Source organism: Lissotriton vulgaris, chromosome 5, assembly GCF_964263255.1.
Source record: "Lissotriton vulgaris chromosome 5, aLisVul1.2, whole genome shotgun sequence".
NCBI lineage: Eukaryota > Metazoa > Chordata > Amphibia > Caudata > Salamandridae > Lissotriton > Lissotriton vulgaris.
In genome coordinates, this window is record NC_141693.1 from 426,116,732 (window position 1) to 426,238,627 (window position 121,896).

General features: G+C 45.7%; 1 protein-coding gene across 1 annotated transcript; it reads left to right on the forward strand.

Moving 5' to 3' along the window:
* Nucleotides 1-42,441: 42,441 nt before the first annotated feature.
* Nucleotides 42,442-121,166, forward strand: LOC147711012 (dual specificity protein phosphatase 13B-like). Its single transcript, XM_086920099.1, has 6 exons — nucleotides 42,442-42,523; nucleotides 63,435-63,498; nucleotides 63,644-63,731; nucleotides 93,411-93,581; nucleotides 112,703-112,923; nucleotides 120,377-121,166. Exons 4-6 carry the CDS (start codon nucleotides 93,412-93,414, stop codon nucleotides 120,568-120,570), a joined length of 585 nt encoding a protein of 194 aa, XP_086776225.1. The 5' UTR covers nucleotides 42,442-42,523; nucleotides 63,435-63,498; nucleotides 63,644-63,731; nucleotide 93,411; the 3' UTR covers nucleotides 120,571-121,166.
* The last annotated feature ends 730 nt before the right edge of the window (nucleotides 121,167-121,896 follow it).

Here is a 121,896-nt window from a genome sequence, read left to right on the forward strand (position 1 = left end):
ATTTGACCACATTAAACCTACACATAAAGCTATGTGCTTTGCAGGCAAGTTCTCTCTCACTGGTCACACTCACTGGTAGCATCACCCAACTAATCTTCAAATTATCCAAAAACGAAAAAGGAGACAATACAAAATAAGCGTTATCATCCTTTCCCTTCACCCTCTAGAACAGAGGTCTTCAAACTTTTGGGTGCCGAGACCCCCCTGTCAACATTTTCAGTCATAAGGACCCCCTCCTGAAAAACATTTCTAAACCTGTAGGCAGGGCTTCTGGAATTACGAGGCAGGTGAGGACCAAATTACACGGAAGGCTTGACTAAATTGTGTGAGAGGAAAATGTAAATGTTATGTGATGCCACGTTATTTTGGGATAGAATTGCTTCATTATTTTGACATTTTTTTGCTCACAATAAAACAGTACCAGTTTACAACCAAAATACAGCAATTAACATCAGAAAGATGTCTAGTCAACCTTTGTGATGGGCCTTCCACTCCGCAGGAATACGTGCTGCCACATTAGAAGCTCACCTGGCTCTGTCCGGGAGCAGCAGGGGTCCCTAAAACCCTGCCCTCTGTGGATGAGAAGAGTGCCCGTGTGAGTGCACGGTGAGCGATGCAACAGTATGAGAGTAGGGAAAGAGGAGTGACTGAAGGGTGAGTGAGGTGGCCATATGAATTTGAGGGTGGATAGAAGTGCAGAGTGGGATGAAAGAATGCATGGTTAATGATGGGCTTGTTTGAGCGAGTTGCAAATTGAGCAGTGAGGGGGCAGGTGAATGAGGTGTCACATGAGTGCAGATGAGTAGCGTGACTGCAGGTTGAGGTACAGGGAGAACATTGCAAGTGCATTGTGATTGCAGAGTGATCGCTGTGAGTGCAGGGTGAGAGGGTGAATGAAGTGACTGCATGGTGATCAGTGTGAGTGCATTGTGATCTCTGTGAATGCAGGGTGAGCATGAAAGTGAAGTGCTAGAATGAGGAGTGAGTTCTCTGAATGCAGGGTGCATTTCCAGACACTTGAAGTAACTCAACATATTATTGACTGTGGCGTAGGGTTTAAGATATAGGTTAAACTATTGCTATTATGACATTAATCAGGGATCGAGGGTGGAGGAAATAAATATTCTGATCTTGCAACATACTTCCAGTTCTATGATTAGGGTTGCCTGCTCAATATTTTGATGTCCCAGACGGTACAAAAATAAGCGTCACGTAAAGCTGTATATTTCAGCACTCATCTGTGCATACTTGGAGCAGCAAATATAAATAGAAAGCACTTTTAATTGTGTTCTAGGGCTGCCTCAATGATCCATGACTGATAAAGGGAACAGAGACCGAAAAGTCACATTACGAATGTATTTATTTATGCGTTTTTATATAGCGCGGACTTTACCCGAAGGTGTCAGAGTGCTTCACAATAGGAACAGTAATGTTACATGAGGAGAAAATTACAAGTGAACAAAGTACAAAAGCAAACGTTAAGTTACATGAGGCAAAAGTGACAATAGCGAGCAGCCAAAATACAAGAGGTAGCAAACGGTACATTACAGAAGGAAAAAGTGATATGTGTGCAGGTTACAAAAGCTTACAAAATACAAGTAGAGGTATAATACTACAATAAATGGCACACTCAAACACAAGAACAAACGTTACGAAGGCAATGGTGGCACTTGTGCAAGTATATAAAGCAAACAAAATGTGAGAGGTAGCAAACAGTGTGTTACAAGAGAAAAGGCTGGTATTTTTTTCTTCTGGCAACTCTACTTTTTATTATTTCTTTTCATGAAATACATTCTCACACTATTGCACTAAATATAAAATACAATTGTAAGGGAAAGGCTGAGTTGGGGCCCAGGGGGTACTGGAACTATAAAAAAAAAACTAAGCCTCAGTGACCAGTTTTCAAAAGCTATGTAAATATGCAAATGGGCGTTAACGACCTGTGAAAAACTCAGGGGTGCCGGGCTGTGCTTGAGATAAGACTGTCTGCAGACACAGCCCAGCGCAGCTCACAGCAGCTCGAGCTGAGACACACTATGGGGGAGGAGGGGGGGCTGAATCCCTGTAGTCAGATGGGCCTGGGGAAGAAGTGTGATCGGGAATGCGCAACCCCCTTTCAATCACTCCGTGGCCCCCCTGGGGGTCGCGCCCCACACTTTGAAGACCCCTGCTCTAGAATAACCCTGCTTCTCAACTAAGAACAGCTCAGAAAATAACTCCAGAACTTTCTCGGAACCGCTCCCATCTACCCACCCCTGGAGCTAGCTTTGACAACACTTTCTGCTGAAAACAGATTTGACAAATTCTGTAAAAACATCAATTTCTGTACTTTTATGAACATGGAAATGTGGAGATTTGAAATCTTACAAATTATTTAATAATAATTTTGTTATACTCCTTTGGTTGACATGCAATCTTGGCTATGTAACCCATACCATGCAACACACATCTGCCATTGCGCTTTAAGGCACACAACTTCCTCAGGGTTACGTATTTGCCCTATAAATAACCCCTAAATAAAAAAAAGTAACTGATTATTATTATAATAATTATTGGTATTAATATTAATAATGTGTTTATTATTACTATTATTGCAGAAGTGTTACGGTCCAAGGCCCAGTCACGAACTTCATATCTCCATCTCACAAAGGCCAAAACAAACCCTGTCACCTCTGCCGTGGGTTAGATGAGGCAGGAAGCTCACACTGCCCGTGATCTAAGCGTTCCTCAGCAAACATCAGGGCATGACCCATAATTTAAACATTCAAGCCCTGTGGGACCTCAGGCAGCATGACAGAGCCCTGGCCCAACCGAGGACCTCACAATCAACTGTTTTCTTCCTGTAACATGGAATGGTTAGACACTGTCTATTTATTTATTTATTTATGCAATTTTATATAGCGCTGACTTTACCCACAGGTGTCAGAGCACTTTACAATAGAACCAAGTGCATTACATGAGGAGAGTTACAAACGTACACTTTACAGACACAGATGGGACAGTTGAAAAAGTAAATGCTTTGGTGGCTCAATTAAATGAGGTAGTGGACAACGACGCCCCAAAGCTGGTGCATAGTAAGGTGCCAGCAATGATGTTTGTGAATGACACCTTGTTGTTATCTAAGTTACCTATGGGCATCCAAAGGATTCTGGACAGTTTCTCTTTATTTTGTAAAAACAGGGGGCAGGAGATTAACACATCAAAGACCAAATTTATGGTCTTTAACCCAGCCAAAACATCTCGTCCAAACCCTGTTAGAGAGGGTGACTGTCTTTGACTACCTTGGTGTTACGTTGTCCGAAACCTTTAAATGGGCCCCCCAACTAGACAAGGCGAGCTTGAGACTAGCGCAGATGGTTGGGGGAATCGCAAAAACCTTTAGGAACTCCTCATACAAACCTTCTGGTCCAGTGGCTGAGATATATAAAGTACAAGTTAGGAGTGCGGTAATGTATGGGGTGGAGCTATGGGGTCACCCTCCCTCTGGCGGGCTGGCCAAAATAGAGAATCAATTCATGAGAAAGCTCTGGGGCCTACCGCCAAGCGCTCCACTCACCCCCTGTGCCTGGATTTAGGAATTAAACCTATTGCAGATGAGATCGGACTCAGGCCGTTGATCTTTTGGTATAGACTGTGGGCGAATCATAAATTAGTAGTCTACCAGTCTGAACTGAAGGGGATTATGGGACTTTCTGGGGTGGGAAAATTACCATGGTTTGCATATATAAAAGACATATGCCTTAGACTAGGCATACCTAACCTATAGAGCAACCCTGAGGAAGTGTCCTCGACAATTCCACGACTAGAACTAGTAAGAACCTATAGATCGCTCAGACTAGCTGATATACAGGGAACACTAAACTTGGACACCTAACGGCTGACTTCCTTAATATTAAAGCTCAGTACCTCCTTGAGCCTTTTCTGGATGATATACAGCCTTCTATGGCAAGGAAGCTATATATCCAGTTTAGATTAGGGACCCTGCCGGTTCATGCATATACGAACAAATGGTCAAAAGCTCTTTCCCTTGGGTGTCCTGCTTACAATAGCCCTGACAAGTCCGACATTAATGTTCTTTTCTTTTGCCCTGGCTATAAAATAGCCAGACGGCGTTGGCTTGTACCACTCAGTGGAAAAATGGACTGCAGACAGTGTTCGGAGGCGTATAGAATACTGAGATCTGACACTCACCACCCCCCCCCCCCCCCCACAGTTTTTGCTGTGTCCCGATTCCTCAATTCTATGTGGCATAGGCGTAGGGTCTTGTTGAATTCACCACAGCAACCATAAATTTTTCTCTTTGTATTTTGTCACATGTTAACCTTCTTTAACCTTTTTTTTTATTTAACTCGCTTTTAATTATCTTTATTCTCAATTGTTGTAACAATACTGGATTAACTAAAAATGCATTGTGGCTATCTTTTATAATCTGTTGTTGATTAATTTTTAGCTATGTATGTATTTGTATCATCTACTTTTTATGGTCCACAATGACCGAAATAACGTTTGTTGAATGGAATGGAATGAAAAAGTAAAATAAAATAAGAGGTGGCAATCACAACAATAAAACAAAACAAAACAAAAAAAAACACAAATAAAACATTGGGATTAGGTCTAATGCAACTTTTGGTTGGAGATATTTGAGGATTTCTGCCACCTTTTCACACACCCGAGCCCCCACCCTCCCACCCTGAGCCTTGAAAGCCCGGCCCCATATACTAAAAACTACCCAGACCCACCCTTGAGCCCTAAAACTGCCCCAGTCCTGAAAACTGTTCCCCCCACTCTGAGCCCTAAAACTCACCCCACGTCCTAAAAACGTCCCTGAACTAGCCCCCGCCCTGAGCTCTAAAACTTTCCCTAACCCTGAAAACTGTCCCTTTCCCCACCCCACCCTGAGCCCTAAATCTTGGCCCCCACATCCTAAAAACTACACCCGCCCCAACCCCCTGCGCCAAGCCCTAAAAACGGACCCCCCCCCGAGCCCTAAACCCCAGCCCCATGTCCTAAAAACAAGCCTGACCCACTGAGCCCTAAAAACTACCACCCGCCCCTAAAAGCTACTTCCATCCCCATACACTCAAAACCTGGCCTCAGCCCCACTTACCAGACAGCGTCTCGGAGCTCCCTCTCCCGATCCTTCGCCTTCCTGTACCTGCCCATCTAGAGCGCGCACTGCCTTAACCAAGGCATGTGTGTGGTTAAGACATATGCGTGGTTAAGGAAAGCATGATTCGGCCTGTGTTGTAAAGGCCGTTTCCCTTGGTGATCGGTGATTTTTTTTTTTTTTTACATTAGTTGAAAGTGGATAGGATATCAGTAAGGGATGGAGGAAGAGTATAAACATCTAATATTGGTGTTTTAAATACATTAATTGATGAAAGCCTCGAATAGGTGGGCTGTCTTGGGCATTTCAGATTAAAGGGCTTGGGTGGATAAACGCTGCCAGGATTATGCAAAGCTGTAAAAACTGTGTTGCTGATAAAATGAGTGTAAATGGTGGTAAATAAATGCCATGAAATTAGTGTGAATATGGGCACAAATGAGTTTAAAATTCGTGATAGCAGACAAATGCTGCACACCTGAGATTTAGATGCACAGTGCTAAAAAATGAATTTCAAAATAATGGAACCCAATTCACTATGCTTTATTCCAAGAGCGTGTCTTAGTTGTGGGTTACAAATGAATGTCAAAGCCTGGCTCACGATGCATTTTTCCATGAGTAAGCATGCCTCACTGCTTGATATACGTTCGTCACTCTTAAGTCTGCAGTAAAACACAAATACAGGTAGAAATGGTTTGTGAATCAGCGTTATTTATGGTGTTGAGTAATTGCTGCAGAACTGAATGCAGAACTGTTCCTTAACAGCAGGTGGTGGTATAACCTAAAAAAAACAACAGACATAGGCACCAGGTTGGAAATGAGAATACTGGCACGGGCAACCCTGACCTGCAAACGAGGAACACTGAGCCTAGTGAATGAATATATACTTCCAAGTTCGAGTGAACGCCCATATGGTTTATCAGCAGTACTCCTCACACCGAGTTGTCTCTTCCATGTCACATTTCTTTGCTCAAAGGCGTTTTCAATTCGTTTATTTTTCTTTAGGTGTCTTCCTATACCTTTATGAGACCCTGTTCCACTCCACAACCTATAAGGCGGGAAGAAACAAGTCACAATTGTTGAGTATAACCGAGTAAGTAAGCGTCCCTGCATGTAACACAAGCGCCTTCCAGAACGATATAGCAAAAGTGACTGACACACAGTGTGGCACCAGTGGAACGCAGGGGCAATACAGCATTGTCGCACAGATTACAACCCGTTCTTAATTTGCACCGGAGGCTGACCGTGGGGTCCTCCGGCAATCATTTTTGGGCACTGGCTCTTATTTTTCCTCATCATATTTTGACCCAGAACAAGAGAGAGAAATACACACAAGGAGAAAGAGAGGGGAAGAAAAGTCGGAAAAACATTGACAAATTGAGAATGAAGGGAGGAAAAAGAAGGTGCAGGCGTGATGGAGGGGAGGGGATGGTATGGAGAGGGATTAAAGGTGCATGAGGTGGAATCAGGGCCGGCGCTAGGCATGGGCAGCTGCCCAGGGCCTCGCGCTCAGGCAGTGGCGGCTGGTGACATTTGAAAGTGGTGGGCGTAAACTAATTTGCATATTGCACCGCAGCGAGCGAGCCCGAACCACCTTGCATCCATCCATACATCATTCATGCATCTACCCACCCACCCATCCTGCATCCATACATCATTCATTCATGCATCCACCCATCCATCCATCATGCATCCACCCATCATGCATGCATCCATGCATCCATCCATACATCATTCATGCATCCACCCATCCATCCACCCACCCACCCATCCTGCATCCATACATCATTCATTCATGCATCCACCCCTCCATCCATCATGCATCCACCCATCATGCATGCATCCATCCATACATCATTCATGCATCCACCCATCCATCCACCCACCCACCCATCCTGCATCCATACATCATTCATTCATGCATCCACCCATCCATCCATCATGCATCCACCCATCATGCATGCATCCATGCATCCATCCATACATCATTCATGCATCCACCCATCCACCCACCCATCCTGCATCCATACATAATTCATTCATGCATCCACCCATCATGCATGCATCCATGCATCCATCCATACATCATTCATGCACCCACCCATCCATCCACCCACCCATCATGCATCCATACATCATTCATTCATGCATCCACCCATCATGCATGCATCCATGCATCCATCCATACATCATTCATGCATCCACCCATCCATCCATCCACCCACCCATCCTGCATCCATACATCATTCATTCATGCATCCACCCATCCATCCATCCACCCACCCATCTAACCTGCATCCATCATTCATGCATCCATCCACCCATCATGCATGCATCCATCCATCCATGCACCCATCCACCCAGTGACAGCATTAATGGCCGACAGCAAAGTTAAGGCATCAATTAGATCTCAAATAATCCCTGCGTCCTGTTGTCCAAACACCTCCACATGTCAATTCTTACCCACCAAGGGTTCAATTTAGCGTTGGAACTGTTTTATTTTCAATAGCTATTCCCGTAGTTTTATTAAAATGAGCATCAACAAAATTACCAGAAGCCCCAGATTCAATCATTGGCTGAATCTTAATATTTGCCCTTTCTGCAAACTAACTCTATAAACAAAAACAAATGCTGCTGTGCTTTTTGCACTATTTGGGTCAAGAAGATCCGGGACACTACATAAAGAGAACTTGAAAGTGTGGCCTCAATCATTAATAGGTCTTCTCTTTTTCCACGTACTGACTTTCACTTGTATAACTTTTAATTTGGATTTCAGGTTTCATGGGACAGTCTTTTAAAAAGTGGATGATTTTACTACAATACATGTAAAGTTTCGTTTTTCAGGACTACTGTACAATTTATTTGAGAATTCCTACAAACTTGCACAATGATGCCGAATGCAGGCATGCGAGGGTGGATATTCTGACATCGTGCCTGCAGTTCTGTGAATCAGGGTCTGTGCCTTTTACACTTTAGCACCACCAAAAGGTTTGTTACAACGTCCAACTCCCTTACAAAACGTACGTGCTGCACTCCAGTCCAAGAGACTGTTCGCATTGGATGGCCTGGACAAATGAGACATCTGTTCACCTTCCCCCAACGCCCCTCCCCCTCACACACTCTGGAGTACAGCTGCAGTCGAGGCAGTGAAAGACGTGACATCTTTTCACAACTGCAGCTGACCTGTGCTCAGCCCGCTGACAAAATTCAGGAGAGGTGCGGACCCTGTCTTCACTATTTAGGACTGGAGTGTGCGGAATACGTGAGAATTCCCTTAACGACTTCCAGGGGCTCCCAGATGTGCAAATAGAAACACCTATTCTCATTTCAAACTGGACACGTTTTTTCCACTGTCACGGAAAGGTCAGCTGCGCCTGCGTGTCCTCCTCAGGCAGTCTTTCCTCCCAGCTGCAGTTATAATACAACGTTTAACCCCGGCCCAAACTAATCCCATATTCTAACAAAAAAAGGAAAGGGTAATTTACCTGACCGCCGTCCGTCAGCGCCGCATCCTGGGACTTTGGCGCCTTCAATAGTTGAGCGGAAACCCTGCCCTCCGTCCTCAGCCAATCCTGGCGCTGGAGCAGCACCAGGATTGACACAGGGAATAGTTGCTTTCTGCCCGCCTGCCCATTAGGAGAGCGAGGTTTCGCTCTTCTAATGGGCATGCACCAGGCACAAGTGCGCATGCGTGGGCAAGGGCGAAAAACGTGCCTCCGGCCCCACTCATGCGCACCTGTGTGCTGCTGCCTCCCCCAGACAATGCCTTATGCCTGTCAGTCAACATGACACAGGCCCGCCCACCCCCTTCAGACTCTGAAGGGGGTGGGCGGTCCTGGATCATGCTGACTGACAGGCATTGTCCCTCGGCGTTTTGAACTTAAGTAAACTGAGAGTTTACTTCAGTTCAGAGCTACGCCGAGGGAGCTGCCGGTGCGGGCGGGGGGGCAACGCCCCAACGCCCCCAATAGACGTACCGCTGAAAGGCAGGGCCCCCCACCTGCTTCACTGTGAAATGAAACACTTGCACAGATTTCCCACCTGTTCCAACAGGACCTCCTCACCACAGAATTACAATACACATGTGAGATGTCTGGAGCCGACCCCGTGGGGAGGGACAAACAGTAGGGAAGGCACAGCAGTCACAGCAGTCAGGCCAGCAATTATGACTCACAGTGTCAGGGGAGGTCAGCACCTCTCTTAAGTACCGACCATTCCTGCATTTTGTTGCTAGGTGACAGAAGCCCCATTTGTTAGCCAGAAACGGTAAGGAGAGGTGGGTGAGGGGAGGAGGGAGCAGCCAGATCAACTGGTGTTAGGGCAGTGTTTTAAGAAATGCCTGGTTACTGCTTCGAAGGCCCAGGGTAGGGGGCCCCCTTTCCCTGGGCCTCGAAGCACTAGAGCAAGCTGCAGGGTCAGGGTGTGGGGGTTCTTCTTCCCTGGGCCTTGTAGCCATTGCTCCCTCTTTCTTTTCCTTTTCTTTATTTGTTCCCCTGTGAAATGAATCCAAAAAAGGAAAACTTTTTTGCTGGAAAGGTCATCTTTTTTGTGAAATTTTTCACTTCCAAAGTGCAGCCTTGGAATGGAGAGAAATAAAAGGTTCAAAATGTAAAAAAATAACTAATGCAAGACAGAGTGGGTCGAAAAGGGGCCAGATTGATTTTATTCACACCCAAAACACATTAGTGCTACTCCACAGAGTTTGCCAGTGAAGCTCTACTTTTGTTTTCTTGTCTTTCTCTGAACAGCCCGGGTGGGGAAGTGCACCATTTCTGAATGTACTGCAAAACCTGCTTGATGGGTGACTTTTTAGACCATATTGCTTTCGTTTTGTAAGGATATAAGCAATGGGCATTGAAGCAGGTCCGTTCCTGCTCTGTAGTCATGGCCTTAACTTTTCAAGCAAAAGCACTCATTGATTTCTGAATAATAAGTGCAAAAGCTTCAAGGTAACCACGTTGTTCCAGCTTACATTTCACATGCTTTAATTATTCTTAAATTCCTTATGAGTGTTTGCTTTTTAGGTCTCGTAGCGATACAGCGCGTAAGCGCTGTACTCACCGAGATCTATTGTTACGGAGTCTGCTTCCCAGGAGACAGCACCTGGCCACGCGCATCTCGCAAAAGGCGATCGGCGCAGGCCACGCGCGCGCGAACGCGCTCGCCGTGTCTGTCTCCTGGGAAGCGCATACATACACAGGCACACTTCCCCCTGCACGCATGCGCACACACAGAGACCCAAACACGAGCGCACATACACCCACGCACACATACAGACACCCCCACCCCATGGTGTCGCACACATGCACACTCACAAACTGGGGCACCGAGACCCCCCCAACCCCCCCCCCCCCGGCCCACTTACCGCCACTACGGATTTCTTCAGCCTCGGCGGGGCTCCCAGTCACCACCGCTCCTCTGGCCAGGCACTCCGTGGGCTCGGGCTTCAAAAGACAGAAGTCCCGCCCCACAATAGGTTTCGTTTTCTCTGATGTTGAAGTTCCGCCCCACGATAGGTTTCGAATGCTGAAAGGCTGTTAATATGCAGATGGTGCAGAGGTGAAGGGGCTGATTGTTTCCGGTAAGACTCTCCCATATCTGGAGTTAAAATTCATCTTAAATTCACTGGCAATTGTGGAACTTAAAATGAAGTATGGCATGCGGGAACACGTGTGTAGGCTGTGAAAGTACACAAAAAGCAAAGAACTTCACAGCGTACGGTAGGTGTGTTGTGTTAAAGAGAATTATATTTCATTTGAGTTAATGGGCAACCCATTGCAGCTGGAGGTCTTCTCCCGGCATACACTTTGTGTTATACCGTAGAGTGCAGGTGCCGTAGGTGCAATGTGGAACCGCAGAAATACAATCAAAACAAGGTTTTTTATTTATTATGTGGGATCTCCCACTCTTCAATCTCACTGTTACTTTTGGAGTCGAAGCTGCTTCAAACGTTTCATCACTCACTTTTGTCAAACTTTTTATGGTTCGATTTCCTTCAGCAAGTTTACCAAGCACCTGCTGCACTTGAATATGCAGAGTAGTGAGTGCAGAGTAGTGATTGCAGAGTAGTGAGTGCAGAGTAGTGAGTGCAAAGTAGTGAGTAGTGAGTGCAGAATAGTGAGTAGTGAGTGAAGAGTAGTGAGTAGTGAGCGCAGAGTAGTGAGTGCAGAGTAGTGAGTGCAGGGTAGTAAGTGCAGAGTGCAGAGTAGTGAGTGCAGAGTGCAGAGTAGTGAGTACAGAGTGCAGAGTAGTGAGTACAGACTGCAGAGTAGTGAGTGCAGAGTAGTGAGTGCAAAGTAGTGAGTGCAGAGTAGTGAGTGCAGAGTAGTGAGTAGTGAGTGCAGAGTAGTGAGTGCAGAGTAGTGAGTGCAGAGTAGTGAGTGCAGAGTAGTGAGTAGTGAGTGCAGAGTAGTGAGTGCAGAGTAGTGAGTAGTGAGTAGTGAGTGCAGAGTAGTGAGTGCAGAGTAGTGAGTGCAGGGTAGTGAGTGCAGAGTGCAGAGTAGTGAGTGCAGAGTAGTGAGTGCAGAGTAGTGAGTGCAGAGTAGTGAGTGCAGGGTAGTGAGTAGTGAGTGCAGAGTAGTGAGTGCAGAGTAGTGAGTAGTGAGTGCAGAGTAGTGAGTGCAAAGTAGTGAGTAGTGAGTGCAGAGTAGTGAGTACAGAGTAGTGAGTAGTGAGTGCAGAGTAGTGAGTGCAGAGTGGTGAGTGCAGAGTAGTGAGTGCAGAGTGGTGAGTGGTGAGTAGTGAGTAGTGAGTAGTGAGTGCACAGTAGTGAGTAGTGAGTGCAGAGTAATGAGTAGTGAGTGCAGAGTTGTTGCGTGCTTATCTAGGATCCTGATCGATACTGTGACCTTATGCCCCTATTTGGCTATAAATCCATTTATTCCCTATATTGGCATAACCGTTTAAGTGCAATATTCAGTAACTCATCTCTGGCCTCACACGAACAGAGCCACATTCCAGAATAGCTTTCTCTGCCACTTCCTTTGCAACCAATTAGTGCAATGACAGAGCAGAAGTCACTATCTGAGATTCCTAGATTAACACTCCGAGTTCTTCAACAAGATAAAAACTCAGCAAACCTGGAAATCCCCGCTTGCTGTGTTTTGATTAGTAATAGAACTCTAATGAGCAACTGATAAGCGATCACTTCCTAGTGACATCTATATTGACGTCTTATGTCCAGCAAACGTACGTCAAACAAGGCACCTTTCAGGTATAAATATTACCAACGTTGCCTTAAGCTGTCTGCTGTTTACGCTAATGCCATCGCTGATGCTAGCTGCTGTCTCGTTGCTGTTGGTGAAGCTGATGCTGCCAGCTATCTTCGCTGCTGCTGAAGAAGCTGTCATGCTGAAGATATCATAGCTGCTATCGCTACTGCTATCGCTGCTAACTAGCGAAAGATGGTGTGGTGAACCTAGGAGCTGAACAGCCGTCCCCTGCAAAGAGCCCAGCAGATGCAAGCTGCCCGAGGACGCTGTTCCCCCTCCTCCTCCTCGACGCGCTGAAGAGAGACGCTGTCTTTCTCCTGCCGAGAAATCCAGCTCCAGCGTTTCTGGTCTACCCTTGCGGGTGACTGGGATACCGAGTTTCCCTGAAGGAGATACCAGACCTCCATCATTCTATTCAGAGGTATGGTGTTGACTAAACCCTTAGTGAGAATTCTTGAAGCAAACCTTGGCAAAACCAACTTAACTTAAAGCTACTTACTTACTCCCCTCCCAAGTATTAGGCTTAGGTCAGGTACACTGGGGTAGGCGTAGTTAGAAGCACCAGTTGAGTATTTTAGCCTAATGTATATATAACTGTATATATGTTTTATTACTTTTAAACCATTGTATGGCTAAGAAACCATATCAATGCTTTTACAGTATTATTTCGCAATACTTATCTTACTGTACGTACTTTTTATAATAACAAGTCTTGCAATTGTGGCAATTCATTTCTCTTGTACGAGAAGAAAGACTGTTCAATAAATGTTAACCCTTTATTGACAAACGCCCGTCTCTCTATTCTCTACATATTGTGAAAGTAATCTGCACTAACCTGACTGAGTAAAATAACTGTCTATTGTTTCACACGACCCTAGAGATTGACTCTTGATCTGAGGAGCAAAGTTGTCATGTTGCACGGTTGTTGGAAAACTGAATCCCTTCTTGTCTGTGCCAGGGAAGCTGATCACTCCCTATTTCAGTCAAGAAAGTTTCCAGTGACCTCTGAGCTAGTTGGTAACAAACCCAATTAAGTTTAGCATAGTCAGTAGAGGCCTGGAAGATCCGCAGCACTTCTACGTCGATACTACTGTTTATGTTATTCCAATGCGCAGGGCCTATTGGGAAAATAGGAACTACACTACATGGCGCCCAACATTTGGTAAGGCGATAAACTAACGCAAGAGGTTAGAGTAACTCAGTCGTGCATATTTCACACAGACCCCTTTTCTCCCGTAAATACTCCAATAGACGTCTGGAGTGGGTGAAAGGTTAAAATCCGCCCGAACTCAGTAGGAAGAGATTCCTATGTAAAGCTCTGGTTTATTCAACGTTGAAGGATACAGTGTTCCAAAATATTGTGCACCTAATCTTTGTCTCCTTGGAGACCAACTCTGCAAAACCTGCATTTATATAATGTCAGACAGTGAAGAGGAAAGGGAAGCAGCTAGGCTGGCAGCCCTATTAATAGAGGAAGACTCGAGTCTCCTACAGACAGACCCGGATGCTATCGACATCCCGGTCCACTTAAGAAAATCTATAACGTTAAAACTTATAGAGAACGGACTGACACCACAAGGTGGTACAGTAATTTTCGTGATAGAGGCACACGAATATTGGCACACAGGGGTATTCTATTCATGGATAAACTTTCCAGCTGCAAACGCTAGAACAAAAGAGTTTCACTATTACAAAATAGAGGAACCTCCGGAAGAGTACGCTCCTTTCGAGGAGACTGAAATCCCACTAAAATTCCAAGAGCACCTGCTCTGGTTTAATGGCGCCCTAAAACATAATGATCATATTACCAGGCTCGGTCCACTAGGTAGACCAGGAGCAACGTGGCCGGTTCTAGCCAGCTACACACCACATCCGGACATTGCAAAAATGTCTAGAGAAGAGCTGTTAGTACAGCTAAAAACACTTATAAAAATACATAGGCAATAGTCTAATATGTAATGCGGACTGCAACAGTCCAACCAGCTGTTAATGTACCACAGCTGACCCCTCATCAGGGGAACACTAATAAAATCACACCACAGAACATACAGTCATGTCTTGGTAAAACACCCGTAAAACGGGAACAAATTCCTTTCTGGTTAGCACAGAAAATCACTCAAATAGAGGCAGTATTTCCTGATACTACCCCTATTGAGAAACACAGAATCTTGACAATCTGCCTTCCTATGGGAATCGCACCACACGTGGAGGACTGCGACACTTGGGGTACAGTCTTTGCTTCCATTTACACAAAAACACACGGTGTTCCGTCTATGGCGGTAATACCAGAAGTGCTAAAACAGATTCAAAATGAATACGGTCCAGAGCCTGCTTTAAATCTTGGTATGAAATTACTGAAAGACTTCAAGCAGGTCTCGGCTATATTGTTAGCCAATATAAAAGGAGAAGCAGCATCTGTGGCGATTCGCCAGAAGTTGAAGGAAACAGATATAAAAGATAAGCCAGTTGAGCTTGCCAAAATCATAGCAAAATGCTATGAAGAATTAGGTAGAGACAGCTTGGGTGGGAAACCAGTAAAGCCCCAACTGCTCGAAAATCCTGAAAAATTATTTATTAAAAATAATTCAAACACTCCTAAAAAGAGCTGGGATCGAAATAAACAATCCACTCCCAAGGAAAAAGTTTTCCAGTCCAGAGGAAGGTCTCCTCGACGGAGGGAAAGAACTCCGACTCGAGAACACCAGTCTCCCCAGAGGGAGCCCTCTGAGAAAAGATATAACCTTAGAAATAGGGATAATCTGAAAAAACCTGATAGATATCAAAGTATTGATACACGTCCCTCTCGATCTTTTTCGCAGAAATCGGAAAGAAGAGGACGGTCTGACCCAGGAGAGCACACCAAGTCCAAAGACAAGGAACCTGCTCAGAGTAAAAAATCTCAATTTCCCAAAAAGAAGGTAGCCAGTATTAGAGTAATCAACCATGCCGAGAATACTGAGGACACAGTTGAAAAACGGGGAGTGGGCATTGACAATGTTGGACAGTGCAGCAGAAATCAGTATAGCGCGCAAGATCCTGATGAGTCACCTGGAGACAGTGGACACGAATGAATACATTCAGGTTGAAACTGCCGACACCAGACTTAGCGAGCCCCATAAAATATACGAAATAACATTGCGTATAGAGGGTGATAAAACTAAGAAAATAAGAGGTCTATTTTGGGATAATCTCTCAAAAGGCTATGATATTCTGTTAGCTGAAAAAGATTGGCCCCCAGAGTTTGTCAGGGAGTACCCTCATGGCGAAGAAGTGATTATGCCTGCCTTCTCGAATCACATTCCGATTCACAAAAAATATACTTATGCTAGGAAATGGGCAGTAGCCCAGGCACCGGCATTATATAAAAATCATGTAGGATGGGATGAGGACTCACCTCCCCACAAAATCCAGTTAAAAAGTGAACCAACTGCCCAACGGCAGTATCCCATTGTTAGGGATTAGTTAGGGTTTTCCTTTCCGGACTAGTCTTTTTTCCTTCTTTCGATTTTCCTTTGGTGTCCTTCCTCTGTTTCCTTGTTTTCGGTAACCCCGCCCCCTTCCCTTCCGTGGATTTAGGTCGCCAGCACTTGGGCTCTGTGCTTGGTTTCTTACCTTGTTGGCGTTTTTCGTGAGTCTGGATTTCGAGTCTTCTCGTATTCATCGTGGGTTCTTGTGGGACTTTGTGTGTTCGTGACGCGTCTCGGCTAGAGGAGGCGTTCTGCTACACGAGGCTTCGTGTCAGCCGCCCGGATGGGTGCAACTCCGGTCGTCTCCAAGATCGAGGAAGAACCGGCGGAAACGTAAGAGAGGCGTCCGCTTTGGAAAGCAAGAGAACGTGCTGTTGTCGTATTGGGACTGTGCTCAAGGGTTCTCCTCGCAGCCGAGGGAACCGCGGATGCTTTGCCGGGTTCTTAGTGCCCGAGGTATAGAGTAGTTATTAGCGCTACCATTTGGTTGCGTGTCTAGACTGTGGCCACAGTGATTTGCATTTATTATTTGATTTAGTAGTGCCTAGTTAGCACTTCTCGTTTTTCCTGGGGTTTTTTATGTCAGACGTATGACTTTTTTCCCCTTTCGCCTAGAGAGAGTATTCGAGTATTTTGTCCTTGCACAGTTACTGGACTTTCGCTCTCCTCGGGACCATCCTGCTATGTTACACAAGTAAGGAGGGGATTGGGGTGTGTTGGTCGTGTTTATTGGGTGAGAATAAGGATTCAGGGGAAGGAACACTGGGCCATACGTTAATGTGTTATTTCTTTTCTGTGTTTCTTTTCTCTCTTGACTGCAGGTTAGAAGACCTTTTCCTATGCAGCTGAAGAGAGTCTGCAGCGGTGTAACAAAGAGAGAGGAGTGGCTTTACTCTTTCTTTGTTCTATATTTTCCTACCTTCTCCCTTTTCCCGGTTCGCGGTCACGCTGTCCTAACTTGCGTGTGGCGATCCGAGCAGGGGTAGAGGAGTGGGGCCATCCTCGCTTCCGTGGTTGTGGGTTGAGTCGGCGAAAGATCCAACAGAAAACCAAGCCCACGAATTTACAACCACCTGAGCGAGAATGGATGAGGATGGGAATGAGTTGGAAGAAAGGGCCCCTACAGTGCAGGAACTAATGGGGGCTGTTAACGCACTTCAACTTAAGGTGCAGGAATTACAACACGAGAACCAAGGGTTACGTCAGGAGATGAGTGCAGGGAAGGTTAAGGCTCCGGTTTGGGGAATGGGTAAATCTCCTATAGTACAACCTGCTACTTTTCAATTCGATAGGGGCGCGAGTGCCAGTAATCCCCCTTTAACCGTTAACGTGACTACACCCTCCCCAGTCCCATTGGCGGTTCCCGAAAGGTTTACTGGAGACTCCAGTAAATACAGTATATTTATGAATCAATGCCATCTGCACTTCATGTGTCGACCTTCGTCATTCCCTAATGACTCTACCAAGGTGGCCTTTGTTATATCTTATTTAGCAGGTACTGCGGCGTCTTGGGCAGTGCCGCTAGTTGAGAATGACGACCCTGTTTTGAATAATTATGTGGCTTTTAAGGAACAGATGCGTTGTCTCTTTGCAAAGCATGCGTTTATGCAAGCGAGCGACGCAGAATTGTTGAAACTAAGACAGGGAAAGCAAGATCTAATGACTTATGTATCCACCTTCAATCGGTTAGTGTCCGAAACCCATTGGCCCGCAGATAAAAGAACTTCAATATTTTACCAAGGGTTGTCAGAGGACCTGAAAGATATCGTCTCACAGGTAGTGAATCCCCCTGAAGATTGTGTGGAATTTATAGATCTTGTGGTGAAGCTGAACCATAGGCTAACAGAACGGAGAGGCGAGAAAAACCGTTTTCATTTTTCTCGTGTGGTTCCAACGAAGGGAGAGATAAAGAGTCCAGGGGAGAGTAGAACAACCCCTGAGCCCATGGAAATTGGTGGTGTGCGGGGTCCCCTCACGGCCGATGAGAAAAGCAGAAGACGAACTCATAATTTGTGTTTGTACTGTGGGCAGGGAGGACATTATGCCAGGGATTGTTCTGTTAAACCTTCTTCCCTGTCCTCCAAGAAAGTGGTGGCTTGTGTGCAACCTTCTGCTGAATTGGAGATGAGAGATAGGCATAATCCATCCTACCAGATTTCTGGTATAGTCAAACGAGTACCCAAACATTTCATGATCACTGTCTGCTTAGTTATTTCTAACAGCCACAGGACTCCGGTGTCCGCCTTATTGGATTCAGGGGCCACTGGCAATTTCATGGACCTCAAGTTAGCGGAACAATTGAAAGTGCCCTGGATTCTGAAGGAGCAACCAGAGCCTGTGAGGGCCATAGATGGAACAGAATTGTCCTCAGGTACTATCACTAAACAGACTGAGCCCTTATGCATGATATGTGATAATGGACATTCAGAGTACCTTGGGTTTGATTTGATTGATGCCCCTTCGTTTGGTGTTGTGTTGGGGGTTCCTTGGTTGCAATCCCACAATCCCCGCATCGATTGGTTTAGGAGAACGGTGACACTTGATTCAGTCTTTTGTCTGCAGAGTTGTTATAAAGTTGCTACTGATTGGGTTACACCTCTATCTTGTGCGGTTGGAGACGGATTGCGGTGTGACGTGCAGACAATACCGGAAGCTTATGTGGAGTTTGCGGAGGTGTTTGACAAAGGGCGAGCGAGGGACTTGCCTCCCCATCGTTCTTTTGATTGTCGCATAGACCTAATACCTGGGGCGACTTTACCTTGTTGTCGTATCTACGCCTTATCTGGGCCGGAGGAACACCATTTAAAGGAGTACTTAGATGAGATGTTGGCTAAGGGGTTTATTCGACCTTCCTCTTCTCCCGCTTCCTCGGCTATCTTTTTCATTCCCAAACGTGAAGGTGGTCTTCGCGCCTGTGTGGACTACAGGGCGCTCAATAAGGGTACTATTAAGAACAAGTATCCCCTCCCTTTAATTCCGGTATTACTTGATCAGCTGAGGCATGCGATGGTGTTTACTAAATTAGATCTCCGAGGGGCATATCATCTCATACGAGTCCGTGAAGGCGATGAGTGGAAGACTGCCTTCCGGACTAAGTTCGGTCTGTATGAGTACTGTGTTATGCCCTTCGGGTTGTGTAATGCCCCGGCTGCCTTTCAGTTTTTTATCAATGAGGTACTAAGGGAGTTTCTGGATTTGAGAGTGATTGTCTACATAGATGACATACTGATCTTCTCAAACACGGATGCGGAACATGTCAAACACGTTCGGCAAGTCTTGCAGACTTTGAAAGATCATCAGTTGTTTGTCAGACCTGAGAAATGTACTTTTCACACCGACAGGGTAGAGTTCCTTGGTTTTGTTGTCTCGGTGGAAGGCATTAGAATGGATCCTCGGAAGATCGAGGCTATCACCTCGTGGCCAGCCCCAAAAAATGTGAAAGAAGTACAGGTGTTGTTAGGATTCGCTAACTTCTATCGGAGGTTTATCTCCCATTTTTCGGAGATAGTGGCCCCTATGACTGTATTGTTGCGGAAGGGCGTTCCTTTTGTGTGGTCTTATGTGGCTCAAATGGCTCTAGATCAGTTGATTGAAAGGTTCACTTCAGCCCCTGTTCTGGTTCATCCCGACCCGGCCTTGCCCTTTTTTGTTGAAGCCGATGCTTCCTTGGGTGCTGTGGGGGGGGGTTTGTCTCAGCGGGATGCCGAAACAGGATTTATGCATCCCATAGCCTTCTTTTCAAAAACCCTGTTGCCTGCTGAAAGAAATTACACGGTGGCTGAGCGAGAATTGCTGGCCATCAAACTGTCTTTCGAGGAATGGAGACATCATTTGTGGGGGGCCCGTCACTCCATTACCATCTTTACAGATCATAAGAATCTTGAGTTCTTTCGATCTGCTCGGGCCCTTACCCCCAGGCAAATGAGGTGGGTGTCATTCTTCAATGAGTACGATTTTATAATCACCTACAGGCCTGCCGCTCAGCAATTGAAATCGGATGCTCTATCCCGCATCCATGTGAAACCTAATGAGTGGGGGACCGACAAGGACTCGGGGTGTTTTATTCCATCTGAGAAGATAGTGGGGAGTATTACACTGGATGATTTTGTGGCCTCTGTGAAAGAGAAGTTGAGGGGACTAGATTTAACACCTTGGTCCTCCCTACCTTCCTTTGCACAGAGAGACGGGTTGCTGTATCACGGCTCACAATTGTTCATACCTCCCCTTTTACGGGACTCTGTGTTGGAATGGTGTCATTCATCTGCCTTGGTTGGGCATCCCGGAATTCATAAAACCAGGGAATTCTGTTTACGTTGGTTTTGGTGGGAGTCAATGACCCAGGACGTTCAGCAGTATGTAGCTTCTTGTCCGGTTTGCGCGGTGAGTAAACCATCTCATTCCCGCCCCTCTGGCCTGTTACTGCCGTTACCTGTACCCCCTTCACCCTGGCATACGATTAGTATGGACTTTGTTACAGATCTACCTTTGAAATCAGGGTGCACAGTGATTCTTGTTGTGGTTGATTCCTTTACTAAGATGGGCCATTTCATCCCCTTACCTAAACTTCCCACGGCAAAGGAAATGGCCTTGGTATTTGTGTCATCCATTGTGCGGCTGCACGGGTTACCTTCCTCCATTGTGTCTGATAGGGGTTCTCAGTTTGTGTCCCGGTTCTGGACTGAGTTAGGCGAGGCCCTTCATATGAAACTCTGCCTTTCCTCAGCTTATCATCCCCAGTCCGATGGTCAGACGGAGAGGGTCAATCAAACCATGGAACAGTACTTGAGATGTTTGTTGACTTCCTTAACCTGTGATTGGGTGTTAGCTCTCCCTCTTGCGGAATTCGCGTACAATAACAGCTTACATTCCGCATTGGGAATGTCCCCTTTTTACTGTTCTATGGGGTTTCATCCCAGGGCAATCCCTATCCAACCTACTGGTCATGTGCCTTCGGTTGATGCTATAGGAATAAACCTGAGCCGGATATGGGACCTGGCGAAAGAACATCTGGTCAAGGCCAAAGAAGACATGAAGCGACAGGCAGATAAACATAGGATTCCTTCCCCGTCCTATGCAGTAGGGGAAAGAGTGTGGTTGTCTACTAGGAATCTGAGACTGGATGGCCCTAGGAAATTGCAGCCTAGGTTTGTGGGTCCTTTTCCCATAGCTCAGGTGATTAACCCGGTTGCAATGAGGCTGGAGTTACCGGATGAATATCGTATCCATCCGGTGTTTCATACTTCATTGTTGAAACCATATACCGACACCGATCGAACCTTGCCCCCTCCCCCGCCTGTGATAGTTGAAGGAGAGGTGGAGTTTGAGGTCAATGCTATTCTTGATGCCCGGAGAAGACGAGGGAGGTTGATGTACTTGATTGATTGGAAGGGGTATCCACCGGAAGATCGCTCCTGGGAACCTGCTTCTGAGGTGCACGCTCCCAGACTGGTTAGACTCTTCCATCTTCGTCACCCGACTAAACCTCGCCCGGTGGGGAGGCCTTTGAGGGGAGGTACTGTTAGGGATTAGTTAGGGTTTTCCTTTCCGGACTAGTCTTTTTTCCTTCTTTCGAATTTTCCTTTGGTGTCCTTCCTCTGTTTCCTTGTTTTCGGTAACCCCGCCCCCTTCCCTTCCGTGGATTTAGGTCACCAGCACTTGGGCTCTGTGCTTGGTTTCTTACCTTGTTGGCGTTTTTCGTGAGTCTGGATTTCGAGTCTTCTCGTATTCATCGCGGGTTCTTGTGGGACTTTGTGTGTGCGTGACGCGTCTCGGCTAGAGGAGGCGTTCTGCTACACGAGGCTTCGTGTTAGCCGCCCGGATGGGTGCAACTCCGGTCGTCTCCAAGATCGAGGAAGAACCGGCGGAAACGTAAGAGAGGCGTCCGCTTTGGAAAGCAAGAGAACGTGCTGTTGTCGTATTGGGACTGTGCTCAAGGGTTCTCCTCGCAGCCGAGGGAACCGCGGATGCTTTGCCGGGTTCTTAGTGCCCGAGGTATAGAGTAGTTATTAGCGCTACCATTTGGTTGCGTGTCTAGACTGTGGCCACAGTGATTTGCATTTATTATTTGATTTAGTAGTGCCTAGTTAGCACTTCTCGTTTTTCCTGGGGTTTTTTATGTCAGACGTATGACTTTTTTCCCCTTTCGCCTAGAGAGAGTATTCGAGTATTTTGTCCTTGCACAGTTACTGGACTTTCGCTCTCCTCGGGACCATCCTGCTATGTTACACAAGTAAGGAGGGGATTGGGGTGTGTTGGTCGTGTTTATTGGGTGAGAATAAGGATTCAGGGGAAGGAACACTGGGCCATACGTTAATGTGTTATTTCTTTTCTGTGTTTCTTTTCTCTCTTGACTGCAGGTTAGAAGACCTTTTCCTATGCAGCTGAAGAGAGTCTGCAGCGGTGTAACATAGAGAGAGGAGTGGCTTTACTCTTTCTTTGTTCTATATTTTCCTACCTTCTCCCTTTTCTGGGTTCGCGGTCACGCTGTCCTAACTTGCGTGTGGCGATCCGAGCAGGGGTAGAGGAGTGGGGCCATCCTCGCTTCCGTGGTTGTGGGTTGAGTCGGGGAAAGATCCAACACCCATTAAGCAAGAAGCTAAAAAACAAGTCAGGGAGATCTTAGATCAACTTGAATACCAGGGGGTGATTGAAACATGCACCTCTCAAATGAACAATCCTTTGTTTCCTGTCTCCAAGCCAGACAATTCATATCGTCTAGTTTTGGAATACAGACACCTTAATGCATGTTGTAAAACATTTGCAGTACAAAACTCGCATAGTGCAGCCCTAATGAATAACATAGTTAGGAAAAAATATAAAACGACATTAGACATATCTAATGGTTTCTTTTGTCAAAACATTGCACCGGAAAGCAGATATTTGACCGCTTTCTCAGCATTTGGGTCGCAGAAAAAATTCTGTCGACTCCCACAGGGGTTCAAGAACAGCCCAGGACTATTCTCAGCTAGGGTAACAGAGTTACTACAAATATATGATGATGAGGCATTATCTTACGTAGATGATATCTATCTCACAGACGACGACTTGGATACTCACTTGAAAAGAGTGAACACCATTATACTTGGGTTCGCAGCATAGGGTTACAAATTCAACTTTAAAAAGTCCCGAATTACCCATCTGACAGTACTATTCTTAGGGTACGAATTATCAAGTGAAGGGAAAAGCCTAGCGGACAACTTCTTAGAGAAGTGCGCTGTACTCCAAGCTCCAAAAACGCTGAAGAATTTACAATCCATTCTAGGTTTTCTGAATTTCGGAAGAACTTACATTCTAAATTACGCAGAGAGGGTTAAACCTCTCTACGAACTAATTAAACCTGATTTTAAACAAATCAATTGGACTCAAAAACACACAGAAATTTTGAGATCACTGCAAACAGACATGTTAGCTAAAACTAAATTAGATACAGGTGACAACACACGCAATCTTGTAATCCGAGTCATCCCAGGAGGATGCGGATTCACGTACCTGACCTCTAATGAGGGAGAAAAGGTACCAATTTCAATTAAATCTCACTTGTACACACAAGTAGAAAAAACATTCAGTCACACAGAAAGAACTGTGAAAGCAGTGCAAATTGCATTAGCAAATGAACGAGAACTAGCACACGGCAAAAGGATTAATATCCTCACAGCGGAATCCGCCTTCGAGGCGCTATTCAGCCCAGTAAACCTGCCTACAGTGTCACTGGATCCGAAATGGATACAGTGTGTAGATTCTCTAGGAGCGGAAGATGTGAATTACTATTTCGCCCCGCAATTCGAAGAACTGAATGATTTAGAGTATGAAGAAGAATATCCTCTGCCAATCAAACTTCTGCCTCTCCCACAATACGCCTGTATAATCTATACAGATAGATTTGTACAGCATTTCAACGTAGAGAGCAAATCCTACGATGCAGCCTGTGCGATTGTTAAAGGTCGTTGGCTGTGCGGTAAATTCAGACCGAAAGTAACAAAAACTGAATCATTGAGAAACTGTTCGGCTCGAAGAGCTGAAATCAGATGTTTAAAGATGGCGCTCGAAAATGCAGAACGTGAATTCCCGACACTTATCGTGTGCGATTCTCATTTTTGCGTCAACTCTTACAACAATAAATTGCAGAGGTGGATTGAAAACGATTACAAAGATGACACAGGTGCCACAATAAAGCATAAATTGCTCTGGAAACAGGTAGCTCTTTTACAGAAAAAACTACAAAAGACTCACGTGATACACGCACAGAGTCTTCAACGTGATGGCGTTCACGTTGCAGGGAATTCATTGGCTAATACAGCCACAGCGGAAGCAACTAACCTGGCTTCCGTAGCCACAAAAAAGCGTACAGAAAAATACATAGACGGGGAAACCATGCTGGCAGTAAAAACGACCGTAAAAGGCGACTGTGCAGCACTGCCCGTGAACTATCCACTCAATTATGCATACATAATCGATGCAAACTCCGTTCCTTTTGCTCGAATCCCTGGAGTGGGGGATAGGGTAATTCCAAACATGAATAGGAGAATATTATTAATAGCAGACACACAAATGGGTGAAGGTCCAAGGCACATTCAGATGAGGGAATCTCTGACTGAATTGCAATCAGTATACTGGTGGCCGGGGATGAGCGTGCAACATCAGATATATGTAAAGAACTGTCCGGACTGTGATAGGGATCGCAGTAATGAACCGGTCCTGCCTGTTGCACAGTTACCATTTATAGAAACGGTAATGATGTCCGCAAGCCATTCAGCGTCCTATTAATCAGTTAAGGCTAAACACACTTAAAAAATTAGGCCTCCAGCGCTCGGCTGACGCTAGAACTGTTATAAGAGAGATCTGCGAGTCTTTATCGGCACATACGCAATTACCACGTTCCATTCTGACCAGGGTCCTGCTTTTAGCTCTCGAGCTTATAAGGAGGCCATGGCCAGCATGGGAATTGGGTTGCGGTATTCTTGTCCGTCGCACCCCGAAGGGAATAGTGTGGTTGAAAGAAAAAACCGGGACATAAAGCGATCTATAACAGCGAAGGTATTAGGTTCAGGCGCTGGGTGGGTCAAACATCTAATAAGTGTCCAGACCAGTCTTAATAACTTGCCAAGAAATTCTCTAAAAGGTTTCAGCCCATACAAACTATTGTTCGGAATTAGAATGAACATTCAGGACCTCGATAGTCAGATATCAGTGGTACAAGAAAAAACAACAGACTTTGACATCAAAGATCGTTTGGCTGTTTTACAGGAACTGAATGAAACAAGAAAATCCTTAAGCAACATAAAGTTAAAACAACATCCATCTACCACTGACGAGGCACCACAAGCAACAGCCCCAGCAAGGCCTGTCTGGATTCCAAAGATTGGGGATCTAGTCAGAGAAAAAATCGCGGTGAAGAAGGAATTTGGGCCTTCTTACAGAAAAGCAGTACCTGTCTTGGCAGTCACCGGAACAAGATCAGTTGTACTACCGCCCCTTGCTGGTAAAAAGGAGAACAGAGTTGTGTCTATCGACCTGGTAAAACCACAAGCATGTGGCCTATAATCAACAGTAGGCCCAGTGGACTCCCAAGAAACAACAGAATACCCAAACTTGCAACAATCCAAGAGGTTCAAACTGAAAGACTAATCACATTCGATCAGCCTGCAGTGCACAGAGAAGGACTATGCAATAATGCCATGGAACTCGTGCCTCTTGAGACACAGATTGAAACGGTTCGTCAAGAAACACCAGTCTACAATAATGGGGCATCAGAAAATGCTACCGAAAGACAGATTGAAACAACAATCCCAACAATTGACAGAACTGCCTCTGGTTATTTCATCAACTTCGACAACTTCTATGAAGATCAAAACGACTCCGAAGTGATGCCAGAAACAAAAAAGTATTCTAAAGAAAATACAACAGGACTCCTTCAACAAATCAAAGAATTATATCTGGATTCACCGTTGATTGAGCATTGGATTATTTCAGGGGTATTCATACTATGCCTAATTTTAGTTTTAATTTTAGGAAAGTTTATTACAATTGAATGGACACAGCAAGTCAGAACATCAACCTAGTCCTGAAACCACACAGATCATCCCACGTGAAGAAAAGAGAACTGTCAACACTAAATGTCACAGCAATTCAAATACCTGGTGGGGTAGTATGGGAGAAAACTGACTATGAGATCCATGGTCCGGTCGAAATCCTGAAGTATCCTCATCAACTGCAGGTTTCCTTAAGTGACTTTGTAAAACCTAGTACATTCTCTGATGATTGGGACTTTAACAGTATTAATGACTTGATGTCTGATTTAGTAATGTCAGCTAGATTCACAGAACATGATTATTTACAAGGTTCGTCTAGTTATGAGCAATTATTCTGCTACACACATTATGGTGATCATTACTTGCATAAATCTGCACAGCCTAGAAATGTTTTTATGTATAATCAATGGGAACATTGTGCTACACCACCTAAAAGCAGTTCTAAAGCATTTTTTGAGAAATTCAAATACTTCTCAGGGTTTAACACTAGTGATGCAGAAACGTTTTATTACAAACTGTTAGATAAAACAGGAATGAAAACAATGCTGACAAATACTAAATTGATATATTCAGAAGCATTTTATGAAAAAATGATGACATTTGGTTTTGATTATTGGAAAAATAACATTGAAATGAAAACCATTTGGGGTACAAAAGATTGGCAGGTACAAGGCCTTGAAGCACTATTCAGAACCTGCATGATACCAGAACAAATGATGTTTTTAAATGACACAATACACCAAACATCCTGTCTTGGCCTAGCTAAGATCAAAGACCTTAACAAACCGTCTATTCCAAAGCCAATAACTGAGAATACAACAACAGATATTGAGATAGACGTATCTAAAATTTAACATTTTAACAGAACACATCCTGATTGGAAAAAGTGGTTAATCTGGCCTACTGACACAAACAGCTGTCGAGATAGATTCCTGAATAAAACACAGGGGTTAAAAATGACCAGACAAGACCCAAGATACTCCCAGAGACAACATCCAGGGATAGTAACAACATACAGTGTAGGGAAACTCTGCCTCGAATGGCTAACATCATCCACACTGGCTGAAATTAAGCAACACTTGTCTTTACTAAAAGATGGTGCTGATTTGCGCGATTTCATTCTTGGACCACGCAAACAGCGTCAAAAGCGTTTCATAGCGACCAGTATCTATGCTGCGTACAACGAGGCTTGGAAAGTCACACAAATTGAAACAGCTGAGAAAATACGAGAAATTGATCGTATTAATTTGGAAAAATTACTTTCTGTAGTGGACAATGGGTTAATGACTCTGTCCTCCAGAATATATTCGTTGGACAATATTGTATCTTCTGCCTTTGACATAATAGACAGAGACTTGCTAATATTACAGCATGGCCAATCTCAATTACGTTCTATTGTACAATTGGGCTGGACGCTGCAAAATCTTCGTTCAGGCTATGTGCCTTGGCGTTTAATAAACACAACGTCATTATTTTCCATTTTTAACCTTACTGATAAACAAATCAGTTTGGCACAGAAAGGAGCAGACTATACAATCCTGAGCATCGAAAAACTTGAGAGATTACCATTGACAATGTCAGAGAGTCCTGTCACTGAATGGATAATACACGGAATTATCACAATTCCGATAACAACTTTCCGATTTAAAAAATGCCTTGAATACATACCTACTGGCCAGTATGAACTATTGGGTAAAGGATTTGTAAAATCTGAATGGAAATTACCATACACACATTCATGCTATAGTGACAGCGACAAAAATGTATTTCTTAGTGGTGAAAATTGTAAACATTCACTAAGCTGTATACTTTTGTGCCAGGGTATTAATTTACACGGAGCTTGTGATGGAAATTCTAACAACCTTTCATGCCACCAGCTTGTCACACCTGCAACTCAGATAGAGCCCTTCTTTATGCAACTTGCAAACGGGAGTTACATTCTTAGAACGGATCACAGATGTTGTGGCCTTGTTCCAGGGAAAAGTTATCTTGTAAGAGTAACATCCATGGTCAAATGCTGTATGCAGGCATTGTTTCCAAGCGGGCCTGTAGACACAGAGACCCCCATCTGGCCTCGTCTGAATCTCTATTCTATACGAATTGATACTTTAAGCAAAATGAAGTCTGTGCTTTTACAGACAACAGTGCCCATAACGTCATCAAAAGAGACGTATGATCTCCTAGTTGCAAGGACAGCTACGGAGGTTCATGACCTTTTATCAACAAATTGCCCCGTGCATTTCGTAGAAATGTTGAGCCAACTCCTTAACATGTCTAGTGCCACAGGCATCCCAGGCATATTTAAGACGATTTTTACGGGACTGCTAACACCATTTCAAGCAATTCTGGGAATCGTTCAAAATTTTGTCCACTCTGTTTTTGGCGGCATACCCTTATTTTTGGGACTTGTAGCAGGGATTTTATTTTTGACCCTCCTGCTTCGTTATGGCAAGCCACAGCTCAGACATAGCTCCCATGGGAATGGAAGAGACAATCCTAGCCATGCGCTACCGGGACAGGATAACTAACGTCCTTGGATTGGCCAGGCTGAGAGATCTAAACATGACCTGGTTCCTTTCATTCAGACCTATATGGCAGAACTGTATCTTACCGGTACTTCGATGTATGCTATGCGGAGATGAGTGCGTGTTGGACATCTGTCTTTCACTTCCATCAGCAGTACCAATGGACGTCGATACTTTGCTCAGTCCGATAACGGCTCAGGCATTGTGTTGTCCCCAGCGGCTACCAATCCTGATGACGGCATTCGGTGAGACTCCTGTGCTACGACTAGGTGGTAACAGTGGAGCGAGTGACAAAAGCAACATCACCCAGGTACGACCTTCTGTGAGCATTGCTGATCCCGACTATGATGACAGCAATCATTCTCACACCTGCCAAGTTACAGCACTATCGAATTTGGTCGAACTGTCACCTGATTTTGTAGACCAATTCTTTGAGAGCCTGTATGATATGATGTTCTCACCCAAACAGAAATAATAACTTTGGAGAAGCTTTCAGACACTCAGCGTTCCCATGAACTCTGAATTTGGCCTTCAGTTTTGAACAACAAAAACTGCTAAAAGCGTTGGAACTCTATTTCCCCGTTCAAGCATTAATTCTTTTGAATTGAACACTTTTTAATATTGACCCTTTTTTGGTACGAACAATTCTTTGCTTGAAGTAAAAACTATTCTTAGAGAACAGAAGCTTCAACTTCTATTTCTAAACAAATCTAGAGACATAGCAACCTTACACCAGCCTCTAGCACATTTATTGCAATGCATTTATATGTGATGATTTATCTCGCCCTTATTCTGTTTCAGAGATATTTCATGTGTAATTCTTTTTGCATAATCGTTCATTGATTTCATATGCAATAATTTTTTAATGATTTCTATGCTTCAAAAAAACGTACAGTACCTATAATTTTCACGTATAACAATATACTCCTATTTCGAATGCATTTATGTATTTTGGGGTGGGCAATGTTACACATGCATCTTATTGCTCTAGTTTTAGTAATTTGATGGACATGAATCCGTGGAGTGGGTGTTGCGTGCTTATCTAGGTTCCTGATCGATACTGTGACCTTATGCCCCTATTCGGCTATAAATCTATTTATTCCCTATATTGGCATAACCGTTTAAGTGCAATATTCAGTAACTCATCTCTGGCCTCACACGAACAGAGCCACATTCCAGAATAGCTTTCTCTGCCACTTCCTTTGCAACCAATTAGTGCAATGACAGAGCAGAAGTCACTATCTGAGATTCCTAGATTAACACTCCGAGTTCTTCAACAAGATAAAAACTCAGCAAACCTGGAAATCCCCGCTTTCTGTGTTTTGATTAGTAATAGAACTCTAATGAGAAACTGATAAGCGATCACTTCCTAGTGACATCTATATTGACGTCTTATGTCCAGCAAACTTACATCAAACAATGCACCTTTCAGGTATAAATATTACCAACGTTGCCTTAAGCTGTCTGCTGTTTACGCTAATGCCATCGCTGATGCTAGCTGCTGTCTCGTTGCTGTTGGTGAAGCTGATGCTGCCAGCTATCTTCGCTGCTGCTGAAGAAGCTGTCATGCTGAAGATATCATAGCTGCTATCGCTACTGCTATCGCTGCTAACTAGCGAAAGATGGTGTGGTGAACCTAGGAGCTGAACAGCCGTCCCCTGCAAAGTGCCCAGCAGATGCAAGCTGCCCGAGGACGCTGTCCCCCCTCCTCCTCCTCGACGCGCTGAAGAGAGACGCTGTCTTTCTCCTGCCGAGAAATCCAGCTCCAGCGTTTCTGGTCTACCCTTGCGGGTAACTGGGATACCGAGTTTCCCTGAAGGAGATACCAGACCTCCATCATTCTATTCAGAGGTATGGTGTTGACTAAACCCTTAGTGAGAATTCTTGAAGCAAACCTTGGCAAAACCAACTTAATTTAAAGCTACTTACTTACTCCCCTCCCAAGTATTAGGCTTAGGTCAGGTACACTGGGGTAGGCGTAGTTAGAAGCACCAGTTGAGTATTTTAGCCTAATGTATATATGACTGTATATATGTTTTATTACTTTTAAACCATTGTATGGCTAAGAAACCATATCAATGCTTTTACAGTATTATTTCGCAATACTTATCTTACTGTACGTACTTTTTATAATAACAAGTCTTGCAATTGTGGCAATTCATTTCTCTTGTACGAGAAGAAAGACTGTTCAATACATGTTAACCCTTTATTGACAAACGCCCGTATCTCTATTCTCTACATATTGTGAAAGTAATCTGCACTAACCTGACTGAGTAAAATAACTGTCTATTGTTTCACACGACCCTAGAGATTGACTCTTAATCTGAGGAGCAAAGTTGTCATGTTGCACGGTTGTTGGAAAACTGAATCCCTTCTTGTCTGTGCCAGGGAAGCTGATCACTTCCTATTTCAGTCAAGAAAGTTTCCAGTGACCTCTGAGCTAGTTGGTAACAAACCCAATTAAGTTTAGCATAGTCAGTAGAGGCCTGGAAGATCCGCACTTCTACGTCGATTCTACTGTTTATGTTATTCCAATGCGCAGGGCCTATTGGGAAAATAGGAACTACACTACAGAGTAGTGAGTAGTGAGTGCAGAGTAGTGAGTAGTGAGTGCAGAGTTGTGAGTAGTGAGTGCAGAGTAGTGAGTGCAGAGTAGTGAGTAGTGAGTAGTGAGTGCAGAGTAGTGAGTGCAGAGTAGTGAGTAGTGAGTGCAGAGTAGTGAGTGCAGAGTAGTGGGTAGTGAGTAGTGAGTGCAGAGTAGTGAGTAGTGAGTGCAGAGTAGTGAGTGCAGAGTAGTGAGTGCAGAGTAGTGAGTGCAGGGTAGTGAGTGCAGAGTGCAAAGTAGTGAGTGCAGAGTGCAGAGTAGTGAGTACAGAGTGCAGAGTAGTGAGTGCAGAGTGCAGAGTAGTGAGTGCAGAGTGCAGAGTAGTGAGTGCAGAGTAGTGAGTGCAGAGTAGTGAGTGCAGAGTAGTGGGTAGTGAGTAGTGAGTGCAGAGTAGTGAGTGCAGAGTAGTGGGTAGTGAGTAGTGAGTGCAGAGTAGTGAGTAGTGAGTGCAGAGTAGTAAGTGCAGAGTAGTGAGTACAGAGTAGTGAGCGCAGAGTAGTGAGTGCAGAGTAGTGAGTAGTGAGTGCAGAGTAGTGAGTGCAGAGTAGTGAGTAGTGAGTGCAGAGTATTGAGTAGTGAGTGCAGAGTAGTGAGTGCAGAGTAGTATGTGCAGAGTAGTGTGAGTGCAGAGTAGTGAGTGCAGAGTAGTGAGTGCAGAGTAGTGAGTGCAGAGTAGTGAGTAGTGAGTGCAGAGTAGTGAGTAATGAATGCAGAGTAGTGAGTGCAGAGTAGTGAGTAGTGAGTGCAGAGTAGTGAGTAGTGAGTGCAGAGTAGTGAGTAGTGAGTAGTGAGTGCAGAGTAGTGAGTGCAGAGTAGTGAGTGCAGGGTGGTGAGTGCAGAGTGCAGAGTAGTGAGTGCAGAGTAGTGAGTGCAGGGTAGTGAGTGCAGAGTGCAGAGTAGTGAGTGCAGAGTAGTGAGTGCAGAGTAGTGAGTGCAGGGTAGTGAGTGCAGGGTAGTGAGTGCAGAGTAGTGAGTGCAGAGTAGTGAGTGCAGAGTAGTGGGTAGTGAGTAGTGAGTGCAGAGTAGTGAGTGCAGAGTAGTGGGTAGTGAGTAGTGAGTGCAGAGTAGTGAGTGCAGAGTAGTGAGTGCAGAGTAGTGAGTAGTGAGTTCAGAGTAGTGAGTGCAGAGTAGTGAGTGCAGAGTAGTGAGTGCAGAGTAGTGAGTGGAGAGTAGTGAGTAGTGAGTGCAGAGTAGTGAGTAGGGAGTGCAGAGTAGTGAGTGCAGAGTAGTGAGTAGTGAGTGCAGAGTAGTGAGTAGTGAGTGCAGAGTAGTGAGTGCAGAGTAGTAAGTGCAGAGTAGTGAGTAGTGAGTGCAAAGTAGTGAGTGCAGAGTAGTGAGTAGTGAGTGCAGAGTAGTGAGTGCAGAGTAGTGAGTAGTGAGTGCAGAGTAGTGAGGTCAGCGCCGGAAATGCTTGTAGGTAGAGGCCGGGTCTCCCGTTTCAGGGGGGGAGAATGGGCAGGCGACGGCTCAGCTCCCGAATCTGAATAGCGACCATGACCACCTTTCCTAACAAGGGGGCGATTATGGCGGCGTGCTTGGGGTTCGCCCAGGGAGCCGTGGGTGGTGCCAGGGCGTGTGCTCGGTTGTTTCCTGGGGAAGGATAGCTGCCAAGTGGGCTCGGGTCATTTGAGACGACGTCAACCAGCCAAGAGCGCTTTGCATGCTGGGAATTTTATGATTTAGAACATGCTATGCCCCCGAACCGGGAATCGAACCCCGGACCCCTCGCTTTATAGCCTAATTAACTCAACCGAAGTAGCTACATGGGCTTCAGTGCACGGCCCGCTATACGCTGGCTCAAGATGCTTTCAAGCCAGAATACGGAGGTGGTAACCGGTAGCTCCGATCGAAGAAATAGTTTAGGGATGCCAGGTCATATATTTACCGAGTGTTTCCGAGCATTTGCCCATAATCGCAGGATGTTTAGAGTCTTTGCTGAGGCTCATACCCAGTTGCGATACAACGTTGCCCGCCACGGCCGCTAGGCCAACTCCTCTCACCAGTGGCCTCATCTTAAGTGGCCGTCTTAAACTAAATGACCTCGCCTGCCCGGCCACGAGGCACCCTACAGCGGCCCGCAAGCCGTGGCACCCTACAGCGGCCCCGCAATCCGCGCTGCGTCCCCGAAGCAGGCCGCGCCACCAGCCGAGCCTCTGCCTTCATGTCAAACGCTGAGCTCGCGTCGCCGTCCCTTGCAGGACGATATGTCACATCCATGCAGGGGCGCTCGCATGTATGAGCCACACAGGGTTAAGATTAATTTCTAAACCCCGTCAAGAGCTCCCGTTGGCTTGTGTCAATATGCCGCGTCTATTGTTTTCACCGGAGCAGTGTGCAACTTGTTTTTCTGATGCAGCATGCCAGGGGCTTAGTGCTTCGGAAGGTACTACCGCACATTCAGCTCACATCTCCAGCATCTACGGAGAATTTGGGGAAAGGAAGTGGAAAAGGAGACAGAGCAGGATATTTTATTCTTCTACCCGACCGCCCCGCGACCCGCACGCTCGCACGCGATACCACGCACTCGGGCCACTTCTTCCACCCCCGTGGTATCCTTACCACAGGGCCCCTGTTCAACCTGGGCTCAGGCCAGGGACGGGGCCGGGGGGGAGGAGAGCGTGGCACATACCTCAAAACGACGAGGAAGATGACAACGGCAAACAGCGCAGAGCAGCACAGGAAACGCGGCAGAAAAGACAGAGCAAAGCTTGCTCTGCTGATTATAAGTCCCGTGAGTCCGCCCCCCGCTTAACCAGTCTCGCCACCGATTGGCCGTTTCAAAAGGGGGCGGCTCCCGGGCCGGCGCGCTAGTTGTGCTCGCGCGGCATGTGGCACTAAGACGCTGTCTCGCGTTATCTCCCCTTCGCGTCGCGCGGCCAGCGGCAAAGTAGTGAGTGCAGAGTGCAGAGTAGTGAGTACAGAGTGCAGAGTAGTGAGTGCAGAGTGCAGAGTAGTGAGTGCAGAGTGCAGAGTAGTGAGTGCAGAGTAGTGAGTGCAGAGTAGTGGGTAGTGAGTAGTGAGTGCAGAGTAGTGAGTGCAGAGTAGTGGGTAGTGAGTAGTGAGTGCAGAGTAGTGAGTAGTGAGTGCAGAGTAGTAAGTGCAGAGTAGTGAGTACAGAGTAGTGAGCGCAGAGTAGTGAGTGCAGAGTAGTGAGTAGTGAGTGCAGAGTAGTGAGTGCAGAGTAGTGAGTAGTGAGTGCAGAGTAGTGAGTAGTGAGTGCAGAGTAGTGAGTGCAGAGTAGTACGTGCAGAGTAGTGTGAGTGCAGAGTAGTGAGTAGTGAGTGCAGAGTAGTGAGTAGTGAGTGCAGAGTAGTGAGTGCAGAGTAGTGAGTAGTGAGTGCAGAGTAGTGAGTAGTGAGTGCAGAGTAGTGAGTGCAGAGTAGTGAGTGCAGGGTAGTGAGTGCAGAGTGCAGAGTAGTGAGTGCAGAGTAGTGAGTGCAGGGTAGTGAGTGCAGATTGCAGAGTAGTGAGTGCAGAGTAGTGAGTGCAGAGTAGTGAGTGCAGGGTAGTGAGTGCAGGGTAGTGAGTGCAGAGTAGTGAGTGCAGAGTAGTGAGTGCAGAGTAGTGGGTAGTGGGTAGTGAGTATTGAGTGCAGAGTAGTGAGTGCTGAGTAGTGGGTAGTGAGTAGTGAGTGCAGAGTAGTGAGTAGTGAGTGCAGAGTAGTGAGTGCAGAGTAGTGAGTAGTGAGTGCAGAGTAGTGAGTGCAGAGTAGTGAGTGCAGAGTAGTGAGTGCAGAGTAGTGAGTGGAGAGTAGTGAGTAGTGAGTGCAGAGTAGTGAGTAGGGAGTGCAGAGTAGTGAGTGCAGAGTAGTGAGTAGTGAGTGCAGAGTAGTGAGTAGTGAGTGCAGAGTAGTGAGTGCAGAGTAGTAAGTGCAGAGTAGTGAGTAGTGAGTGCAAAGTAGTGAGTGCAGAGTAGTGAGTAGTGAGTGCAGAGTAGTGAGTGCAGAGTAGTGAGTGCAGAGTAGTGAGTAGTGAGTGCAGAGTAGTGAGTAGTGAGTGCAGAGTAGTGAGTAGTGAGTGCAGAGTAGTGAGTGCAGAGTAGTAAGTGCAGAGTAGTGAGTGCAGAGTAGTGAGTAGTGAGTGCAGAGTAGTGAGTAGTGAGTGCAGAGTAGTGAGTGCAGAGTAGTGAGTGCAGAGTAGTGAGTGCAGAGTAGTGAGTGCAGAGTAGTGAGTGCAGGGTAGTGAGTGCAGAGTGCAGAGTAGTGAGTGCAGAGTAGTGAGTGCAGGGTAGTGAGTGCAGAGTGCAGAGTAGTGAGTGCAGAGTAGTGAGTGCACAGTAGTGAGTGCAGAGTAGTGAGTGCAGGGTAGTGAGTGCAGAGTAGTGAGTGCAGAGTAGTGAGTGCAGAGTAGTGAGTAGTGAGCCATCAGTGCACACATCAATTGTTAACGCATCCACAAATAACTATTGTAGCAATCGCAGTATGGCGCACTTTACTTTCAAAGATATTCATCTAAAGCGCAGCATGCCACCTCTGCTACAAAATAAATACACATTTTTTGGGCCTACAATTTATAGACTTTTGGTGCAATTGGTGTTGCAATATTAAGCAATGCCAATAGCTCAAACTTAATTAACACGAGACCTATTGCATTGTAAATGCTTGTTCCAGAATGTTGTCACTTTTTTTTAGGCAGCATATTGCTCTTGTCTAGTGCGTAATTTGAATTGAGTCGCCTCCAGATGTTTGTAGCGGGGCGCCATTGGGTTGTAGTTGAAGGCAGTACTAGTTTCTCTCAATGGGGTAGTATGGTGTTCAGTGGGGGAGAAGATGTGGCACTATGGTCAGAGATGCCAAATTTGGAACTGGGGAACCAGGTTCAGCCTTCATGACCAGTACACCAGACCACTCTACTGAGAGAGCACATTACCATGCTAGACCTTGGAAGGACCCGCAAGACCTTAGAAGGCCTGATGTCTTAGCACCAGCAGGTGAACCCTAGCAGTGGCAAGTGTGGCCTGTCTACCACAACTCCTATTGAAGCTCACCACAAGTCGTTTGGGCAGACCTACGAAACAGCACACCCTAGAGCAACAGTGACTCTGTCATTGAGGTCACAGGACCCTTGAGCAGGGAGGCTTCTAGGGTGGTGCAAACGGTCAGATCGCACTGAGCGCTGACTTTGGGTAATGGTTGCGAGTATATTATGCTTCTAAAAGCACTTGCTGCCCTTTTCCTGGCCTCAAGCAAATTTCGGCAACAATAAAAAGGTCATAAAACTCCGGTGATTAATGTTCTTCCTAGAGACAGATGGAGGTTTGTCAAGTGGAAGTTTTGACTTGTGGAAAGGAAGCGCAGAGGGTTAATGTACTTGCTGCAAAGAACATGTACCGTGCAGATCACTAAGTCCACATAATGTAAATAGGCCAGTGAGTTACTGCTTTTGTCAGAGAGATCCTATTGTTACTTGCAGTTTATAAGTCAATATCCTAACATAGAACAATGAGCTATTAACTGTCAACTAAGAGCTGCATGCCAACTGCAAGGTATAAATTACATTGTTATGGTTTTTTTCCCCAGTCTTTAAATAACATAATGTTGCAAAAAGGGTTCATTTGAACAGAAATCAATTCAGGTTATTAAAGAGAACCCCCAACCATGGTATTACGTTCTAAATTCAGAGTTTGTGTTTCTCCAGACCAATCACTATTAAACTATACTGCCTAATAGTATGATTGTCATGTGACTCCTAGTCCTTTGTCTTATGTAACATTACCTATTGTGATTTACACAGGTATGATTGATTGCCTCTGTGTAATGTGTGATATAAAGTTCTCTGACACTCTAAACTGGTATCAGTTGTGTTGATAATCAAATTAAATGCATCTGAGAGAGAGTGTAGTTATGGAGATTTGAGGGGCACTGTTAATGGTGGTAGTGAGGGAATCCGTGGCAGAGCAAGTCATTGGGGGCACCAATATTGTCGTACAAGGCTCCACCAGCGCTAAAGCTGGCCACTTCTACTTCCTACAGTTCTAACATCAAATCAAAAACGTTGATTTGACAACCCCTTGAATCTGTAGCATACCTTCAAGTCAATGTATGATTTAGCAGTTGTCTAGGTTGTTCTAAATCTTTTTTTGTTTATGTACAATCTTTATTTATTTGCAATGGTGTCTTGTAATTTTGTATTATATGTGTTGTGTTTTTGCACTTAATATAATTCTGGCGAGTAAAAAGCGCACACACAAAAAAGATTGTCCTATGTCTCTTGGGAGTGTGGGATTCTGGTGAGAGGAATTACGTTAAAACAAATTACGAAGTATTAAGGTAGCACAATAATGGCACAGAAAGATAAGGGAGCCTCTTGAAATGTGCAATTATATCCATGGTGTGTGAGGTTTTCTCTAGTGTAATTTTTCTATTTTGAATGATCCCGCCCCTCATTACCTCAACAGGATCTCCCCCCTTTATGAGGCAGAACGGGAAAGTGTATCATGCACTCATCTGGAAACAATCAGTTAACGAGGAGTAAATAATATACATTTTTGTGAGACCTGCACCTAGCTTTTCCATCTAATGAGACAAATGTAATCCATTGAACAGTTTTAAAATATTTGGACTTATTTCATTTGTATATTTAGCTTTTTGTCCATGTTACAAATATCCACTTTAGGTCTCTTCAGTGATGCCAAATAAGATCAATAGTCCTGCGATGTCACTTTCTGTGATGTCACTTCTTGTGATGTTATCAAGGGCGGGACCTCCACTAGGGCGGAGGGGCCTCACATCTTCCCTTTCGCCTGGGGCCCTAGGAGTTCTAGGACTGGCCCTGGGTGGAATCAAGACAATGATGCCTTGATACTTGACCCCCTGGTCTTGCTGGTCTTGCTGAGCCTCCGAGCAAAGGTTGGGGCCCCAGAACTTATTTATCAAATGAAGCATGGATACTAGGCCAAAGCCAGTACACTGATGCAAATGGTAATTCTTTGATCTCCATTCTGGCTGCCACCTGGTGATCCATCTTTAATTGGTTGTGATCTGTAAAAGTAGATGGTGATACACATGTTACTGCTCTGCAGAGTCAAGTACAAGTTTATGCCTGTTAAAAGTACAACAGGTGTTAAAGTAAAAAAAAATCATAGATAATTTCTTAATAAGCAGATGTCAAGTTTGCTAAGTTGCTACCAACTGCAGCCAGGATGACTCGCGGGTGGCATGGCGGGCGCAGGCGGGGTCGGTGGCGCAGGGGGCCCTGGGGTAGCACAATGGAAAAAATAAATTATACACTTAATTTGCCGCCAGGTCCTGTGTCTCTTCTCCTTTTTTGCTGCTCTCCTCATGGGACTCGAGCAACAGGAAGCCAGAAAGAACAGCTAGGCTCCCCTGACCAATCCCAACGCTGCAATGCAGCGTTGTGATTGGTTTTGAGCATCCAGGTTTGAGGCTCAACCAGGGAATGGGGGCCTGGGCTTGTTCTCCACGCAAGCTGTAATGCAGCCTGCATGGAGAACGGGGAAAGTGAGCATGATTGGTTTGGGCGGCCCGATATGGCCGACGAAACAGTCATTGCGCACTTAGGAGTGGGCAAATCACTCCTCCACTGCCCTGCTCTGAAAGTTATTATCATTTTATATTTCCTTTCCTTTACACTGCTCAAAATCAGGGGGCGACGCTCCTCCGCCATAGCAGAGGAGCCGCCACTGGTTTCTACATACATACATATATATATATATATATATATATATATATATATATATATATATATATATATATATATATATATATATATATATATATACGCAACGGAGCACCCTGTCTGCCAAACACTCGGTCCGAATTTTAAAAACAAATTAAATTTACAATCCAACACATTGACGCAACACTATAAGTTACATATAAAAAAATTCATTCGGTTAAAAGAAGAATTAAAACATTTGATAAAAATACTTTTCAAGATGAGAAACGCTGGAGTCTAAAAGCAATTATACAAATGCAAAAAATCAATTATCAAGACAGAGAATAGTTGGTTAACTAGCAGTCTCTATCTTGATACATAGTCCTTGATTAATAAAAAGCAGTAATGTCAAATTCATGAGGGCCAATTTGTCACACAGAGAATAGTTATTTAACTAGCAGTCTCTGTCTAAATTGTCGGGCAGAGAATAGTTATTTAACTAGCAGTCTCTGCCTGAGCATCCATGCCCAACCCAGATATTTTGCTGTAGCTATCAGGATCCAAGAAACTTGAGTCGTACAAATAATTCGCATAGCTACAGAACTACTTGATGTCCCAAGGTTCCTGCACATTGGAGCTAACCATACTCGTCTTGGAATAGCATATGATCCGCATGAAAACAGAAAGTGACCCAGAGACTCATCCCCCAACCCACAAGCTGGGCAGGTGCTATTTCCACCTGAACCCCATTTAGCTGTCAATATTTTTATAGGAAGTGCACCAGCTCTCAGTTGGAATAAGAGCTTCCTATCACCTGGTTTGGAGATGATATTCCAATATGGTTCCAAGACTGGATACATTTTGGCCTCAAGAAAATGTGAAGACATGGACCCAAAGCTTGCAACATTTAAAGTTTTAGTAGCAATCCATTCCCAAAAAATATCTTTTAAGACACGCTTAGAAGGGAAAGATGTCCCAGCAGGGTCCTGCCATAAAGAACTCAGCCCTAGCTCAAACAATATAGATTTCAATGATTTAAGCCAGCTTATCTTGTGAAAGCCATCAGCCTTGATCACATCCACAAAACCCGCGGCATAATGTGAGAGCTCAGGAGTGGTCCAGAGTCTGCGCCAATACAAGATCGGGCGTAATCTGGCCAAGTCCTTGATTTGTTTCCTTCCTAGATCGTACTTCCTCTGATGGCCCGACAGAGTGGACGGTGTAATGTATTTTTTTTTCTAACTGTACCTGCTAGGGAAAACTTGTCCATGAGCACAGAAAAAAACACTGACCCTCCAAACCCTTGGAGAAAACTCTCAATGTGTGCTGGTCATTTGTTTTTTGGTTTCCAGAAACAAATCCCCACTTTGGGAGTTTGTATCTGAAGAAAAAATCCAAAATACTTGGTGCACAGTCATCAAAACATTTGGTATCTGACCACCAAACTTTTAGTACATTCAAAAGACCTACCATCATGGAGGTTCCTATCAATGTACAAAGATGACCACTGGGCCAGTGGTCATCTCTAAATTTGGTGACAGAGTAAGGAGGGGTGATGAAGTTAATATACTCCGCATCTGAATGGACACTACTCCGTCTGTCAAAACCTAAAACCCTAGTCCCACAAAAGAGCACTACAGGCTTTGAACACAAACACCTCTCCTGAATTCTTCCAGTTGGTTCTGATTATAGTCTACCACATTTTTTAAACTAAGTTGTACATAATAAGGATAAAATGAGACTCTGTTGAAGATTGTGAGCCGTGGTTCGGCACTCAGCCAGGCAATGGGAGGCTGGGCATGTTCTGCGCCCAGGCTGTAATGCAGCCTGGGGCAGAACATGTAAAGTGCAAATCACATCTTGGATGGCCCGAGGCGGCCGGCCAAAGCGTCTTCGCACTTGGAGTTGGCAATCCTTTCCTTCCCTGCTCTGTGAGCAGATCAGCCCTGGCCCACCCCTAACCAGCTGAGCAAGGACGGAAAATAAAATGATAACAACAATGAGTTGTTATGTTTTTTTTTCCTTTTTGGTCTACTCAGTGGGACGACGCTCCTCCGCCTTAGTGCAGTAGCTGCCACTGACGACTTCCAAATGAAGACCCATGAGCATGCACACTGGCAAGACTCTCAAACTGCGCCTTTGGCAGAGCGTGCTATTTCCTTGGATTAGAGGGATGTATCTAGTCTATTGCAGCTGGTCCCTCGCCTCACTTTGCAGAGTTTATACATAGTATTTGTCTTGACTGCTGCACCCAGCACACAACATGGTTGGTGGTTGCAGAATAAATTCTCTAGGGACAAAGGGGCAGATTTACAAGAAACTGACACATCTGTAGAGATGAGTCAGTTTCCCTGAGCCTACCTGTGATACCCTTGTGCGACCATGGATGCGCCGTATTTACAATACTTAAGGTAAAGGGTGTGTACAAGGGATTTAGTTCGTCTATTTTCTAATAGTCAATTATTGGGTTAGTTAACAAAAAATCTAACTCTAATGTATCCAACGGATAACTACAAGGTTTCAAATAAAAACAATCAATGATGTTTAAAGGAAACGGGAAGAAGCACACGAAAAGGTAATTTTATCTGAAAAAATATATTGTATTGAATTGATCAGTAAACAAATATAAGGGGATATGGTGAAATAATCAAATGCAATCAACAATGTTATGGACAGAGATGTATAAATCAAAAAATCAGTTCATAACAGCTCATCAACTCCTGTAAATCATAAGAAAAAAACAAGTCAAACAATGTATGATGGTTCATTCTTTGTGCAGATGAATTGCTTGTGGAGATGATGGAGAGGTCGACGTTTCGGTCTTGGAGGCAGATGTCTACAAGACCATTATCAGGACGGAAATATTTTTGCCAAGAAGTGCAACTAAGTTTAGTGGTGAAAATGTGTTTTTGAGAGGATGAGTCACTGTAGATGAATATCAATGACGTTTTAATCTGTTTCCAAGTAATTGCCCAGACGTACAATAAAGAAATAGTTCTGGTCAAATGCGACAGGCAAGTGAGTCTGGTCGAGTAAAAGCACAATTTTTGATATCGGCAGGCTCAGACACGAGGCAAACGAATCCCGTGCATCAAGTGGGGAGGCATAGGAACTTTTTCATATAGACCAATAATGTAAACATCTTGCACTTTATCGCTCACTCTTCTTCCCATCACCACTCTACTAAATAATGTTTTCTTCACACCTAATGGAGATTATTTAAATTATATTGGAAACATACGTTCATACAGCAAGCACTGTGACAAATAAGACGCAGTCCTTAATTTGAGCAGGTGTTTCGGGATGGTACCCATCAGTACTTATTTTTGGGGATTGGCACTTGTTTTCCCCATCATCAGACTTTGACCCAGAGCAAAAGAGAAAAAAACACTTAAGGGAAAAAGTAGGAAAGAGAAAGTAGAAAAAACAAATAGGTTTAAAAAGAACCTGCAAGAGCAAGAGAAAAGGGCGGGAAGTGTCAGCTGGTGGATACAAGAGCCGACACCCTGAGATTCCAAAGCCCGTCCGCGGGTTTCTGAACAAAATTTAGGGCCATTGCCACAGCTCTTATTGTTTAAAAAACGAAGCCCTGGAAAGACAGGCAAGATAATAAGATTCTAGACGACAAATGAGTTGAACAGCCTGGACCCACGTGGGACAAACTATACATTTCAACATAAAAGGTCTGTGCAGAGCCTGCTCACAGCTGGACTCCCCTTGCACCGTCCACCGTATGCCCTTGGTGCCGCCAGATACTCCGCCGATGATCTGTCCGCGAAGCCCTGTCCCCTGCAGGGCGGCAGCGCGTGCCCCTGCAGGGTGGAGGCGCGTGGCTAGAGTTACATTTAACACAATTAAAAATAGCCTCTGACCAGCGGTGAGTGGCTCGGCTCTGCTACGCACGGAGGTCGGCGCATTGAACATTTTAAAGCCCAAAAAGACAAAAAGGCCCTGAATCAGAGACTTGGTAAGTGGGAGTCGGGGTGCTGGTTGGTGAACACGTAACGAGGAGCTCGAGAATGCAAAGAGCAAGCGGTCCTCGTCTATAGATTTTATTTTAAACCACTTTCACTATTTCACATCCGCAAAATCCATTTTGCATTTGCTCAACACCCTAAAAAAAACGAAATTGGAAGTTTATTCTTTGCTACCACATAGGTGAATATTTAATCTGTGTGGGAAAGGGAGACACACCTTTTATTATTCTTGGATTTATGGGTAAGGGAAGAGGAAGTTTGGATGGGTCCAACGTACGTGCAAACATTTCCAAGAATAATATTAGGTGAGTCCATTTTTAGGTCTGGCTTTAGCCACAATTTTAGATTTTACTAGAATTCTATTTATGATATATTTATTTATAGGGACGTTCAGCCAGCACTCTTCATCCATTGCTGTGTTATTGATGTTTTCCTTCAGCCCACTACAGCATACATCATGGGACGATGAGTCAAAGTCAGTGCGTAACTTCGTTGATTGTCACCTGCACACATAGTAATCCCTTAAGTGCCAGGAGCTACTATGAAAATGTGTGTTATTTGAGATCAAAAACGATTTTTGCTTTTAAACAATGCCTTTTTTCAATAGGAAGAAGCTGGTAGTCCCAGCAGCAATCAAGTTTTCCAAAATTCATGACAAAACAAGCATTGACAAAACCAAAAGGCTGGCAGTAAGTGCCAGACCTGTTGGTATTGTCATTGCTTGTTTGAGGGGATTTTTGTGTGCTCAGTAGCAAAACAGCGACATTCTCTTTTTGTGTTGTTTAATGTATTCAACAGTTATTAAAGGGATGGTTTTGTTAGCTCTGGAGCACATAATGTTATCCTCTGTATAGTTTCAAAGGTGCATACACATGAATAAGAGGTGCATGTTTGCAGAGCTAGTGAGAGTCAGAGATAGGGTTTCTATAGTTATGGTTGAATCTCATTTTCATGGGAATAGTGGTTTTGTTGGATTGATTATTACTTTGCCCCAAAGTTGATAAAAGCATTCAAAAGTAAATAGAAATTGGACTCCTAAGTTTGAACTTCCAAAGATTCGTGCAGATTGCTCAAGGTCAGGGCCGGACTGGGATTGCACTGCTGTAAAACCAGCCCCCACTAACAAAAACAGCCCCCACCTGTCCAAAACTTGCCCCCACCCTTCCGGCCCACCGGGGAAACTCCTGGTCCCTGCTACAGCCAGTCCGGCCCTGCTCAAGGTGGTGAAACTTGCATAGGGTGTTAAAGGATCCTTTTCACACCGAGCGTGCGATGGAAAGGTTTTATTCAAGCATGGGCCAAGGAAAATGCTGGAGGAAATGACATTGAAATTGTCATGAAGTTAGAACTAGAGCCTGCTTTAGAGATTGGTAGATGGGAAACTTCATCAGAATGTTACGGATATCCTGCCTGCATTATTACAAGTGCCACAGGCTACAATGTATGTGATTGAGGGTGGACGGGACATCCACCACATTTGTGATTGAGTTTCCCATCCATGAAACTCTAAATTTGCCCCCTTAGTGCCAGGATGTGCAGTTTTGTGGTTTGAGAACCAAACGTGTATCTGAGCTGTACATCTGTTATTTTTATTTATGTTGCATCCATAGTGGGTTTGCGAACCAGGACTCTGTGCCCTGTTCCACGCGGGGTAAGGTCTCAATCTGTGGTGGCACAATGAGCAAGTATATGATTGACTTGAATGCGGTCCAGGGTAATTTGTACTGCCCAGGGCTTTAAGAGGGATGACAAAAACTAGGGGGCTTCTCAAAGGGGTGTGGCCGACTTAATTAAGGGTGTGGCTTGAAAACACCTAAGCTAAAAATCTGTGCTTAGCATAGTGTGTCGCCCAACTTGTATTCTGCTGTTTCTGTCATTGCATCCAGATATATGATACAACAAGTAACATCATACCTACAAAAAGTCAGGACTATTGTCTTTGTCAATGGTTGTTAGTTGCACAAGATAAATAAGCAGCAACTATGGCTTGTTGTATATAATATTGAAAAAGCTTCCACTTAAAACACTGGTGACCCCACCACAATGTTGCTGCTCCTGCGTTTCAAGAAGAGAAGGGAATTCCAGAGAGAAAATTACTCTTGTTAAAGGATTTCCCTTCCCCTACAACCCTCACCTGGCATGACGTTATTCCGTAACTTCTCCACTAGTGAAAAGTGAGCAGAGTGAGCACGCGCACATTGATGTGCCTGCTGTCAGTGCAGGCCGGGAAAAAACAGACCGCCTATGCCAGGGCACAAAACAGAGCGTGAAAGAGATCTGTTTCAAGGCCTCCTTTTAAAAGACTGCTGGTGCTCTGTACCGGTGAGACCCGGCCCACTTAAAGCCCCAGCACTGGCAGAGTTTAATTCAAACATTCCATCAATCATTTTTTGTTTTTCAATATGTGTTGGAACCATGGGACTGGACACAAAGCACGACCATTCATCTTGCCTTTTGCCCAATATGCCCTATGGGTATGGTTTACCTGAGTAGCGGACACTATGCATGCCCAATGTCCATTTTCTGTATATAGTATTGAGAGGCCAGTCAAGTTCTGGGCACTGTGTCCACTGGGCCTGGCCCAGACTGTGATGTGTGCCAAAGGTGCATATACTGTAGGTTTCGATGAGAATATCAGAGCATATTTAGTGGCTATTAGAGGGCATAGGCACTGGGCATAAGGTATAACCAAAAGCCATGCTCTCAATATCTGCCGGGCATGATCACAATCCATATCGTACCTGGTGCTGTGGACATCTATACGAGTAGTAGGGCACGGCTGGTTGGCACTGTGAGCATGAGTATCCTGCACAGAACATGGCACGGGCAATGTCCACAATGCTCAAACCATAGGCTCCGGAAAAACGACCTTACATTATGCCTAGTACAAGAAGGTCATGGCCATGTGGAGTTAGATGACAACACCTCACGCCCAGCGGCAACCAAGGCACAACTACTGGTCTTTGAAATGCCATCTCTTCTACAAAAAACAGTTAAGACGATGAGGTTTACAAACACGTTAATAATCAACGGAGCACTGGGCACAGATGTGGGCTGCGGACAATTCTGGCATGGTTTGGGGCACAAGGAATTTATTTATTAATTCATTTATATTTTTGTGAACTATGTCACGCACCTGGAAGCCGCATTAGCGCACTATGGGTAGATGAATGACCACTCTTGCTATGGTGGAACGGGTGTGCTGACTTCCTCCAGAATAGTACAAACTGCAAGCATTCAGATTTGACCCGAGGGTTCAGCACCAAAATGCCAAAACCTGGATTAGGCCTCTGACTGGTTTCGGGTGCCTGGGGTAGTGTTTGGGAGGGTCCAGAGGATAGTAAAGACGTAACTATACACTGAGCAGAAAAGGAAGGCCTTCGGATCAAGCAGAACTTTGTGTAGTCTTGTTCGAGCCCTAGTTGCTTAATAAGATTGTTCCATAGGGTAGAAGTTGAACCCTGTATTTTGCAATGATCCCTTTTTGTGTAGGACCATGCAGTGCCTTGAGAAATAAGCACAGTTTATTGAGCTGGTTTCTATTTTTTTATGGGTAACCAGTGAACTGTTTTGAGGACAGGAGAAATGTGGTTCACATCAACTTAGTATATGATATGCTTCAACCCAGAAGAGGTCCAATTAAATTGCAGACTGACAAAGTTTTTTGACATTGTATCCACAATACTTACTCAACTACACGGCACAGTGATCAACAGCATCTAATAACTCGCCAATCAAGAAATAGTCTGCCAAGGTCCTGCCAAGCCAAAGCAAGCTGAGAACATTGACTCACACTTTTAATTTTCACAAGTGGGTTAGAGACACTGTAATCGAGAACAATAACTCAATATGGCTTTATATACCTTTTTTCCTTTAATAATACACGCGTTTTTAAGCTTATAACGATTTTAATGATGTACGTTTTATATTGTGAGTTTTAATTAACTGTACAATAAAGTAAACCTAAACTGTCGAAACTTAGTATAAGGCTAAGCCTGGCTGCTTGATTTTGGGCTCCCTGTAAATTGTCTAGATCTTTCCTCTGCAGCTTGAATATACTGCCGCACTGCTTACATTTGTGTGCCAGTCGCGCCCACTGGCACTCATTTGAAAGCCCAGCAATAATTTTTATTCATCAGATAATGAGTAAGAGATTAAAAAATGACAGTGAAAAAAACAACATAAAGGAGGAAACCAGGGACCACCATGATGGTGATTCGGGGTCGGGGACAAGGAGTGTCTGAGAGAGGATTAAAGACAGTGGCGGCAGGCAAGGATCAGTGGTGGCGAAGTGTGGGGGGGAAGGACAGATGAGTTGTAAATAAAAAAAATAAACATTACAGTCAACTTACCTCCTTTCGCTTCCTCCCTTGCGTCCTCCCTCACTGCATCTCTCTTCTGTGGGCCGGAACAAGGCACCGGAAGCACCAAGGCTGAAGCTCACATTGCATTGCAGCGTTGTGATTGGTCTGAACGCCAAACCACTGCACTCAGACGAGGATAGGGAGCCTGGCCATGTGCTTCATGCAGGATGTAATGCAGCCTGGATGGAGGGCATGCTAAGTGCGCATGAATGTTTGGCCGGCTCCAGAGGCCCGACCAAACATTAATGCGCACTTTAGGGAGTGCAAACCACTCCTCCCCTCCGCTGCTCAGTCAGGAGAGCAGCCAATCTCCCCCCGCCTGGAAAGATGCAGTGCCTGTAATAGAACAAATAAAATTATAACTTTCAGTTATTATTATTTTATTTTTCCTTCCACGGCTGACAAGCAGTGGGGTGACGCTCCTCCGCCTTAGCAGAGGAGCCACCACTGATTTAAAAAGGCCTCAGGCGAATTCAAGACTATGCAGCCTGGGTATTCAGGGCGCTGAATCTTAATTGCACCACTGGACCAGAGCTGTGGGCACCAGTACCCATTCTTTTACAAATTAAGTTCTGTCTAGCCGTAAAGTGACCCTACAAATACCAGGGCAAAGGTCAGTATAGGTATTAGTTGAAGGTGATGGAAGGTGTATAACCAGGTTTACTTGGGAACGAAGAAAAGAGATTAACAAACTGCAATGGGAGTGATTTGATAATCACTGATTCCAGTGCCTTTGATATAGATGGTAGGCTTGAAATTCAGCAGTAGTTAGAAAGTATTTCTGCACCTAAATATGGTTTTCTTTAAAAAATGGTGTTGCACTCTACAGCCAGGCTTGGTCACAGCAGGTGCAGCTCCTCCGTTTGAGCGGAGGGGCGTTGCCCCATAGGCTAGAACTGAAAAATAAAATGGTAATAACGTTTATTCATAAACATTTTATTTTTCAGCAACGGACCCGTCACAAACTGAGTGACAGGATGGGGCTGGCCAGTGCTGCCGACTGGCAGCAGGGAGCTGTGCACTTTAAAATGCGCATGTCTCTAGGCCCGGCTGTCTTGCGAGGGCCAGCCAGACATTCACATTTTAAACTTCTGTAACCCAGTTGTCTTAGACAGCTGGGTTAGAGAAAGCGCAGGCTTCTAGTGCTCTTGAGAGCGCTGAGTGAGGCCACTCCCTCCAATCCTGGCGCTGCTCTCATGCTGCGGGAGTGGCACCTTGATTGGTCAGTGCAGTTCCCTGCTCTGGTGTTGGAGCCTGCCTGGAAAGAGAGATGACTGGTGGAGGAGGAAGTTGTGTCACGCCTCAAGGTAAGTAGTTTTTTTTTTTGCATCCTCCCTGCCCCCACTGCCCTCGGTACATGGCAGCCGCCACTGATGCACAGTGCAGAAGGGCATCTCTATAAGCCATTGCTTGTGCTTGGAATTTGCAAGATACAGCTATAAGCTCCACCTCAAAGGTACTGCAGAATTGGGTTGTGGACACAGGGCATGGCCGGAGTTCATGACCTGTATACAATACAAGTAGAGCATGGATACTCAGAACACTTTTCTCAGCATCAGTAGGCCATTGGCACTGTTGGGTTTACTGTTACTAAGCACGGTTCTCTGGAACATGCCTGGGTCCATTATGTACAGGGCATGGCCTCATTCCATGCTCTGCATGTATTGCAGATACAGATACTGGGCAAAGGACATAGGGTAGGTCATTCTCATGGCATGCATGGTGGGCAGAGGACATTGTCAATGGCCTTGCCTGCGGCATACAGCTGGACAGGCAAACTGATGTAGCCAATGTCTGCAGAAGGACAAAACCCAGTCATTTCATTCTGTTGGACACAGACCTAAGGACCCTTCTATGGACAACCTTCTCTTAGTTAAAGCAATCTGTTTAGTAATCACTCCCACTGCACTCACAGTTTTCCTTTTTAGGTCTCCGGCCTTAACTGCGCGAAAGCGCGGTCTCGCCAGAGACCTATTGTGAGCGACTCTGCTTCCCAGGAGAGGGGACAGGAGCTGGCCGCGTGCTGGGGAATGAAGCGGGCCACGCACACGCGAACGCGCTCGCTGTGGCCAGCTCCTGTCTCCTCTCCTGGGAAGCAGAGGCATACAGCCACACCTCCCCCTGCTAACGCATGCGCACACACACGAGCACACCCCCACCACACATACACACATGCGCGCGCAAAGGCCCGAGTGCACCGAGTCCCCTCCCGCCGTCGCACACATACATACACACACAAGCACACACACACAAGTGTACCGAGACACCCCCCCAGCCCTTTTGAACTTACTGGGCCAATCTTGGGGGACTCCGCTCTCAGCACGCGGCAGGGGCAGGCACAGCATGTGCCTCGTGCCCCCGCCACAGAGTTGACGCTGCGGCTCTTGCCAGCTCCTTTCCCGGGGCTCCCTCTTGGTCAAATGAGCCCCGCAACACTTGCGCAACCTCCTGCTGGCGGCCCCGGGGCTCTCCACCGCTCACAGGAGCCCCGGGCCGCGAGACGCAATTACTCCGCCTGCCTCCTCTTCCGGTCCGGACGCGGCCCCGCCCCCGTCACAGGCGACCTTGCTGGACTTCCGGTGCGGCCGCGGCGGGATTCCGGGGGCATTTTCTGCCACACAAACATTGTTTTTGTTAGACTCACTCATTCCAGTGGCCGAATAATTCCTCTTGTGTGCCTTTGGGATCCATCCTCAGTTGGGAGTAATCTGCAGTGAACTGCGTACTGAAAAGGTGCAAACGCAAGTATTTCCCCTTGACAATAGGTATCACTAACTTGAAGCACCCAAGGGAAAAGCTGCAAGCAGTAGGATCCTATGAAGGGCTGGGCAGCTTGAGGAGAATAAGATGGGGTTTCAAAGCTAAAAATTGCATTAAAATATGGAAGAGGCGGGGGAGGAGCTACGACACCAACCAAGATGGCCGCATAGTCTCCCGGCTCCACTGACCTCCGTCCTTCGCTTTATTATCCTGTTGCTTATCCTGATTACCTGCACCGGATCCGTGTGTGTGATCCGACCCGCATTCCAGGGGTGCAATCCCGGAGTTTCTCCGCCGTTGCGGAGCGGAGCTACGTTGAGTGTCGCATTGAGGCCTAACCCAGCAGGGAAGCCGAGGTCTCGAGTGCTGGCTCTGCCGGGTCCGAGTTGAATAACAACGGACTGCTGAATGTGGTTGGGTCCGGTCTCTGGAGCACTCAGACTTTTTTGATTGTTCTGCTACCAACAGCTGTCTGGTGCCCTACAGTGGGTGAGGTGACGAGTGACGCACGGTGCTGTGTCGCGGGGGTCCCTGACCGGGGGTTCGGCATTCACATTGCCGACTCCCCTGGGTCGGTGCCTCGCTGAGTACTACTGCTCGCTTACCGTCAGTCCCTCATGGCTTACTCCTGCTCCGCCTAATCTTGCCCCGGAGAAAGCGCCTCTCCGTGGGGACCACCATGTTGGAGGACGAAAGTCATTTAGCGGAGCAGGCTCGAACTGGCCCGTCACTGCGAACGGTGCTGGAGGCACTCATGGCACTTAAGGGGACTATTGAAGTCCGGACTTGCAGTTTGTTGTCTGCGACGGATGGACTCACAGGCCTGAGACCGGATCCTGACTCAACACCCGCTACCCGGCAACCAGCCCGCTTCTCAATAGATGTTTCGGAGGCGTATTTTGACCCAGCGCTGGAAGCAGGGTTTGCCCCTATTGTAATGGATCTACCTGATTGTGCTGTGCCTGGTCACCCAATGGAACCGTTGGAACCCCCGATTGTGTATACCCCGGAACATTTACATGTCGTCCCCATTTTGGAACTTTCTACTTTCTATCTTTGGCTGTTTAGGACCGTGTCGACTCCCCTCCCCTGTCGGTCCTTCAAGATGGCGGATGGGGTAAAGCTTGGCTTCGAAGGCAGGGAGGGGCAACATTGGTACCAGCCATCTACATTGGGACCTGCCGTTCTTTTCTCATCTGTGGACTCCTGTTCTGCAGACTTTTGCAGTATTTTGTGGAATGGGCTTTCCTTAATTGATGACTTCAGTGAATTTGATCGACGGGGCCAGGGTTGAGATTTTTATCTGGGTCTCTCCTTGTGGCACTATGTTTAACGGGATTGTTTTATTGACCTAACGGAGTCCGGGGCGGGGCTGGCTACGACGGGGGAAGGAGACCGGGAGTCCGTAGAAATATGCCCTCCTCCGATTTCCCTCATCGAGTGGGGTTCTTTGCCTTTTCCTTTCTTTCCCTTTCTTCTATATTTCGGGTTCTGGTTACTGGGCGACAGGCACGCTGCGAGGGGGGTACCCGTAGTCATCAGCAGGGGTGCAGGGTGGGGGGTTGTGGGGATGGGTGTTCGTTTTTATTTTTGTTCTATGGCCTCTTTTCTTTCTTCTCTTCCCTTGTCTTTTCTTCTTTTTCCTTTTCCGGGTTAGTGTAGTGGGTTCGGCTTTCTTACATCCTTGTTTCTACATCTGTACCTTGACTTTTCTGAGGTTTTGGTGCTATGGGGCGGACAATAATGATGGCGTATACGAATAATAATGTGCCAGTTTATCCTGTTGCCGTATGTCTTAACGCCGTAGACTTACATTATAGCGAGCTTATTTTGGACACGTTGTTCTTTTGCTCGCCCCCCTTTGTGATCCGAGACACTGTACGATACCTGATCTTTTTTACTTACTATTGTAAAATGAAAACCTCCCATCCTGTTTCCGAATTGAACTGCCTTTGCAACCGATGCGCTTTGTGGATGGAGTTCCTATGCTCCCAAGGGAGGCGGGTTTGAAGTTGGACTGTAATACCGTACTGAAACGCTTAGCGGCCAGCCCTGGGGGTTGTAGGCCCTTGTCTGTCTTTGATTGCAAATGTTAAACAAAGGTTTTCAAAACAAAAAAAAACAAAAAAAAAGTATGGAAGAGGCAATTTGTGATGCCTAGTAGCTCTGAGTCAGATAAAATAGCTTGGCAGCAATTTCTGAACCACTTATCAAATAGCCATGTGCCCAGGTTAGGGTACCCTACCGAAGGTATGCAACGGTCGAACATCAAACAATAGTACACTAAATCTCTGTTAGAAGAATTTCATAATAAATAAAGAGATGGGCTACTACACAAAAGTACAGATGATGCCACTGCTTCAGAAGTTAGATCACTTTGGAAAGCCTACATTAAATGCCACATGGGAGGCAAGAAAGAACCAGGAAGATAAAGACTGAATAGAATTGTTGACCACCTGCTGTTGGATCAACAATGTCCCCTGGAATCTCCTTTTTCTGAACTATCGCCTTAAACTGAAAAATAAAAATAAAAACCTCCCTCCATTATTACATCTGGGAAGAAATTAACCCTTGCCTTGCCCATTGAAAAAGTCCTGGTGCATTTATGATAGTTCTGCCTTAACACCTTTAAAGGCTCGCAGGATATAAGAATGGACAAAATAAAATGAATAAGAAATAAGCAGGGCGAGGAATCGGCCTGGCCTTTTATTTTGCGTGTAATGCACAGGAAACATGCCTCAGTGTAGTGGGGTTGGCGCATTTGCATACGTTTGGATAACTTTTGTAGTCACACTGGCTAGTGAAAAACAAACATTGGCACAATCAATTGTCATGGTCTTTGGAAAGAGAAAATATTCTCCCTAGCTTTATGACACTCCATCTCACTACCAAATGGGCTTCTATACTCCCTCCTCCCCATCCAGGAAGTAGTGACAGGCGTTGTGTTTCATTGCCAACTACCTCTAACCTCACTTCACAGCTAACCATTCACAAACAATGTTTATATACCAATAGCAAATAAAAAAAAAATTAATGCAAAGCATTGTCATTTACAATGCCAGTAACTCAAACTTTAATGCTGGAGACCTATTGCATTGTAAATGCTTGTTCTGTATAAGCTGAGAGATTAGTCCATAGGGGTAACAAAAGACAAAAGGGGGTGGCTAAGCCTACCGTCTTCTGGGCGATGAAGGGCCTAATCCATTTCTGTACCGAGGGAGTGATCTCGGAAATACAGGTCCCGTAGTTCGCTCATATGCGGGGCTGGACTGAGAACCCAAAGCAATTTTCCCGGACCATTCCCAGGGCAAGCCCTGCCTGGCGCGGGAGGCTGGAAACGATTGATTGTTGCTTTTGTTACTGGGGGCCGATATTGCAACACCGCTAGAAAAACAGACCTCCGTAAGAAAACCGAACCCCTCCGCTGCAAAACTGGCCCCTATCCATCAAGCCTCCTGGGGAAACAATGCCGGATGCCCCGTACAGCCAGTCCGGCCCTGCTCGTACGATAGTGTTAACATATCTTTGGTACATTTTACCCAAGTTTCTAGTTGGTTCTGTCATCCAGCATAGCAGGAATTCTTGCTCCGGTTGTGGTATTTTCTGAAGATCATTATTTTGTTTTTCATTCATTTGTTGTTGGTTTATTCTGTTGGTTGTAATGATACAATGTATCCAAGGCACACTGTAGCCCTACTTTGGTGTGGTTCAAGATTACTAACTCATCAGCATATTGCAGGGTTTGAATCTTCTGAAATCTACGGCTGGTTGGAAAAGATCTTTCTCTTGCGAATACTAATGCAATGTCTGCCGTTTAGAGTGCTCCCTGTTGCTTACATAGACTTTTGCCTTTCTCTGCCTTGCCGACCTGGGATCTCTCGCCTACCGCCAGCAATCTCTTCCCGGTCTCCCCCGCCGCTGATGCACTTCACCACCTGTGCGCAGCCGCCGAGTGGGGAGACCACAACTTCCAGCGCTCACCGCGGCTGACTCCGCCCACCACAGGATTTGGCGCCAGGCGGCGCATCATAAGGGGCGCAGAGTTCCCGCATCGTGGGACGCGCGCGGGCGTAGCCGGGCTAAGCCGGGGCCCTCTGAGGCCCTCTGAGGCCCTCAGAGGCCTGAGGAGACTGGGCTGGGCCACCCCTCTTGGATTCACTGTGCCCCCTGCTCTTTTACCATTAAAGTGCACAGTAATAAATACATTAAGAAAAAAAGTAACATTTTTTTATCACAATAAAACGCTACACAATAACAATAGGTTTATCTAAAACAGTTCAGTGAACAATAAGTGCAGGGTAAATTCCATCTTCGCACTCAGACTTGCGTGATTCGGACACATCAAGATTTGACTGATATAAAAAATGGATTCCTTTTGGTCAGTCAATTTTGTCCAGAGTGTATCTCGACGAACTTTATCATACGCGGCCCTGTTATCTACAAAGCAAGCAAATAGATGGATCCCATGAAAATGAATGGATTTATTTGATTAAAACAATGCAAGGATGTTATCAGTGGTGCTACAGTTGGACCTAATGCAGAATAGATTTTAAAAAAAGTATTATATGTTCTTCTGTGATACTTAATTAGGGTGACCAGGCGTCCCGGATTTGCCAGGATGGTCCCCGTTTTTCACCAGCTGTCCGGGAAGATTTTGAGAAATTTAGCTCATGTCTTGGTTTTTGGAGAGGGTCGACTAAAAACGGGGGGAGGTTTTTTTTTTATGTTTTACAAAGCAGGGATAGTTAGCAGTTGTTCCAAGAAAGGAATTTAATTCACAGGCAATCTACTGGGTTTAAAAATTGCATCTTATGTATGTTCTTAGTGTCTGTTTTGTAATTCTCTGCTGAGGAGCGCTGTCATTCTGTGCACTCCCTTGATGTAAAGTTATAGTCCTTGTTCTATTTTTGTGAAATGTCCCGTTTTTTAGGTCAAGGTAATATCTGGTCTGCCGAAGGCAGAACCGGAAGTACCAAGATTTAATGTTTCTTAGTGTGGACTATTTGTCCCGCCTTTGTTTTTGCCTCTCTCCCATTGGCTGGCTTCCGAAACGAAGGCCAGCCATTGGAGGAGAGAGCTGTCCCTCCGAATAGGCTCGGTCCTTTTCGGATTTGGAGGTGTGTTTGGTGTTCTTCTTTCCACTTTTAGGCCACGCCCATTCTGTGAACACCGAACACGCCCCCAATCGGAAAAAATTGCAACGTTGTGTCCGCCATTATTTGTTTTGTCTTCCCATGAGGATTGTCTCGCTTTCTCCGTGATGCAAAGACCGGCAGGTAAGCCATATTGTTTTTTTTGCTTACATTCTCTCTTTTTTGTGTTTGCTTTAGGTGTTTCCCAGTGTCCTGTGAGCTGTTTGTCCCGTCCGATGAGTCCTGTTTGTCCCGTCCGATTTTTTTGTGTTTGCTTTCTGTGTTTCCCTGTGTCCTGTGAGCTGTTTGTCCCGTCCGATGTGTCCTGTTTGTCCCGTCCGATTTGTCAGTGTCACCATCCTGTCGTGTATGGCCCCCTTTTCCCGGTGTGCCCGTGAGCTCCGTTTGCAGTAGTGGCCGTCCCGCTTTCTCCGTGATGCAAGGACCGGCAGGTAAGCCATTTTGTATTTTTGGCTTACATTTTCTCTTTTTGTGTTTGCTTTCTATGTTTCCCTGTGTCCTGTGAGCTGTTTGTCCCGTCCGCAAGCCCGGACAACAAAGCACGAGACTCGGGTTGCCCAGAAACTTCTGCAGGCAGCGCGCAGCACGGAAAACTACAGCAGTGTTTGTGCTGGTTGAGGCCCAGGTTACTGGATGTGCTACGAAAGAGCAGAGAAGCCAAACCCCACAGCCCCCTACTTTAAAAAAACAAACAAGTTATGCTAACTTGTTTTCAGACCTCCCCCTTCGACTTGATGGGGGTGCCGAGCGAGGATAACTCAGCTCTGTTCCCATCATGGGGTTAATTCCGCTTCCTCTTCCATGGGGTGTTTACTGGAATTGTGGCGTGCTTGGAATGGATGAGTCATGGAGAGGGGTGCCCTAGGTGTGGAGGTCGGGGTGCATCTTATTATAATATCCCGCTCTCTGCGCAGCCGGACAGCATCTTGTACTTATTTCACCGAGCTGCAGAGGCCAGCACCCTCCCCAGGAAAGGTGATGCACCTCTGGGGTATTTCTGGTTTAAATGACAGGTTTGGGTCCAGTGTTTTTGTTTTTCCTTTTACCTCCAAGTGAGTGTTTCCCATTAGCAATGAGGAGATGGGGATAAACTTTCCAACTCATCTTTCCAGCCCCCCACCCGCCTCCCTCCAGCATGTAGTAGTGCGAAGGGGTATTTTCAAGCACAGCATCACGTTAAACATCTAATTGAAGTTAAAGGGCACTGCCAGAGGAGGTATACGCCCCATACGGAAAGTGTTTTAAAAGTTTTGTTATAAAGAGAAATTACTGGCCTCGAGTTGGATTAGGTTTTCCCTGTTGCGACACATAAGAGACCTGCGGTACACAGAAACGAAGCGCTTTGCCTAGGATTACACAACGTGGTCGAATTGAGAGGCAGAAATAAGAACTCAAGCCCAATTTGTTTGCACAATTCTATGACTGTTTTACAAAACTATTCTTTTGGATGGAAATGTAGTTTGCTGATGTCTCGTATGACTTATCTTAAGTGACTGCATCTCCCTTAAAGTAGTCTCCTGGCAAGAAACTGAGTCGAACAGAACATTTCTCTCGGCCAGAAATTTCTGAACGGAGCAGACCCCCGCTGATTACTCCTGAAACATGCGTGAGGTGCGGAAATGCATAATTCGATATTTTGAAAAAATTATGTGAAATTCGCATTGTATACGATTTGGAAATTTCGTATTGTTTTTGTTGGATTTAAGACTTGCAATCAACCCTTTACAATCAAAGGACCCATCTCCTGCTCCTAGCGTATGTAGAATGGTGGATTTAACTCTCCCTCTGACATCAGAGGGAGAGTCTGACCCCATATTCTATCCGTCCATATCTACACCTTGATGTAGTATTACATTTTACCGGCTTTTTCTTATTACCTGCTTCGTATTTCGGCATCAGTTCTCCAGCTCTGTGGGCAGCCCTGTGTGTACCCGGACAGCAGAGCAGAGGGTACCCCAGGTACAGAAGAAGGGCACTGCCAGAGGATGTATACGCCCCATACGGACATGAGAGGACTTGACGGGCTGCTCAGGGGTTACCTTTTGCACCCACTGCTTCACCACTCGGGTGAACAAGGTGGGACCTTCCGCGTGCCAGGAGCCATCTACTAAAATTCACTTTCAGGATTCTGTATGGTAAACAGTGCAATTCACGTCACCATGGCCGGGGTACTGCACCCTTTAGAGGCACCCACACTCTCCCTTTCTCCCTCTTTCCACCACACACCTCTTTTGCGCTCAGCGGTCTGCGCTGGAACCACACACGCACAAACACACACACCACCCTCCACTCAACAATGAACCGGCTGGGGCTGCCAGCGCTTCGATGCTGCAGCAGGTCAGTAGCCGCTAGAAGAGGGTGTGCGGCGGGTGAGGTGTGCAGGCAGGGCATGGTGTGGATGCTGTGTGGTGCTTGGAACGGGCGTGAGAGGTCGGCGTGGTACTGCATAGGAGTTTAACGGTGTGCGGCGTACTTAGCAGTACCATTAACGCTATAAAACAAAAAATATATATAGCACTTCACACGACACGTCTAGGTTTCTGAGCGCTCTAAATAAAACGCGTTGCTTTACTAATTGAATGGAACTCGTGCCAGTGAGCAGGTATGCAGGAGGCATGGGGTTGTAGGGTGCGCCAGAGTTAATGAGGTGTAGTGGTGTCAAATTGGTGGGGTCGGTGTAGGACTCGCTGACTGGTGTAGAGATACTGTAGGGAAGTGGAGAGGGGCTAAGTGTTAATGGGTGTTGGACGAGTGTGTCGTGTTCATGCGAATGGTATGAGTGGACGTGACGGGGTAGTTTCGTGGGCATACGTGTTGGGTTGTGCTCTAAGTGTGTGGCATGTGTATGTGTTTGTGTAATCTACTTATTGGACATTTGATGTGGGTGTGTGGTGTCGAAGATGACTCAGTGGAGCCTATAGGTGTTATGTGGGTGGATGATATACATCAAGGTGTAGATGTGGTTATAGATGGTGTGTGTGTGTGTGTATGTAGCTTGAGTGTTTGGAGTGCGTGCAATGGGTGGGGGAATTTTTTAGGGTTTGAGAATGTAGGCGGGAGGTTCTTGGGGTGAAACCTATGAGCCTCACACCAAGGGTGGTCATAATAGTGGGAGGGTGATGTTAGATTTTAGAGAGAGGCTGAAGGGAGACATGTACATATCAAGCTGTGGGACGAGTTTTGAATGCTAATGTACAGTGTGATAAGCAGGTTTATTAATTGAATGCAGGAGGATTATAGCAGTGCGGTCCAACGTGTGATTGTTTGGAAGTGGTTTTCTCTCGTGGTGTAGAAGATTTGGGGTGAGTGTAGAGTGGTTATAGGGGTTTACAGTGCATGGAGGAGTTGGGACAGTAGGCAGGATATGTGTTAGCATAGTCTGTGTGTGTGTTGCGCTCGGTCTATGTGTGTGTGTAGTCTGTGTGTGTGTAGTCTGTGTGGCGCTCTGTCTGTGTGTGTGTGGCGCTTTGTCTGTGTGTGTGTGTGTGTAGCTCTGTATTGATAGCTTTTTTTATAGGTGGCTCTATGTGTGGGTGACTGTCTGTGTGAGAGTGGCTCTGTGTAGGTGGCTCTATGTGAATGACTGTGGGTGGCTCTGTGTGTGTGGCTCTGTGTGGGCGAAAATGCAATAGGTCATGCATTTGCGAGCGATTAAGCTATTGGCATTGTAAATGACAATGCCATATATTTAACGATTAAGCTATTGGCAATGTAAATGACAATGCCATTTATTTATGATTAAAAAAAAAAGTCATGAGCAATGCCAATAGCTCTACCTTTAATAATGCCGAGACCATTGCATTGTAAATGCTTGTTTGCTTTAAAATTCTGGTCACTCTATACTTAATGTGTCTTTCTCCTGATAGGGTGATAAGTCTGGTGGCAAGGCGGGGCTCTGTTTACCTCCAATAACTGCTCACAGCCGAGACACAATTAAAACTAACAAAATACTAATTGTCTGTGTTGTGAGCTATTTTCAGCTATGCGTTAATCTTGAGAGGAAAGGGGGTCCCCTGGGACCCGGTCGCACAGGCTGCTACATCACTGGGTGTACGCGGACGATGCTGCAAGTGCCCGTCGTTGACACATGGCACAGGGACGATTCATTAGGGCAGCTGAAGCTCAGTAATTGATCCCAGATGGTTCTCGCTCTTTTCCAGCACTGAATGAACCACTGTGATTGTGTGTGGATTAAGGAAGTGATGTAGTAGCTGCCGTCCTCAGACTGCTTCAGTTGCCCAAGTCATTGCTGGGATAGTGTAGCTAAGGCAATTAGGCAGAGGAGGCGGCCCCAGGCATTCAGGAGGTGGGAGTAAACAACAAAAGTTGGCCTGCTGTGAATGAAGGCTGCATGGTTAGGCTAAGGGGCTTGTTTGGAAAGCCCTGGCCTGGCCCACTTGGATCACCCGTGAAATCAAACAAGATCCTGTCCCTACTTTTCTCTTTCGCTGTCCCTCTTTTTCAGGTCTCCGGAGATACACTGAGGGGCATGTTTACTAGAAAATGTCGGAGCGCGGAGCTGTGCCAAATTTGGTGGCGCTGCGCTCTGACATTTTCAAAACCCAGCAATGCGCTGTATTTATTACAATATGGCGCACCCCTGTGTTTTTGCTAGCACTGGTGCTAAAGTTAGCTCCCTCGCGCCAAAACCCACACTCTTGCGCCACAGTTCAAGGGTGTCTGCATTGCATGGAATGATTGTTTATGTGCAGGAAGGGACAACTTCCTGCATATAAACAATCATAAATGGCTTGTAGCTCTTTCTATGTGTGCTGCAGAATGCAGCACACATAGAAAAAGCAGAATTGAAGAGAAATAAAAACATTTCTCCTTGTGTGCCATTCTAACGCCTGATCTTTTATGGCCTTAGTTTTGCTGCAATCCCAAATTAACACCTCCTTGTAAATCTTGGGCAGCGTCAAAAAGCAATGTGTGTTGCGGTAGAACATCCACAGCAACACCCATTGCACGCCCCTTTCAAGCAGATATCTGCATGAAAGTGTAGCATAGTTACAAAGCGGTGTTAAGCCACTAAAAGTGGCAACATCGTTGCTTCACCATCTTAGAAATATTGCACCCACAAATCAGAATCTTGATAGCAGTCCTTTTAGAAAATAGCATGAGCCACCATTATGCACAACTGTGTACTGTGTCACAATTCTGCAACATCATCAGCTCACACAATTTTCTGTGGTAAATCTTAGTACGCTGGCTATAACCAGCCATACCACACGGTGGTTGCAGGTGCAAAGCCTTACTATCTTTAACAGCTTAATAAGTTTAGTTGAAACATCTCTTTCAATGGCTACCCGTAACCACGTGATACGTCAGTTGCGCGTTAACATGCCGCAATCTAAGCTCGCCAGATTTAGTTACCAGGCACACCTGTAGACAGAAGGAACCCCATATCCGGAGGCTCTTATTTTATCTACGAGTAAGTACGCAATTGTGGAATTTTCGGTCAAGTCTGTTTAGTTTTGACTGCATCTTAAATTGCTTGGCACATTTCCTGTGAGAACTAAGTTTCGGTTCACACAGCTTTTGCTAGCTTTACATGTTAGCGGCATAGTCTCAGCCTTTTGGGTTGATGGAGGAGAGGAGTTCAGGTAAAGAGCTACGGAAAGTCTTGAACAGTAGGAGAGGAGTGGGGAGATACCCTGGCTCTAGAGTGATATGGTGCTGACTGGGCGGAACTGAGATGAAGAGGGATCTGTCCTTTGGGAGTGGCAGTATCCACTTCTCGTGTCCGAGTGCTGCCCAGTTGAACAGTATTGAAGCAAGGGTTAAGATTTTGTGGTGAGTGCTGTTCCCTCATCATCAGCAATGGTAGTTTTAATATTCTCTTGTGGTCAGTGCTGCGACCAGAGATGAATACCGTCTGATGTTCTCTAAATGAAATCTCTATCTAAAGGCTGATCTTACAGTAAGTTTGGCTAAGAAAGGACATACAGTTATTGGCTGATATTTAGAATGAATGGGTAGTTCCAGGCCACTTTTTCTCTTTAATAATAGGTTTTATGTAGGTTGTTTTGAGTTGATAGGGGAAAATGCCTGTTGCAAGAAAGCGCTAGTTTGTTTCTGGTCGGGGTTGGCTGAAGAACTGTTGAGGACAATGTTATTAAATGTATGAGCTGGACATGATTGTAAATGCTTTTGTAACATTAATATGAAATTTTGTCAGGAGTAACTTTAATATTCGAGTTTTGTCAATGCGAACTCTTTAGTTCTCTTCCAGGGTATCCTCCTCAATAGTCATAAGCATGGAATATTCCCATTCATGTGCGGGGACCCCGGAGAGCACGTGCGCACACACACACACACCAAAAGAAACCACAGTATCAAAAAGGACACATGTATGTACATGTGCGTGTATGTGTGTGTGTGTGTGTGTGTGTGTGTGTGTGTGTGTGTGTGTGTGTGTGTGTATATATATATATATATATATATATATATATATATATATATATATATATATATATATATATATATATATATATATATATATATATATATTGTTCACCAAAGGCCCAAGAGCTTTTAACTAACTGCAAGTGCGCCCCAAAAAGCTCTTGGGCCTTTGGTGAACAATATATATATATATATATATATATATATATATATATATATATATATATATATATATATATATATATATATATAAATATATATATATATATATATATATCGTGAACTCCGTATCGCTCCAGCACACGCTGCTTCCTCAGCCGGCAAACAGGACACCGGACACGTACCTCGAGGTGTTTCAAACTTTTATTAAGCAGAAAGTGTCACAGACGTTTCGGCTCAACGGAGCCTTGTTCACATGTATATATATATATATATACCCTATGTATTTGTCCCTCTGTATATAAGCATTTATTTTTACTATAGCTATGTGCCTATCTTTGTGTATTGCTTTGTATACACGTGTACAATAATTATGTTGTTATAAAAACAAAACAAAAAAATCATCCTTGGTCTACATGTACTTGCTTCCATTGTGAATCTATGTACCTTCATGTACTTGGATCTGTGTGTCTGTTACTTTTCTCCTGAAAAAGCATATCCAAAGCACTACCCTATTTCTCATCCTGTATCTCTATCAATATCTTTAATCGGCATATACTTATCTCCTTTATACATCTATATACTTTCAATGTACTTATGGATCTATATATTTATCACTTTGTTCTAATTTAGCATTTCCAATGCACTATCCTATTTCTCAGCCTATACTCCTCTCAATATATCTTCTAGCCCAACTTTCTGACTCATCTCAAACTTCTTTCTACTACTCATTCCAATTTACTACCCTATCTATCATTATATCCTCTACACCCACTCTCTCATTTATCTCAACCCCCCAAACCACCACTATGTTCCCCATAACAACACTTTATTGCCTCTCTTACTCTACCCCTCCTTGCATCGTCTGACAGATCTTTTGCTATACCAATCCCCCAAAACAAACCTTTCTAAACTCTTCCCTCTGACTCTTGCCCTCTAAAAACCCTTTTTTACTCATTCAAAAGCCTCCTCCTACTGCTATGACCTAAAAAAAGAAATCCTTCACTCTTCTATCCCTCCACTATCCTTTTCAATCAAAATATCAGACTGACATGTTCACTTCTCTAATTCCATATTCCACTATACTAATTCACCACTAATCCTTTATGGGTTCCAGCGTAGCTTGCAACTCGCCAACAAAGGGTTTCAACACCTCATCAGGGTTACAAGCGCTATATAAATGCAATTTGTTTTTCCTTTTTTACCCCTCCCAACCCTTCTCTATCCAAATACCTGAATAACATATCCACCACTCAAATTACTTCATATTTCACTATACTAATTTTCAACCCTAATCCTTTATGGATTCTGGAGTAGCCTGCTACTCGCCAGAAAACTGCTTCAACACTCCATCAGGGGTAACAGGTGCTATATGAATGCAAACCTTTCTTTCCCTTCTATCCCTCCGCTATCCTTCTCACTAAAAAACAGACTAATATCCACCACTCAAATTACTTTCATATTTCACCATTCTAATTCACCACTAATCCTTTATGGGTTTACAGAGTAGCGTGCTACTCACCACAAAAAGCTCTTCAACACCCCATCAGGAGTTAGAAGCGCTATATAAATATAAACCTTATTTCCTCTTCTATCCTTCTGAATCCAATTAACTGACTAACATATCCACCACTTAAAATGTACTTGCATGTTTCACTATACTAATTCAACACTAATCCTCTATGGGTCCTGGAGTAGCGTGCTACTTGCCGAAAAAAGCACTTCGACACCTCGTCAGGAGTAGTAGGCGCTATACAAATGCAATTACAATACAATACAATATTTAAACGGAACCGAAGGTGACCACTTAGATATCTATATGTTTCCCTCCCTATATATGCCGTATTAGTCCATACAAGTATACGCTTTAGGAAGTCGAGACACACCATGTAGTATTGCCTTTTATAAAACTTTTCACTTTCAACATAAACTGCTTGACAGCATAGCCGCATTGGAAAGTCGAGTGTCTGCCATGCAGACATCTTAAAGCCTTAAGGCTGTGATAAGTGAAAATAGCTTTATACATTTGCCTTATTGTTATCTTGTCTATATTACAGCTACCTGTGAAACCAGCAATTAGAATTGACCTCAGTCTCTTCACCTACATCGTAATGTATCTAAGTAAGTGTCACAGTGCCTTCCAGTTAATTTTTCATCTTTCGCCTTGAATTAGTCAAATATGATGTATAGCTAAGTAGCTATCATTGTATATTTCGATTGGGAAACATATCAACACATTAACTAAGATTTTTATATACTTTTTTAGTGTAGAAAGAATAGAATGGGACATCTAGCTGTCTACAGACATCACTAATCTTGACTCTCCAGGCAACGCATATCCATCGGATCTACAGGTACTTATAGAGAATAAATTAACATATCAGCAACCAAAGATAGAAAGTCCTTTCTCTATTTATTTATACATGCTGCATATCTCTTAACATTTTTCCTAGTACATCATTATTGAAATTACATGAAGATATTGTCTTCTACATTTCACTGCAGTTCACCGGCGTATCATCGTTATATGTTTTTAAGGTAAAACTTAGGGGTTGAGTACGATGGCGGGCAGCAGCTAAAGGGACCGCCGCAACAGTTGCGGCGGTCTCACCATATCAATTATGATGCGCCCGCCACACTGGCGGGCGCATCCTGTATATTTGACATTGCGGCGGGCAGTGCTGCAATCAGCACCCACTGCAATGTAAAATATACATGTTGTGCTTTAACATGCACAATGTGACAGGCACCGCGCGGTACCCCGCATGTGCACCCCCCATCCTCCCAACACCCTGGGGGCCCGCAACGGGCCCCAAAAAGCAGGAACCGCCAGTCTTTCCATGGCGGCATTGCCGCCATGGAAAGGCTGATCACGGCCTGCATCGTAATATGGATGGCAGTGTCTTCCAGACACCGCCACCATATTAAACCCCTTTTTCCGCCGGTCGACTCGATCCGCCGCGGAACCCTCAGTCATCATAATGTGGCGGGGGGTCTTTGCAGTGACCCGCCGGGCCGGCGTTGACCACTGCCGGCCCGGCGGGGGCGATCTGCCCGCCATCTTAATCGGCCCCTTAGTTAGGTGTTTTCATTCATCATCAAACTAGAGTAGGTTCCGAATATTAATCAACCCGTATACGTGTGTTTTTATCCCCACTTTGCAGACTATCATTGAAATATCGTATTGCTCTCATTTGATTGTTCATCACCATAGGTTTCCTATTTATATCAAGAGTAGGTACCCCTAGCATGGGACTTTGATACACTCAAGGGTCTATTTACTGTAAACTTCTAAACTCACTAGTTGATATTCTGTCCTTCTATCTCTTTTCGGTGCTTTGCTATATATGATCTTCAATCTTTCAATTCCAACTTATCGTACTGGTAATCCATGTATGTCATACTGTTTCTGAAGTCATCTTTCACATTTTTCTTTTCTTTTTTGCACCTTCAGCTCTCTGTATTATCCCTAATTATTCAATGCAAATGTCTCGTTATTATGTTTTTTTTGTAAACGTGAAAGAACCCTTCTATTCACAAAGACAACCTTCGTTTCGCAGATTCATCAATTGCTTCTATTGTGGCCTTCTTCCTGAGGAAAGGCACCTTATTTGTGCAGAAACGCGCATAGAATTCCACCAGTCATTCGAATTTGTGCCACTCTTATGACAGTGTTCTACATATTTTGTGCTGATTTATTGTTCCATAACAATGTGTTATCCTTTCAACAATATTTTTAATCTGCTTCCAGTATGGTTGTAAGTCTGAATGATAGATATGAAAGTGAATGAATGATTCTTTAAATAATTTTTCTTCATTGCCCTAATATTTATTACATGCTAATGTTTCATATTTTGATAAATTCATTGTAGTCTTTGGTTCTTTTTGATAATGATTACGTATGTAGAAATATCAATCAAGGTCTACATTTTGGCTGAAGCTATCCACCTGTCGCGTATTGTTCTGTTTAGTCATTTACTGAGAGATATGTCAAGTTGACCTTAATATTATTTAAAATTAAAAGTTAGTGTAGAGCTCTTTTGACCTGAAGTTGGGGTCCAAGGTTGAGGAATGTGAAGTAATTTGCCCACACTTACAGAATGTGGTTAAATGGTAAAGCCAGGATTAGAACCAAGGACCTTCATTTACATCTGATAACTTAGGGCCTGATTATGATGGCGGTGGGACCGCTACCGTCAGGCTATCAGTGGCGGTCCCACCTCTATCGGCCCCAGCAGTACCGCTCACCACATTAGAATGTGGTGGGCAGAGGCATCAGGCAGAAGGACTGCCCGCCTAGCATCCGACGGGCTCAAGGAGCCCGTCGGACCATCGGAGGTACTGCAATCCCTACAACACTGGCGGTCCCTGCTCAGGCACCGCTGTAGGGATTACAATGTCCCTTTCCTCCTGCCATTTCATCGTGGTCAGCCCGCCATGAAAAAGCAGGCAAAAAGTGACTTTGCAGGCCCCTAGCGTGCCCCCCTTCCCACCTGTTCCTCAGCTATGGGTTCTGGGGGGCACCTAGGGTGCCCCCCTAAATTTCCCTGCACCGTGTGGCAGGCATCTCATGCTGCCTGTCACAAGGTGCAGGGATATTTGCAAACATACCTCTCTCTGCGCTCTGGAGGGCACCGGATACCTGCACTTGCTCTCAATCTAGCTGTCTTAAGACAGCTGGGTTGAAAGGTTTAAAGTGCACATATGTGGCTGGCCATCTCAAGATGCTGGCCAAAGAGACATGGTCTCTTTAAACAAGTGCAAAGGCAGCACTCTACCCACCACTCCTTCCTGCTCACTCAGCAGGCCTTCCCCCTCCTGATGCTTGGTTCAGGATGGGATGATAAAAAATAAAATGGTAATCAATTACCATTTTATTTTTTATATCTGGGCCTTTTGGGGGCACGTAAGTGGGGCGATGCTCCTCCACTCCAATGAAGTAACCGTCTCTACTGGGTAATAGTAATGGTGAATTTAAACAGCCTACACCCCAGGTCTAAACACTTTAAACCAGTTATGCGCCCCGTGGCTAAGGGCCTGATTATGATGGTGGTCGGACGAGCATCCGACCGCCATCCTGTCACGAATGGGACCAGCTGACAGAGAGTTGGTGGTCCCGCCAGACAAATTACAATCCGACCGCCGTGGAGGCGGTCGGAAACATGTCTCTTAGCATTGAGGCTTGTGCTGTGACCCGAAAAAAGGCTGCAGCACAAGCCTAACTGGAGTGCAGTGGCATCTTTTCTGATTGGTCGCACTGTTAAAGTTCTTTAAAAGCCCTTCTGCTCTGAAGTAACTCCTCTGTCTCAGAGGGTTCCACAGAGCTCCTCGTTGAGCCCTACCCTATTCAACCTTTACATTTTCCCCCCATCAGACATTATTGTATGGCATGGATTTGAAATAATATCATATGCCGACGATATCCAGTTAATAGTCACCTTCTATCACAACTCTACCTCTGTTGTTTACTCCTTGAGGGCTTGCCTGTCGGAGGTGTCCCAATGGATGGACCTCAACTGCCTGAAGTTAAACGCAGGTAAAAAGAAGGTCCTAATCCTGGCAGGCAACCCTTGATTTGGTCACCAGTCTGGTGGCCAGAGTCTCTGGGTTCTTTCTCCCAGCCTCAACTCAAGATTAAAAACTTGGGATTTCTGTTTGACAGCAAACTCACGTTTGACAATCAAATCACAGCCATAGGTCTCAAGTGCTTTGGCATCATTAAATCCCTGAAAAGCTTTATTTATCTCTTACCTGCTTCGGCCCAGAAAACAATGGTTCAAGCTTTTGTGGTCTCCCATCTGGACTATTGTAACATCCTCCATATGGTAATCTCTAAGGCTAGGATTAAAAGTCTCCAGCGGGTTCAGAACTCAGGGGCCCCCCTGTTGCTTAAGCTCCCTAAGCTAGCATCTGTGGGTACGGCACTTTACAAACTGCATTGGCCCCCGGTGGTGAAGCGCATTTCTTTCAAAGCCCTATGATTTGCTAAAGATTTCCAGGAAAACTTGTCCAGCTTACTTGCATTCTCTTCTCAAGCCTTATTCTTCTAGGAGATGCCTCAGGGTCCACAGAAGCCTTGTTACTGCAGGTCCCCAGAATTAAGAAGGCTCGCTCCGGTGGAAGATCTTTTAGCTATCTTGCTGCCAAGCTGTAGAACTCTCTTCCCCTGCAGCTGAAGCAATCCCAGTCAGAATCTTTGTTTCAGAAAAACCTCAGGACTGGGCTTTTTAGATAGGTTTTCCCTGTGTCTGCTTTGTTTCAGTTGCTTCTGATCTTTATTGCTGGGACACTCCTTTCAGGAGTAGCTATGCGCTAATAAATTACTTTATCATTATCGCTATTATTATTATTGGTGAAGGTAGTAGATGTTTAATCTTTTTCAGAGAATGAAGGCGACATTTGGGCAGTTTGGTTTTAATGTGTGGAACCAGTGACAAGGTGGAATCTAGAGTACATCATAAAGATTTTACAGAGGGAGAGTTGGAGGAGAAGCAGCCATCTATTTTGAATTCTTTGGTTAGTGAAGGCTTAAAGTTATGTTTGCATTTAGGTGTGATACGTAAGATTTCAGCTTGTTGTGGATTTAGTAACACAAAGTTGTTTGACATCCAAGTTTGGATATTTGTTAAGCAAGAGTGAAGTGCTGAGAAAGTTTCAAATAAAGTTATATGTGATCTGTGTATTGCTGAATTGAGACACCTTCCCACATGAACAGTTTGCTCGATGGCTGTAGATAAAGGTTGAAAATTGGGAGTGCTCGGAACAAGTCTGGCATCGAGGTTTTCTCAAAAATGATTTTCACAATTTTGACGAGCTGATGACAGTTAGAAATGAATGAGGAGGACTATTTCAGAACCTCTTCTGATAAATGCAAGCGGTGTTTTGTGATAATGATAGGTCTTTAGGAGCCAAAAGTGTCAAAGGCAGCGAATAAGTCATGGAAAATGAGGAGTCGTGTCTCGCCAAATACCCCAGGCAGTGCTTGATTTAAAAGAAACAAATTGCCAGGGCTCTTCAGCAGAACGCCACTGCAGTTTGCACTACCCATTGAACCCTGCCAGCGCCACCAACGACCCAACACAACTAGTATCCATCACACCCTATAAGTGTGAAAATGTAGACAATTCCAGGACCCAAAAGCTATGAGAATGGCTTGGGCAGCCGGTATCAGTCATTTTGAATGTATATTGAACTAATAAACAACTGTTGTGTGCTTCTATAATTTAGACCAACAACGCCACCATATGTTAGACTGTCATAACTTCCAGTGTTGTCAAATAAGTGCTGGTGCCAGCTCCGGAAACCACTGGCTCAAATTAAGCACTGTTCAGGTAAATGTGGCATTGATCATATTACACCATGTCCTTTCTAACAGAGTAGAGTTGTTTGTTTTATAATAAGGGTAAGTAGAGGACTAACATAGTAGTTTGTTGCTTTAAAATGGTGTATAACCTTGCTAATTTCTCTGCCAGTTAGAGAGAAGGTGAATCACTTTTTTTTGGTTTTGGGAAGAGTGAACTATGGACGTCGTTTAGGGGTCACCAGGGGTTGCAGCTTAGACCCCTGGCTTGCCCCTTGCAACCCCTAGCACTGCCTTTGCGACCCCTGGCCCAAGAGGTGACAAAATCAGTGGCAGGAGCATAGTGGCAGCTCATCCTTATCGACATCGGTTGGGGACCACCTCTCTTTGTTTTCACCCAAGTTTTTGAATAAACTAATAGGGAACAATATTTCATTATTCACTATTAATGAAATAAAACATGGAGTACAATTAACTGGAATATAACCTTCAATGGCAGATAAAGTTAGTAAAAAATGCTTTTAAAGCTATGTTATGTGGGAGCTTGCAAGTGAGTGTGTGTTCACATGAGAAAGATCGTGTGTGTAAGTGTGAATGTGTGTGTGTGTAAGCATGTGTGTGAGTTGAATTGAAGGTCAAAGGGTGTGTGATGTCACTTCCGCTACCCCAGGTCTTTTGGGGAATTGATCTTCATGGGCAAGGCTGGGACTAATGTTGCCTGTCATTACATTTCTTTTTCCAGTAAGGATTTAAATTAATTGCGTTTTGCAGAGGATGTGTTTGTTGCGGTGCTGATTTCGCATGTATGTTACTGAATTGTGTTCTTGTTGAATTAGTAGAAGTGTTTATTTATTCTGGTGCCAAGGTGACCCTGGAGGTGGCAAACATTTTGAGCTCTTTTCTAAGACATTTTAGCTTGCTAAGCAGGACGTATGACTTCGACTTTCTAAATGCTTTCTCTGATTGCGTATTTCTTTTGTTGACCTCTCCAGAGCTTTGGTGCATTGTTGTTTAAGCTGCATGTTTTATTACGTCTATTTGGTCTACATAACATTTGCTGGAAGTAGTTCTTGCAAGGCCTCATGCATTAGTTTTCTCTAAGGGCAAGCCTGTGATTTCAGGGGATGAGTCTTCGAGTCTGGATGAGTGGTGATAAAATAAATTTAGAAAGCACTGAGGAAACGGACTGACCAGTTAATTTCTGTAGGGCGGAGGCAGGAGAAACTATTGTGGTCCTGGATAGAGATCGAGGTCGCGACCTCTGTTTAGTTCCTGAAAGTTGGAGAGTTGTAACAAGGTCTGCTCTAGTTGAGTCTGAAGTCGTCAAGGATTGTGTTTTTTTTTATTATTAGGCTTTGTGAGCAGTACTCAGATATTTGGTGTATGAAGTTACTTATGAGTTTGGCAGATTGCATATGGTGTGAAGACAGAAAGTTTAGGGTGGGGAAAGACTATCTGAAATTTTGAGTCACCCGGTTGTGGAAGGTATGCTGGTGTGGGCTGGTTTACACTTTAGGGGGGGAGGTTGTGAATGCATGGAACACAACCCCCATGTTATGCTTTCTGTCAGCACAAATTATACCATTATCATGAGTAAAGCTCCTGGTTTTATTGTATCTCTTTTTTTAATATTTATGTCTGTATTTATCCATATTTATTTTGTAGCCGTCTCATTGGTATTTATCCATATGTGTTTTGAGAATAAATGGAGTCATAACATGGTATATTTCCACATTCATTTAATTGATACACATTGTATTTAATGGATAAGCATGCTCTCATACTTGTATGCCTGTTGCATTTTAGCACATTAAGCAGTTGTGTACAACAAAACACTACACCCACAAGTAAATATTAACATTAAATACAGATAAATGTTAATATATTGCGGTATTTCAAGGAAATCTCATCCTGCTTTTTACATCCCCATGCTGTCTATCTGCTCAGCTGTTGGACTGGTGTTCACAGAGAGATTCCTGGCAGGTTACTACTGTAGAATTCACAACCATGAGTGCGTTAAAATCTGCTGGGGTAAATTGCACACAATGAGATTGGAGGGGACGGTTAAAGGCATGGTTTGCTTTGAAAGTTTGAGAACACCACCAAACTTGTGAATGTGTGGGCATCTAAAACTCCCATTCGACCCTTTCATATGCCGAAAATGGTGGAGTTTTAATGCACCAAAGAGCAAGAGTAACACCCCTTCAATGGGTCATCTTGTGAACTTGGTGGTAGTATAGGGGCAAGGGGTTTCTGCACAAGTTAAAAAGTTGTTCCCGTCAGGGCCAGCCTGGGAACACAAAGCAGCCCTGGTAAGTTACTCGGACCAGCCCCTGGGATTCACTGCCTGGCCTCAGGAGGCGGGAAACGCCTGCTTGCTGCTTTGTTACTGAGGGCCAATTTTGGAGCCTCGCTGCAAAACCGGCCCTAGTAAAAAGACCGTCTCCCACCCTTCCACCCTCCCGGGAAAACGCCCGATGCCGAGTCCGACCCTGGTTCTCCTGGAGAAAAAAAACAGAAATTAAGAAAATGTACAGCTGGACATGAGGTGCGTTTTCTCAGTGCAGAATTGTGCCCTTTTTAATTCTGTCTTTGGATAAAGGGCGCGCAGGCAAAAAGTCATGAGACATTCCCAGTAGTACACCTAGAAACCGGCAACTGGTGAAACTTGCCAGACTTCCTACTGGGAATCTTTATAAATTCCCAAAAGTAGAAAACTTGCACATCTTCCTTGGAGTACTACATCTGGTGCAGATTTACTACTTTAGTATGTGAATTGGGCCAGAATTTTTTGCCGATTGTATTGGTACTTAAAAAGTGCAAGCCTGCCTAGGAAATATCATAGCACAGTACACAAGGTGGGTTACATGAAAATACACAATTGTGCACGCCAGGGGCGGGATGAGTAGAGGCTGTATGCATAATATAGATGGGTGAGCCACTGAAGGCTCCAGACAGACTCAAGCCTGACGACTGGCACTGACTCGGCTCGAGGTACTGTTGGAACCTCGAGCCCATAACGAGCTGAGGTTTCGTGTGGCTTCTGCCTGCCGCCCTCCTTATACCCAGGATATAGCTTTACGGCCAGAGGCTCAACAACATCCTGTGATTGTGGGGAAATCACTTATCTGCCCCTGTCTAAAAACATTGAATGTGACCTTGTGTAATGTATCTTGTGCTTACCTAAAGCCCTTCTATACCTTAGAGCAGAGTTTGTGCTATATAAAAACTTCAGAAAATGGACAAAGAAGTAAAAACAAATCCTTATCATAAGGAATAAACATAGATACTCTTTTACTGGCAAATTTGTACAAAATGAAATCAGGAAACCTACATAATATGGTGGCTTTCCCACTTAAATTGTGTGATCTTAGGCGAACAATTTATTTCATCAAAACTCCTTTTTCTTGACTATCGAGTATGAAAACCCTTCAAATGTGTGAGTACAAAATACCAGATGTTCTAATAATTATTGTGTTGGATTTATTAGACTATAATGTTGCTCTATAATAATCTGGGCCATGTAAAGGGTCTACATGACAACTGTCTTGCCTCTTAGTTCAATAATGGCTCATGTTTATAAACTATCACTTTTAATAAGTACCTCTGAGGGCAGCGCAATAATTTCACGTAGTAATGGTAATGCGTCCATGTGTTTAGGAACTACACTTTTTTAAAATTCTGATGAGACTTTATCGCATTTTACATGGTGTTTGTGGTATAATTTTTGTAGCAAACGATTGCAGGACTCAGCTCCTGCACCGCGGGCTCAGCTCCCCCTGGTAACTTGTGGTCACCGTCTCGCCCACCTCCGATACACAAGCGAGTTGGAGGTAAGGATAGACTTTGTTGTTATGCTTAGGCGGTCAGAAGAGCTGGATGACGACCTTTTATCAATGGGGGATCAGGCGCTCCTTGAAGGGATCCGTTTTCAGCTTTTTATTCTGGAAAGCAGGAGTGACTAAGCAAGGGTGCCGTTTGTAGGGATATTGGTCCATATCCTGTGTGCATAGTTTGAGGCTTGAATGCCTACTCTTTATTTTTCTTTTCGCAGATCTTGATTTTAAGTCTGAGAAGTATAATTTTTCAGCCAGTCAGGGCTGTGCACAGGACAATAATGTCTTGCGAGTGACGCAGGTACTTGAAATCAGACTGTGACGTCCACTTCCGCAAACACGACGAGTGACATCACAAGGGACTTAATGCCAGACTGGGACGTAATTGTATTAGCATGAGGTTAAGCGAAGTAAATTTAGATTTACCATCATTCATTTCAGTTGGCTAGCAAATATGTTTTGAATGAAGAGCACAGCACTTGTAAGACGTTTGACTATCCAAATGATGAGCTAATGCTTTATTTTAGCAAATAAAAAAAAACCTCTACGCTTTGCGGAAATTAAGCAGAACATACATAAGCAAAACAAACCTAGGAAAGGCCCAATTTGAAAAGAAGCCCAATCTAGACTGCCATTTTAAGAGCAGAGTGTAGTTTGATGTATGGTTATTTAAGAACATGGCCAAGACGTTGAGAATTCACCTTGAGGTCACAGGTCAGGAGTGAGGTATCCGCAGACCTACTGCCAGTCGTTGACCGCTCGAGCCAGCTGAGCACATACCCCGACGCCATGTCTGCAGCCGCAGATGCCACCCATCACTCCTGCCAGGCTTGACCCCGGAAGAGCATTTGATGCCGCATTGGTCGCCCTTGCTGGAACACCAGCCCCTTCCCAGAGTCAAAGCATGTCCCTTCCTACACAGACAGAAAGAGGCCACCGGGACTGGATAAAATGAAATGCCCACAGTGGGGCTATTTTTGTCGCGTGCGAACTAGTTTGCTGTTTCTTAGCACTGTGCCCCATTATGGTGGTTAAAGTGATTTTTTTAGTTGCCCCATTTCATTTTGCGGAGTTCAGTCAGTGCTTGTTTACAGTAGCAAAACAATGCTCCTCTTTGTCAACAATTAGAAGCTGCCCCTATCCCTGGCGGTTTCAGAGATGCCGCGAGCAGCCCAAATCTTATAAATGATTTTGATAGACATCAACAAAAACAATGAAGCTGTCTTTGTCTCACAAAACGCCATCAGCAGTTATCACTGCTAACCTACTTATGCAGAAGTAAGAATGAACCAAGGCAGCAAGCAAAATAAGTGGAATTAAGAATGCCTAATGTAGGAGTTGGCCTGTAATAAAGTTGAAGTAGAAGGAAGGATACAAGCCACCCAAGTCAGTGCCAATTCAAGTGGTGAGCATCCTTACTTCTGCTGAAATAGATCACGGCTAGACATTTGAGGTAACATGCTCCACCTTCTCGCTTAAATAGCTTAGTATTGCCCAACTGCGATTGGAAGCAAACCTGTTTATAATTAGGGCCTTATTACGAGTTTGGTGGTCCACCTGTAGGACTGCCATCACTGCGCCCACAGGAGGACTGCCAAGCCTATGGTGCACCCACCTGCCGGATTCCGACTTGAATCCAGGGCGGGCGATTGGTGCTGTGGCGGTCTCACAGTGGCGGCTGTGTTAGGCTCATTGGAGAGCCTTAACAGGAGATCCCCACCGTGACTGCCTGCAGCATGTTCCTGCATGGTGTGGCATGCACCATCTTTTGCATGCCACACCGTGCAATTCCAAGGGGGCCATAACACTTTCAGCTATCCTCCTATTTGGAGCGAAACAATCTAATGGACCCCTCCCAATCAGGCTTCAGGGCTGCTCACAGCACTGAAGCCACCTTATTGGCTGCCACTGATAACATCAGGTTAAATTTGAATGAGGGCCGCACTGCTGCTGTCATCCATCTTGGCCTTTGACATGGTGTCTCATGCAACACTGATCAAAAGACTGCATGAGATTGGCCCATTCTCCAAGGCTTCAAGTTGATTTCAGTCTTTTCTCTCAGGAAGATTTTCAGCCCATCTACCTTCCCCTTTTCAGATCTGACCCTGCGTCTGTTTCCTGTAGCTCCTCAGGGCTCGTCGCTCAGTCCAGCGGTTTCAACATATACATGTCCCCCCTTTTGCAACAATTGTGCGTGTAAGCGGTTTTGGCATAGTACCCTATGCAGATGATACGTAACCTATACTTCCTATTGGTGATGATGTTTACACAAGCAGAAGCAAGTTTACATTGTGCCTGAGTAACCTACCTCATGGATGAAAGACAATTGTCGTGAATGGTGAGAAGACCAAAGTCATCACATTTGGCAAAGCCAATTTGATTTAGTCCATCAACTGGTGGTCCCAGGAATTCGGTTCAGGTCTTATCTGAAAGAAATCAACCAGGAGTGTGTGGGTACCATTGCTGACGCCCTCTCCCCCTTCTGTGAAAGAACAGATGATCACTGTCTGTGGGGCTTGTTATGGGATCCTGTGCATGTTGCACAAGATTTCAACGGTCTCCCAGTACAATGTTGTAAAACTATTCTCCAGCCCTTACTAAGTAGGAGCTGGCTCCACTCTGCAATACCCTCTCTGTGGACATGCAGCTAGATTCATCATAGTGCCGTTTTGCAAGTCCTTAATAGCGATTATTAAGGAATCGCTATTAAGGACTTGCAAAACGGGATTCATGTAGGAATCGCTAAATAAATTGCGATTCCTACACATTCCTTATTTGCGATTAGCAAATTGCTAATAGCAAATAAGGAATAACTCCCCATTCATTCCTATGGGCCTAAAGGCCTGTCCTCTCTTATACCGTAGACCCCGCATCTGAATATTTTGCTGAAAATTCGCAGTTTATATGTTTGCATGTGCAATGCTGCAAACTAGTTTTAAATGAAATCAGTACTGGTTAAAATTCAGTCCATGAGACTGTATTAATGTAATTAATGATTTATTTGTGTAGTGCTTGTGTTCTTAATGCTGTTAGGTCTTTTTCCGCATACAACGCTGCCCTCCCTCAGATCTCGCGCACATCTTAGCTGTTTCAGCATCGGTGTGTGCAGGTAAGAGCGGTGGGCCGGGTGAGGGGGTTTTCGACAGACGACGACGAGGGCAAATTAATTATTTATTGAATTTTCCCTCGTGGTCGTCTGTGGAATGCCCCCCAAACCGGGTCCACTGCTTTACCACACGAGCCGCACCAAGCTCTTCATTGCGCCTTTCTTCGGCGTGCAGGCCTGCTTTGGGAAAGAGGCGCTGCGGCCACTCCTCAGCAGGCCCCGGTGGTCATCTTACACAGAGTGCCCAGCTGCCATCTGAGCGTCCAGCCTTGGAATCCCCTGGACTATATCGGGAAGGGTTTTCAGATTACACCTCCAGTAGCGCAGTGAATATAGATTTACACCCAACTGAGGTCCGGATGAACGTGCGCTTTACACACATACATGTTATGTCATTGTCTCACTAAAACAGGCTCACGGTCCACCCTTTGAGGGCCCTCGGGGGTCACCCCTCCCCACACCTCCGCGTCCTTCCGCCAGCCTGGGGGCTTCCCGGGCCCCCTGGAGCTGTGACAGCAGGCCCGGGCTGTGTGGTGTCAGCGTGGGAATGAATGAACCTGTCGGAGGCGAGGATTATGGCCAAGGCAGTCTGCTAGGGTTTCCATGAGGCCGTCATTTCAGCGACTTATACATAGGGTGACCAGAAGTCCCGGATTTTCCAGGACAGTCCCGATTTTGAACATATGTCCCGATTTTTAAAGGAAGAGGAGTGAGTGTTTCAATTATTGCATACTTTCTCACTTCCACATGCGTCTCTGTAGTGTGAAATAGAGCTCATTTTTTTGGAGGCGGGATTAGCCCCATTTAAGCAGCACAGCAGGAGCTCAGCTGGGGGTTCAGTTCAGGGTTCCTGCACCTCCAGGGTAGTAGGGTATTGTGGGCAGGGAAAAGGGCCTGCCATAGTCAAAAGTCTTTGAAAATCCGTGGCACCAACTGTTTGTGTGTATATATAATGTATATATACACACACCACATGTATAGAAGTAGGATTCAAAGTGGACGAATATTTATACCCACACACACACATTTAGTCTAATTTCTACGTTTGCTAGTCCTACTTCTATGTTTGGCCTGTCCTGGTTTTTACTTTTCCAAATCTAGTCTCCAAACTTATACAGCCGTAAAGCGTGACAAAGCAGTCGCTTTGAATTTTTTGCTGTGAAATGCTTTCCCCAGCAAGAAAAAGAAGACCTTGCCGAAGCTGGGTGCAGCTATCAAAAGTGCAGCTTGTGCAGTGGTACCTGCGCTTAGGAGGGTGAGGCCCACTGCACCCCATTTCTGACTGTCTTTTTCCTACCAAAAATCACGGCCTGACGGTGCAATGTCTGCCCTCGCACAAGGGCCCATGTTGCTGCGAACTTCAGAGAAGAATTACAGTATGCAACAGCTGGACCCCCAGTTTTACTAACACATAGAAAGGACAGCCCCCCCCCCCGCCCCACTTACAACACATGCTTCAGGAGAAGAATGTACTCTCAGTCACACATAGAAAGGTAGACCCAGTGTAGTAGCAATGCAACATTTTCAAAACAGATACAGCTCGGGGAGACACATCATATGTCCCCTGGCCTCACAGAACAGTTGCAACGGGGGCGTGGATTGGACGGCAATGTGGACGGTCGTCTAAGTCTGTCAGCTCCGCATCCCTGAGGCCAATTACGGCGAAAACAACCAGCCAAACAGGTCCGATCTCGCATCGGAAACAAGAAACAAGCGTGGGAAGATTGAGGCTACAAGAGGAGCCGCACAGCTCGTGATATAAGAAGCGCATTCACTGGGATTTTTGGACTCCACACACCCCTCGGCTGCAGAAGCAAGTTGGAGACAAGATGGCGCCCAGAGGGAAGTAAGGGGATCTCAACCCGCAAGCCCACAACCCGAGCGAGCCCAGCAAAGGGCGAAGAAGGAGGTGAGAAAAAGCATCCTGAAATAACCCAAGACCACCCCCCCAGGATAACGCTCGCCCAGGCACAGACTCACCAGCGCGCTTCATAGCGGGAAACAAACGCAGCGCGAGTAGCCGAGCAGGGCGGCGGAGCACGAGGGGGGGAGAAATATAGCAAGAACCACCCGAGGATGAAAGCGAGCTCCGAGGGAGGTCAGAAACAGCGGGAAGCGATCCCCGCCCGAAGCTACAACGAAAGTGAAACCAACTGCTCGCACGGGCGCCGCCATTACCGGAAGCCACTAGACGAAAACAAAGAAGCAGGAAGCGGAAGCGAACTAACGGAGGTGCAGGCGCAGAGGAAAGGTGAGAGAGCCCTGCTACACCCAGAGCAAAGGCAAGGCGTTACCCAGAAAGAAAACACTACCCCAGGCTGGCAAGGCAAGCACCCCAGATACGGCTCACACAGCAAAGGAGGAAGGCTAAGAACAACAGCCGAAGAGGGGCGAGAGGCCACACAGCCGCCACGGCATGCACAGCACAGCCCAGCACTGCTAACAACCAAAGGGAGACCTAACTGCCCAGCGCATACAGGCAACAAGCCACCGGGCGCGGCTGCGAACGAGACGAAGCACGCGCTGGCAGGGGCAAAATCCAAGACAAGGACCAGAAACATCAGAGAGCCGAGCAGGTACAGAGCATACATAAGCGCTCCGACTTCAAAAACAATCCCAACTAACAACTTGACATCCACGCAGAAAGAAGGTCGACTGGGCAGTGTCCTGATAAGACGAGGCATTTGCACAATGGCAGGCAATGAAGGCAAACTAGCCGCGGACACTAAAAAACAAAGGAAGGACATCCCAGAGTCGCCAATAAAGCCGAAAAACGAGACCGTCACCTTAGAGACCATCCTCAGAAAAATCAATGAGGGCAACGCAGTAGCGAAAGAAACGAAACTCACGATAGACAATATGGAACTGGAACTAGCGGCAATAAGAGCTGACCTGCACAGCACCAACACCCGAATTGAAGCCGCAGAGGGGCGCATAAGCAACGTGGAGGACGCAACGGAGGAGAACACCAAAGCAATAGCAGAGTGCCAAAAGGCCACTAAAGCCATACAAAGGCAACTTGCGGAACAGGACGACCGGGCCAGAAGAGGCAACGTGAGGATCTTAGGCGTCCCAGAAGGAACAGAAGATAAGGCGGGCTCCTGTGCGGCCATGCTTGAAGACATGATTCCAAAGCTCACTGGCCTTAAATTTGACAGGCAGTTTGAAGTACAAAAAGCGTATCGAGTGCCGGCAGGGAAGCCAGTGACGGGGAAAGGTCCCAGACCAATAATCTGTAACCCATTAAGAACGAGCCATACCGATGCCATTTTCGCCTTTGCAAGGAAGAATCAAAACCTCACATGGGCAAGTAGCAAGATTGTGCTGACAAAGGACTACTCCAAACCAACGGTAGAAACCAGGAAGTGCTTTCTAGCCCTAAGAGATACATTACGTAGAAGAAATATCAGCTTTAGTTTCGCCGGCCCAGCGCGCTTTAAGGTCACTGACAAATGGAGGACAATGGTATTCGACGACCCGGAAGACCTGAGACGCTATATACAACGACCGCCAACAGAAGAGATGGAAACAAAAGCCCCGGGGCGGCCAAAAGAAGCGCATCACCTGACGACACTGGAAAATCTGAATACGAGCACAGTAATAGGACAACAACACTACCTCAAGGCAATTTACCTCAACCAAGCGCCCGGGAGTCTCGCTCAGGGACTACGGACCAAACGCGGTCATGAACCATGGACGCCAAGAGAACTCGGGCGCTTGACAACATGATAACATCCTACCTCATTGTTCACCAAGACCCCGAAGGGAAGAAGACAGAAAACATGTGAGCCAAGCTGTTGACTCAGCCCAAGAACACTACCTCAGGGAACATGCGGAGCAAAGGAACTTTGTAGTCGCACACCCACTCAGCAAGTAAGGGGGGGAGGGAGGGGAGGGGGGCACAGGGGAGGGAGGGGGTGCGGGGAGCACATACATGGGGTATCTCTACTTCTTTTCTTCTATCTTTCTATCTATCTCCCATCCACACCTTTCCCTAGGAGATGTCAGCGCAGGATAGAGAACAGCCAATCACATGAAGGCGAGAAATGTGGGGGAGCCCGGCACAGTGAGGCACATAGAACGAGGCCAGACAGAGCGCCAGATGCACAACACAGCAAATGACACACAACAACCAAGCCCACCTCACAACTGATATCAAGATAGTGTCCCTGAACGTTAAGGGTCTTAACAGCCCGGTGAAGAGAAGGAAAGTCTTAGAATACCTGGGGAAGCTCAAAGGCGACATATATGTACTACAAGAAACTAGGCTAGAAGCAGAAGACATAGGGCGTCTCAAAGCCAGCTGGATAGGCGAGGTAATAGGATCACCCGCACAGAACAAAAAGAGCGGGGTGGTAACAATAATTAGCAAGAAATCAAAGCTAGTACTGGGGAGCGTGCAGGCGGATACAGATGGTAGAATGCTAGTGACCAGCTTAACAAGAGGCGAAGAAGCAATACATGTGGCCAACATCTATGGCCCTAACACTGACGACAGGCCCTTCTGGGACAAGGTAGGAGAACAACTATACACATTACCACTAGGCGAGCTTCTAGTAGTAGCAGGGGACATGAACCAGGTCCTAGACCCAGCCATTGACACCCGCACAGACCTAGCCAAACATCACAAAAGGGCAATATCCTGGGGAACCTGTGCTCCAAACTAAATCTCAAGGACCCGTGGCGGCTCCAAAACCCAGACCGCAGGGAGTACACATTTTACTCAAACCCACACAACTCCTACAGCAGAATAGACTACATCCTAATATCAGACACACACACCCACCTCACAGACCACACTGAGATAGGCCCACGAATCATTTCAGATCACTCACATATCAGCCTAGTCCTATCAGGGAAACACAACGAGAAGCCGACTCGCAGATGGCGTTTCGACGACAACCTGCTTAACAACACGACAGCGAAGGCAGAGATAGAGACAGCAATAAGAGAGTACCTTGCAATTAACGACACCCCCGAAACAGACAGGACCTCACCCTGGGACGCCCTAAAAGCCACTGTTAGGGCGACAATACTCGCCATCAAGGGAAGGCTGAATAGAGAAAGGAACAAAAAGATTGCAGAACTAGAAAAAGAAATCAAACACTTAGAGATGGGACACATAGCGAACATAGAGGATAGGAACACCCTCACGACCCTAACTAAACGGAAATACGAACTGAACAGAATCCTCAGTGAGAGGGCGGGAACTTGGATAAACAATTACAAAGCCATCAACCTGTGTACAGCAAACAGAGCAGGGAAAAATCTGGCATCTTACCTCAAGGGAAAACAGAAACAACACTCGATAGCAGCCATCAAAGACAGAAATAACAAATCCCAGACCGCAAACAGAGATACTTAAGGTCTTCAAAGACTTCTATGAACAACTCTACACGAGGGACACCACCTTATGAGAGGACAGAGGCAAGGAACTCCTAGAACGAATATCCACACCAACACTAACTGACAACAAGCGAGAAGTGCTCGACTTAAACATCACAGGGGACGAGGTAGGGAGGGCCACAGCCAGTCTCAAAGATAACAAAGCACCCGGGCCAGATGGCTGCACGGCCGGGTTCTACAAACAGTACCTCCACATACTCAAGCCCACAATGACGGAAGTCTTCACGAACTGTGTCCAGAGTGGACGCATGACACCGTCAATGGCAGAGGCCAACATAATAGTAATCCCAAAAGAAGGCAAGGACACACAGCAGGCAAAAAACTACAGACCAATCTCACTTATAAACGTAGATTGTAAAATCTACGCTAAGATCCTCGCATCCAGGCTCAACGCACTCTTACCCAAGCTCATACACTGTTCACAAGTAGGCTATCTTAAAAACCGCATGTCCCACGACAACACAAGGCTGCTTTGCCACATAATAAACCACTCCTCCAAAAGCAGCAATGCAGCAGTCATGATAGCCCTAGATGAGGATAAGGCATTCGACAGAGTATCCTGGCCATTCCTAGATCAGTGCATGCAGAAATTTGGGCTCGGTCCCAACTACAGGAAGATGGTTCTAGCCCTTTACAACGATCCCAGAGCACGAGTGGTAGTCAATGGTGGGACATCTGACCTACTCTACCTAGAACGAGGGACCCGACAAGGGTGCCCGCTCTCCCCAGCCCTGTTCCTTCTAGCGATAGAACCACTGCTAAACATGATTAGAACTAACACAGACATAGCCGGGATACCAGTGGAGGGGGAACCTTCAAACTAGCGGCCTATGCAGACGATGTCCTAATAATCACCGAAAATCCAGAGAAATCAATCAAAGCCCTGATGGAAACAATAGAACAATATGCTCAGGTCTCGGGATACAAATTGAACAGGGAAAAATCAGAGTGCAAACCCTTAAACGTCCACACCACAAGGACAGTACTAGGCACATCCGGGCTGACATGGCAGAAAAAACCCATCAAATACCTAGGCCTCCTTTTTGAGAGGGACCTCAGGTCCACACTAGATCAGAACGAACAAGCCATACTACGCAAAATAAAGGAAAGAGTAGAGGGATGGTCTCCCAAATTCACCACATGGTGGGGGAGGGTGGAGACAGTCAAGATGATGCTCACACCAATAGTGAACTACATGCTCAACATGCTGCCGTTGGTTAACACAGAGGACTTCCACAAAACATTGGACAAACTGCTCAACACCTTTCTATGGAAAGGGAAGAAACCCAGACTTAGCCTACAGAAACTCAGACTAACGAAAGACCTAGGGGGCCTAAACATAACAAACTTCAAAACATTTAAAAAAGCATGCATAGCAAGACAGGGACTATACTGGCTCACCCCCAAACAAGACTATACCCCGGCCTGGCTCACACTAGAAAGAGGACTACTGAGAGGGATGGACCCCATTGCTCTGCTTACCGACACCCGACACCCTGCAATCAAACACAACCCCATTTTAAGAAACACCAAGACAGCACTCCTAAGCATAGATAGGCTACTAGGGACTAGCATAAAGAAAACACAGCTAGAGTCCATATGGCACAACCCCAGAATCAAATACAGAGACAAAACACTGGACATGCACTCATGGTACAAGCACGGCATATCCACAGTAAGCCATCTACAAAAGCAAGGCGCGCACACTACTTTCGACACAATCAAAGAAGAACACAAACTGGACAGCATAGAACTGTACAACTTCCTGAAGATCAAGGTTGCAATAAGGAAGGCAGACCTGAACGGACAGACACCGTCAATCCTGCAATACGCCACTAACCTTAATAAACTGGGGCATCAAGTAGCACACCTCTACAAAGCCCTGAGCCCCAAATCCACCAAGCTCAACAACAAAGACATGACCTTCTGGGGAACACTAGGGGGAAGGGTGCTAAGCGAGGAAGAGAAGGCTGATCTATGGAGGTCCACGTCAAGGAAAAAGGTAACGACGACTCTAGACCAGACCAAATTCTGGCTGATACACAAGGCATACTGGATCCCCGTCCGCCTAGCCTCCATAGGAATCCGTGACAGTGATTCCTGCTGGAACTGCAACAAACAAAGGGGGGATCTGGCACACCTGCTTCTTCACTGCACCAAGGTTAAGAAGTTCCAGAGCACAATTGAGACACTGATAAACGACATCACAGGGGCCGCTCTACAACTGGATTTTTACAGCCTAGCAATGGGGTTCATAGCCCCTACAATCACAGCCAAAGAGGACAGGGACCTCATCGACCTGCTGTTGACAGAAGCGGTCAAAACAGTATTGAACAATTGGAAGGACACAGGGAAAGCCACGTCTAGAGCATGGTTCAACTAGGTCACATTCCTGAGAGGGGCGGACACCATAACAACGAAACACACACCAAAGACACATAGACAGTCAAACATGTGAGAGTCCCTAGACAACTACCTGTCCTCGCATAAACCCCCGTAGGCAACACAGCCAGGTACCCAACCCTACAGGGGCCACCAGCACTCAGCCCACCTGATAGTGCAAACCCCACAAAATCCTGCGCTGCTCCACTCTCTCTCTCTTTCCTTCCCACGGTCGGGGTTGGGGATCAAAGAGTGACAATCAATGCAAAGATGGGGGGACGGAGGAATAAAACGACAAGGAAGAGCGTGAACGACTGGCGGTTGGACTAATGCCAATAAGACTGAAACGGACCCTACCCAGGCGTTTTTCTCTTTTCTTTCCCTTCTTTTTCTCTTCTTCCTCCCATGTATATGTAATGCTCAATGTAAATATATATTTTTTCAATAAAAAATTACTGAAATTAAAGAACAGTTGCAACTCAGGAACAAACATCGGCAAAGCCAATGGGTCTCACCTGTGCAAGAGCTATTGGCTTTGCCAATATGTTTTTGCCATGGAGTACACCAGCGTGACGGCTGTTCAGCATGGCTAAAAGTTATTGGGGTAAAGGAGAGTTGCTTGAGTGTCGTAAAGTGGAATAGAGTGGGGTGTTATGGAGTGGTGTGAAGTCGCGTACAGTAAAGTTGAGTGTCATGGAGAGGAGTGGGATGTCAAAGTAACACACAGTGTTGTGGAGTGTCATGGAGACAATAGAGTATCGTAGAGTGGAAAGGCGTAGAGCTGAGCGGCATAGAGTGGAGTACAATGTCAGAGTTGAGTAGAGTTTCGTAGAGTACAGTGGTATAGACAGAGCCAGACTGGGAACGGATACCGGCCCTGGCAAACTGTCCGGCCGGCCCCCCTGGGGAGGGAGGGGTGGGGAGTGTGGCCGAGTTGGTTGTTAGGGCAGATATCGGCTGATTTTGTTCCGGGGGCAAATGTTGCCGGTCCCGGATAACAAACCCGCCCCAGGTGCCCAAAATCGGACCCCATCATGGCGGCCCACCTGGGAAATGCCCGGTGCCCGCTACGGCCAGTCCGGCCTTGGGTATAGAGTTTCGGGGAGTGGTGTAGAGGGTAGTGGAGTGGCATTGAGGGTGTTGCGTGGAGTGTTGCAGAGTAAAGTGGCATTGACCCGAGTAGATTGTAATAGATTGGAGTGGCATAGAGTAGAGTGATGTAGTGTGTCATAGAAAAGAGTGGAGCAAAGTGGCATGGAGTGGCATAGAGGGAGTTGCGTAGAGGCGGTATTTTGCCACGAATTCGGCGGAATGCCCTAGGTGCCCAGCTCAGGAAGCGGACCTCCTTCATATGCTTTGGGCCTGTCCGGGATTGTCATCTTACTGGCAGGAAGTAGAGAAGACCCTGGAGGAGGTGACGGGGAGATCCTTATCATTTGATGCGGCGGTGGGGCTCCTGCACTGGTTCCCCCATACCCCCAGGAATAAAATTTCTAGTAAATTTATCGACCTAGGGCTCCTTCTTGCTAAACGAGAGGTGACCAGGCACTGGAAGGCACGAGTTGGTCCGACAGGCAGCAGATGGCACAGTGAGCTTTTGAAGTGGGCGGCGGGGGAGAGCGCGCTGAGATATCAACTAGCTTGGAGGCAGCATAATGAGAAGGCGCAGGAGGCCGCGTTGGAGTGGGAAATGTTGGTGCAGGCCCTCAGGGATTATTGTGCCCCCAGCGACTCTGAAGATGAAGAAGCGACTCGTCCTGAGTCCCGGTAAACGTTTACACTGTTAGTCCTATTGCTTTCCCCGTGGGTCCCATGGCAGATCCTGTGGCGGTAGCTCCCAGGCGCAGGTGGCGGGGGTGGGTGGGGTTTCTTTTGGTTAGTAGTATCTTGAGGGTGGGGGTTTTTCTTTTGGGTTTATAGGCTTGTTTGGAAAAGCAGATGACGGACAGTGGATCATCCGGACCAGCTCAAGCATCCTGCTGAGCCCCCATTGCATCTCGCCGCCCGACCCCAGGGTTGTGGGCTGGATGGCTGTGTACGAAACTTAAGGTGGGGGGCCAGAGGGTTTTACTGTGTTGATATTGCTTGTGATACAATGCTGGTCGATATTGTAACGATTTACTAATTCCTGCAATAAAAATATATTTAAAAACAAAAAAAATAGAGGGAGTTGCGTAGAGTGTTGTAGAATGGAGTAGTGTCGTAGAATGGCATACAGTGGAGTAAAGACTGTGGAGTGGCTTAGGGTGGAGTGGAGCAGAGTGTCAGTGGAGCAGAGATATATGGAGTAGACCATCATAAAGTGGTGTGTCATGGAGTGGAGTAGAGTAGAGTAGAGTTGCCTAGAATGAAGTGGCATAAAGTACAGTGGTGTAGAGTGCATTGGCATAGAATGCAGTAACGTAGAGTAGTGTAGAGTGCAGTAGCATAGAGTAGAGCAGTGTAGATTGCACTGGCGTGGAGTGCAAAGGTGTAGAGTGGAGGGGCACAGAGAGGAGTAGAGTGGCAAGGAGTGCAGTGGAGTAGAGTAGATTGTTTCAGAGAAGAGTGAAATGGAGTGGTGCAGGGTAGAGTATAGTGGTGTAGGGTAGAATGCATTGGTATATAGATCTAGCCCTGATCTCTTGACTGGGTGAGAGTATTCTGCTTAATTCAGAAACTCTGTCCATCACCACCCCTTGTTGTTAAATATTTTGTCCACCCTAAGCGTGGAAGGGTATACTCAGATGTGAGTCCCTTGCTCATTGCACCATCAGGATTCAAGCAAGCCGGGACGACGACGGCTGAAATGCCAGAAACCGGTCCCCGGAAGCTTGTTTCCTTCCCAGTGTAAGAATTGGCTTGGTAGTTTGGTTTGCCCTGTTCCCATCATGCACTGGGACAGGAACAGACTAATTTGCATATAGCCAGGTTCTGAGCTGGGATGGTGAAGTGAGCTAAAAAACGGTGTTGGATCTAGCCCTGATCTCTTGACTGGGTGAGAGTATTCTGCTTAATTCAGAAACTCTGTCCATCACCACCCCTTGTTGTTAAATATTTTGTCCACCCTAAGCGTGGAAGGGTATACTCAGATATGAGTTCCTTGCTCATTGCACCATCAGGATTCAAGCAAGCCGGGCCGACGACGGCTGAAATGCCAGAAACAGGTCCCCAGAAGCTTGTTTCCTTCCCAGTGTAAGAATTGGCTTGGTAGTTTGGTTTGCCCTGTTCCCATCATGCACTGGGACAGGAACAGACTAATTTGCATATAGCCAGGTTCTGAGCTGGGATGGTGCAGTGAGCTAAAAAACGGTGTTGGATCTAGCCCTGATCTCTTGACTGGGTGAGAGTATTCTGCTTAATTCAGAAAGTCTGTCCATCATCACCCCTTGTTGTTAAATATTTTGTCCACCCTAAGCGTGGAAGGGTATACTCAGATGTGAGTCCCTTGCTCATTGCACCATCAGGATTCAAGCAAGCCGGGCCGACGACGGCTGAAATGCCAGAAACCAGTCCCCGGAAGCTTGTTTCCTTCCCAGTGTAAGAATTGGCTTGGTAGTTTGGTTTGCCCTGTTCCCATCATGCACTGGGACAGGAACAGACTAATTTGCATATAGCCAGGTTCTGAGCTGGGATGGTGCAGTGAGCTAAAAAACGGTGTTGGATCTAGCCCTGATCTCTTGACTGGGTGAGAGTATTCTGCTTAATTCAGAAACTCTGTCCATCACCACCCCTTGAGGTTAAATATTGGTATATAGTAGTGGCATAGAGTATAGTGGTACAATGTTGATTTCAATGACCTGGAGTGGTCCAGAGTAGAGTGTAGTAGTGTAAACTGCAGTGGCATAGAGTTCAATGACGACGAGTAGATTGTTTTCAGAGTAGAGTGGAGTGGTGCAGGGTGGAGTAGAGTGGTGTAGAGTGGTGGAATAGAGTGCAGTGTTGCAGAGTGGAGTGGTGTGGAGTGGGGGTGAATGAGGTGGGGAAGAGTGCAGTTGAGAAGATTGATGTTGTGAAGAGTAGAGTAGGGTAGAGTGTCCTGGCATAGAGTAGAGGGTGTAGAGTAGAGAGGAGTAGAGTGAAGTGGCATACAGTGCAGTATCAGTGTGCAGTAGGGTGGCACAGAGTGGTGCAGAGTAGAGTGCAGTGGCACAGAGTACAGTAGCGCAGAATAGAGTGAATTGGGGTGGTGCAGGGTAGGGCGCAGTGGGATAAAGTATAGTGGTGTACAGTTAAGTGGCGTAGAGTATAGTGTTGCAGTGTTAATTTCAGTAGCGTCGAGTGGAGTGGCGTAAAGCGCAGTGGCAAGGAGTGCAGTGATGAAGAGTAGATTGTTTCAGAGTAGACTGGAATGGTACAGAGTGGAGTGGTACAGAGTAGTGGCTTAGAGTGTATTGGCGTAGAGTGCAGTGTTGCAGAGTGGCGTGGTATAGAGTGGAGTGGGGAAGAGTGCAGCGGGGAAAAGTAGAGTAGGGTAGAGCCCACTGGCATTGAGTATAGGGTGAGGAGTAGAGTGAAGGGGCATAGATTGCAGTGTCAGAGTGCAATAGTGTGCAGTAGAGTGGTGCAGAGTAGAGTGCAGTAGCATAAAGTAAAGTGGCACAAAGTAGAGTGGTGTAGAGTTGAGTGGTACAGAGGAGAGGCATATAGTTCAGTGGCAGAGAGTGAAGTGTCAGACAGTGCAATGCTGCAGAGTAAAGTGTCATAGAGTGCAGTAATGTGCAGTGCAATGATGTAGAGTGATGTAGCGTGCAAAGATGTAGCGTGCAGTGGCATAGAGTAGAATGTTGTAGAGTATAGTGGCGTAAAATGCAGTGGAGCAAAGTAGTTGGCATAGGTACAGTGGTGTAGGGAGCACTGGTGTAGAGTGCATTGGCATACAGTGCAGCTGTGTAGAATAGAGGGGTTTAGTGTGTGGACTGGCATAGAGTAGAGTGATGCGGAGTAGAGAGGCGTAGAGTGGAGAGGCGTAGAGTGCAGTGCCAGAGTGCTGTGGTGTACTGTAGATTAGAGTGATGTAGAGTGCAGTGGTGTAGAGAGCAGCAGTATGGCATAGAGTGGTGCAGAGTAGAGTGCACTTCTGCCGTTCCAAAATTTGGAGGACACTGATACTGAGAAGGAAGCTGTAAAAAGCTGAAAGTTGTTACATGCAGGATCCAGCACTCGATTATTAAATATCGCGTGGCAATCTTTGTATTCATCAATCAAGAAACTGACTTGCTGCCAGCTGTGTCATGAGCCCAGCACGAACATAAAACCAAAGTCCCGACTGCAAATAGGTAATCTATGTCTGTCGGATAACTTGCACCTTCATGACTGAGCACATCAGAACACACCCAAGGGCATTGACTCCACCATTTGGTAACAGCCACTGTGCTCTCTTAATCACTGAAATGAATCTGACCAACTCCCGGTCCTGAGGAGAACCCCAAAGAGATTAGGGGTTCAGAAACGTGTCGACCTTTACCAGCTAGTCGTTAAAGCAAGTGAACATACAGAGTAACCCTGGGTGCAAACAAGGCAATCGGCCTGTTGCACCGTCTCTACATAAGGCTAGCTTGTTGTGGCAGGCTGTATTTTTGAAATGTAAATAATTTTTGCCGCCACTTGATTTGAAACTTGGACTGGTCTTTTGTTTGTTGTACATGTAATGTAATTTTATTGGTTTGCATCTGTTGACTGTCGAATGTACTTTTTGTTGTTTTTGTGAATTCTCTTAATCAAGTGTTTTTCCATGTTTGCCATGACGTAAATGTTGATCGTGTTTTTCTGAAATTACTTAACTAAGATTGGTGGAATAAAGACACCAAAATCACTTTAATTGTCAAAGTGCTTTTCAGAATTAACTTCGAACCTACACACCCTGTTTAAAACTATGGTGGAGGCCCAGTTAGAGTGCTGTAACGGGCCCATCCCCCCTTTAAAAAAAAAAGAGAGTAGAGTGCAATGGCATAGAGTAAAGTGCCGCAGAGTACAGCGGTGCAGGGAAGAGTGGCATAGAGTAGCGTAAAATGGCATGGAGTTTAGTGGCAGAGAGTTAAATGGGGGAGAGTTCAGTGGCAGATAGTGCCGTGCTGCAGAGTAGAGTGTAGGCCAGAGCTGAGATCTGCGTAGTGACCAAAAAACTCTGCCGTGCTACGCGGAGTTCCGTAAGCGTGCCATTCTCGCTGAACTTTAGCACTGGGTTTTTGTCACACGGTGGAAAATCAGCATGAACGGCACCACGCACAGATCTTCGACCTGAGTGGCAGCTTCCTCAATGCAAATTGAAGGTTTCCCAGCGCAGGTGGTAGTGACTATGCGCGACCACCCACGTTGGGAAATCTTGCCGGGAGATGGTCTGTAGCAAGATTTTCCTCACTCGCACTCACCAACTTAACGTTGGCAAGCGCGAGCGAGAAAAAACGCCACTCTGCAGAGTTTTTCAGAACTCCGCATGCTGCAAACTCAGCAAGCGGATCGGAATTTCACACCCAGGCCTAGTAGAGTGTCATAAAGTACAGTGTTTTGTTTAGAGTGCAGTGGCGTACAGTGGTGCAGAGTAAAGTGACAGAGTGCAATGGTGTAGAGTAGAGTAATTTGGCGCAGAAAGGACCGGACTGGGAACCCAGAGCAGCCCTGGTGATTTTGCCGCACGAGCCCCCCAGGGGGACTGGGGGAAAGTGTGAAGCATTGCTGCTTTTGCTACTGATGGCCGATAATGCAGAACTGCTGCAAAACCGGCTCCCAGTAACAAAACCGGCCCCTATCGGTGGAAAATCGGCCCCCACCCTACCAGCCTCCAGGCGAAACGCCCGGTGCCCGCTACGGTCAGTCCGGTCCTGGGTGTAGATTGCAGTGTTTTAGTAGATTGGCAAAACAAAGAGTGCAGTGACGTAGAGTGGAGTAGCGTAGAGTGGAGCAGAGTGGAGCAGAGTGGCAGACAGTAGATTGTTTCAGAGTAGAGTGAAGTGGAGTGGTGCAGAGTAAGGTATAGTGGTGCAGGGTAAAGTGTAGTAGCATAGAGTAGTGGTATAGAGTGCAGTGGCGTAGAGTCGAATGGCATCGACTAGAGTGGCGCAACATTGATTGCATCGGCGCAGGTGGAGTGGCGCAGAGTGGAGTAGAGTGGTGTTAAGTGCAGTGGCATAGAGTGCAGTAGCATAGAGTAGATTGTTTCAGAGCAGAGTGAAGTGGCTAGAGTGAAGTGGTTCAGGGTAGAGTGAAGTGGTGCAGAGTAGAGTGGAGTAGTATAGAGTAGTGGCAGAGAGTGCATTGCATAGAGTGCAGTGTTGGAGAGTGGAGTGGCATAGAGTGAAGTGGTGTAGAGTGCAGTAGAAAATAGTGCAGTGGTGTATAGTAGAGTGGGGTAGAATGCACTGCCATAGAGTAGAATGGTGGAGAGTAGAGAGATAATGAGTAAAATGGTATAGGGTGCAGTGTCAGAGTTCAGTGATGTGCAGTAGAGTGGTGTAGGGTTGCGCACTGTAAAGTGCTGTGGCATAGAGTAGAGTGGCATAGAGTAGAGTAGCACAGAGTAGAGTGGCAGAGAGTTCAGTGGCAGACAGAGCAGAGTAGAGTGACATACTGTGCAGTGGTGTAGAGTAGAGTGGCATAGAGTGCATTGGTTTAGAGTGCAGTGGCATAAATTGCTGCAGAGCAAAGTGACGTGGAGTGCAATGGTGTAGAGTAGAGTGGTGTAGACTGCTGTGACGTAGAGTAGAATGTTTCATAGTAGGGGGTCTTTGAGTGGGATTGTGATTCTATCTTGATGTTTTCCAATTAAATGCAATAAAGAAATGTAAAAAAAAAAAAGAATGTTTCATAGTAGTGTTTAGTGGCGTAGAGTGGAGTAGCATAGAGCAGAGTGTCGTAGAGTGCAGTGGTGCAGAGCAGATTTGAGTGGCTTAGAGTGGATTGGCGTAAAGTACAGTGGCATAGACTGGAGGGATGCAGAGTAGAGTGGCGTTAAGGTATATGGTGGAGAGAACAGTGTTGTAGAGTAGAGTAATGTAGAGTGAAAAGTCATAGAGTGAAGTGATGCAGAGTAGAGTGGAGGGTAGTGCTGCTGCTGGACGGACCCCAGTACCTTTGGCGTCCGTGGTGACCGCGTTCCTGGCCGTGACCATTGTATTACGAGCCTGGTGGTTATGCCTGATGGGGCATTCCCATTCTACAGATAAGGTGATTCAAGGTCATTATTTTTAGAGTTATTATACGCGGTCCCCACCTCCCCAGACTCTTGGGGTTCCGGTGATACTATCACTTGATCAACCTACCAGATCAATTTGCATCTACCTTTTGATTTTCGCTTTGCAATATTGGGACCAATATTACCACAGACGCCATGTGAAGCAACACTGGAACAATTATCCTCTAAGGTCTTATCTGCCTACAAGTTCCATTCATTACATATCCTCCTTTTGAGAACACTGGACTTTCTCTTCATATATTCACATGGAGGACTCCAGATCGAGGTATAGCGCGCTTTTATTGCAGTCTCTGCCATCTGTAGAGACATGACATACTACTTCTAAATCGCCCTGAAGAAGTCCCAAGTTGGGACGAAACGCGCCGGCTGTACTGTTTTTTCTACCACACAACGGAATAAAGAAATCAAAATTGAGGGGCCTTTTTCATGTTATCATTTGGATTTGAACTTGTTTTATTGTTGGTATTCTGTGGTGCACCTGTGCTTTTGTTTATATTGTTGAGTTCCTGCTGGAACTAGAACTGTGATGGTGGGTGCCAACCAGTGTGCACACATATTCCTATGTTGATAGAAAGGGAACTTTACTATTAGAGTAATTATCGGTTAGGTGCTGATACTAAGAAGGTTCCACTGTCTTCCTGTTTTTCTAGAGTGGAGGGTAGTGGTATAAAGTTTAGAGGCAAAAGAGTGGAGAGATGCAGCGTAGAGGGTTGTAGAGTGCATTGGCTTTATGTAGAATCGTGCAGTGGCGTAGAGTACAGTAGAGTAGTGTAAAGTACAAAAGAGTGGCGTAGAGTGCAGTATAATGGCATAGACTGCAGAGGTGTAGAGTGTAGTCATGCAGAGTAGAGTGTCGTAGAGTGCAGTGGGTCAGAATAGAGTGACTTAGGGTGGTGTGATGTAGAATATAGTATTATAAAGTGCAGTTGTGCAAAGTAGTTGGCATAGGGTACATTGGCTTTGAGTAAAGTGGTGTAGAGTAAATTAGCTTAGAGTGCAGTGGTTTAGAGTAGAGCGTCATAGAATAGAGTGCAGAACTGTAGAGTGGCATAGCGTAGCATGCAGTGGCATAGAGTGCAGTGGCACAGAGTAGAGTGGCGTAGAGTGCAGTGGCATAGAGTACAGTGGCATAGAGTAGATTGTTTAAGACTGAAGTGGAGTGGTGCAAGGTAGAGTATAGTGGTGCAGGGTAGAGTGTAGTGGCGTAGAGCGCAGTGGAATAGAGTAGAGAGGCGCACCGATGATTGCAGTGGCGCAGAATGGCGAGGCACAGAGTAGGGTAGAGTGACATGGAGTTTAGTGGCACAGTGGAGTGGCATAGAGTGCAGTGGTGCATAATAAAGTGGGTAAAGTGCACTAGCATAGAGTAGAGTGATGCAGAGCAGAGTAGAGAGGCATAGAGTTAAATGATGAGAGTGAAGTGGTGCACAGTAGATTAGAGGGAGGTAAAGTGCAGTAGAGTGGCGTAGAGTGGTGCAGAGTAGAGTGCAGTGGCTTAGGGTAACGTGGCAGAGTAAAGTGGCTGGGGCAGAAAGGAGACATTGAGGTGGGTCGGATGAGTAGGAAAACAATGAGAAAAGGGTCTAAGCGAGGATAGAGAAATCGAGAAATATATTGGGGAACGTGGGTGCTGATGGGGAGATGTAAATAAGAGATGGAGAGGGAAATGGGGTAAGTGATGGGATGGGAAAAAGCAGTGTGATCTGCTTGAGTTGAGAACTTAAAAAAAACTAGCTTAATAAATGATTACTATGATTTTGGAAAGCAGAAATGGAATTAAACTCTAAAAAGCACTGGATATTCTAATTCAATATTTCTTTGCTTTTGTTCAAGAATGGCTAAAAAATTGTCCTCCAAAGATGACTTCCTAAGCGATCACTGTGGCCGAAGAGGGAAATTTTATGAAACTCCTCCTCTGGCTGACCTTCAAATGATGCTCTGGACACACAGAAAATCAACTGGGCATGTGAACCAAGTGTGGCCCAATCTCTACCTGGGTGACAGGTATGCCCAACTTCCACAATGCCGCAGGTAGGATCAACCTCTACCTAAATGGACGGAAAGCCTGACCTCCACCAGCAAGACTGAAGGGCCCACCTCTAACCAATGGATGGGTATGTCAAACCTCCCCTTGGAGATATGTAGGCCCTGCTTTCACCTGGAAGACAGGCAAACTTAAGGAATGTATGGGGAAAGGCAAAGCCAGTATGGTATACCTAGTGATCCATCTTTGGTCTGGGAGATCCGTACCCCTGATCTCCAGTTTTGGAACTGGCATACCCAACTCCTCTTTGGTGGGCAGAAAAAAGGCAAGCTCAAAATGTTTAATGGACACTGGTAGCTCCAGCCTCCATCAAAGAGACAGGCAGAGCCAAACTTCCTACTGACAAGTACACCCAACCTTTAACTAAAGGACGAGCAGCGACTACCTTTAACTAGTTCATCCAAGGAACAAGTAGGCCCATTCTACACATGTTAATAGTTAGGCTCACCTTCAACTGGGAGACAGCGTATCCCACTTCACCTGTTGCAGGGAGTCTGCTCAGACAGAGAACTGTGCACAGAGACCCAGGACCTTAGTGAATTGTGGTGGACCAAAAACTCACCTCAGTACCTAGAACCCCCTAACCGACTAGCATCAGTGTCTCATTAGCTCTTTGTCCTATAGCAAAGGTACCAATGATTAGACAACCCAGAACATGCGACTTAGGATACACTCAGGAATGGTGGGAATCAAGAACACTCTTTCGTTATATTCTCATACCAGTCCACAACATGGGTAAAAAAGAGACACAATAAAGTTAAAAAATATTTATTTTAATGACGTGATCTAAGATGCAGTATTTTTGCGAGCATAAGCAGGCATATGATTAAGAATAATACGATCAGCATTGTTACAATTCCATAAAACACATAAGGAGAAATCATATTATAATGATGGTGGAAACAGATACTATAGTGCCTTGCATGTCACCCTCCCTAGCTAATATTAGAAGGTCTCTTAGGCATGAATGGGGAACCCCATAAATAGACCGCATTTATGTCGGTTTTGATGCCTCCCCTCGAGCACTGGACAACCCCCATAGTATAGGTCCTGACACTACTTTCCCTCAGGATACTACTACCACCCTTGTCCCTCACACTTCCATTGACAAATGGGATCCGATCTCTTTAGAACTCTTTTTTAAACTCATGGCTAAAATCAAATCTGGCTCCCCACTTGATGCCATGCCCCCTCAAATTCTAAGCACCCTTGACACTTCCGTTCTTTTACCTATCCTAGCCCTCCTGAATGCATCTCTGTCGGAAGCCACCGTTCCTGCAGCTTGGAAACACGCCATGGTGGTTCCTCTTCTAAAAAAAACTAACGCCGATCCCAACAACCCTTCCAATTTCCGACCCATATCTCTTCTCCCTTGCCTGTCCAAGGTATTAGAAAAACACATCAACCTCTGCCTCTCCTCACATATTGAGGACACGAAATTCCTACACTCATCCCAATCTGGCTTCAGGGCTGGATTCTCGACAGAATCTACCCTTTTAGGTGTCACAGAGGCTATCAGACAGCAGGTGGACAGAGGGGAGACGGTGGCGCTTATCCTGTTGGACTTAAGCGCTGCATTCGATACCGTCTCCCATGACATCCTCCTCTCCACCCTAAAGGCCGCTGGTATCCATGGCACTGCTCTAGCCTGGATCGCCAGTTTTCTGTCTGCACGCACTTTTCAGGTCTTTTCCTCCACTTCTGCTTCCACTGCCCTCCCGTCCCCACACGGTGTACCCCAAGGTTCTATCTTAAGCCCCCTTTTCTTCAATATCTATGTCAGTCCTCTCGCCTCTCTGGCAGAACAATCTGGTCTTTCTATATTTTCATACGCGGACGACACCCAAATTATTTTTTCTCTCTCCTCTAATAAACACGTCCCCAATTCTTCTCTCCAATCTGGGCTCACTAATATTGCCAATTGGATGCAGACCAATAAATTAAAACTAAACGGCGATAAAACCGAACTTCTCCTATTCGGTCCTGACACCTCTCTCTGGGGCCCTAAGCACTGGCCTCAGCAAATGGGTCCCCTGCCGGTTCCATCCACCAAGGCTCGCAACCTGGGAGTTACATTTGATAACCAACTGTCCATGAAACAGCATGTTGTGAAAGTCTCAGCCACCTGCACTAATATCATGCGGTGGCTGAGAAAAATAGCATGGATGCTTCCGCCAGACACCCAAAAAACTGTGGTCCAGGCTTTAATAACCTCCAGGTTGGACTACGGTAACGTGCTCCTCCTTGGGGCTAGCAAGGAGGTAACACGTAAATTACAGGTGGTGCAAAATATGGCAGCTCGTCTGCTCTGTAATCTGCCTAGAACTGCCTCTGTCAGCGCTTCCCTGCGCAGCCTTCATTGGCTGCGCATTGAATCAAGAGCAAAATTCAAAGCCCTCTGTTATATGCACCGGATTAAAACAGGCAACTCCCCCTCCTATCTCTCCATTTTGGTTCAACCGTACTGTCCAGTGCGCACCCTTAGATCCTCCTCTCTTGGCACCTTCTCCGTGCCCCGTTTCAAACGTACCAGAGTTGGCGGTCGCTCTTTTTCCTATCTGGCGCCATCACTCTGGAACACACTCCCCATTTCTTTGCGTTTTGAAACTTGCTACCTGAAATTCAGGAAAGGCCTGAAAACCTGGCTTTTCTCTGCTTGATCTTCTTCCATCTTGTGTCTCCCTGCTTCTTGTTCCTCTGTCAGCGCCGGGAAACCCCTGGGTATCTGTGCGCTTTACAAACCCAAATATAATAATAATAATATAATAATACCTCCAAGATCAGTAGAAATGGATCACATCAGGATCTGCAAAAGCTCTCTGTCTCTCTGGAAACTGATTTTCTCTAAGTGTCTAAATCATGCATGCAGTGTGATATTAAAGACGCCAGAATTTCAGCTAGCTGCAGCTGCATGCATGTTATGTCTAGAGCATGAGCCGATCAGCCCAAACAACACCTAACATTGTTATGATAACCTTGGAGGCTTCAGCACTCACTGTGCAGACTAAGGTCGGGATGTAAGTCTAGGGACGTTGAAAACAAGCCATTCTCATGGGAAGCACTTCACGCAGCCTAACTTACAACAACAGTTACATATAGTGTTGTGTGCAAAAGCAGCAAAAAGGTAAAATAGCGTTTAAACTTCTACTAAGCCTATGCTAACATAGCAATGTGCGCCAGCAAGGCCCTGCCTTCACTACACACCTTGAGGGGTAGGCTGGTTCACCCTCTATAGTGAAAGGATGTAAGTAGGATGAGCTCTAACTGGGGGATACGTTGACACAATTTCTACCTGAGACCTAGATAGGTTCAGCCTTCACTTTCAGTATACGTGTGCCAAATGTGAAACAAGTTAGTATCACATTCATGTGGTGAGAGGATGTAGCCTTATGGCTAAAGTGATCGACCTCGAAGCTGGGGAACCGGTTTCGAAACTCGTCAACGACGCTCAACATCCTATGATTCGGGGCAAACACAATCAGCCTGATTCATCAAGCCGAAATTGGCTCGCAAAGGGCCAGATTCTGAGAATCTGGCCCTTTGCGAGCGCTATTTTTGCATTTGGGATTCATCATCCCAAATGCAAAAATCGGTAATAGCGATTTCGCTATTTTGCAAGGAATTACATTTAAGGAATCTCTATTTGAGATTCCTTAAATGCAATTCATCATCCATTTAAAATTCGCGAATTCGCAATTTCGGCCCGCTATTTACCGCGAGGTCAAACCTCGTGGTAAATAGCGAAAACTCAGAAAAATGCTTTTAAAAGCATTTTTCTGAGTTGCATGTTGCACACGCACATGTCCTTTGGACATGTGTGTGCGCAACACCTGTTTAAATTAGCATTTAAGGGGTGCTACAGGGTGTCCTCTGGACACCCCTGGCACCCTTTAAATCGCTATCTTATTTGCGATTAGCTAATTGCTAATCGCAAATAAGGAATACTCCTCATTCATTCCTATGGGCCTTTTGGCCCATAGGAATGAATGGGGAGTTATTCCTTATTTGCGATTAGCAATTTGCTAATCGCAAATAAGGATTGTGTAGGAATCGCAATTCTTTTTGCGATTCCTACATGAATCCAGTTTTGCGAGTCTGTAATAGCGATTCCTTATGAATCGCTATTATAGACTCGCAAAACGGGTCTATGATGAATCAGGCTGTTAATGTCCTACTGCCTAACAAAAAAAATGAATGTGTCCTTGTGTAACGAAACTGGTGCTCATGTAAAGCGCTCTGATACCTAATATCTTCGGGTCTAGCTCATGCTACATAAAACTCTAAAAAAAAAAAAAATGTGAAAGAAATTTACACCTGGTAGTTGCATGGGGGGAAGCAGGCCCCTTACCATACCTTGTAGACAAGCAATGACAAATTCTACCTGGGAAACAGATAAGTCCAGTTTTTCCTAGGTGGACAGTGAGGAGCAGCTCCTTATGTGTGACAGGCGGGTCCAAATGATAGCATGGATTACCAAACCCAATTTATAGCTGGGGACAGGTGGATAAGTCTCTTCTTGGAGACATTATACTGACCTTTTCTCATAGGATAAGTAGGCCCTCCTTTCCCATTCAACAGCCAAATACATGTTTTCAGCTGTAGAGAGGGCATGTCAGCTCCAATGGTCAGCAAGAACCTTAGCCACAATCTTCCTCTCTGGCACGACACTGCAAAACCACTTTCACTTGCATTTTGAGGGAGCTCATGTAGCCTGTTTGAGGGAGGATGTCTTTTCAATTGACACACTGGCAATTCATCATCATGCACCATTGGGTCCTCCAGATTGTCAGACAAGACTTTGCACTTCCCTTCCAGAACGTGCCTCTTCCATCCTCCCTGTTCCCTCTGTCACCTTGGATAAACCATGTTTCCATTCTGCTACAGGAAGCTTACAAACTTTTGGTCTACAGAGCAGTGGAATTGGTTTGAAAGAAGGAGATCTGGCCGGGATGCTACACTCGTTATTTCTTTGTTCCCAAGGAAGATGGCGGTCTCTGCCCATTCTGGACCTTTGCATTCTGATTTTCTTCCTCTGCAAGTAGTTCAAGATGCATTCTTTTTAGCATGTCCTTTTGACTTTGGACCTGGAAAAATGCATGGGGTTGCTCGAATTGAAGGAAGCATATTTTCATATACAAATCCTGAAGTCACACAGGAAGTACCTGCTTTTTGTGGTGAACTACAGCACTGTAATGTTTATGGTTCTTGGATTTGGGCTAACACGTTTTCTACAGTAGGGCATTTTCTGAAGGAGTATACCGATTTATTTCTTCCCTTATTGTCCTTTGTTATGCCTTAACCTGGAACACAGCTTTTAAGTGCGTGCACAATTGCCCCCTGCAGCTGTCTGCTTTGTAAATTTCTAATCAATCTCGCTCATCACCCGCAGGGGCATGCAGCTGTTAAAAGGTTCCAAGTTAGTTTTGGTATAATGTAAAGTCAGTCAATCTTATTAGCCTTTTCTCAGTCTCTGAGGACGTGATAAAAAGAATGAAGATCTGATGTCAGTGCACCTGGATTGCACATTATTTGTCTCCATGATGTCATATCCAAGGCATATCTCATAGTGAAGTAGAGGCCAAGGCATTATGTATCGGCGTGACCAAGCTATTTCATCTTTCTGGATCCAGTCAGGCATCTGAAGGAGCTCTCAATAGGTGAGGAATTTGAAGATAGATTATTAACCAGAAAGTTTGTTAATGGATGTTAGACATGGCATCTTTTGGCATGGTTCCCTGTCTTTTTGCTTCTGGCCTCCTGTTTTTGATTGTGCTGCATTTCGTTTTTGCTGGTTTTAGGACTCTGGGCACTTTACCACTGCTGACCAGTGCTCCCTGTGTAAAATGTAAGGGTAATTGGTTTCTTCATGATTGGCATATTTGATTTACTAGTAAGTCCCTAGTAAAGTGCACTGTGTGTGTGCAGGGCCTGGTAATCAAATGCTACTAGTGAGCCGGCAGCATTGATATCCCACCTACAAGAGTAGCCTTGCAAACATGTCTCAGACTTGCCACCACAGTGTCTGTGTGTGCAATTTTCAACTGCCATTTCGACCTGGCAAGTGCTCCCACTTGCCAGGCCCAAACCTTCCCTTTAAGTACATTCAAGGCACCCCTAAGGTAGGCCCCAGGTAGCACCATGGGCAGGGTGCAGTGTATTGAAAAGGTAGGACATGTACTGCTTTGTTTCACATGTCATGGTAGGGAAAAACTGCACATTTCCTTTTTCACTAAAGCAAGGTCCATCTCTCCCATATGTTAGTTTTGGATCTGCCTTGTGACATCTTTCAAGTGTATCTTCCAATTAGGAGCTGATAAAAAACTATATTGTGAGGTCTCTGGACTCACAATTTAAAAATACATCTTTTAGTAAAGTTTTTTTTTTTAATTGCAGGTCTGAAAGTTTCACTTTTAGAAAGTTGGTATTTTCTTTAACCATTCTGTTCCTCTGCCTATCCTCTGAATACACGTCTGGGTTAGGATGACATGTGGGCTGTTTGTTCATTCACTCTAGACAATTACACAAAGGGAGCTTAGGTGCGCCCTGCATATCCTGATGGCCCATCACCAGGCTGAAGGGCATTCCTGAGCTAGATTGGTGGGAAGAGCTGCAACTGACACCTGGATAGGGCTGTGCCTGTCCTCAGACCAAGATGTCTCCACCTCTTGTAGTGTATCTGGAGCCAGGGTGGGGAAATGTAGGGTCCTGTGCACAACAGAGACTGTCCTTTAAAGTTTGCCTACTTCAAAGACTAAAATGGGTATAAGTACTGGGCCTGTGATCCCATATCTTTAGAACACTTCTGGACTGAGTACATTCTGCCATGAAGAAGAGTTGGATAACCTGTCAGGAGGGACTGCCACTTTGCTGTTTGCTTTGCTGTGTTGGCCTGCTGCTTCTGTCCTGGGAGTGAAAGGACTGGACTTTGTTGGACTTTGTTTTCTGTATCCTGCTTCCAAGGTTCTGCAAGGGGTTGAGTTGAGCTTGCCTCCTGTAAAATAGCCTCAGGTACATCGAAGACTTCACTTGGGCTCTTCTGTTTAAAGCCCTGACCTGCCAAGTGGTGCCAAATCCAGTTACTGGGCCCTCAGAAGTGAATTCTGGTGATTCCCAAAAGAAATTCCACGCATTGACTCCAAGCATCTTTTGGAATTAGCGCAACACTGCCAACCCGTGACGCATCGCCACTGCCTGTACTGGAGAGTGGGTCCTTACTTGGAGAGGGTGCAACTCACTGCCAACTAGAGACCCCATTTATAACTCTGGAGGTAAGTAACGTATTTGAAAATTAGAGTTTTAGGCCTGTGTGCACACCAGATGCTAGACTAGAACATTTCTAGAAGTATGCTAATTTGCACCAAGCCTTGACCTTTTCATTACCAAAGGGAGCATTGGTTGAATTTGATCTTACTATAGAGATTTTTGCTGGGTTTAGTAGATGGTATTCTGCCACTGAAACCCTTTCATGAGTTTGGGCAGAATGGTCCTTCAAAATTTCCCCTCTAATTGGTATCAGTGAGTTATTAATAAAGCTCTGTTCTTCCTATGTAGGAAACCAAAAGCAGCCAGGGCTTACTCATCATAGCTGTGCCTATAGCTTAGTGCCGGTGTTAGACATGGCACCATTGGATTGGGTCTCCCTTCCAGTATTTTGCTGGTGCCTCCTGTGTTTTTGCTGGTCTAGATGCTTTGGCCACTTTGCCACTGCTGTTCAGTGCCAAAATGCAAGGGATCTCTTTTGTAATTTGTTTTTTGGATTAGTGATTCCTTGCTTGGTTATTCAATTTACTTGTCAGACCCTAGTACAGTGCACCATGTGTGCCCAGGGCCTGTAAATGAAATGCTGCTGGTGGGCTTGCAGCACTGGTTGTGCCAGCCACGGAAGCAACTTGTAAAATGTGACTCAGGCCTGCCATTGCAGAGCCTGTGTGCAGTCTGGGACTGCCATGTCAACTTGTCAAGTGCACACACTTGCCAGTCCCTAAACCTTCCCTTTTCTACATGTTAGTCACCACTAAGGTAGGCCTAAGGTTTCCCTGTGGGTAGAGTGCATTGTATGTGAAAGGTAGGACATGCCCTGATATGTGTGGCATGTCCTGATATTTTTTAAAACAATATTTATTGAGTTGATAGCTCAGGAAGACATTACATCAGAAACGAATACCAGCCTTAATCATCGTCCCAGTACAAGGCACAAACTCGTAGACATACATTGTACAGCAGGAAAATATTTATCCATGTTCAATGGGCTCTTGGTAGTAATGTCAGTGTAATCAAGTGTGAATGTTAGAACAAAACCCCCTTTGTGATCCCACCATCTACTCTCTACCCCAACTATAACCCCCTCCTCCCCCATCCAAAACATCCCCCCTCCCCTCCCAGGCGTGTCGTGGTGCAGCCTCATTGGAATGGAAATGGATTTACAACTCTGGTAGTACCTAACAAGTGGACCAATGAATACTATATGATATGAATTGTCTCACTTCACAGGAAGGGGCAGCAGTCTGTCAACTGGGCAATGCGGGGTGTTTTGCAATCATCGTGGCATACTATGGCGGGTGTGTCCCAGGGCTATTTGCAGGGGTCTCCTCATTCTCTCTGCGTGGAGTGTGAGTTCAATGACTAATCTTTCCCAGGCTCTCGCCATCTCTAATGCCTGTTCATTACTTGTTCTATGTGCCATTTGTAGGTGGACCTCCCCCTCACATTGAGCCCACTTACTAAATTAATTTTTCCATTTATCTGCACTGGGGCCTTTGTTCGCCTTCCACTGAGAGGTTATGGTTCTTTTAGCTAAGAGGAGCCCCAGGTCAATATATTTACTAGTGATTTTGTTCTTTGAAGTGTGGGGAAACCAATGAAGGATACAGTGCACCATGGAGAATTGTAGGTCCCTCTCAGTAACCTCCCTCAACAGTGCCGTCACCCCTTGCCAAAAGGAGTCAAGCTCCGGACAATCCCACAACATATGTTTAAAATCGGCGTCATCCATTGCACATCTTGGAGGGCACAGCCAGAGGGCTCACTTAGGGATAGCCACATATGGGAACACACAGGTGAAGAAGATGTGGGGACACCGAGGACACGGACAACACGGCCCCTACACGACGCACAAATGCCCGGAACACTGGAATTGCGGTGCTTGCAGATTGTAGGAGGATGCCCCCCCCGTCGCATTGAGTACTGAATGTAACATACGCCCGACACGTGAGCCGCAGGTCCGGGCACCCGCCCACACGAAGTAACAATTGTCTATGACATGAAACAATAACCACCTAGTCCCCATCCAGGGCACAGCCCCCTCATGTGCACTCTCCCACCCCACTCCCACCGCATATATTCCCCCGTTTATTTGTTTTTGGTATCCTGTCTCTCACATATAGTTTTTTTCGTACACGAGCGCCACACCTGGGAGACACGCTCAGATGCCCGGACAGTTGTGAGACTTGAAGCACGACGCGTCTCCCCAACACAAGAGCAGGCTATGCTGCTTATCCACATAACACAACACCCAATGCACCGATGGTCGGAGGGGTTTTGACGCTCTGAGCCGGTGGCGTGCACAGAGACACAGATATACCGAACACGAGTACTACATATTCCTACCACAATGACATGCATACAGGGTCTGTCAGTGAACATTATGATTCTCAGTACGGCGGACGCCGGATTGCTACTAGATGACTCTGCCACCAAGTTGGGACACGCTGCCACGAACTGTTAAGTTTACAGAGTATACATTTTTTTTTACTTATAAAAAGATAAAACAAGACGTCACTTAAAAGCACAATTGATCTATGAGCAAATGTGATACGGACGATGTAATAATGACATTTCACATGATGTTATAGCCGTCGGAGGTATATGCCTTCTTCTGTTTTCATTTCTTTTACGAAACATCGCAATGTTGCAGCCGGCCCCAAGGGTTGTAGGCTTAGCTATATGTACTGCTCTATGAATCACTAATAAACGTCTTATAAAAAAAAAATCAATTGCACATCTTGGACAGGCCGCTGCCTGGGCTGGGAAGAATTTATGTAAACGGACTGGTGTTAGGTATGCCCTATGCAGAATGTGAAAATGCACCAGCTGGAACCTCGCATTTTGCGTACTCTTCCAGGCCCTCTCCACTATCCCACCCCATGCCGTGTCTGGTATATTCAACCCTATATCAGCTTCCCACTTCGCCTTCAGAGTTGTCAATGGGGTTAGGGCTTCTTGGGTCATGCGCTTGTATAAGCATGTGACTGCCTTGATTGTGCCCGCAGCAACCACAACATATTGGCAACCTGTAGATGTAGGTGGCTCTGCCATGCCCGTTTTCCAGTGTTTGCGAACTGCTGTTGTGAGCGCAGCATGCAATAGAAAGTCACCCCCTGGCAGTTCAAATCGGTCCCTGAGGACATCAAATGGCATTAGAGTGCCGTCATCATATCGGTCGCCCATTGTCGATAGACCCTACTGGTCTCAGGCCTCCAACCTTTGCCAGGTTCCACCGTGCGGCAGAGCCCTGCATATATTTTGTGGGATATCTGGCGCATAAGGGATCGCTATTCCCCCCCTTCGCAGGTATCTATTCCAACATTTTCGGGCTGTGGCAAACTCCTGAGTAAGCTGCATGTCTCCGATCGGGAGGCGCAGAACTATACGAGACAACACCAGCAAGGGACCCGTCGGCTCACCCTAGTGGCCCTCGCTACCCACTGCGTGAGCCATTAAAGTTGGGCTGCTATGTAATACGTCTCATAGTCTGGGACCGCTAGTCCCCCCTCTGCTCGGGGTCTCATGAGCGTTCCAAGCGCCACCCTGCGTCTGCCCATACCCCACAGAAAGGAGCTAATCATCGTCTTGAGCCTCTGAAAGTATCCCACCAGGATCCAGATTGGGAGTGTCCTAAAGAAGTAGAGTAACCGCGGAAGGGTCACCATCTTGAGTAGTGCTACTCGTCTCGCTACGGATAAAGGGAGGGTGCTCCAGAACTCAAAATTAGCTTTGGCTCCCCTGATTGCCTTCCCCACGTTCCCTTCCAGCCTGTCTCCCCGTTCGTGGTAAATCACAGTGCCCAAGTAGGGAAGCCGTCTCTCCTCCCAGGACACTCCCTCAGTGGGCTGCGGGCAATCTCTACCTCCCAGAGTCCGGAATAAGCACGATTTCGTCCAGTTGACTTTTAACCCCGCTACCACACTCGCAGCAAAGATTTCGCTCCTCTCAGGGATTGTCCCGTGTCCGCCAAAAACATTAATAGGTCATCCGCATAAAGTGCGATATGGTGGATCTGCCCATAGATGTCTGACCCCTGATATGCCCACCCTAATCGAGCGTGCGCCGCAAGGGGCTCCACCGCCATAGCGAACAACAATGGTGAGAGGGGGCAGCCCTGGCGCGTGCCCCTTGCCACTTTACATGCCTCAGAGATCACTCCCCCTGTTCGAACTCTGGCCGTGGAATCTGTGTATAGCAAAGTCGTCCAGCGCACAAAATCCGGTCCCAACCGCATGCGACGCATAACATGAAAGAGATATTCCCACTCTAAACTATCGAATGCTTTTTCGATGTCAACAGCAAACAGCACTGCAGCATCCACTTCATAAGTATCGGCCTCCAAAATGTGAAGGAGTCGTCGTACATTAAGCGCTGTGTTGCGGGCGGGGATGAACCCGGACTGATCGGCATGTATCAGTGTGGACATGTGTGGAAGCAGCCGAGTCGCCAGAATTTTGCTCAGGATTTTTTAATCCAAATTGAGCATAGATAACGGGCGATGCACAGTTCTATCCCAGGGCTGCTTGCCCGGTTTTAACAACGGGATAATGATCGCCTCCCTCGTGGAGTCCGGCAACCTTCCTAACTTCTTGGCTTCATTATAGAGCCACGCCAGACGAGGCGCAAGGAGGTCGATGTAAGTGAGATAGAATTCCACCGGAAAGCCGTCTGACCCCGGCGTCTTATTTCGTGCCATACATTTGATGGCTACCAGCACTTCTCTCACCTCGATATTCCTACCCAACAATTTCGCATCCTTGTCGCCCAGTTCCGGCAAGTCCAGACCTCCCGTAAAGTTCTGTAAATCTTCTTCAGATGGAAGCACTCTACTACGATAAATCTCCGTATAGTAATCAAAAACAACTCATTTATCCCTTGATGATCGAAATGGGCCACTCACATCTGGTCCCTCATCTCTAGTATGACTGAGCCGCGATGAGCGGGATTAGCTAGCCAGGCCAAAAGGGCTCCCGATTTATCTCGCTCTGAGTGTGCCCGTGTGATATAGGCTTTGTAATCAAAACACCGAAGACGTTCTACATTCGCTGCAACTGCTTCTCTGGCTTCTAATAAGTCATCCTGCTTATCCGGCCGTTCAGGGCGTTCCTTCTCTAAGACACGCAATCGCTCATCATCCCTTTGGATGTCTTGTAATAGTGTCTTCCGTGTTCCAGACACCGCCGAAATGCATCTCCCGCGCACCACTGTTTTATAGGCGTCCCATTCTACAGTCACCGACCCCGCAGGCCCTTCATTAAGTTGAAAAGAGTCTTCAATGGCCGTGGCTATAGTAGCTCGGAAGACCTGACCCTCAAGCGCTTCCGGACACAATCTCCAGGTAGGGATTCTGGGGCGCGGCCGCAACCACTGCAACTGGGCTAACAGCGGGGTTATGGTCAGAAATAGTGCGAGTGAGATATTCGCTATTGCGAATCTCTCTGTGCACATCAGGGGAGCATAGAAATGCGTCTAGGCAGACATGTAATTCATGGAGGGCAGAGAAAAAGGAGTAATCCGTAACCAAGGGGTGCTGAATCCTCCAAGTATCAATTAACCCCCAAGTCTGCTGCCAGGTTAATCGGGCCACTGCTAGTTTGCCTGCTGGTGCATTCTGCAAGGGGGGGGGGGTGAGCGATCTAGGTCAATATCTGTAACACAATTAAAGTCGCCCCCAAGTAATAGTGGCCCTACCAAGACTGTCACCAGTTTGTGGGATAGTAAAGAGAAGAAGGCTGATTGGTCTACATTCGGTGCATATAGGCATCCCAGTGTTAAATCTCTACCGTCCAGTTTCCCCTGGATCACCACATACCTGCCCTCTGGGTCAATCAATTGTGATGTGCACTGAAAGGGAACCCCAGCTCTTTTCCAAATTAAGACCCCTCTCGCATACGCCGAGAATGTAGTGTAATAGACTTGACCCCCTCCAGCGGCGTAGGAGAGCCTTCACTTCTTTTGCAATGAGGTGGGTCTCCTGTAGGAAGGCGATGTGTATACCTCTACGTGTCAAGAAGGAGTGTATCTTGTGGCACCTAATCATAGTGTGCATACCCCTTACATTCCATGTGAGACATGTGTATCCTAGTGCGGGTCCCATTGCTGACATTGATACAAGTATTGTCCTCTGAACCAAACCCCACAATTAAAACATCCCCAACTCCCCCTCCCCAGGACAGGTATCCGACGCGGCATCCCCATCCAAACAAAGAAAATGCACTTAGAAAGTCTAGCCAGTTCAGGCAGCTTGGAACGTCGATTCAATAAGCCCAGAAATCCCTCCAATCCCCTCCCCTCTCCCATGAGTTCATCTCTCTGTCCAGGTCCCCCTCAAAAGTCCCACAGCATTTCCAGGCACCTCATTCCCCCCCCCCACCCCAGTAGGCACATAATCCCAAGGCCCAGCAGGCAACACAGATACCTCATGAAGTCAGTCACATCATGCATAGTGTTCTTTCAGCCAAATACCCCATCCGCTGTTTGTGGAGTGACCACTAGTAGATCAGTCTCCGAGAGACCATGGACGCTGCTGGAGCTGGGGCTCTGATCTCCACTCTTCGTGCGCTCCGATTTGCTGCTGGTTGGGCTGAGATCTCCTTGGCTGATGGCCGCCATGGCCAAAACCGCCTTGTCTCGTTCTTGGCGCCAATCTGCAGGAGAGACTGGTCGTTGCATCGGCAATGTGGTAGGGGAGCGATGTCGAGGCGAGGCCGCAGTTGGTGAACGCTCGCCGGACTCCCCGCTGGCTTCCAGACAGTCCCAGGTGGCCTGCGGCATGAGGAAAAAGTGCGTAATCCCGTCAACAGTGACCCGCAACCGGGCCGGGAACAGCATTGCGTAAGGAAGGTGTAGAGTCCTCAATTTCCGCTTCGCCGCTAAAAAGGAAGCTCATTGGCGCTGCACGTCTCTGGTGTAGTCCGGGAAGATCAGTACTTTACTGTTGCCAATACGCAGATTTTGCAGCTCTCTGGCTTTCTGTTGGATGTAGTCATGATCTCGGTAGTGTAGGAGTCTCACCACCATCGGGCGCGCTGGGCCCCAGGCTTTGGTGGTCGTATCAGAACTCTGTGCGCCCGCTCTAGCGCGTAGAAGGGGGAGAGACCCTCAGGTGCCACTTCCGCTTTTATCCAAGTCTCCAAAAACTGAACAGCGTTGGATCCCTCTTCTCGCTCCAGAATTCCCACTATTCTGAGATTATTCTGTCTGGAGCGCCCCTCGCTGTCTTCTACCCGTACCTCCAGCACACGGACCTTCTGCACCACCTCATTCAGCGTTTTCTGTAAGGCATCAACCGTGTCTGGGATGTCTTTCATGGTTCTCTCGTTACACACCACTTGTTCCCTGAGTTTCCGGTGGTCATCTTTTAGTAGCAAAAGGTCCGATCCGATGGAGTCCATTCGTTTCTCCAAGGCCTCTCTCAAGGCCATGATAGCCTGCATGATGTCGCCCAGAGAGGGGTCCCATGGTTGCATGGAAGCACTATTCCCAGACGCAGATTCCTCATCGCCCATAGTGTGGCCCGGGTCATCAAGCCGTAGTGCTTCAAAACTTTCTTCTTGGTCACCCTGCCCATCCTGGGTGTATTAGTGAGTGTCCGGCCTCTCAGCGTCTCCTCGCTCACTGCGTCTCAGGACCGCCTTGCAAGACTCAGTCGACTCTGTACGGGCACCTTACCGGAGTCTGTTGTACAGCAGTTAGTACAAGGCATGCAGAGGCCCCCCTCCAATATTAGGTCGCAGATGCCCAGTGACCCGTAGGCCCAGTGTCCCGCACTTTCTGATCTCGCAGGTAGGTCTGGTCACAGTCCTCAGGGAGCCCTGACAGGGGGACAGGACTCCCTCCAGCAGATCAAGGCTCCTTCTCAGCACAGTGGCTCAGAGCACCTCCCTCCACTTCAGCTCCAGGGGGGTCTCAGTGGGCCCTCAGCAGGTCAGCGCCTTCATAACCCAGTGCAAGGATCTGCTCCTCGTGTCCAAGCAGGGCCCCAGGAGAAACTTGCAGGCGGTATAGGATCGCCAGAGTCAGTGGCTGTTCCCCTCCCTCAATGCCAGGATGGGCACTCGTGTCTTTGCCAAAACGGGAGGGTTATCGCTCCTCCGGGGCTAGGATACTGTCCCTTAATCACTGCTGGGACATGTATCGAGTTGCAGCGCGGGCGCCGACATCTTAGGGTCAGGCAACACGCCACCCGATCACTTGTGGGGGCTCGCTGGGCAACCCTATCAGCTCCCCACCTGTAGTGCCTGCTTAGGCAGGGGTCCGGTGCCTTCCGCTCACTTGTATGGCCCGCAGGAGTCGTCTTCCTTCAGAGGGTGAGCTTCAGTCAGGCGCTCCCCTCTCCAGCTCCGGCAGCCATTTTGTGGCTTCAAAACTCGGACTGCACCGAGCGCAGTGAAAAGTGCTCCCGCGCCGCCTGTGGGTCTCTGCGCCTCTTTTCACCCTTTCCTGTAAGGGCACAGGGCCACCAGGGTTGCGTTCCGGGGTTGGAGACCCGGAACCGAGTGCAGGATAAATGCGGGAGAAGGGCGGCCGTGGAGGAGCTCTGGAGTCCGTTGCCGCCTACATCGGCATCCAAGCCACGCATGTCCTGATAGTAAAATACTGCCAATTTTGTTTCACAATTGCAAGGCTATCTGCTCCCATAGGCCAGAATGGCCAGTTTGCTTATAACATCTTATAAACATAACTGACCCAGGTAACAAGATGGGAAAATAAAGTTTAATATGTCTGAACTTAGAATGTTAAAGTGCATCTTTTAGTGTTGGGTGATTTTTACATTCTGTGTTTGAAAATACCACTTTTAGAAAGAAGGTGTTTTCTTGCCTAACCATCCAGTGTGCCTCTGCTTGTGTATTGCATATCTGGCTTGTAATTGACAGGGGCTGGGAGAGGGAAGCGACTCCGGCAGTCTGATGAGTCAGGGCTGGGCTGAATGGGCCTGGGTTGAATTTAGAGAAGGGGAAGGAGATTTCCTTTTTCCTGCCTGGGCCAGGTCTGCTTTTAACAATGCTGTCTCCACCTTCTGCCAGGAAGCTGTACCAGAGAGGACAGAACTGATTTTGGCTGGGTACAGACCCTCTCCCCCTTCAGAGAACAAAGAATTTGTGTGTATAAAAAGGTGGACTCAGAACCAAAGAACTTTAGATCACTTCTGGGAATCAAGAGGAACCTTCGCCAAGGAGAAGAGCCGGAGAAGCTGAGGAGGAATACTACCCCTGTGCTGTTTGCTGTCTGGGGTTGGCCTGCAGTGGCGGCTTGCCGCCAAGGAAAGGAGAAGAAAGACTTGCTGTTTGCAAAGAGGTGCCTGCTGCTGTTTAGGACCCCTTGTCGCTGTGAGCTGGAAAATCGACGCACGAGGAAGAAGCGTGTCTCATCCGCACCTATTCCCGATGCATCGCCGAACCACGGGGAAGAAGCGTGCCGCATCTGCACTGGGTTTCGACGCCTCGTCAAGCAACCAGGAAGAATCGTGCCACATCCACACCGGATCCCATTCCCGACACATCGCCGAGAAAACCGTTGCAGCACCTGCCGTGCGGCTGCAAAAGATCACGCATCGTACCGGACCATCGCATCGCATTGAATCGCCATTTTGTCGCATTGGATCGTCGCCATTCATCGAGGTGCCGTCTTGTCACATCATAACAGGAACAAAGTAAGGAACAGACTGATTCCCTCCTCTCTGGTAAAGAACAGATGCATCGCCTGCGCTGCAGTAAGGAGCAGACGCTTTACCGCCCCCAAAGCAAGGGACTGACATATCACCTTCCCTGCGACCCTTTTGTTTGTTTTGCGTGACGCATCTAAGGTACTTTGTGGGAAAAGTGTTGCATTTACAACTTGCGTTGAACTGAACTAATTCTACCATTTAAGAGCCTTATTTTTGATACTGTATTGTGGATCTTTGCCGTTTAGTCTTGTTTAGATAAAGAATACTTATTTTTCTCAACTGGCGTGGTGTCCATTTGTAGTGTCTTCACTGTACTACTGTATGTGTTCACAAATGCTTTACACACTGCCTATGAGATAAGCCTGTCTGCTCGTGCCAAGCTACCAAAGGGATGAGCCGGGGTTATTTTAGGAGTGTATTCCCCTTATCCTGACTAGAAGCAAGGATTCCTATTTGGACAAAGGTGCAAACCATTGCCAACTATAGACCCCCATATCTAACATCTGGTATAAGGGTGTGCTGCAGGCTAGTACAAAGGTGCAATAACAGAGCTGTGTTTGGTAATCTTGATATTGCAGAGTACTGCAATGTGCTACACGTAGGCTTGTGGTGCACGAGAAGTGCGTAGATTGAGCTGGTGGTTACTGGGAAGGTCCACTGACACTCATTTTTGGGGACAGGACCCAGACTTTGACCCAAAGCAAGATAGAGAAAAACATAAAACAGGGAAGTTAGGAGAGAGAGATCGACCGAAACTTGTTATTAAGAAAGAAATCAGGGATGGGAAAGACCTGGAGAAGTGAGATAAAGGCGCAAGGAGTGTCTAATACTGGCTGAAAGGCATGAAGTTGAATTAAGACTACATTTTCTTGGTATTTGGCACCCCGACATTTGACAGTGCTATCTACTGGCTTCTGATTAAAGCTTTGGCACTGGCACTTATAATTTTACAAATTCTGCCCCACATTTACTAAGGGCTTGTGTCGAGTCACGCAAAGGTGATGCAAGCTCTTAAGTCCAATATACTATGCCACACAGAGCCACTTTGTGTGGCTCTGCCAGATGTAGTAAATCTGGAGTAACATAATGCTCTGCAAGTTCTTGCCTTGCATTACTTTATGCTGGGAAGGTGTTCCATGGGTGGAGCGTCAGTGTTTCCACACATCCCCCCATGGATTTACTAACGCTAGAAAACCTGAGAATGCATCAAAGTACTTCTCCTTTCAGGTGAGGCGTAACGGGGAGAAACATGTCTATTTCTCCTTAGTTGTTGTCCTCGTTCTAAGAGGAAAAAGGCTCAGAGGATTGTTTTTGTGCAGGAAGGTGCACAAAAACAATTTTGGCTGTAACGCAGATATCCTTGCACCATAGTGCAAGGGTGCCTACTTTGGCGCTAGGCAACACTCAGTGCGCCAGCCCAGGGAAAAAGGAGGGATGTGTCATATCTTAGTAGATATGGCACATTCATGCCCTCTCCATTTGGTGCAGCAAGTTGTGTTGCGCCAAATAATAGTAAATCTGCCCTTAAGCACTTTGCAGAAGTGTCGGTGTATATCGGTTCCAGTACTGGAGTAGCTGTGGCAGCTGGAGATAGGGATTGACATGCACTCGAGCAGCATGAGGAGGTGCAGGTTATATCAGAGGTGCATTGTCAGATCACTGTGCGGCCACAGTATTTAAAGGAATGTATACAGTACAGGAGCAGAGTAAAGTACATTGCCGCTCAGCAGCTGCCTTGTCTGTTCTGAAGCTGATTACAAGCAGGGGCGGCCGCCCTTAGGGACAGACTACTAATAGTGCACACATTTGAAAGCTTACAGCCTGCAGGTTTTCTAATTACCTGCGGGTTCCCCTTCACCCTAACTCAGCCCATGGTAAGGGCAGTTTTAACAGCATTATAGGCCCCGGGCAAAGCAGTGCACTGGGCCCTGCCTACACAACCACTCACAGGAATAAAAATGTTTAATGGAAAATGTGTGTTAAATTCTGGTCTGCATGGGGCCCCATGCTCGTGCGGCCCCAGTGTAACTGCCCAGTGTGCCCATGGGCCTGCCGCTATTCACTGCCCTAATGCTGCCCACTGCTAACTGCTCTCATATGGACTATGCGTGGACTTGCCGCTCATTCTAACCTTCCTCTGGCTTTCCACAGATGCACCGCTCTGGACAAGGGCCTGCTCCGCGAGCTGGGCATCACTCATATACTTAATGCTGCCGACGGCCGCTTCAACGTGAACACCGGCGCCAAGTTCTACTGCGAGATGGACATTGACTACTATGGCATCGAGGCGGATGATGACCCTGAGTTCAACCTCAGCGTTTACTTCAACTCTGCGGCCAGATTTATTAGAGCTGGGCTGAGATTTCCCAAAGGTATGGCTGCCAAAGGCTGTTTGTGGTTATGTGGCATTATTTTGTTGTTGTGTTGTGTTATGTTATGTTGTGCTGCATTGTGGCGTTGCTGTGTTGGTGTCTTGTTATTATTGTATTATGGTATTTTTAATTTCCCTGGCTTTAAGATCCAACTGGAGCACCCAGGCACTTATGTTAGTGTTATTTGTTGACAGTCTTTTGCTTTACTCCAAGGGACAGGTGTTAATATGCTTCAGAAACTTGCATTTGTCTTTCGTCCAAGTTCTAGACACGGCTTAATCTGTGCAGGTGTTTTCTGGGGTCCCCTTTTGTTTTATCAGATTAAGAAAGGCAGAAAAGGAGGGTAAAAATAGTCAAACATTGACAAAAGGACAACACAGGGATGAAGAAGAACCAATGAAGGTGAGATAGAGACTGGATGTGTTGGGTGGTGGAAAGAAGTGGTATGATGTGGAATCAAAACTAGGCAGCCATGGGGGTGTAAGGAGAATGAACCTAGATATAAGTCCTCCAGAAATTCCTAATCTCTTAGACGATTCTCAGGGTTCAACCTGTAATCCTTGTTAATTCTGCATGACAGGGAGTTAACAGGACCCCTAGTGTTGTTAACTTCGAGGAAGCAAAACTGACACCCACTAGACCAAGCCACTTGTAATGAGGTCCTGAACCAGCAAATAAAACATTTTAGCAATAAAGGCTGAGCAGACTAAATCAAACAAACACCAACCACTGCCTTTTGATGCAGACACTAGATGCTTTTGCCCTCATGGGTACTGCAATATCCCAGGTCTTGAACAGAAAAACAATTGGATGAAATGAACGTAAAACTTATTTTTCGCACTTACGTTCGTTCAAATACAAAACAAACATAGGCTATGAATGAGCACACTGCTTTCTGCCACTCTCAGTGATTTTAATTTGCATGCTCTAGAAACATATCTCCTCTCCTCATTTCACACATCCAGGAAACGCTCAGTTGGACCCTGTGAACACTCAAAGGTCACTAGGTTCTAACTGTGACATTTTGAGTCATTTATCACTGGTGTCCAGGACCCACCATATTATTGGATCCACAAATGTATTACCAAGTACACACCTCTTTAGCACTTTACTCTGAGGGTAATGAGGCCTAGCAGTCCAAGGCTTACTCGGGAATGAGGTGTGTGTTAGAATTTCAGAAATCTGAAAAGCACACAATAACATAATGTTTCATATGACCAAGCAGTGGCGTCATTCTAAACAAGCATTTGCAATGCATTAGGACTCACATTTACACAAGTTTAAGCTATTAGCATTGTAAATGACAATTCCTTTTATTTATGTTTTGGTTTTTAAAACATAACTAAAAGGCATTGTCAATTACAATGCCAATAGCTTAAACTTTCGCAAATGCGAGACTTATTGCATTCCAAATGCTTGAAGGCATCGCTGAGTTGCCCCTTTCTGTCGCTCATGGCTCCTGAAGAGCTTCCCGTTTGCTACAAGTTAAATAAACAAACCGGTGATCACAACTGCGCACAAGAGGCCATTCTGCCCCCCTGCAGTAAGAGAACTCATTAAAGAAAATAGTGCTTACAGTCTAAAGAAAAGGTACCAGTAACAACCGAAGTAAAAGGACCAGTCCTCATGGGATCTATGACATAATATCGACAGACAGAATATCTACATACAAAAATATCGACATCAAAAATATCGGAGTTATATCTTCATAAAGGTAAGTACAAAAATATCGGAAAAAAAATCGTAGTACAAAAATATCGAAATTAAAAATATTGTTTTTTTAAATGTATTAATAATAATGTAAAAATAATTTTAAAATACATATAATTTTACAAATATTAAATACAAACATTAAAACATATTTAAAAAAACATAACTAATACATATACATTTAAAATAAATTAAAAAGTCTACATATAAATTAATATATATACTTACTCCACATATTGCACCAGTAGGAAAAGCGTTGGATAGCGTAGGGGTAAAAATTACTATTCGCACTCCAGAGGGTTCAACAGTAGGGAAAGAGTTGGATAGCGTAGGGGTTTAAATTACTATTCCCACTCCAGAGGGTGCAACAGTAGGGAAAGCGTTGGATAGCGTAGGGGTTAAATTACTATTCCCACTCCAGAGGGTGCAACAGTAGGGAAAGCGTTGGATGGCGTAGGGGTAAAAATTACTATTCCCACTCCAGAGGGTGCAACAGTAGGGAAAATGTTGGATAGCGTAGGGGTAAAAATTACTATTCCCACTCCAGAGGGTGCAACAGTAGAGAAAGCGTTGGATAGCGTAGGGGTAAAAATTACTATTCCCACTCCAGAGGGTGCAACAGTAGGGAAAGTGTTGGATAGCGTAGGGGTAAAAATTTCTATTCCCACTCCAGAGAGTACAAGAGTGGGGAAAGCGTTGGATAGCGTAGGGGTAAAAATTACTATTCCCACTCCTGAGGGTGCAACAGTAGGGAAAGCGTTGAATATGTTAGGGGTAAAAATTACTATTCCCACTCCAGAGAGTGCAACAGTGGGGAAAGCGTTGGATAGCGTAGGGGTAAAAATTACTATTCCCACTCCAGAGGGTGCAACAGTAGGGAAAGCGTTGGATAGCGTAGGGGTAAAAATTACTATTCCCACTCCAGAGGGTGCAACAGTAGGGAAAGCGTTGGATAGCGTAGGGGTAAAAATTACTATTCCCACTCCAGAGGGTGCAACAGTAGGGAACGCGTTGGATAGCGTAGGGGTAAAAATTACTATTCCCACTCCAGAGGGTGCAACAGTAGGGAACGCGTTGGATAGCGTAGGGGTAAAAATTTCTATTCCCACTCCAGAGAGTGCAACAGTAGGGAAAGCGTTGGATAGCGTAGGGGTAAAAATTACTATTCCCACTCCAGAGGGTGCTACAGTAGGGAAAGCGTTGGATATGGTAGGGGTAAAAATTACTATTCCTACTCCGGAGAGTGCAACAGTAGGGAAAGCGTTGGATAGCGTAGTGGTTTAAATTACTATTCCCACTCCAGAGGGTGCAACAGTAGGGAAAGCGTTGGATAGCTTAGGCTAAAAAATTACTATTCCCACTCCAGAGGGTGCAGAAGTAGGGAAAGCGTTGGATAGCATAGGGGTAAAAATTACTATTCCCACTCCAGAGGGTGCAACAGTAGGGAAAGCATTGGATAGAATGGGGGTAAAAATTACTTCACACACTACTCCCCCTTTAACACACAACACAGTACACATACAAAAAAACACAAATAATATAAATATCAATTAATCAATTAAAAACAATTAATATTGTTAAATTGATGTAATTATAAATGAACTCATTAACACATATTAATTACCAATTCATTAACAATAAATACCAATAAATAAATACAATCTCTTTAATTAATTACATTTACATATATCACACCCTATTCCCCTCTAAGCACACAACCCACTACACATAAATAAATCACATCATTTAATCACTTAATAATTATTAATTACCAATTAATTATTAATTAACAATAACAAGAAATTAAATTTATTAGCACATTAAATCTAATTATTTATATAAATAATTATTATTATTTAATTACCAATTAATTATTAATTAACAATAACAACAAATTCAATATATTAGCATATTAACTCTAATTTAATTAACTAATTAATATTATTTAATTACTAATTTATTATTAATTAACAATAACAAAAAATTAAATATATTAGCACATAAACTCTAATTAATTTAATTAACTAATTAATATTAATTAATTACCAATTAATTATTAATTAACAATAACAATTTTTTTATATATTAGCACATTAACTCTAATTAATGTAATTAACTAATTAATATTAATTAATCACCAATTAATTATTATTAACAATAACAAAAAATTAAATATATTAGCACATTAACTCTAATTAATTTATTTAACTAATCAATATTAATTAATTACCAATTAATTATTAATTAAAAATATTTTTAAAATATATTAATTAATTATTATTAAATTACTTCCCACCCTATTCCCCTATAAACCCACAACCCGCTCTGATACTAAAACGCAAAATGTAAACAAAATTACTAATTTTCAAACATACATTAACCCCTTCCATGCTGATGACGAACCCCAGCCGTCATGCACTACGGTGCTCGTGTGCTGATGCCGGCTGGGGTTCATCACGCCCCGCCCCTGTTCGTGCTGTTTACAGCGCACCAGGGGAATCGGGCCGCATGGAAAGGGTTAAAAAACATATTTAACAAACATATAAACAACACAATAAAATACATAACACTAAACAGAATTTCGATATTAGTAAATTTCGATATTAGTAACATACATACCATAAAAACGATATTCTGTCTGTCGATATTTTGGACATCGATATTCTATACCATCGAAATTAAAACATCGATATTATTGTATATCGATATTTTAATTTCGATATTTTGTCTCTCGACCGTCCTCATGGAAGGTTATAAATGAAGCACACACAAGCAGATGATGAACGGAGTGCTGAATCTTTTCAGACGCTCAGCCCCAGTCACAGATCTGGGTTGAATCCATCATTGTTCTTTCGCTCATTCTGCCACCCAAGTTCAGTCCTGGCCATATGCAAATCAGTCTTGACCCTGTGCCTCATGGGTATAGTCCAGCCGGAACTGCCAAGCCATGTCTTCCCTGGACCGGAAACAAGTATCCTGGGACCAGTTTCGGGGTAACCCCCCTCATAAGCCAAGCTAGCTTGAATCCAGTGGCAAAGTGAGCAAGGGACCCACGTCTGGACTTAGGGATGGGTTTAGAAAGGCTTGTTTTGGGGGATCAGAATATTAAAAGGGTATGAGATGACGCAAGAAAGGCTTGGGAAAGTCACAGTGGTGACAAAACGCGGGTTGGCTGTTTCTCATGTTCTTTGCAACAAGGACTGGACTACTATTCACATCATTGAAGAGACTTTATGATTGTGTTAAGAAGACTGATATGTTTTAGTCCTTTCAAATTTTTTGTATTAAGTCTGATACGTTGTCATTATGAAATAAATGAATGATTGTTTAGATGATTGTACTTCCTGCGTTTCCTGTGTTACGAGGAATCTCCCTTCTTCTTTCCACTTTGGGTTAGACTGACAGATTACTGTCATCAATTCAATCTGAAATGCTGTGAGTGCCAGGGTTTCTTTGTAAAAGACTTTAAAGTATTCACAACAAAATCATTGATTTTACTCGTATATATCAAACTGCTAATGAGCATTCGCAAAGCCAATAGGCCTTGCCACTATTCCTGTGTGCTGCTGAGCTATTTGATGTTAGGGTTTATAGTAATTCATTGGCACACATAGAAAATAAATGCCTCCTTTTTTTATTCCAGAACTCCATATAAATTACAATGACTTTGAGGAATGGTAGTATTAATGGGCACAACATTTAAACTTCCTATTTTATCACAGTATCTAAATTAAGTCACTGCATTATTTCATGTCTACCACATTTGTTTCAAATTCCTGTACATGTTGAACATATCTAGGCATGTAAATCATACGTTCCACATGGAAAAAACAAAGACAATTTTTTGAAGTTTGCAGAAACTTTTCATATTTTGCATGATGCGTGTTGTATGATTTACATAGCAATAATTTTCAGAGCTCAACTGGTGCACGGGCTCTAAGATGTCAACTGCCCTCTACACCCTCCACACCCTCCTGTGTTGTGTTCCATGACTTGCCCTGCCATTAGTTTATTTGATTTTCTTCTCCCCAACTGCCATGCACCACATACCATGTTGTGTAGCTTGATTCACCCCTGTTGTGTTACTTCTCCCGCCTCTCTACCCCCATTGTGGTGCTTGGTTTTATTGGGTGTGGGATATTCTTTACAGGTCTTGCCTACCAGACAGGTTTTATACAGAAGAGTCACTTCTGTACCATACCAAAAACGTACTTACTTAAATTGTGTGCTCTTAGCTAAAAGATAATAAAGTTGTTAAAGCCAGTAGCTCTAGCACTGCCAAAGACGCTTAATTGAAAAAATACCAGAGGAATTATAATTTGGTTACTAAGCCAGAGGGAAGAACCCGCCTAAAACCAAAGCCCCAGCAAGTAAGCAAGAAAGCAAGCTGAATACTAATGCAAGATAGCCTTTATGATTTATAGAATGAAATATAAGTATCAGAAAGAAAACGGGAGATAAGAGAGCTTAGGAGAAGAAGAGGGAAGGAGAATTAAATATTACTAGCAAACACCTCCCCTACCTGTGCCTTTCTTTCAGAGGGCTCTGGCTGGGGAAAATGGAACGCCTAGAAGACAAAAACAGGAAGAGAATATAAGATGATTTTTCTTTTCTTTTGGATACACAGACTGTAAATACCAGAACTTGGTAAATCTTAACTAAACCAATGAATATTGCTCCATCTTGCATATTAAATGGGAAACATCATTTACAACGCAGTCTTTACAACAACCAGCCTTTACAACGAGGTTGGTACCCCGATTGCGATGTTACCACGAGTTACTTTAGCACACTAGTCGTTACGATGACTTGCTGAAGGGGGCACCTTTTTGGATTGGTGTTCGATTTTTAACCACTTCCATGTGTCTTCCGACATCACAATGGGCGTGCGCGGAGGACTGCCGGGAGCCGTCCGATCTGCGCATGCGTCAGATTTGCCCGCAACACGGCGGGTGAAGGGGTTAAGTCCAACACCTTCCCTACTGTTGCATAGGCTAGAGTTGGAATAGTAACTTATACTATTCCAAAATCCAGTGCCCACTAAAGCAAGTCATTGTAACAGCTTGCATGCTAAAGTAACGTGTGGTAACCTCGCACTCAGAGTACTGACTGCGTGGTTAAGTCGTGCGGGGTAAATTCCTGTGGGGTTACAAATGATACAATAACTGCAGTCCGATAATAGCAAGAAATAAAAGACTGCACAATCTTTAACGTACTAAGGTTCCAGTTTTCTTTGGTGAAGACTTTATAAACAGACATGTTCGCAATGAAAGTTAAACCAATCCAGTCGCTCCTTAATAAAAAATCTGTATGATAGGGCCTCACACTGCTAATGTAAAACCCATTCGAATGGGGTTTGTCATGAAGTTCACAACACAAAACCTCTTCTTATTGCATTAGTCAGAGAGTTCGTAATGTAAGGCCCCTTGTGTGTGACTTTATTGCAGGGTTCACAGTGTAAACCCTCTTCCAATTGTACTTGACAATGTTCACAAGGTAAAACCTCATTTGCTACAGTGATCAAGAAAGGGTCTGTGTTAATAATGAATCAGTTATGAGAAATGGAACTATTTCATAGGTGGAATACCATAACTGCTGTCCAGTTCTGGTACACAGCTAAAGCTGTCTCAGGCAGTCCTAATACTGATATCTTCTTTACAAAGAGGTTGACGATCAGTGGTAGCTCTGTTTTTTTTTGTTCCCAAGGAATGATACCAATGCCTTGTTCTCCTTGTCTTTACAGGGAAGGTACTAGTTCACTGTGCAATGGGCATTAGTCGATCTGCAACTCTCGTCCTCTCTTTCTTGATGATCTGTGAGAAGCTATTTCTACTGGATGCCATACGAGCTGTAAGCGAACATAGGGACATCTGCCCAAACACCGGCTTTCTTCAGCAGCTCCGAGAGCTAGACAGTAAACTCTTCGGGGGGAGATAAACCATCATACTGCAGCTGGAGAAAGCTCATTCTTCCATTATGCCAGAAGATTGCATGCCCCGTAGGGTCAACCAGTTGACAAGTCTCTCCTAGTTGGTTTTGTGTATTCCTTGTACTCCGAGTAAGTGAAACAGGACTGAAGTGAAACACAGTAGGCCTGGTTTAGTACACCTATAACCTGAAACATTATAGAATCCTCGAGTAAGCCTCTTGTGTCCTGGTTGCTGCAAATTGTAACTGCCCTCTGAAATCCACCCTCTTCCACACTTCAGCCTCTGAAAAGTTTGTATGAGAGACCTTAAGTGTTTCCTATAGGTTCTGCTTACATTTCTTCAGTCATTGAGTACTTTGAAGGGCCACTTGTGGGGTGAGATTGGGAATCTTTGTTAGCAGCACATATCTTAAGTTTTAAACACAGGGGCTGAGGATTTTCAAGGTGGACTCCAACACATTCCATTCACTAGATTGACTTCGCTCAAGGCATGGTTCTAGTAAGCGAGCACAAAAAGGGGCTGTGAGCTAACCAGCATATAGCCTAGTGCAAGGGTCTCCAACCTTTTCTTTAGTGAGAACTACTTCTGATCAGTGAAAATCATTGTGAGCAGGGCCGGTCCTAGCCATGGGCGGTATGGGCAGCTGCCCAGGGCCTCAAGCTCAGGGGGGCCCAGCCGCCGGCCCCGCAGTCCAGACTCAACTGTGACTATATAAACGTTTGTCTGAACTGTATTCATGTTATATTTTCTACACAGATTAACTGCTTTCTATTTACTCCTGCTGATGATCTCGTTTTGTGTAGTAAAATTTAAATTATTATTCTGAACATGACATCCATTAAATAGCCCTAGTTTTGCTGAATGGCATGAATGAATATCTGACTGTCACAAATTCAGGATCATCGTCACTTCCAACTCAGGCTGTAACTCGCACTCTGCCTACCAGGATGGGGCCCCACACAATGGCAACACCCCACCAGTCCTTGTGTACCCCTGCCGATCAAAGTGAAAGAAATACGTCTCTTTACAATTGGGCTCATGGAAGGGTGCCCCCCTCCTGGAGCCTCTAAGGGATGGCGTGGAAAGGCCTTGGGGGTGGGAGACACCTCTCGGGCTGCCCATTCAGCGACTCCGCAGGGTGCCCATTGTCGGCACTTTAACCCATATAGGTTTATCTCGGCCCCCGAGCAATTCTCACACCTTCAGTCCGAAATGGGCTGTACAAGAGGTGTTTGGGGTGGCTTAGAGGAGGAGCTGGGGCCCAGTTGGAGTCTGCACAAAGCAGCTTCCCGAGATCAGAAGGTGTCACTTATGTAAATTTCAGGGGCCTCGC

Bases quoted from the DNA above. Each gene is read 5' to 3' on its own strand.
- LOC147711012 (XM_086920099.1), top strand. From the start codon at position 93,412: ATGGCTAAAAAATTGTCCTCCAAAGATGACTTCCTAAGCGATCACTGT. The intron at 93,582-112,702 runs GTATGCCCAACT...GGCTTTCCACAG, and splicing joins AATCTCTACCTGGGTGACAG to ATGCACCGCTCTGGACAAGG. The intron at 112,924-120,376 runs GTATGGCTGCCA...TTGTCTTTACAG, and splicing joins TGGGCTGAGATTTCCCAAAG to GGAAGGTACTAGTTCACTGT.